The 141,334-nt window shown below is 50.4% G+C and overlaps 5 protein-coding genes and 1 pseudogene across 7 annotated transcripts; 4 read left to right on the top strand and 2 right to left on the bottom strand.

Moving 5' to 3' along the window:
- The first annotated feature begins 13,785 nt into the window (after positions 1-13,785).
- On the top strand, positions 13,786-14,080 carry LOC308428644 (peptidyl-prolyl cis-trans isomerase A-like; annotated as a pseudogene). The gene has a single exon. The product of its transcript is annotated as a peptidyl-prolyl cis-trans isomerase A-like (transcript).
- Positions 14,081-36,731: 22,651 nt separating this feature from the next.
- Positions 36,732-47,497, top strand: PTGES (prostaglandin E synthase; the record flags this gene model as incomplete). Its single annotated transcript, XM_080928017.1, has 3 exons — positions 36,732-36,860; positions 39,057-39,139; positions 47,248-47,497. The coding sequence occupies 3 exons, from the start codon at positions 36,732-36,734 to the stop codon at positions 47,495-47,497; spliced, it is 462 nt and encodes a 153-aa protein (XP_080784143.1).
- A 9,119-nt stretch (positions 47,498-56,616) lies between these two features.
- On the bottom strand, positions 56,617-91,547 carry PRRX2 (paired related homeobox 2). The gene is made up of 4 exons (XM_080927875.1): positions 91,275-91,547; positions 59,897-60,084; positions 58,506-58,684; positions 56,617-57,069 (listed from the first exon to the last, which is right to left on the bottom strand). The coding sequence occupies exons 1-4, from the start codon at positions 91,516-91,518 to the stop codon at positions 56,934-56,936; spliced, it is 747 nt and encodes a 248-aa protein (XP_080784001.1). The 5' UTR covers positions 91,519-91,547; the 3' UTR covers positions 56,617-56,933.
- Positions 91,548-108,434: 16,887 nt separating this feature from the next.
- On the top strand, positions 108,435-113,082 carry ASB6 (ankyrin repeat and SOCS box containing 6). Its single transcript, XM_080927159.1, has 6 exons — positions 108,435-108,636; positions 109,622-109,797; positions 110,630-110,736; positions 110,831-110,939; positions 111,459-111,545; positions 111,667-113,082. Exons 1-6 carry the CDS (start codon positions 108,524-108,526, stop codon positions 112,329-112,331), a joined length of 1,257 nt encoding a protein of 418 aa, XP_080783285.1. The 5' UTR covers positions 108,435-108,523; the 3' UTR covers positions 112,332-113,082.
- NTMT1 (N-terminal Xaa-Pro-Lys N-methyltransferase 1) lies at positions 113,076-125,315 on the bottom strand. 2 transcript variants are annotated; one of them, XM_080927160.1, is made up of 4 exons: positions 125,176-125,315; positions 115,865-116,068; positions 115,005-115,257; positions 113,076-113,716 (listed from the first exon to the last, which is right to left on the bottom strand). In XM_080927160.1, the coding sequence occupies exons 2-4, from the start codon at positions 116,024-116,026 to the stop codon at positions 113,460-113,462; spliced, it is 672 nt and encodes a 223-aa protein (XP_080783286.1). In that variant the 5' UTR covers positions 116,027-116,068; positions 125,176-125,315; the 3' UTR covers positions 113,076-113,459. The 2 variants fall into 2 exon arrangements, with proteins under 2 accessions (XP_080783286.1, XP_080783287.1); XM_080927161.1 differs by having other exon boundaries at positions 115,005-115,165; positions 115,929-116,068.
- Positions 125,316-131,631: 6,316 nt separating this feature from the next.
- Positions 131,632-137,518, top strand: LOC308428538 (uncharacterized protein C9orf50; the record flags this gene model as incomplete). Its single annotated transcript, XM_080927042.1, has 7 exons — positions 131,632-132,043; positions 132,172-132,259; positions 132,352-132,441; positions 135,228-135,340; positions 136,710-136,875; positions 136,991-137,129; positions 137,411-137,518. The coding sequence occupies 7 exons, from the start codon at positions 131,632-131,634 to the stop codon at positions 137,516-137,518; spliced, it is 1,116 nt and encodes a 371-aa protein (XP_080783168.1).
- Positions 137,519-141,334: the final 3,816 nt, after the last annotated feature.

Raw genomic sequence — 141,334 nt, 5'->3', positions numbered from 1 at the left:
TCCAGAGGAAGAGAGTCCAGAATGAACACAGTGACCACACTAGCTAGTGAGAGTTAACTCAACACAAGCTGGAGTCGTCTGCCGGAGCTAACCTCAGTAGAGGGAAGACCTCCATCGGCTTGGCCTGTGGGCTTTTCTGTTTGGCTTTTACTAGCTTATCAGAGGGAGGTCCTGTCACATCCAGATTTCTACTATTTCTTATATTTCTACTATTTCTATTTTTACCTACTGAGCCAGCCCCCATCTCTTACACACACACACACACACTGTTTGTTTGTTTGAGAATAGTGTCTTACTATGTAACTCAGGCTGACCTCAAACACTCAGAAATTTTTCTGCCTTATCCCAGCATGCAAGAATTACAGGTATGCGGCTGGAGAGATAACTCAGTAGTTAAGAGCACTGACTGCTCTTCCAGAGGTCCTGAGTTCAAATCCCAGCAACCACATGGTGACTCACAACCATCTGTACTGGAATCTGATGCTCTCTTTTAGTGTGGCTGAAGACAGTGACATGTACTCATGTATATTAAATACATAAATAGAATTACAGAGGTATTTATCACCACACCTTGCTCAAATTTCCAATTGTTTGTTTGTTTGTTTGTTTGTTTGTTTGTTTGGTGTATGCATGCTTGAGGCCAAGTCTAGTGTAGCTCAGACAAGCTCTCAACTCCCTGTGTAGCCAAGGGTACTTTAGCCACTGAGCCATCTCTCCAGCCAAACTGTAGCCATCTTGACTAGTAACTTCGATGGTCCATGATGATTGTGAGTACTGTCCACCTCCCAGAAGGTTTCAGCAGTGGGTACTAACAGGCAAAGGGCTGTGGACAGTGGGTACTAACAGGCAAAGGGCTGTGGACAGTGGGTACTAACAGGCAAAGGGCTGTGGACAGTGGGTACTAACAGGCAAAGGGTTGTGGACAGTGGGTATTAACAGGCAAAGGGCTGTGGACTCCTTACTCTGGCCTGGCTCGGCGGATGCAGCTGACTTTGACCCAAAAGCCATACGACACACCACGTCCTGATGCAGCAAGAGCTTTGGGGCAACATTGTCCTGAGAAGGGTGGGGAGAGACGGGCCTTTCTCTTGTTGTCTGGACTGACATTTGAATGCACAGCTCTTGCTCTGTTTTCTGCTAACGGAATGTTGCTGATGTGCAGAGGAGCCAGAGACAGGAGCTTGGCCAAGCCATTCCTGAATCCTTCCTTCTCAGGTTTTTCAGTCTCAGTCTCCAGGGAAGTTTCTTCCTGCTTTTTTTTCTGCATTTTTTATTCACTTGAAAGCTAAGGTCTGTGGGGTGCAAGCCCCAAACAGCATTCTCCAGCTTTGAACCAGATCAGCAGCCTGGTCCAGAGAGCAAATCCTCCAGATTCCATCCCAGTACTGCAAAAGGGAGGGGAAGTGTGTATATGTTCGTGTTTGTGCTTGTGTGTGCACTGATGTCTGGTGTGTTCAGTGTATATGTTCATGTTTGTGCCCGTGTGTGCACTGATGTCTGGTGTGTTCAGTTCTTGCTGCTGCAGCTTCGGATTACAGCCTTTTTGTGGATTGATTGGATTTGGGGTTTGCTTGCTTTGACCCTGTCAGACTCCACAGAACTCTCACAAAAATCTAACCCCAAAAGAGCTGATGTCTGGCGAATGTAGCCTCTAATCTAAAGAGTGTCTCTATTAATATTTTTGTTCAGGGAATGGTCTCAAAGCATCCCCTTCCATACTCGGTCAAGAAGCCGTGATGCCCTTCCCCAAAGTAACCACTAGATGGCAGAGCAGGCACAACTAAGAGTAGGACTCGGGTTGGTGCCTTGGCTCAGAGGTTAAGAGCACTGGATGCTCTTCCAATTCAATCCCAGTAACCACACGGTGGCTCACAACCATGTGATCTAGTGCTCTCTTCTGGCCTGCAAGCATACACACAGGCAGAAGATAGTATCTTTAAAATAAATAAATAAATAAATAAATAAATAAATAAATAAATAAATAAATAAAAATAGGGCTCTGCAGGGTTTATTGTAAATTTCTACCCAAAACCCGGAGGAGCTGAGAACTGGCAAACATTAGTGGCAGGTCCCACCTGATGGAAGACAGCAGCCAAGAACTCCCAACTGAAGCAGAACCATTTGCAGATGTTAACTCCCCCCCCCCAGTCTTTAGAAACCACCCCAAAATACAATTTTTATGCAGTGAAAGGGATGTTAACAAAGGGTTCAGGGAATTCCCAGTTCCTGTCCTGATGTCTGATAGCATTCCAGTCCTGCTCCCTGGACGACTCGGAGGTGCCCTAACTTGCTAGGACTGTGACTGCTGGTTGCTCTTCTGAGCTATTTGTTAGTGTGCCTGGGTTTGTGTACAAAGGTATTTAGCTATCTGTCCCTAAAAGCTATGCAATTGTTTAAACCTCTCCAAACCTCCATTTTCTCATCTATAGACTGGCGGTAATAGGACCAGCTAGAAACCCCATAGTGACAGGATGTGGAATGCTGTGTATATTTCTTCTTGGCTTTTGAGAGCCAGGGCCCTGCACATCCAAGGCAGAGCACACACTTAACGACCTCTCAGCCCCATCAAACAATGGTTTGTGGTATTTTTTTAAAAAGTCTACAGAGCCTGGGGAGATGGCTCTTTCAGTAAAGTCCTCGCCATGCAAGCATGAGGACCCGAGTTCAGATCCCACGCACACACACGTAAGCAGCAAGATACAGAGTGTGCACCTCTGTGGCTTCCTGCAGATCCGCAGGTGAGGACAGGTGTAAGAGAAGACTAACGCCTGTGATTGGGCAATGAGAAAAGAAGGTGGGGCTGAGTCTCTGAGACAGAGGACAGAGAAGATGGAGGAAGAGGACGAACTCGATCCACGTGGCTTTAAGTAGCCACAGGTAGCTATGGATATTATAGAAGGGATAGAATGATGCAGGGCAACGGGTCGAATCTAGGTGGGTAGCTTGAATCAATATATATTGGCTCTGAGTTCATGTGAGTTGAGAATTTATTGATATAAATCTGACTGATAAGTTTCAAGCCTCCAGAGTTATGATTTACTGGGTTACAGGGATTTGTGACAGCTAGCCACAGGTGGCAGGTGACTGGGAATGTGAGTGGGTTCCGCTGCAAGTGAACCAGAACTATGAGTTGGGCAGATGCCACGTGGGGTTGGCCATGGGGGCCTGGGGACCGCTGAGGCCGGAGGATAGCCGTGGAGAGTGTGGATTGTCTTTTAATATTTCACACAACGCACTTCTATTCCCAGCATTGGGTGAGGTGGAGAAAAGAGGGTCCTTGGGGCTTTTGGACCAGACAGACTAGTTGACTCAGCAATCTGAGCTCCGGGTTCAGTGAGTGACCTTGTCTTAAAACATATGCAATGAGCCCAGCCAGATGTAGTAACGCACACCTCTGACCCCAGCACTTGGGAGGCAGAGGCAGACAGATCTATGTGTTCTAGGCCAGGCTGGTCTACAGAGAGATTCCAGGAGAGTCATGGCTGAACAGGGAAACCCTGTCTCAAAAAACTAAAATACTAATACTATTAATAATACTGTGGAAAATAACTGGGGAAGACAACCAATTTCACACAGACACACACACACACACACACATACACACACACACACACACACACAATCAGTCAATAGACCAGGCATGGTAATGTCTGTTTGTGATCTGTTTAATCTACCTAGCGAGACTCTTATCTCCAAAACCTTTTTAAAAAAGCAAAAAGTAACAAGAAAAAAAAAAAAAAAACCCAAAATCAACATTTTATCTGCTCTGCTGCATCGTTTCCAGTGTAGTATCTCAGCTCAGAACCAGCCTTCAGGCCTTCAAGCCTGTAGCAGGTCTGCCCATGCCCTCAGGTGGCATCTAGACTCAGTTTTCCACGAGGACCTGAGCTTCTGTTGGAGGTGTTGTCGTCCTTTGGAGAAGCCATTTTGGAGAAGCCATTTCAGTAACAAAACGTGTGGTTCTGTAAACGGTGACGTCACATTTTCCAGTGTAGAGCATTCTGGTCTGGTATAGAGTGAAGCGTGGTGGTGGCCTCAGAACTTGGTGAACCAGAGATTCCCAATCAGTCTAAGACCGTCCCAGCCAGCTCCCAGTCATTGTTCACAGTCCGCTTAAACATGTGAGTTTCCTACGTAGGCCATGTGTCACTTCTGGCTGTGGGGCCTCAAGAGCCATGGAATGACAGACAGAGAACCATCACTGTGACTCATGTCTGGTCTATGGGACGTCCATCCTCCGGAGCAGGGGCTCTGGCTGCTCCAGGCATTGTTCCACATGTGTCCCTGTGGTGGCTAAGAGTTGCTGTGGTTGTAGTGTCTCTTCACAGCAGCAAAACTCCAAGAAAGAAATGACCCAGAGTGTTGTTGAACCTATGTCCCTGACTGCCTTTTTTCCCCCTTAATTAAAATCTGAGGGTTCAGGGTTTGGGGCTCAGGTGTTAGAGCCACAGACTGGGTTCTATCCCAGCACCAAGTAATATGATATGGCGGTGCACACCTACAACCTCCAGCACTTGGGAAGTGAAAACAGGCGAGGAGTTCAAGGTCATATAGGGCTGGAGAGATGGTTCAGTGGTTAGGAGCACTGACTGCTCTTCCAGAGGTCCTGGGTTCAAATCCCAGCAACCACATGGTGGCTCACAACCATCTGTAATAAGATCTGATGCCCTCTTCTGGTGTGTCTGAAGACAGCTACAGTGTACTCACATACATAAAACAAACAAATAAATACAACTTTCTCAAATAATAAATAAAAGTTTTAAACAGAAATGGAAGGACAAAAAGGCTCAGGAGATGAATCCGCAAGTGAAATCGTGGGCCACAGAAGCCTGACAACGAGTTTCATCCCTGGAACCCACAGAAACAGCAGAACCCACGTAGCGGCCTGCAGACTGTAGTCCCAGCACCTCTATGGGAGATGGAAGGTGGAGACAGGATTGCTCTGCTGGACACCAGAGAAGAAACACCAAGAGAGCCTCTGTCTCCAAAGAAGGTGAAGGAAAGATTGCCCCCGATGTCTACACTCCTCGCAATCACCCACCCCCACATTAGTAAATAATTGTTTTAAAGTAGAAAGGGACTGGAGGGCTGGCTGTCTGCAGGGAACTCAGGTTCAACGCTCAGTGCTCACAGCCAGCAGCGGATCATAACTCCTGGCCCTCCACTTACAGGGCACAGGGGTTCGTTTGCATTTCTTTACCTGTCTGTAGGCACGTGGGGGTTAGAGTACAACTTGTAAGAGTTGTTGCTTTCCTTCCAGTATGTGAGTCCCAGGTATGGGACTCGGGCCAGCAGTCTTGGTGGGGTAAGTCCTCTACTAGCAGGCTGCCTTCCTGTTTGCTCTTACAAACGGACACATAGCTATTGTTTGAAGACGTGAAACAGTGTGATGTGGCCTTCTGTCCTCACTACTACACACAGAGAAAGCCTGAGCTACAGGCCAGCCGTCAGCCAAAGTCCCTGGCAGACCTCGCCATAGGCTGTGACCTCTTATCACTTCACATGCCAGGCCTAAGGCTTGGGGAAGGGACATAACCACAGATTAATAATTAAGGCAGAGAGAAAGTATTTCTAAGATGTATGTTGTATATGTTATGTGTATAGTGCATATATCTACATAGTTTATGATGTGTGGTGCTGGGGATAAAACCAGGGCCTTGTACCAGGTTATTAAATGATGTCAGCCTTTAGAAGGCTGTGGTGTGTGTGTGCGTGTGTGTGTGTGTGTGTGTGTGTGTGCATATGGAGACTGGAGATTTTTAATGGGAGCTTCCCTAACCTCTTCTCCACCTAATTTTTTAAGGCAGAGTTTCTCGCTGAGCCTGAAGCTCATTTTTTCCACTAGACTGATGGCCAGCGAGCCCCAGGAACCTTCCTGTCTTCATTTTCCCAGCATGGAAATTATAGGAGCATGTCCTCGTGGACAGCTTTTCACAGGGGTGCTGGGGATTAGAACTTGGATCTTCATGCTTGTATGCAAGCGCCTTACTAACTGAGCCACCTCCCCAGCTCCACAGTGCTTTTACTAAATATCAATCAGCATTTAAAGTTGTGGATTTGAGCTCTGACTAAAGAAGCCAGGGAGCCTCTGTCCAGGGAGTATCTGGGAAAGAGAACTGAAAGCTGTTCGAGACCATTGCCAGGCAGACACTGATCCTGTTGCTGCCTCATGCTGAGGTTCCCAAATGCCCCCTGGAGCACTGAGGAAGGTACCTCCCCGTGGAGTCTGTCCCTACTCCCAGCTGCCCTGTGGCTGCAGCCTCATGCTGCATGGTGTGTCAGTGGGATGTCACTGGTTCACAGTGGCAAAGGTTTGACTTAGTAGAGCTGGGACCCACAAGTGTTCTACTTCTGAAGTTACGGTTAGGTCATTGTCACGATTAGGTCACTGTCAGAGTCTCACTATATCATCTGCCTCTTCAAAACTCCGTTGGCTTGCTTATTGCTTTGTTTGTTTGTTTGTTTTGAGACAGGCTGTCACTGCGTAGCTCAGGCTATGCTGGAACTGTTTTTATGAACCAGGCTGGCCTTCTACTCACAAAGATCCTCTGTCTCCCAAGTGCTGGGATTAAAGACGTGCGCCATCATGCCCAGCTCTCAAACTCTTATGCATGTATTTTTCACGTGTAGGTGTGTGCTTACATGCATTCATATGCACTACACATGGGCAGCAGCCCAAGGAGGCCAGAAGAGGGCATCAGATTCCCCAGGAACTGCAGTTATGGACTGGTGTGAGCTGCCATGTGGTGTTCTAGGAGTCAAACCCTGGTCTAAAGCAAGAACAGTGGGTGTTCTTAACTACTGAAGCATCTCTCCAGTCCCAGCCTCAACTGTTTTTGTAATTAAAAAAGGATTTATTTATTTTTAAAGATTTATTTATTTATACGTATGAGGAGTGCTCTATTTGCATGTCTGCCTGCATGACAGAAGAGGGCATCAGATCCCATTACAGATGGTTGTGAGCCACCATGTGGTTGCCGGGAACTGAACTCAGGACCTCTGGAAGAGCAGCCAGTGCTCTTAACCTCTGAGCTATCTCTCCAGCAAAGATTTGTTCATTTTTATGAATGTGGGTGTTCTGCTGTGCACAGGTGAATACAGTGCTCTCAGTGGCCAGGAGGGGGCATAGCTCAGAGCTGGAGTATCTGAGTTACTATGTGGTGCTGGGTTTAAACTCTGATCCTTTGGAAGAACAGTTAGTGCTCTTAATCACGGGCCATTCCCCAGGCTCTTAGGCTCAAACTCTTCATCCTCCTGCTTTCACCTCTGGAGTGCTAGGGTTATGGGTTTGTGCTGCCCTGCCTGTCTGAATACATGCTTTTAAACTGCTCTGCCACCTCTGGATGGATGGATGGGTGGGTGGGTGGGTGGGTGAATGGATGGATGGGTGGATGGGTGGATGGATGGATGGGTGGGTGGGTGGATGATGGATGGATGGATGGATGGATGGATGGGTGGATGGATGATGGATGGGTGGGTGGGTGGGTGGGTGAATGGATGGATGGGTGGATGGGTGGGTGGATGGATGGATGGGTGGATGGGTGGATGGATGGATGGGTGGGTGGGTGGATGATGGATGGATGGATGGATGGATGGATGGGTGGATGGATGATGGATGGGTGGGTGGATGGATAGATGGATGGATGGCTGGTTGGGTGGGTGGGTGTGTGGTGGGTAGGTCCATGACTGGATGGGTTTATGCATGAGTGATGGTGTGTTTCAGGCTTTCTTTTTCTGAAACATGGCCATCCCCTGGAAAATTCATATGTTCCATCACTGCTTGTGTGAATTTGGTTTTAAGGTGAGTTTTGTGCTTAGAAAAGAGAAACTAGGAGGATGAGACCGGGATGCGCATGTGGGAAGATGAGGGGGTGGAGAAACAGGAGAGCAGGACAGGCAGACAGAGGAGCCCCTGAGGGAACATAGGTGTGCAAATCTCAGGGCATCTGAGGAGCGTACCCTCCTGAGCCAGCCAGAGGAATGTCTCTGGGCCCAGGTCTGAAATCTGACCCTCAGGTGGCTGAGATGCTGGGGAGGCCCCCCCACAGGGCTGAGGTTCAAATGAGGACAGCGATTGCACAAGAGTGGACAGCCTTGCCCCAGCCTGTGTCTCCTGACCTGAGTCATACTGAAAGGAGACAACAAGAAGCCTGATGTCCCTTGGATATCACGCTGCCAAGGCCTCCAGTGTGACGCGAGGTGAGTGACGTCATCCCGGATGAGGTCAGCAGAGACACCTGGGGGTAAGGGCTGAGGGTGAACTCGGTCTTGGAGAAGCCCCGTGCTCCCCCTGCTGGAAACTCAGCCTTTCAGCAACTGCTCCTCTGGGGTTCCCCTCAAGGACCTGCCCGGTTTTCCTGTTGGCGCCTGCTGCCTTTGCTTCTCAAGTTGCTTGCTCAGTGTGGGTGGAACTGGAAAGTTCTAAAGGCCCGCTGCAACTACCACCTCCAGCCAGGAGGAAGAGAATAAAACAAGGTTCGGAAACGCAAGGCCAGGCAGTTAGTTCCCAGGACCCGGCTTCCCCAAGTCCCTGAGGATGAGGATGAGGATGAGGCAAGCCTTGGTGCTGTCCAGCATTAGTGTCAGGGTCCCTGGCTGTTCGTTGTACTTTGGGTGGCAGTGTGGATGACGAAGGATGTTCTTGGGCGCCTGCTCCTTTAAGGTAGTTCTGAAGGCCCAGCTTGGAAACCAGACATTCTGGGTAAGTGGATGGAAACTTCCATCTGGTCCTGGAAGGAGGTAAACCAGGTAAGTCTCACACAGACCATGCTGGCCAACAGCTTGATCTTCCTGACTTCTTGGGGGATTTCATAACCATCTAGAGCATGTCAAGCTGGACTGGAGCACAGTCATCAGCTGAGTCATGCCCTTCCTCCAAACTCCAGCTTTCTCCTCTGAGAAGTGTGGGTAGGACTAGGGCATGGCTCGGTGGATAGAGCGGTGACCCAGCGTACGTGTGGCCCTGAGAGTTCTACCCCAGCACCTCATAAAGTGCCACATGCTTGTAATCCTGGTACTTGGGAGGGAGAGACAAGAGGCTGGGGTTCAAGGTCATTCTTGGCTACATTACAAGTTCAAGGGCTGGCTGGGGAGTTCTACCTGAAAAACTAAAACCAAAACCAAATTAATAAAACCTCAAAATGAAGCCAGCCAGGAGGGGCACACCTTTAATCCAAGCATCAGGGAGGTAAAGACAGGCAGACAGGCAGATGTCTGTGAGTTCAAGGCCAGTCTCATCTTCGTAGCAAGTTCCAGGCCAGGGCTACCTGTCTCAAATAAATAAATAAATTAAATAAAAACAAAAAACAAAACAAAACAAAACAAAAAAACAAAAGCCATACAAACAATAATCTTAAAACTCTAAGGTACCCAGAGGAAGGGTGGTTGCCAAGCTTGGGCTGGAAAGAGTCTGTGAGCCCCTCTGGTTTGTGACAGTTGACAACTGCTCTGTTGTGGCTGGGGCAGAGATGAAGATGTTAGGTGAAGAAGGTCTCTAGTGAGCATTCACAGCCTTGGTAGGTAGGGGAGGAGCCAGTTAACATTGAAAGCAGATTTCCAGAGCCTTTTGTCAACCCCAGGTAAGTTCATGTCTCTCTATTTAAAATTTGTGTGTTCATCTGTATAAAGTGCCCACAGAGACCAGAAGAGGGTGTCAGATTCCCCTGGGACTGGAGTTAACAGAAGTTTGATTGACCCTTCTCGTGGGCTCTGGGAACTGAGCCTGGGTCCTTTGCAAGTGAGCCTCGTCTCTAGGCCTGAGGGAAAGTTTCTGTGCCTGCTGCTCACAGCTCTAGTTCCTCTTGTTCTGTTTGGGCCCCTCCTGCCTGCCTTCCTACTGGTTCTTCAGAGGACCACTGGCTACCTGTGATCAGGTGCTTTCTGCCGTCCAATCAGCTGTACAGCAGTAGCAGGACCGTGAGTCCTTACGGGGTAATTGTTCATGGCTGCTGGTTATCTGTGTATGAAAGAAACGATGTTTCACAGGAATGTGGCAGAGGCCTGCATTCTGGGCCTTGTCCAGGGCTCTTGTTCTGGGAGAGCCCTGAGCCTTCTTTGCTTTCCTAGTGCTGCATTGTCATGTGTGATCATGAGAATCACACATGTCTTCCCAGCTCCTTGGCCCCTGTCAGTGTTGGCCGTGTGTGTTTGCCAGATGACCCGGTGAGAAGGGTGCCAGCCTCACCCAGCTAGGGGAGCGAGGTGTTGTGTAACTCACCCAGAAATTTCCCTCCTCTGGCTTGCTGCTGAAGATGTGAAATGTAGGGACATTCGCAAATGGGCCAACTTCCTGAGTGTCTAAGTGGCTGCTGAGTGTTTGTTGATGCTAAGTAAATGTTGGGGACTCATTTCCGGCCCCTTGTAGCTGACTAGATTGGATACAAGCTCATCCTCTGTGTAAGAGCCTAGCTTCAGGAAGGAACCTGGCCTAGATGAATCTTAGTTCTTAAAATAGCAACAGCAGAGTCTGGAGTAAAGGGTTTACCACACACAGGCTGGAGGACCCAAATTAGATCCTGGGTGTCAAGTGTGAAAAACCAGTATGGTGGCACATGACTGGAACCCCAGCACCGAGGGGAAGACAGACAGATGCCTGGGGACTTCTGGAGCTTGAGGAAGCCAGCCACCTCAAACCAGAGAGGTCCAGGTTCAGTGAGAGTCCCTGTCCCAAAAAATAATGTGGAAGGCTGGAGTGATGGCTGATGGGTAAGAGCATTTGCTGCTGTTACACAGGACCTAGGTTTGACCAGAGGGCTCACAACCACCTGTAACTCCAGCTCCAGGGGACCACATGCTCCCCAGCAAGCATCCACACACAGATACAGGCATGTAAAGTTTAAGAGGAAAAACAAAGTCAAGACCAATAGAGGAAGACACCCAACTTCATTCAGCCTCTGGTCTCTGCTTGTATATGCATACCATGCCTGAGCACATACATGTACACACACACACACACACACACACACACACACACACACAGCAACAATAACTAACCTTTAGGACACTTACAACTCCTGCAGTCTGGAACATCCCAAGAGAGCAAGAGGCGAGCTCTTTAAATGCATGTTTAATAGACAGGAGCTGAGGCTCAGAGAGGCACACGTGACACAGGAACCAGACCTTGGCTCTCACATGGGCTCCTTCTTGCTTCTCAGCCAGTTCAAACTCAACAGCTTGTGTCTGACCCCAGGACCCACATGGTGGAAGGAGAGAACTGACTCCTGTAACTTGTCCTCTGTCCCCCACTCTCCAGCTGTGGCACTCACCCCGCCCCCCACAAAATAAATAAACACGTACACTTAATGCATGGTGTGGTCAGAGAAAAGTAACATCTCACGCTGAAATACCTTCTAGATGGCACAGCTATTGCTGATGGGCATTTTGGAGCCTCAGTTTATCATTACAGAGCCCTGCACTGCCCGTGATGGCCATCCCAAGTCAGATGTGGTACCCGAGTACCCCAAACACCGTGAGTCCCGGAAGCCAGTAGAGACTTGTGAACATGAAACTCACACTGGGTTTCCAGACTTTATGTTAAAAAAAAAAAAAGCCAAGAATGTCAGCACTCAGGAGGCTGAGGCAGGAGGATTGCTACAAGCTCCAAGCCACTTTACAGAAAGAGAAGTGCAGCCAGAAGGCCCGACGCCCTGAAACAGGGAGACCACCTTGGAGACTTAGTGGCAGCTTCCTCCAGCAGGGCGGAGACAAGGCTCACTAGATGAGATGCATCCAGGGCAGGAGCTGGGGTTCACCACAGTGATGGTCCATCTGTGTCAATTGGATCTGGGTCTGGCCAACAGTCACACCGCTGTGAGGGTCTGTGAGAGCATGTTCTAGAAGGATTGTTCCGGTTCAGCGCTGACATAAAGAGGTCTGGGAAGAAAGCTGCCCTCCTTCCACAGGGCACTTGCCGCTGAGGGAATGTGTTCTGTCATTACTTTCCCTGGCTAACATCAGATCCTGCTTTATTCGGCCTTTCCACATGGACTGCTCCCCAGGAATACCCCCAAGTCCTCAGCCCCAGCCTCACAGATGGGAGCTTCTTCCGTTCCAGTTGGACAACCCAGTGCACATCATGTAAGCCAATCTAATCAACCCCCTTTGTCATGTGTCTTATTCTGCAGGTCTGTCCCTCTAGAGAGCCTGACACATACAACTAGTGTGGGGCGAAGGGATGGACCTGGGTGAAGTGCCGCTTTCTGTGACCCAGTGACCTACTTACTGGCAAAATTCGCTTGCCTTGCTTGTTCTTTCTGAACTCCTTGGAAGTCTTAGCTCTGGGGGGGGGGGTGTTCATGGTTCATGGCAGTGACTTTGTGGAACTAGACGCTAACACACTTCTGAGTCAGCAGGTGACAAGGGAGTCGTGGTGCCGGCTGGGGTGACTACCCAGAGCAGCAGAGCACTCCAGCCTCTCCAGGATGGAAAAAGTGGACTCTGTTTCTCCATGCAGGCATCTGGTACAGGAGTCCCAGTTAGAGGAGTGCTTGGTATTTCTACAGCCTGTGACTAAGGACCATGGTGAGATGGCTCAGCAGGGAACAGCCTGGAGTCAATTCTTAGAACTCACAGAAAGGAGGAAGGAGAGAACACAAGCCACAAAGTGGTCCTCTGGCCTCCCCACATGTGCTGTGGCCTTACCTCACATGTACACAGTAATGATACAACAGGTGTGAACTAAGTCAATAGAATATGACCACTCTGTCATTAGCCAGGGCACTCAGTCATCAATAGTTGGGTCACCCCACATGGTCAAGGGCCAACATCATTTGAGGTGCCATACTGAGGGCACAGGGAAGATAGTTACAAACATCAGCTAGACAGGCCTGCAAGGGGCCTGGGGGACACCAAGGTGATGACCATATTCTGTTGCAATATCCTTTTCAACCCAATCGCCAATTTGTTACATTTTCCTCTTCAACCCAAACAAACCCATTCAATGAAAACACAACTCAGTAATTAGGAAAACAAACTGCGGGTTTGGGCAGATTTACCACTACACCCTCTGTTCCCCTCTTAAGACATCCCTCTCACTTGCGGTGTCCTCTTGTTCCCCTTCTGTCCTCCCTCTCCTCTGACCCCTCCTCTTCCGTTTTCTTCCCTGACTCCTCCCCTTCCGTTTCCTCTCCTTTGACCCACCTCCTCTCTCTGTCTAATCATGTATTGCTCTACAATATTCAATCTCTGGAACCCACAATGTGGAAGGAGAGAACATATTCCACAAGTTATCTTCTGACTTCCATACATACATTATAGTGTACACACACACACACACACACACACACACACACATACACACACACACAAACTTGTTTTCCAGACAGGGTTTCAAGACAAGGTTTCTCTATGTAGCCCCCGACTGTCCTGGAACTCGCTCTGCAGGCCAGGCTGGCCTTGAACTCACTTAGCTCTACCTGCTTCTGTGTCCCAAGCACTGGGATTAAAGGCACTGGCAGGCAATGTCCAGCTAAAATGGTTGTTTTTTAAAGCCAGCTATTAATCTAGGCTCCACACACCTTGAATCGTGACACTCTAGAGGCAGAGGCAGGTGGATGATCTCTGTAAGTTTAAGGACAGCATGACCCACATAGTAAATTCTAGGTCAGCCAGCCTACATTGTGAAACTCTCTTTCAAAAATCAACCAACCAGACTTGGCAGACACCACTGTCCCTTGTCACTGCTTGCTGCAGCCGTGATCAACTCCGCTGTGTACTTGGACATTGAGCACTGGAGAGAAAGGGTTCACACATGAAAGTTCCTTCTTTCACAGAATTATTCCAGCAGTCATGTGCCAGGGTGGTGACTTCATACGCCATAATGGCACTGGATGCAGGTTTATCTATGGGGAGAAAGTTGAGGATGAGAACTTCATCCTGAAGCACACAGGTCCTGGCATCTTGTCCATGGCAAATACTGGACCAGACACAGATGGCTCCCAGTCTTTTACCTGCGCTGCCAAGACTGGGTGGTTTGGTTGCACACATGTGGTCTTTGGAACAGGAAAGAAGACGTGAACTTTGTAGAAGCCGCAGTCCAGGAATTTTTGGGTCCAGGAATGGGAAGAGCAGCAAGAAGATCTAATTCTTTTGACTTGGGGGCATCTGGCCCACCAGACCATTCCTTCTGTAGCTCTGGAGAGCGCCCCACTCCATCTGCTCCCAATACCCTGTAATCTCTGCCCTCACTGAAGTTCTTTGGGTTCCGTATTTTCCCACACCCTTTCAAGTCTAGCTGGATGGCAGAGTTAAGTTTATAGTTATGAATAAATACTAAGTAAGGAAGAAAAAAAGGAAGGAAGGAAGGAAGGAAAAGAAAGGAAGGAAGGAAAGAAAAGAAAGGAAGAAAGGAAGGAAGCAAAAAGGAAGAAAGGAAGGAAAGAGAAAGAAAGAAAGAAGAAAGGAAGGAAGGAAGGAAGGAAGAAAGAAAGAAAGAAAGAAAGAAAGAAAGAAAGAAAGAAAGAAAGAAGACTCAGTCATGAGCAGGGTATGCTGCTCACATGATGCTGTGTGAGGTTGAGACACTAAAGGACCCTAATTTCACCCCACAGTGTGGGAAATTCAGGAGATGAGAAGCTCGGGACTTTGTTCTTCCGAAAAGAGATCAGGGTGTTTGGGGCCGAGCTGAACAGACGGATCGTGCCTGATGGGTTCCAATTTTTCCTGCCATTGTGGGGAGATTAAGGGTGGTTTAGAAGGTATGTCAGGATTCAAAACCTACTAAGAGTGGATTTGTGGTGGTTTAACTTTCTGAGCCAACCTCACCAGCCACCACATGCCCAGATTAATACATTTTTTGTGGGTGCGTTTTCGGGTGTTTCCAAATGAAGTTAAATGTTGAACTCATGAACACACAGAGGGCCCTTACCACCCAACCCAACCAACTTACTCAGTCTGGAACAGGATAAAAGGCAGGAGAGGGTCTTTTCCTGGATCCTTGAAGCTAGCTAGACATGAAGTGTGACATCTCTGTCTTCTGTCTTCAGATGAGGGTTTATACCACCAGCCTTTTCTTTTCTTTTCTTTAATTTTTAAAAAAGATTTATTTTATGTACACTATCCCTGTCTTCAGACACCAGAAGAGGGCACTGGAATCCATTACAGATGGTTGTGAGCCACCATGTGGTTGCTGGGAATTGAACTCAGGACCTCTTAACCAGTTCTCTTAACCGTTCAGCCATCTCTCCAGCCCTTTGAGGTTTATTTTTGATGATATGTGTATGTCTCAGTGAGGGCAAAAGAAGGTGTCAGAGCTCCTGGAACTAGAGTTAGAGGCAGTTTTCTGCAGCCTGACATGGGAGCTGGGAACTGAACTTGGGTTCTCTGCAAGAGCAGCAAGTGCTCTGAACCGCTAAACCATCTCTCCAGCTGCCACCAGATGGAAAAGCTGCCTTTGACCTTGGACTGAACTGTTGTCCTCCCTTGGTCTACAGCTTATAGAGAGTAGATAGGAAGAACAGTTGACTGACTGACTGACTGATTGATTGATTGATACAGTGTCTCACTATATAGACAGGACTGGTATGACAGAGATCTGCCTGCCTCTGTTTCCTAGTGCTGGGATTAGATGTGTGAGCCTCCCTTCAGTTTGCATGACTTTTCCATTGAGTTGTACATTATCATTATACCGGGCCAATCATACACATTATAATCTCTCCAGCTGGGGAAGTGCTCACCAAGCAAGTGTGAGGACCCAGCGTATCCCAAGCATCCACATAAAGACAGGCACAGAAGCATGGCTCTGTAACCCCAACGTCCCTATACAAAGATGGGAGTGGAGACAGAATTTCCAGACACTTGAGGGCCTGTTAGCCTGGAGGTTTCGGTGCCTCAAACCAGACAGAAGGCAAGAACTGACAACTGAGACTGTGTCTTGATTTCCACAGACACTCTGGCATGTGCACACCTGCTCCTATAGACAGGTACACGCACACACGCGCACACACACACATACACACACACACACACACACGCACGCACGCACGCGCACACACACACACACGCACACACTCGCACACACACACACACACACGCACACATACACACACACACACACACACGCACGCACGCACGCACACACACACACACACACACGTCCTATGAGCTGTCTCTCTGGAGGCTGGTGTTCCATATGACTTCACACCCACAGGTGCTGGAGCTGGGATGTGGATTTTTTCCCCTCACTGCAAGGCAGGGGTGCTGGTGGTGGGTTTGGTGGTAGGTTTGGTCCTCTCCATTTGCTGTAGCCTCGGGCTCTGGTGAGAACTGGGCTGTAAAGAGCTCAGAGTGTGTGCTCAGGGTTTGGTGGTTCTGGCTTTGACTCCTTCATCTGAGATCACTGCGTTGTGGCTGCGTGTACCCCAAACCTCAGAAAGCCTCTCTGAAAATGCCTCGGTATCAATGTAGCTTACTTCAGAAGGTTCTGAGAGGTCACATGAGCAGAAGTAACATGTGAGTGATTGCTTTGTGCTCCACTTCTCTCTCTCATATGTACACATACATACATGCATACATACATACATACATACACACATACATACATACACACACAGACATATTATATGAGGGCCTGGAGAGGTGACTCATGCTCAAAATCTCTGACAGCTCTTTTAGAGGATGCTGGTTCAGTTCCCAAAACACAGATAATGGCTCACAGCTTTCTGTAACTCTGGTCTCAAGGGATCTGGTGTGTGTGTGTGTGTGTGTGTGTGTGTGTGTGTGTGTGTGTGTGTGTGTGGTGTGTATGAGAGAGAGAGAGAGATGTGGGCACAGCACACTTTAAAAACGTGTTTGTGTGTGCCTGGTGGGCTGGTGGGGTGTGCATGTAAGTGCAGTGTCTTCAGAGGCTGAGGACGGCATGGATCTCCTTGAGCTGGAGTTACAGCTGGTTGTGAACTAACCAGAATAGATGCTGGGCGCTGAATCCAGGTCCTCTGCAAGCGCAGTGCACACTCTCAACCACTGGATCATCTTCCCTAGCCATGTACTCTGGCGGGCTTTGAACTCGCTGTGTAGCTGTGGGCTGCAGGCATCCACCGACCAGCACACTTCGTTTATTAGAACCGGTCACGGAACCCAGGGCTTTGTGCATGCCAGCTCCTCACTGCACCAGCCGAGCCCCATCTCCAATTCCTGCACTCCAGCTTTCTAATCCGTAAAACAGAAATAATAAAGTCTGTCTCTCCGAGCACACATCTTTAATCTCCACACTTTGACTCACTCAGTGAGTCCAAAGACAGCTTGGTCTACATAGCCAGTTCCAAGTCAGCCAGGGCTACGTAGTAAGACCCTGTCTCAAAAGCAGTCGTGGTGCTAGAGAATTGGTTCAACAGTTAAAAGCACTAGCTAGCTCGTCACTGAACCCAGCTTCGATTCCCAGCATCCACATGGAAGCTTGCAACCATCTGTAGCTCCAGTTCCAGGATTCCACGTCCTCTTCTGATTTCAGAGGTCACTCTGCTCACAGGATACATATACAAACATACACGCAGGGAAATCATTCATGGACATTCAATAATAATAATAAATGGGGGCTGGAGAGATGGCTTGGTGGTTAAGAGCACTGACTGCTCTTCCAGAGGTCCTGAGTTCAATTCCCAGCAACCACATGGTGGCTCACAGCCATCTGTAATGGGATCCGATGCCCTCTTCTGGAGTGTCTGATGATGGCTACAGTGTACTCACAAGCATTAAATGAATAAATCTTTTTTTAAAAAAATAAATAAATAAATGTATGGAGGCCTACCTCATCTGGTTAATACAAAGATTAAATAAGTAGTGCCTGACATGTGGTAAGCTTATAAATGCCATAATAAAATTGCAGGAAGCTTGGCTCATGACTCTATTATGGCTCATGATCTCTTTCAAGATCAACCACTGCCGGAGAATCCCCACTGTGAAGATTAGATAGAAGTGGGGGAGGTGGTGATGTCAACCTAGGGTTGGCTTTGGTTACAACAACCTTGCCTATCGAGCCTGGGTTGACTGGGCTTAGGACCAGCTTCATGTGGGCACGCCCAGCCAGTATTGCTTACAAAGGGCTTTGTGTTTTTAATGATTATTGATTGTTTATTTGGCTATTTTATTTTGTGTGTGATGGGGTCTCACAGAGTCCAGGCTTCCTCCTTTCGCCATCCCTTGAACTGTGAGATTACGAGGGTGTACCACCATGCAGGGTTTAGACTCTCCTGGGCACAGACATGTTGCAGTAAATATTAAAATATGAAATTGGTTTATCTCTTTATTGGCCCCGAGGTCTTACTCCGCTGGCCCAATTCTAGTACAGAGCCCCGAGCACCTCTGTCACCCGGTCCGAGCCACCATTTGCACAACTCCCTTCCCTGGTGGTTTTTTATCGCCTGTTTTCCGCCTCTGTCTTGGGGTGTTTGTTTACCCCAAAACCCACATAAACACAACTCTATAGCCCGATAGCTTTTCATTTAGGTTTATATGTTCAACTCTCAATCCACAAACCCTCTACACAACAAGATTACATCAAATAGACAAAGATACAAACTGCCCTTCTATATGAGATACTAGTCCGATAAAATCCTTAATGTTCATAGCTGTTTAATGCCAATTAGTCCCACCTGGGTCTAGCTTGACTGTCTGGATTTCCATGCTGGGACCTCTCCTCCTCCCTTGTCCTCCGACCTCTCTCTCCACCCCCTTCTCCTGCCCAGTCACTGGCTTTCCTTTATTTTACTAATTAAAATGGGAAGGTCCAGATGAAGTCACCTCTTGAGTAGGAGACTAGGCAGCCCTTCTTGGGGAAGTGGAATTAACATTAAAATATGAACAACTTCAGGACAATTTACACAGACAGACCTAGGGTTTCTTGTATTGGAAGCGAGCATTCCACCACCCAGCCTTTGTCTCCTGATGGGCTTCACGTTTTTATTGTCCCTGTCATTTTTAAAGAACGGAACTTGTTAAAGTATTATTTTGGTATCTGTGTTTGTGTGTTATATCACATGTGCATAGTTTCCTCAGTAGTCAGAAGAGGGTGTTGAATACCCCGGAGCTGGAGTTACAGGTATTGGCGAGGTGCCCTATATGGGGGCTGTTAACTCAACTCTGCTCCTCTGGAGATGGCATGTGCTCCTACCACTGAGGACCTTGACAGCCCCTCCTGGTCCTTCTTTTCCACTTAGTTTTTTTAGTTTTTATTGTTGTTGTTTGCTTTAAAACAAAGTCTCTAGCCAGATGGGTGTTGGTGTGACTGCCTTTGATCCAGTACCCCTGTAGCACAGGCAGAGGGATCTCTGAGTTCCAAGCCAGCCAGAGTGAGTTCTAGAACCACTATATAGTTTGAGGCTATATAGTAAGACCTGCCTCAAAAAAAAAAAAAAAAAAAGCATAAATAAATAAATAATACAAACAGGGTTTTACTATGTAGCCCAGAGTGGCTTAAAGCTTACTCTGTAGATCAGGCTGCCCTTGAACTCACAGAAATCCACCTGCCTCTGCCTCCAGAGCTGGGACTACCAGCCTTGGCCACTATATACCTTGTCTGCTTTGTATTTGAGACAGGGTTTCAAGTAGCTTACAGTGGCTTCGGCTCTTTCCGTGCCAAAGGATAAACTACTGATTCCCCTGGCTCTGTCCCAATGCTGAGTTGATAGACACGTGTCACCATGTCACCATGCCTGGCTTTACTGCCCCTGCCTTGAAACACACACGCACACACACACACACATGCACACACACACACACACACAGAGCACTGGGGCCAGAACACAGGGCCTCAGACATTCCCTGAGCATGCTCTGCCTGAACTACACCCAACCTGTTTAACATTCTTAACCTTTGAATAAAGGACTTGGCATTTCCAGTTTGCTCCTGTCGGCAGAAAGGACAGGGCCAGACCTGCTTGGAGCCTCAGTTCTTCCTGTGCTCTTGGCAGTGATAGGTCTCCTGAAAAGAGTTTTCCTGAGCTGGGTTGCTGCAATGTGGGGCATGGCACACACTGGATAGATCTGGTATGCAGGCTAGAGAACCTATGAGGGCCAATGTTTGGTCTGGAGACCTGCTCCAGCTCTGAAGAGCGGTGAGGGAGGGGAGGGGGTGTTTCCTGAAGAGTCCTAAGGGAAGGATCACATTAGGGCCATCTGATCAGGCTTGGCTCTCAGAAGGAACAGGAATTTCGGAAAGCTTGCAAGGAGAGACACCCTGGCTGTTTCCAGCAGCACCCCTCCCTTGATCTGAGCCTCTTGACCTCTGGCTGGAGGTGGCGCTGCTTCCGTCCTACCCAGAGGCTTGTATCCTGATTTGCACCTTGAGCCTACTAAAAGGATGCTGAAGATGAAACGGACATTTTTCTGCAGAGCATCGGGAGGGCTCCAGGCTCTCTGGAGGGGGGCTGGTGAATGATGCCTTGCTGTTTGTAAATACCGTTTAAAGCTGAGCTTGAGACAGGCCTTCAGAGAGCATGGAGCGCAGGTGAATGTGACATCAAGAAAGAAGGAGGAAGTAGGCACGTGACTGCCGGGAAGACAAGGAAGCACTATTTCCTGCAGAGAACAGAGACTGGTTATGGTTCTTGGAGTCCACTGTATGAATCAGAAGGCTGGGAGGTCTCTTATCAGTGCAGCCTTTGAAAGCACAGCCATCACTGGCCAAACCCCTGAAGAAGAAGTGTCCCCACAAGGTCCTTGAATACTCGAATGGCAGATTGGCACTGTGATCTCTGGGGCGTGAGCTGCCCCAGTGGATTCCTGACTCTGACGACTCTACCTGTAGCTACACTGAGAAGTCAGCAGGTTGCCCGGAAATATCTTGGCAGTGGTTTCTTCAAGTGGTTTCTGGGTCAGTTAGGTCTAGGAAATCTTTCCTCCTGCCCTAAAGCCCGTGCACCAGGGATGGGGTCCAAGACCTGGGAGGAGGAGCAGCCAGCCTGAGTCAGCAAGTTATTGTCACACTCTTGCTCTTCAACTACTCAAGGAAGCCACCACAAACACAGGAGCTGAGTGCTGCCTCCCTCTCCCTCCCCCTCCCTCCCCCTCCCCACCTCCCTCCCTCCCTCCCTGCTTCCTTTCCTCCACTCTCCTCCCCCTTTCTCCCTGCCTCCCTCCTGCCTTCCTTCCTCTACTCTCCTCCCCCGCTCTCCCTGCCTTGCCCACCATGTTCATGGCAGTGTGGGCATGTGGGGGGGGGAGCAGAGGTCACCGGCAGGTGTCTTCTTGGATCACTATCTACCTTAGCATTTGAGGCAGGATTAGGTTTTGGGGTGACTCAGGGGTAAAGACACTTTCCATGCAAACCTCATGACCTGGTGGAAAGAGAGCTTCAACTCCACAGAGCTCTACTCTGACCTCTATGCATGGGTTGTAGAGTGTGTGCACGCACACTCAATCCCTCACATATCTTGCACACCCACAATAAGAAATAGTGCGCAAAGCCCAGAGTGGTGGCACACTCTTAGGATCTCTACTAGGTTTTGGAAACAAGCATTCTTTGTGACACACACACACACACACACACACACACACACACATACAATGAGAGAAAGTAACTTGGTAAGACAATTCCTTTTTGTAAAAGGAACACCAGAAGGCAAACCAGGCTAGCAAGCACACCGAGGGGAGAGGTTCACTTAGGCCTTATTCTAATAAACCTGATGACATTGGCTTCTGGGCCATCCAGTTCCAAGAATGCTTAGAGGCCTTTGTGTAAACACACATGTTGTGGGATAGGGGGTGTTTTAAAACATTTTCATACAAGTTTGACAAGACGGGGGAGATTTATGCAGTCTCGGGGCCTTTGGAGAGCTAGCCACCTTTGATAGAAAAAAAAAAAGAAAATCTCACAAAAAGGCTGCTGGAGAGTTGAAGCCCAGCCTGGAGATCCTGCTTGGAAAATGTCAAAACTGCAGTTGGGGATGTGACTCAGTGGTAGAGGAATACCATAGGGACAGGCAGGGGTTCCTTAGTAACAGGCATTCGACTGAATTCGACCCCAAACATGGTGATAACTCAAACAACAACAAAAACCCCACACTAATTAATTAGTTAATTAGTTAATTAATTAACCAAGAAAAGAAAGAGTAATTGGGTGAGCCTGTCAGCAGTAGGCTACCTGGTTACCTGGTTACTGTTTTTTTTCTCTTAAAGGTTTTATTTTTCTTTATTTTATGAGTATTTATCGGCATGTGTGTCTATGCACCAGGAATATGCAAAGCCAATGGAGGTCGGAAGAGGATGCTGGCTCTCCTGGAACCGGACTTACAGAAGGCTGTGAGCCGCCACGTGGGTGCTGGAAAGCGAACTCAGACCTTTGTAAGAACAAGCCAGTGCTCTTAACTGCTGAGCCAACTCTGTATCCCTGAGTGCCTGGCTCTAGCCCCGGTATACAAACTAAATCAAGAAAGCAGGAAAGCACACAGTTGAAGCCAGCTCAGGGTCAGCACTGTGCACTCAGTCTCACTCCTACAGAGTCACCATCAACCCAAAGGAGCTCTGGCGATCTGCAGTCTCCTTGGAGAAGCCTCCAGGATATTTTCTTTCTTTTCCTTCCCTATACTGGAGGTGGAGCAAGGCCCTCACGTGCTGGGTAAGACTGAGGATTTGTTTCTTTTTTTCTTCGTTACATCTGTTTGCAGGGGAGCGGCAGGCAAGCTTTGTCACAGAACTCTTGGGGGTTGGTCTTCTTTTCTACAACACAGATTCTTTGGCTGGAGCTTGGACTGTTAGGTTTACATGGCAAGTGACATTAAAGCCTTGAGCTGTCTCAGCAAGTGACCTTTTGTGGCTGGCTTCTTCCCTTAACAGAGTCTTTTGGGGGCTTGTGGACATTGTAGCAAAATCAGAACAGCCTTCCTCTGGATGCTTGGGTAACATTCTATCAAGCTAAGAGCCAGACTTTTCTTTCAGCTGAGCAGCTCTGGGCATCATGAGGTTAGAGGAGAGAAAGGAGGCGAGCTATGGCTCCGGGTACAGGGTTTGCCTGGCATTTGCACTAGGCAAGAACAAAACAACCCACACATATCATTCTACCTAAGACTGGCTGTACTGAGCTTGCAACCTTAGCTCTGGCCAAAGCTGTAGGCAGGGGAATTTTAGTTCAATAGCCCTTGAGTTCAATGGCTGTTTTGGCTACCCAGTAAGTCCAAGGCCAGTCTGGGAAACTCAGTGAGACCCTGTCTGAAAATAAGAATAATAAAAACTGGGTAAACTGAGCTGGAAATGTCAGGTTGAAGAGATGGGAGGGAGTGGATAGGTGGGCAGACTCTCACAGAGGCGGGGAAGGGGATGGGATGGGGGATTCCAGAGGGGAAACTGGGAAAGGGGATAACATTTGAAATGTAAGTAAAGAAAATATCCAGTTTAAAAGCTGGGGTGGGGGGAGGACTGGGAAGCAGGCTAGGTGGTAGAAGACTGGTATAGTATGCATAAGCCCCATGCTCAGTCCCATGGTGGGAGAGAAAAAGAGGGAGCAGGGAGGGAGGAAAGCCGGTAGGGCCTTGAGTATGCTGGGTAAACTGAGCTGCATTCCCAGCTTTAAAAACAATATTACATATTTGTTTTGTGTGCAGTGGGGTTTGCACTAGTGTGGAGACCCAGGGTCACTTGGGAGAATCAGTTCTCTTTCCACAGTGAGGGGCCTGGACATCAAATGTTAGCAGCAGATTCCTTTTCTGCCTGGGTTATGATATCTGGCCTCTTTTTTTTTTTTTTTTTTTTAAACTTTAAGACAGGTTCTTAGGCTAGAGGATGGCTTGGTGGTTAAGAGCACCGACTGTTCTTCCAGAGGTCCTGAGTTCAAATCCCAGCAACCACATGGTGACTCAAAACCATCTGTAATGAGATCTGATGCCCTCTTTTGGTGTGTCTGAAGTATATATATATATAATAAATAAATAATCTTAAAAAAAAAAAGACAGGGGCTCAATAAGTTGTCCCAGGCTGGCCTTGAATTCTCTGTAACCCAGATAGGCCTTCCATTTGTCTGTGACGGTGTCCCAACTAAGACTCTTTCATGCTATGTACCTGATGTCCTGGGCTTGGGTCCACAGCCCCACAACTTCAAAGGGGGCCTTCTGAGATAGAAACAATCACCTCCACCAGAGGCCCGCCAGTCTTGAGCTCCCCAGCTCCACTGTGTGTCTACCACGTGAACCTCTTTGATACCTCCTGGGTGTCAATGATGGTGGAAGCCAGTGTCCAGGGACACTGCTGTCACCTGTCCATAAACAGAAAGGTATGATCCCTGATGGTTACCTGACTGTCAGGGGCCTGTCTGGGAGAAGCCTTGGGAATGCTAGAAGCCTTGCATAAAAGCCCAGGTCAGCAGTTCATCAACAACAGCTGTGGTGCAAACCATTTGTGCGGGTCAGTAAATGTCAGCCTCTGGTCTTCCGCACTGCCGATGAGGTTTGTTCCCTCAACACACAGACTGAATTTAACATGTTCAGTCTTTGCCATCCCTAACAGAGCTCATCTGTCACCTCAGTGCATAGGGAGTTAAGGCACGCAGATGACAGCTACCCAGTGAGTTTCGGATTAACCTTGGCTACGATGTGAGACCCGCTCTTTACACACAAAAGTGGGGGGAAACTATCCATCTTTCTCGTTCCTAACTCAGTGGTCACCAGAACTGGTGCCCTGAGGCAGTTCCTGTTGTCTGGTTCTGTCCCGGCCTGCCTGGCAGCCTGTCCACCCAGACGTCAGGAGCCAGCAGCCCGGTACCCTGAGGTGTTCCGGGAGATTGACAGAACCAGATCCCGGAAGAGGAGTGCCTCCAGTCTCAGTCTGGAGTCCATCTTATGAGAACAAAACCAACTTAGTTTAATTCAATTCCCGTTCAGCAAACTGCAGTGACCGCCTCTGCAGGGTATGGTAACGCTGCAAGCCAGCAAGTGACCCAGGGAGGGCAAGATGGCCTAGTGGGCAAAGGTTCTTGCTGCCAACTTTTGACAACCTGACTTTGACCCAGGGAGGGCAAGATGGCCTAGTGGGCAAAGGTTCTTGCTGCCAACTTTTGACAACCTGACTTTAATCTCCAGGTCCCACAGGGGTGTTGTTCTTTGACCTCCACATGTGTACTGTGGTACACATGCCCACACATATTCATACACAATAAATACATGTAAAGAAAAAAAGTCAAGCCAGTGACCCAAGACTCTCTTTCTCTCACCTGCTTCTCTCTCTCTCTCTCTCTCTCTCTCTCTCTCTCTCTCTCTCTCTCTCTGTAGTTGGGTCATGTGACCATGTGGCAGGCTGTCCTAGAGAGATACTCACTGTGTAAACAGAGAATTCAAGTAGGGCAGACAGTGGCTGATAAACTCAGCATGGGCCTCCCTGAGAAACATCAGATTCTAGATGCCAGCATAACCTTGGAAAGAGGTAAGGTGTCAGCCACTGTGTCCTCAAGGAGAATTTCAGCCAGAGAGAAGGCACAGGGCCATGGGAGAGAGGGTGTGACTGGGAAGGTCCACAGGTACAGTTCAGCTTTTCCCTGAGCTGGAAGCCATTGCAAGGTCCCCAGCAAGAGAAGGGTGTTTTCATTTGAGCAAAGATGGAAAATTCTAGATTTCTAAGCACAGATGAGTCAGTGGCTGGTTTCTTTTTTTCCTCTGGGTGCAGGCAGCTTGGAGGAGGGGACAAGGCTGCTTGCTCTGCCACCTCAGAACACGTTTCATCAACTCATCTCAGAGCCCAGAAAGATTTTCCTCGCAGTCAGCAGAGAAGCTCCCCGGAAGGCTTCCGATTGGCCCTGCTCAGACCCATCACTCTGATTAGATGTCAGAAACTTTATCGTCAGCTCTGGGTCTCAAGACAAGCACATGTTCTGGAATTACAGGCATGCTGGCTGGTTCATGCAGTTCCGGGGATTGTTTGGGGAGGGTTGGTAGATAGCTCAGTGGATAAAGTACCAGCCGCCCAAGCCTAGGGACCCAAGTGTTATCCCAGAGACCCACAACTCCTGTTCTTGTTTGTAATTAACTAACTCCTACAATGAGATTCGAACACAGGTCAGGAGAACCGTCCTGGTGCTCAGGAGTCAGTTTGCCTGCGCACTAGCAGAAACAGTAGAAAACAAGAACCTCTATCCCAACCAGGTGAAGAGCAGGCTTCTGAGAGCTGACCTCTGCTCTCCCTCCACAGGGTCAGGAAGAGTCAGGACCACAGTACAAGCCTGACTTCAAAGGCCACTCAGTTTTATCTTATTTTATCTTTCCACCCCTGAGGGTTTATTTCCCCATCATTGGCTGTGTACTCCGGAGGTCAGGAGCCAGCAGTCGGGGTGGAGTCACTTCCGGGCTCTTCCACAGTCCCACACGGATCCTCAGAGTTGGCCAGCTTCAGGAGCTGCATCAGTGATCCCCAGGAAATGCCAAGGAAAGAGCTGTGGTAAACTCCAGGCTGCTCTAGGACAGCCCCTCCTCATAGAGTCCCGATTATTAGGTCAAGAGAGAAAACACAAGCCAAGGGCTTCTCTCTACTCCTGTTTCTGCACATGACTCCCGACCAGTGGTCAGGGAGGGATAACAAGCTCATCCCTCAGGGTCAAAGAAACCCTGGACCTCTCCCATAAGAAGCCCATACCCGGGGCTGGAGAGTTGGCTGAGTTTTTAAGAGCGATGGCTGCTCTTGGAGAGGACCTGGATTTTATTCCAGGCACCCGAATGACAGCTCACAAGGGTTCATAACTCCAGTTCCAGGGGATCCAGCACCCTCTTCTGGCTTCCATGTACACTGTGTACATGTAACATAGACATATATGTAGCCAAAATATCCATACACACACATACAAGCAGATCTGAAAAAGAAGAAGAGGAAGAGAATTATTATTATTATTATTATTATTATTATTATTATTATTATTATTATTATTATTATTGGCCATGCTCAGCCAGAAAACTCACATCTTCAATTCCAGCACTCAGCAGTCAGAAGATGGTTAAGTATTGTAAGATGAGTAATATACCTCAGAAAATTGGACATAGTACTACCTGAAGATCCAGCTATTCCACTTCTGGGCATATACCCCAGAGACACTCCAATATACAACAAGGACACATGCACCACAATGTTCATAGCAGCTCTATTTATAATAGCCAGAAGCTGGAAAGAACCCAGATGTCCTTCAGTAGATGAATGGATACAAAAATTGTGGTACATTTACACAATGGAATACTACTCAGCTATCAGAAACAATGACTTAACCAAATCTTAAGAAAATGGCTGCATCTAGAGAATATCATCCTGAGTGAGATAAGCCAGTCACAAAAGAACAGACATAATATGCAGTCACTGATAGTGGGATGCTAACCCCAGAGGCTTGGACTGCCCCAGAAACAACTCACAGACTGTGTGAAGTTCAAGAAAAAAAGAAAAGAAAAGAAAAGAAACAAACAAAAAAGACATTATGCTCAATCCTTAAACACCAAGAAAATGTTGACTAATTCCGGGTTACATCCTGTTTTACATGTACTTTTTGCTCATTGTAACTAGTAAGACCTTAATGCAGAGTATCAAACCTTGAAAAAAAAAAAGCCAAGCACTGACAAAAATGTATTTGTATACATTTATGCAAAAATGTTTAAATTTTTTTTCCTTTTATCTTTGTTTTGTAAAATAAAGTTTAAAAAATAAATAAATAAAAATAAAAAATTGATAAATTGATTAAAAAAGATGAGTAATATAATTCTACATATGCATGCATGCATACATGTATGTACACATCTATGCATGTACATATGTATGTATGTGTGCACTTATGTGTGTACATGTATATGCATGTCTGTGTGTATATATGTGTGCATGTATGTATGTATGTATGAAACAGTGTCTTACTACATAGCCCTCCCTGGATGTCCTGGAACTCACTCTGTAGACCAGGTTGGTCTCAAACTCACACAGATTCATCTTCAAATGTCAATGTGCCTGGCACAACTATATTTATTTTTAAATACCATTTACAACATACTTTAATTTTAATATTAGTATTGTTGCTACAAAATTTAGAAAATAATTTTAATGAGATAATTTTAAGTCAAAATTCACTAGGATGCTGTATCTAAAACACACACAAAAATATGATACCTTAGCTATTTAAGTTATAAACTTAGGTAAACTACCTTAATAGTTCTTGCTTTATTAACAAGATTTACATTATTTACTAAAGATTTAAGTTATCATAACAGATACCTTGAAATGGTTTGTTAGAAAAAACATCTACTTTTTATTATGTTAGAGGCATCAAATATAGAATAATGTTAGGACCAGGTGTGTTAGCTCACACCTTTAATCCCAGCACTCAGATTCAGATCTCTGAGTTTTAGGCCAGCCTGGTCTACAAAGTGTGTTCTAGGATAGTCTGGTCTACTTGGTGAGATCCTGTTCCCAAAACAAATAACAGAACAAAAAAACCCTGTGATTAAATATACTTTTCTTATTGGACAAAGCCCTTGTTTTTCAAGTTGCCATTGCTTTAAGTTTATAAAATCCGTTAAGAAAATGATGTGCTTGTAGAATATTCCGGCTAAATTGCATAGTGATTACAGACCCTGTTCTAGTAGATGAATATTTAAATAGATCTGCTTATTAGATTGATAACACACAACCTTGAAAGAGACTTCTCATTTCGATAATTAAATTAAGATCAGCTCCAGAGTCTTCTTCCAGAGATAAAACCAGATGATTTCATCAACTGAAAGATCAGGGTGGTACCCAGGCCCTTCTAACTCACTCCAGGAGGAGCTGAAATGTCTCACATCATCTGAGACCAGCCTGATCTACAGAGTGAGTTCCAGGATAGCCAGGGCTACACAGAGAAACCCTTCTCTAAAAGGGACTTTGCTGTAAGCCTGTGACCTTCCTGATAACCTTGGGCTGGTGCAGAGAGCAGAGATGGCTTCTGCCCGCACTTCGCCCACTCTTCGCTGCTGCAGTGGGCAGGAGCTGGCAGGCCTTGGGCAACTAATGGATCTTTCTGGAACCCTGAATACTACCTGTGTTCTCTCCCTGGACTGCTGGGGGTGATGCTGCCGTTTTTCTCCGTGTTTCTCAGGTGCCAGGCCAGGCTGGAATCCAGATGCTTAGCATGTAAGAGCCATAGTTACTTAGCAACTTCCTGTTTTCCCCTGTCGGGGGCTCTGAGAGGACACTGAGAGGGACCGAGGCCATTCAGTTCAGTCAGATGCAGCACCAAGTTGTTAAGAGTTCTGGTTCTGATTCCGGCTCTGTACAGACAGCTTGGTTGTGTCCCCAGCTGGCTTGGAAGGAGAGAAATACCGAGAGGGAACCTGAGTCTCTAGGAGTCGAAGTGGGACGCTGTCCCCGCCACTATCCCAGTATAAGGACAGGTTTCTCCAAACTGCACAAAAGTGGGTTGTCACGAACTCCCTGCCTCACAGTCAGTGTGAGTGGCTGGGCTGTCAGGGGTAACTAACAGGTCACGGGAAATCAATCTCTTTGTGATGCTGTTGGTGTTTGTTCCTAGAGCGACTGAGATCCTGCCTTGAACCTTGTTTTCATCCCTGCCATTTTGGAGGCAGATTCTTTCCTGCATCTGTCTGTCTTTCTAAACAGCCTGTGGGAACTCGAGCTGTAGACCAGGCTGGCCTAGAATTCAGAGATCCACCCGCCTTTGCCTCCTGCGTGTTGTTGGGTTTTATGTTTGGTTTGGTTTGAGTTTTTTGAGGTAGAATCTCAGGTAAGGCAGGCTTGCCTTGAACTCCTGATCCTCCGGCCTCAACCTCCAAGCCTCCTGAGTCCTGGGATTACAGATGTAGAACAGGACATCCACCCAGTTCATAAAGTTCCTGGAATTGTTGGTGTGTGGGGGGCAGTACTGAGACCTGAGCCCAGGGTGTGTGCTAGGCAGGTGCCTACCTCTGTGTTTCCCTCCGTTGTTATGGTTCACTAGTTGTGGTTTTTAGACACTGTCGTGTTCTCTAACCCTCTGCCACCTGCCTCAACCTCCCCACTGCTGGAATCACAGTCATGTGCCACCAGGACCTGTTCCTCCTGCTGAGGTCCCGGGTCCCTGCCTTCAGGCTGTCAGCCTCAGCTCTTCTTGGTCATCCTGCCTGTCACTGCCTCCATCTGGACTTTGCTATGGGAGCAATGAGGTGGGGGTGTGGGGAGGGTCTTGTGCACAAACTTGAGGACATTAAGGGGTGTGGTGGGAGTCTGCAGGTAGATTCTGGAAGGTGGAGGAGGTTGCCTAGAGTGGCAGCCTCATAAGAAAAATGGGACAGGGTGTGTGTGTGTGTATGTGTGTGTGTGTGTGTTGTGTGTGTGTGTGTTTTCCAGGCTGCTTTCTTGATGGTCACAATTTTTGACAAGTCAGGTCTGGCCACCCTTCCACAAGTTAATAAAAAGACCAAATTAAAAGTAGAAAGCAGAAAGGCAGATTTATTTAGTGTGGTCTCTCTCCTTGGGAGGTGGGGAGACAGAGAGACAGCAGACCCCTAAGTCTACTTTTAGGATCCTGAAGTAAGAAAAAGTTTAATAGAGAGCAAGAATGTGCACAGCCAAGCAGTCTGCCACTGACTCCTACTTGCCTGTGTTTAGTCTCACGTTTAGGCGAGAAAGGCAGTTTCCACTGTGGCTCCTACATGAGATCCCAGGGAAGCCCCACTGTCCTTGGGGCCCATCCTTCAACAGTGTCATAACCAGACTGAGAGACACAAGTGACTCTACAATCTTTGTATCTGTCAGGCTGGCTAAGGGCAGATCAGGATTAGTGAGGCGGGTCCCCAGAGAAGCTACGTGTTCTATGACCCAGGAGCAGAGTTGGACAGGTCTAGGAAAAAGTCTGTCTTTGATGTTGGTGGCAAGAGAACACAGGACCTATGTTTAACGGAACCAACCAGGCAAATAAAAGAGGGAAACTCCCTGAGACTCTTGGAGATGAGTTATCTGTCAGGGCTTGAGGCATTCCCAGAAACTGTCGGGACATTTCCCCCGCTGAAGAACTTCCTTTTATTACACATTGCCAATGTCATCAGCTTGTTGTAGTTAACGACAACATTTTAATTAAAGCAGACTGCCTCACATGTTTGTTTGTTTGTTTGCTTAAAAAAATTAGCAGTCTCCTGAGAAGCTCTGTCAGAGCCTGAGAAATATAGAGTCGGATGTTCTCAACCAACCATTGGACTGAGAACAGGGATCCCAATGGAAGAGTTAGAAAAAGGACTGAAGGAGCTGAAGGGGTTTTGCAACCCCAGAGGAAGAACAACAATATCAACCAACCAGACCCCCCAGAGCGCCCAGAAACTAAACCACCAACCAAAGAGTACACATGGAGGGGCCCATGGTTCCAGCCGCTTATGTACAGAGGACGGCCTTATCAGGCATTAACGAGAGGCCTTTGGCTCTGTGAAGGCTCAATACCCCAGTGTAGGGGAATGCCAGGGAGGGGAGATGGGAGACAGTCGGTGGGTGGGGGAGCACTCTCATAGAGGCAGGGGGAGGGGGAATGAGATGGGGGATTCCAGAGGGAGAACTGGGGAAGGGGATAACATTTGAAATGTAAGTAAAGAAAATATCTAATTAAAAAAAAAAAGAGGTTAAAAAGCAAATTGATTGCCTACAACTTTGTTAATCGGGTAAGGTAAACCCATTTGGGGAAGTTATCTTTAGAGCTTTTCGTCTTTCACCCCACTCCCAAGTTAGGGCTCATCATGCCGGAGGCAGCGTGAGGGCCTGATCAAGAGCACCACAAGCATCTCTTCCTTCTGTGAAACCTTGCTCTGCATGTATGCTTTTCTTTACTCCTGAAAAGCTGCCTACCAGTGCTAGCTATGGAATGCATTTTGGGTTAGGTTTTTTTCATTTAAGATTTATTTATTTAATGTATGTGAGTACGCTGTAGCTGTCTTCAGAACACACTAGAAGAGAGCATCAGATCCCATTACAGATGGTTGTGAGCCACCATGTGGTTGCTGGGATTTGAAATCAGGACCTCTGGAAGAGCAGCCAGTGCTCTTAACCACTGAGCCGTCTCTCCAACCCATTTTTACATGCTGTTTTGGGGGATGACTTTCTCAGCCTAAGACACCATCTCCCATTGGGTCTCAGAGTGTCCTGCATGGTCCAGACACTGGGTGACCCATATTAAGATATGTCTTCCAGTGTGAGCCAGTACAGACCCTTCTGACCCAGGAATGGGGTTTGTTGGTCTAGCTGCCTCAAGACCTGCAGGTCCCAGGATATTCCTCCTGACACCTCCGCATATTTCCGGGGAGGGAACAAGGTGCCTCTTGTCCTGCTGTCTCTGTTACCAGACATTTCTAAACTAAAGGCTTGGCAAGGTCACAGGAGAAGCCGCAGAAAGAGAATCGTGTATCTGAGGAGGAATGATAATTAAAATATTTCAAAGACAACAGAAACCAAGACAAATAAAACAAAAACTGAAAATGCCTTCCTCCGAGGTTCTGAAAGCAAAGAAAATAGTAAAAATAAGCTAACCATCCAGAATCTAAAATGTCTTTAGAGCTCCGAAGGCCAGCTAGCAGGCCAAACAACCCAGACAATAATGCTTTTAAAGCAGTTAGGCACTTATACCAAAACCTATGCACTGAAAGCAGACCAGAAAGGTATCTATCAAAGGGGGGTCTTCTGTATTCAGCTTGGAATATCTGGAAACATTTTGAGTGACCATGACCCAGGAACATAGACTCAGGTTACCCCATGTTCCAATGTGGAATTAGTTTCATTGGTTTCACAGTTGCACAGTAAGGTGACTTTTAAGTGCATTGGTGGGTACATCAGAGGGTTACAGGAGATGACGGGACCCATAGGCCTAAGATGCAGTTCCAATGGCACCATGACTTTTGGCTTAGGATGTAGTTCAGAACATCCTAAGAGAATTTTTGTTTTGGTTTTGTTTTAATTTATTTATTATATGTAAGTACACTGTTGCTGTCTTCAGACACACCAGAAGAGGGCATCAGATTCCATTACAGATGGTTCTGACCCACCATGTGGTTGCTGGGATTTGAACTCAGGACCTCTGGAAGAACAGTCGATGTCTAAACCACTGAGCCATCTCTCCAGACCTCCTAAAAGGATTTTAATCTCTTATCAGGAGATGTCAGTTCTGAAATGGAGATAAGGAAATTGCCTCTGGACCTGCAACATTCCAACCTCTCTCTCCACAGTCTTGAATACCTGATCAGCCATCCGTCCCCGTGGACAGCATCTGTCCGGTTTTCCCGCATAGGCAGATGCAACTTCTCAGGGGTTTCTGTTCATTCCCGGGATGCTACTTTATCTGCTTCAGTGTTGGAACCTGGAGCTTGTCTCAGAGAGGGGTCAAGCAAGCATGGCTGTCCTCCTGCACTTCCTAGCCCCTGGAGGGCTACACACTAGAGGCCCCCGTGGCTGGATCTGGTTATAATCTGGGATAATATAGAGCCTACAGATGACAACCTCACAACTGAGATTTGTATGCAGTGAGAGTTTTACGGTGCTTGGGAATGGACCAGAGCTTCAGAAACCCTGGGCAACTAACTGCTCTGATTCTGAGCCACAGCCCTTTTACTGAGGGCCTTATTGTCTTTGTTTGTTGGTGAGTGTGTGTGTGAGAGTGTGTATAATGTAAGTGTGTAGTGTGTGCATGGGTAGAGGCCAGAGGAGGACTTCAGGTGTCCTGCTTGACCGTGCCTGATTTCTGCTTCACTCTCTTGAGATGGTCTCTTTGACCAGACCTGGAGCTGGACTGGAGGCCTGCAAGACCCATGGTCCTTCTGCCTCTGTGATCCTCATACTGGGGTTACATGGGAGCTGAGGATTTGAACTTGGGTTCTCAGGATACTTAGCAAATATCCTTACCATTGAGCCTTGTGAAGTCCAGGGTGGCCCAAAGCTGAGTGTGTAGCCAGAGTTGACCTCGAACAACTGACCCTCCTGCCTCTACCTCTGGAGTGCCATCTGGATGTTTGAGTGTGTGTGTGTGTGTGTGTGTGTGTGTGTGTGTGTGCTTGTGCATTCAAGGACCATGGTGTAAGTGTGGAGGTCAGAGGGGCCTCATCACCCAGCTTTTTGACAAGAGAGCTACCTGAATGGATCCCAGACAAGGGAAGGAGAAAGCTGGCCTCTTGCCCAGCTCTCCATCCTGTAGCCACAAATAAAACCTGCTTTAGAACAACCAGATCTTTCCACGGTCAGTTCCCTGGGAGATATTTATCTCTTATCTAGTACTGCTAAGCCTTGTGTGGCCACCCTGTGCTTTGGAAACACAAACATCTTGTCAAGCATATCTTTAGGTTGTAAGTCAGCAAGAAGTCACCCACTGCTCCCTGCAGCAAGGACTTCCTCCTGTCAATCCAGCTAGGTAAGAACCATTAGCCCTCTTCTGAGGAGGGGGAAACTGAGGCTCCAGGGCCCTTAGCAAGGGGGAGCTACTGCACAGCGGGTACTCCATAACCCAGTTTGTAGACATGAATATTTTACCGACTTATCCTTTTTAAAGTTATTTTATTATTTGTGAGTATGGGAGGATACCCTCCTTGCCATTCTATCCTTCCACCATGTAGATCTGTCTTCAATCATGTCTTCAAGCTGGTGGAGCATACCTTTTCCTACGGAGCAGTACCATCAACCCTTATCTTTGAGACAGGGCTTAATCTATCCCAGGCTGACCTCAGATTCACTGTGTAGCTAAGGATGGCCTTGAACTCCTGATCTGGAGTCTCCACACCTTGAGTGCTGGGATGGATCGCTGAAATATAGGACATACATCTCCAGCCAAGACCTTTTCAGTTCCAGGAACTGCAATTGGAATGTGTGTGTGGGGGGGGTGCCAACAAGATAGCTTCATTTTACAGCTAGGGAAACTGTCAGAAGGTAAATCTCTTCAGCCACATTGGTGTTCTAAGGACTGGCTAAGTTTACCAGCTGAGTGGGGTTCAGGCTGGTTACCCCTAGATCTCTGCTGCTTTGAGGCTGATGCTGATGTCCCTTTGGCAAGATTACTGTCATTTACCATCTTGTCCTTTACAATCTAGTTGCCTGGGGAACGGAGCGAGCAGAGGGGATTGCCTTTCTCCAGACGGTGCTCCCAAGAGCCAGGGAAATGAGTGAAGGGTGAGACGGAGCCGACAAGGAGATCTTTGTAAACCAAGCTCTTTGCTACAAAGGGTCTCCCAGAAAAGCAGGGGGACTCCAAAGAAGACAGCGTAACAGATACACCCACTTCCCACCGCTGCCCAAGTGACTTCACACAGTTAGTGACAGGAAACAAAACCCTGGAGCTTAGAAGATGGGGCTGGAGAGCAGAGGCTGGTGGCAGCGCAAGCCTGTCACCTCAGCACTGCAGAGGCTGGTGGCAGAAGGATGGGGAAGGTTTAAGGTCACCCTTGACTAAGTATTGAGTTTGAGCCCAGTTTTTTGGATACTGTCAGGAAAGAAAAATGAAGAAGGGTGGGGGAGGAGGGAGAGAAAGAGGAAAAGGGCGCCGGGCACCATTGATAATGCATAAGGACCTGAATTCTGATCCCCAGAACCCACTTAAAAAATCTAGACACAGAGATGTGTATTTGCCATTCGTTGGCAACAGAGGCAGGTGGACCCTCGAAGCTCACTGGTCTATCAGACTAGCTGACCGATGAACCCCAGGATCAGTGAAGACTTCAAAAGTTATAGGACCAGACCGTGATGGCGCACGCCATTAATCACAGCACCTGAGGGGCAGAGGCAGGAGGATCTCTGGGTTCAGCTTGGTTAACAGAGCAAGTTCCAGGACAGCCAGAGTTGCACAGAGAAGCCCTGCCTCATAAAGGAACTCATAAAGGCTAGGTGTGGTAGTGCATGCCTGTAATACCAGCACTCAGGCGGCAGAAGGAGGGAGCTCTCTGTGAGTTCCAGGCCACCATCCATGGGGGCTAGATAGTGATTCTCTGATTTCACACGCGGGCTCTCTCTCAAAAAAAAAAAAAAAAAAAAAAAAGAAAGAAAGAAAAGAAAAGAAAAGAAGTAAGGCGCTTGGGCCAGTGAGACCTGAATTCTATCGCTGTGACTCATGTGGCAGAACAAAACCAACTCTAGCAAGTTCTCCTCTGACTTTCATACAGGTACTGTGGCATACAATACATAAACAAATAAGTAAACGTAATTTTAAAGGAAACCAAAACGATAAGACGGGCAATTGAGAAAGTCATGTGACAGCAGCTACTGGCTTCCACACAAAGGTGCATACGTGTGAATATCCCCAGCCATATGCAAATGTACACACCCAAATGAATTACACACACACACACACACACACACACACACACACACAAATTGGTAACTGGGGGTCTATGCCCGGCTGGAGGATGGCAGAAAGACTGTCTCCTCACCTTCCAACCAGCAGAGACAACCCGTCTCCGTGGCTGCGTATCTGTACCCAGCATCATCGAAGCAACGCATTAGCATAAACGGCCTGGTTCCCACGCCCTCTACCTGCCCTGCTCTCGGAAGGTGGACATGGGTCAGTGATATGCAGACTGGGGTCGGTGACCTGATGTCAAGTGAGAAAACAGGCTAGTCTGAGGCTTTGCAAAAGAATAGTGGTCCTGAGCCAAGGGTGGCGTGGGACATCGCTCAGCACTTGGAGCAGACGTCTCCGGTTTCCTTCTTGACTTGAGCAGGGGGCCTGCTGCGGGTGATCAGGGTGGGCGGGGAGTGGGCGGGGGCGACCGCCTACTCAGGGCTTGGCCCGCCTCCTCCTCTAAGCCTCCTTGTGGGACAGTCTTACTCTCAGTCCCGGTGTCCCGGAGTTGGAGCCCAGGCCGGCTAGCCGAGATGCCTTCCCTGGGCCTGATGATGGAGAACGGCAAGGTGCTTCCAGCCTTTCTGCTCTGCAGCACACTGCTGGTCATCAAGATGTACGCGGTGGCTGTCATCACAGGCCACACCAGGCTGCGGAAGAAGGTACGTGCGCTGGTAGTGGGCAGGGGGTAGAGGGCGGGAGAAGGGGATCCGCACTCTGCTGGCTTTTCCCTGCAAGAAAGTCTGGGAACTGAAAACCGTGGCAGAGACGTGTATGCCCGCGTACACAAGGCTGCCGGCACCGCAGCCCTCCTGGAAGCTGGCTTGGCCTTCAGCTCCTGAACCCTCTTGGTGTGCGAGCACTCGGGGGTTCCCTCGCGAGTGGAGCACAGGGACTCTGTCTCCGGACCTCGCACTTTCCCGGCAGGCAGGGAGATTTCATATCTGGGTGGAGTGGGAACCGGCAAAGCAGGAGCCTAAGAAGTCTTTCCGTGGAAATTCCCACTCCTCATAGACGCCGCTTACACTCGTGGCACCCTCTAGCCTTGAGGGACTGTAGACGACATTCTCTGGTCCCAGTCCCGGCAAAGAACCTACACGGAGCTGGCGAGAGTGGCCAGAACTCCCGGACCCCTTCCAGGGGTCCATTGGAAGCTGCTTGAAAGCAGAAGCACATAAAGTATCAATTCTTTACTGGCACATTTCCCTAAACCAACATTTGTCCAACTCAAAGGCGAGAGGCTGGAGGACGGGCGGAATGGGGTGGGCCTCCTGCCCTCCAGCCAGGTTCAGCCCCTGGGGCAGGTACCGACAGGAATAAAGGCAGGGCCACCACTACTGTCTCTGGTTCTCCTGCTTTGCTTTGCCAGGGAGAGATAGCTACGGTCTGTTCTTGTCCCCTCTGTAGGGCCCCCAACGTCGAGCACTAAATTACCACCAGGAAAGGCCGTGGGAGTTAGTTCGTCTTGGTTTTCCAGCTTGGGCTGAGGAGATGCCTGCCTACTGTGAGCTCCTTCCATCCCCTTTGAAGTTAACTCTCCAGAGCTCGACTTCCTCCTGGGCTCCTCTCTGAATGATGGGAGATGCAGGGGTGGAGGGAAACCCTGTTTTGGGCCCTGGAGCCACTCTGTTTCTGCCAAAAGGGACCAGGGAATTACCCTCTCCATCGAGAGGGTGGGGGGCGGCTCAGGATCCTCTCCCCAGCAGTTTGGAGGTGAGAGAAAGTTGAGAGAAAACGCAGGGTCCCTCTCAGAGAATGGGAGACTTGAAGGGTAAACACACCGTGACCCATGCTGGTCCTTAAGACTGGTTCCTACTGGACTCTGCTGTGGACAGGAGCTGCCGCAGGAACTGCATGCAGAGCGGTCCATGACCAACTAGAGGTGGCTCCCTGATACCTGATTACAGGAACTCCATTGGTGGCAAAGCTGGGCCCTCAGAGCTGGGGGCTTGGGAACCAGGAGGGAGGGATTCTGGGCTTTCTGTGACATTTTACATTTTTCTCAGGCAGGGCAGGAGCTGGCCCATCTACCAGCTGGGGCTCCAGGGACAGGTAGAAGTGAAACTCTGTGGGCCTTGTTCACCTCGCAGTTTAGACAGGTTGACTCAGATGTCACCAGGGTTGATGGGGGAACTTAGCCGGACAGACCCTCAAAGTCAGAGAGGTATGACCTTGGGCCTCTACTCTCTTTTTATTGAGACTAGGCCCTCCTTAGGCTGCCCCAGCTTTCCTGCTGAGGCCCAGGTGCTCCATTTTATCCTGAGTTTCTAGACCAGACCGCTGGAGAGCAGAGAATTTCAGAGCCTGGTGGTCAGTGAGGGGCCTAGCTTCTGACCAGGCTCCCGAGTGCCCCTAATGGTTTCTGCCTAGCTGTTTGTTTTCATCTTTTGAGACAAGGTTTTACCATATAGACCAGGCTGCCCTTGAACTCACAGAGATCCACCAGGATCTGCCTCTAGAGGGCTGGGATTAAAGGCGGGAGCCACTGTGCTTCTGTCATTTATCTTAATTTAATTTACCTTTTGAGGTTCTGGGAATCGAACCTAGAGAGTAACCCACTCAGGCAAACACAGGACCTTTAGTTTCCTCCTGAGTATATTCTAGACTAGCTGGTCACACTGAGCTCCGGGCAAATGGTCTCTCTTAACTTCTGAGCCCAAGAGATGGGCAGGGGAGTACTTTCACCTTGAGTTCCCTTCCCTTGAGCTTTGGTTCTGTTGCACAGAGAAGAGGCGTAGGGGAGCAGGGTGAAAGGTCAGTAGGTCCTGCAGGAGACTGTACCGTTTCCTAGTCCCCCCTGAGCCCTGTCCTCAGATGGGACCTCCTCAGGGTGGTGATCCTCGGCTACTGTGTTTCAGGCTTTTGCCAACCCTGAGGATGCGCTGAAACGTGGAGGCCTGCAGTATTTCAGGAGTGACCCGGATGTGGAGCGCTGCCTCAGGTGAGTACCTGTCAGTGTCTAGGACCTGGCCACAGACCCGGCTGGCAGCTGTTCTTGCTAAACTGGGGACATGAGAGTCCCCTGTGTGTCTAAGGGTGTCTTTGGGGCTGATTCCTCCTTTCCTTTTAGACTATTGTAGTTTATTCATTACATTTGTCTAAAAAAGCAAATTCTTAACAATCTGGAATTAACAAAGTTCAAGGTTGATGGTGCGCATCTAAAATCCCAACACCTAGGAAGTAGAAACAGGACTCTTGACTAGAGTTCTAGGTCAACTATAGAGACCATTTAAAAAAAAAAAAATATATTTATTTACTTTATGTATATGAGAACACTGTAGCTGTCTTCAGACACACCGGAAGAGGGCATCTGATCCCATTACAAATGGTTGTGAGCCACCATGTGGTTGCTGGGAATTGAACTCAGGACCTCTGGAAGAGCAGTCAGTGCTCTAACCACTGAGCCATCTCTCCAGCCCCCGGCAGGGTAAGACCAAGCAAACAAACAGAAAAAGAAACACAAGTGAGGTAAGGTGGTTTACACCTGTGATTCCAGCATCTGGGAGGCCTGGGCAGGACAGTCAGGAATTGGGACTAGCCTCTGCTGTAAGTACAGAACCAAATCCTGCAGGTGGGTCTCCAACTTGTGTGTGCATGCATGTACACACACACACACACACACACACACATATCCTCTTTCTGTTTCCCTATTTCTAAATGTAATGATAGTAATAGCTGTTGTTGTTGTTATTTTGGTTTTTTGAGATAGGTTTCTATGTGGAACAGGCTTGGCTCTCCTGGAACTCACTTTAGACCAGGCTGGCCTCGAAGTCTAAGACATCTCCCTGCCTCTGCCTTCCAAGTGCTAGGTTTAAATGCACTGCCATTCCCAAGATTTTTGTTTCTTTGTTTGATTTTGTCAAGACAGGGTTTCTCTGCAAAGCCCTGGCTGTCCTTGAATTTATGTAGACCAGCCTGGCCTTGAACTCAGAGACCCACCTGCTTCTCCCTTTTGAATGCTGAGAGTATCACCACCGTCCAGATGTAAAAATCATTTTTAATGTGAGTAATTCCATTAAGAAGTAATTTTAAGGCTTAGGTATTATGGCACACAACCCATGATGACAATGTTTTGGAGGCTGAGGCAGGAGAATTGCCTCGAGTTCCAGGCTGGTATCATAAAGCAAAGCAAAACAAAAAACAAAACAAAACAAAACAAAAAAGTCTTGGCTATGTAAACTTCCCCTAGAGACCAAAAGCCGATTTTTAGCAGCCGGCTCAGGACTGGAGTGTGGGAACATTTCTCTGCTGCCATCGGTAATCCAGAGCAAGGAGCGGATACGGGGGTGATGTGGCAAGGAAGATGGGCAGCTGGAGCCGGGGAGACGTGAAACAGACCAGCACACAGAGCTCCCAGCACATCCCTTGCCTCACAGGCAGACATGGGTGGAAGGCTGTTGCTTGCCTAACAGAATTCCTCTCTGAAAAAAAAAAAAAAGTCTGGGAGGCTTTTCTTTTGTTTTTCTTAGCCATTGACAGGAATGTACACACTTGTGGTTTTAAAAAAATGACAGCAACGTGTCACAGGAAGTGAGACTCCAGGCTACCCATCCTTCCCAACAGAAACACTGGCTAATCTGTATGTGTTCCATCTGCCGATGTCTGCTCATTGTTTAATGAGCATCTACTATATGGCAGGCACTGGTACCAGGCACTGACTGGCTGGTTTCATGAATAAACAGCCTTGCCCAACCATGTATATTGGTGACTCTTGGTTGTCTGGGCAATTCTGAGCTACGGAGAGAGGGAAAGTGAGTGATCCAGGCAGTGATCCCAGCCGTGTGTGTGTGTGTGTGTGTGTGTGTGCATCTGTGGTGTGTTGTTGTCTCCCAGGGGTAGAACCTTATTCAGGTAAAACAAAAGACCTATAAGGAACTCCAACATTTTCCTTTACCCAGTAGACTTTTTTTTTTTTTTTTTTTTGGTTGCTTTATATTTATTTTACTTCAGGGGTATAAATGTTTTCCCTGCATGTAGATATGTGCACCACATATGTGCGTGTCGGATCCCTTGGAACTGGGGTTACAGATGGTTGTAAGCCTCCATATGGGCTCTGGGAACTGATCCCAGTGGTCCTCTGCAAGAGAAATAAGTGCTCCTAATCCCTGAGCCATCTCTCCAGCCAGGATTTTATTTCCTATTCTCTCTAGAACTGCAGCTTAAATGGTTGGCAGTAGTCTAGCATTTCCTGAATGTTCCCACCTGAGGATGCTGTAGAGATCCACTCGGTGAAGCTTCTTTTAGAACTTACTAGGCACTTGGGCTGGGGGACTTCACTGGGCACCTGGGTAGCTCGGGAACCCTGCTGACTCCAGAAAGTTGCAGATTAGAGTTGAAGTTCTGGTTAGTAGAGTGTGTGTATAAAATAGAGTTGGAGGGGGCTGGAGAGATGGCTCCATGGTTAATAGCACTAACAGCTTTTCCATATATATTTATATTATAAATATAATATATATTTATATTATATATATTATATATATTTATATTAGATAAATCTTTAACAAAAATAGAGTTGGAGGCTAGCCTGGGCTACATGAGACCCTATCTTCTGAAAGGAAGGAAGGAAGGGAGAAAGGAAGGAAGACACTTGTAGCAATCTTTTTAATCCTACTACTTGGGAAGCAGAGGCAGGAGGATCTCTGTGAATCTGGGTCCATCTTGATCTATACAATGAGTTAGTTCCAAGCCAACCAGAGTTGTGCAGTGTCTCTAAGAAGAAAGTGTGTTAGTGAAAGGTACAGACCATGCCTGCTGCCCACCTCTAGGCACTGGCTGGAGAGGAGGTGGGTGGGGACATGTACATATTAAAACCAGGGTGGAGGAGGGGCTTGGCCCACCCTGCTGTGAATGTCGGAGGCATGAAGGCTGGATCCTGGATTATAAATCTGCTTTGCAGATTAGCACATGCTGGAGACAAACCAGCCTGGCTCTGGGGGCAATGGTGGGGGGGTCATGTTTAAATAATGGAACCCGAGTGGCAGGGCAGGGTACAGTGGCTAAGAGAACTTGTTGCTCTTGCAGAGGATTCGGGTTCCATTCCCAGCCCCCACATGGTGCCCTTTTTTGACCTCCCCCGGCACTAGGTACACATGTGGTACACATACATGCAGGCAGAAAATACATACATACACGCAGGCGGAATACTCACACAGACTATAAAGGAGAACAATTCAATTTTGTTGTTTTTGCTTTTTTGAGACAGGGCTTTTCTGGGCAGCCCTGGCTGTCTTCTAGTTCACAGCGATCTGCCTGCCTTTGCCTCCCAAGTGCTAGAATTAAAGGTACAAGCTGGCCTAAAACAATTTTCTTAAGATTAAAAAGAAGAATGAAACGGAGGCCACCTGTAGTGGTCCTCAGGCTCAGCCCCTGGGATTCTGACCGGAGGGAATATGCACAGTCTAACAGCAGAGGCCTGCGCTGACCAATGGGGAGGCAGGCATTGGGAGCGACGGAGGCCTTGTGTGAATGTGTAAGGGGCAGGGAAGTCCTGAGTGTGTATCGTTGACACAGGAATGGCCAAGCCAAAGGCTAAAGCCTCAGATCCGTGGGGGTGGCAAAGCCTTCCGGGGTCCCAGTGCAAACGGTGGCAGGTTGTGTAAGAAGCTGCAACCTGACCTGCTTACACTTGGAGACCTGCTCTTCTACAGAGACCTCCCTCCCCCTCCCCCGCTCTGTACACAGCAAATTCCGGGAGACCCACCAGCCCCAGCTTTTCAGTAAGCAGATCTGTTCACTCATTCCTTCTGGGGCCCCAGTCAGGTCAAGCCCCAGCCTTCCCGGACAGTACCTGACACCTTTCCTTCCCAGGACTAGTCTGCATTTACAGATGGGAATGTTTTTGCCTGCAGCTCTGTGGGAATTCTAACACAGGGCTGTTTCCCCAGACACAGGCCCAAGCCTCCTCCTGCTTCCTCACTGTGGGGGCTTTTAGTCTGAGAAAAGCAGTTTGCCGGGAAATTAAGCGTCCTCTGCCCCTCCAAGGACAGTATGCTTGCCCATTTACCAGCAGTGGATACAGGCTCAGAGAGGGACACCTACCTGTGGCCTCAGAGATCCTTGTTGATAGTCAGAGCTGGTGGCCCCTGGTGGGATCCCCATTCCCCATTAGGGTGGGCGAGGGCCTGTGGCAGGTTATCAGCTTGTGGAGAAGAAGGAGCAACCCACTGGTCTAGCAATGTCTAGGTCAGGGCCGCTAGTGATTTGGCAGTGGCCATGTTGGAAGGGGTGATGACAGGGCCTTTCATTCTGGTTTCCCTATTCTCTGGGTACCAACACTCACAGAGTCCCAACATTATGAAGAGTGATGTTATCTGTGTAAGTGAAAGTGGTTTGCCAAAGTCTGACCCCGAGGCTGTACCCCCACCCTCCTCAACCCCCCTCCCCACCCCCATCTTGGAGGAGGGCTAAGCCTCAGCACCAACCCCCCCATTGCCTCAGTCCCACGTTTTGCCAAATCCCTTCCTGCAGCTCCCCTTTGGCATTATGCCCCATCCTCCTTGAACCCTGAGCTCACATTCATGTGTGTGTGTGTGTGTGTGTGTGTGTGTGTGTGTGTGTGTGCGCGTGCTTGCATGCATGTGGCGTCAGGGGCAAGCAGGCAGAAACCTGTTGCAGGGCAGTGCAGTCAGCTGCTGCCATCACCCTGCCTGGTGTCACCAGAGGTCTCTCCCCACCACTGCCACTTGCTGCAGTAAAACTGCCCTGTTCAACTCCTGCTGAGGGTGAGGGGCGGTCGGGCCTGAGGGGAGGTTGTGCAAGTCTCATCTGGTGGGAACTGGCTTTGGGCAACTTTTGCCTCCCTCCAAGTGTGGTTATTATTACGGTGACACACTTCCCCGTACGTGACTCGCTCCATGCCTCCGTTTGGATCCGGTGGCAGGGGAGGACAGGTGAACTTTTTTGTTTTGTCAACCTCCTGGTTTTCTCATTCCTTCCTGCTCCCTGCACCACTGTGGCTTTGTGGGGCTCCCGTTGTGGTTTCAGACAGAGAAGGAGGGAGGTGCTAGGTCAGAGTTCTGTCAGCTCTCAGCCCTTTGCTGCCTGGAGAGGAGTCAGGGAAATGTGTTTTCTCTGCAAGGCCCTCGTCCCCACCAGGTGGCCTGCTGTAGAGACCCCCTCCTCCTACACACCCCAAACTTCCCCACCTTGTCTACAGAGCTGTTCATATTTGTTCTCAATCTGGTCTGGTTTTGTTTTTGATATAGAGTCTCAGGTAACCCAGGCTGGCCTCTAACTCTATGTAGCTAGAGATAACCTTGAACTTCTGATCCTTGTGCCTTTACCTTGCCAATGCTAGAATTACAGGTATGTGCCACCATCCCAAGTTTGTGTGTGGCTAGAGACTGAACCCCGTATCTTTCCATTGCTTGGCAGGTATTGTACCAGTTAGGCCATAGTCTTAGCCTTTAAAAACTTACCTTTATGTGTACGAGTATTTCGCCTGCATGCGTGTAAACCTGTGCACCATATACATGCAGTTCTCTCCGGCCAGACTAGGGCATCAGACCCCTTGGAGCTAGCAGCTGTGGGCCACCATGTGGGTGCTTGGAAGGAACTGGGGTCCTCCAACTCACCCTTTTTTGGGGGGGGACAGGGCCTCATGTAGCCCAGGTTAACCAAAAAGCTGCTGTGTAGTCAAGGCAGACTTTGAACTCCTGGTTCACAGTGATCCTCCTGCCTCAGCCTTCCAAGGGCTTAGAATAGAGGTGTGAGCCAGCACACCTGGCTCCAGCCTCTCACTTTTAACTCCTCTTGGTGGAGGCATGCTTGCACATGCCTGTGAGCCCAGGGGTCAGCCTGGGCTGCCATCTCTCAGGTGCTGTCCCACTGTTTTCCGAGACAGGACTTCATAACTTGAAGCTAGGCTGGGCCAGCCAGCCTGAGTCTAAGGGAGCTTCCTGTCTCATTTCCTGTTAGCTGGGAGTACAGGTGAACCCAGAACACATGGGTTTTTCATTTGGCTTCTGGGCATTAAACTCAGTTCTTCATAGGAAACTTTACATAGGAAAGCATCTCCCCAGTCCTCAGCTCCCTTGCTGTAAGGAGATTGTCTGACAGCTGAGCCCCTCCCTCTCACCATATTTTCCCCAAGACCTTCACGTGATCATCTAACTCGTAGCTCCCTGTTGCAGACAGAGTTCTTCTAAGACAGGTTAATCTTCTGGGATGGGTTTTCAAGGGTGTTCCCAGTCTGGCTTGAGTGGGGAGTCACAAGGGCCCCAGCTCTTAGGTCTCCCGCTCTTCCCTGTGGTCAGACCCTACAGTCCATCTAGGCCAGCCACCCTGTGTCATGGCCACCGTAATACACCCCGCAGCAGGCTGAGAGCTACCCTAACCAGGCACACAGATTTGCCCTGTGTCTGGGTCACAAGGTCATGATCAGGAGGAAAGGAGAAGGAAGAGTCACATGAATGGGTCTCAGAAAGATGCAATACAGGGGAACGTTCCAGACTCTGCTGGAAGTATAGGAGTGGTGTGTGTGTGTGTGTGTGTGTGTGTGTGTGTGGTGTTTGTGTGTGTGGTGTTTGTGTGTATGCCTGGTTCCTTCAGAGGCCAGAGAAGGGCATCAGATCTCTTGGAACTGGAGTTGCAGATGGTTGTGACTCCCCATGTGGGTGCCAGGATCCGAACCTGGGCCCTCCATAAGAGCATCAGGTGCTCCTCACTACTGAGTGTCTCTCCAGGCCCTGACCTTGAACTCTTGACGAGAGTCACTTTTCCAGCACACCTGTTTTAAGGAGTTTGGGATGAGCACTTCACCGGCTAAACTGCATCCCCACCTTAGGAATTTTTATGCTGTTGGATGAATTTCATTTCCCTCCTATTACCTGGTACCCCACCCCCACCCATCTGCCTCACTTCCCCTTGTGTACTTTACTCGGGCAAACAGGTCAACTTGGAATTCTATGCTGTTCTTACCGCAGGACCTTTGTGCACGCTGGGTACTTCCCAAGACGACCATTCCCCTTCCTGGCTAGTTCCACCGCATCTTTTAGTCTGTACCACATCTCCACCCCTACTACTGCCCTAGTACCTCTCCAGCACTGGGGTGCTGGGTGCTCCAGGCTTCTACTTGGCCCTGACTACTTTCTTTCACTCAGTAAAAAGCTGGTGGCCCCTTCCTCAGACTCATTTTTCCAACAGGAATCAAGAGGAGGCCGCCAAAGTGGGTCACCACAAGAGTGCTGGGACCAGGCTGGGTTGGCCCATGGGCCAGCGCTGCTGGTTGGATGTACTGCAGCTGGAAGTCCTAGAGTCCCCATACTGAACTGGGCCTGACCTGGGAAAGGTCATGACTCTGTCACTGGGTTCATGTTTATCTAAGCATTCATCGATGGCTCCGGGCATTTGCTTCTCCAGATGAGGGTGGTTTGACTGCTTGTTTCATCCTAGAGAGAGGTGACGGTCCAAAGGGGATCCTGGAAACTGAGCAGCAGCTGATGGGGTTTCCTCCCTTGGCTGTTGTTTACAGTGGGGTTGTACATAGGCCTCCTGCTGCGCATGTTCACACAAGAGCCAGATAGAGTTTGTGATGCAAGGGAAGGCTTCACCAGGATCCTGTGTGTGGCTGGGCTGATAAATGGAAGAATCCTACGGTTATCTCTGCAAAGATCTTGCTTGGTCAGCTTTAGGGATGGAAAGAGACAGAAACCAGCAAGAGACATGGCCCAAAACCTGCCCTCAGAGGGCAGGTGGGTCTCAAGCCTACCTCAGGCCCTGCCTCAGAGTGCCTGTCACTCGTCTCTGACACCGGTCCTCCTTTCTATGCCTGGTGTCTAAGGGACAGAAGGGACTGAGGGGTGGTTGTGGGAAAAGCTGGACCCATACAAACCCTAATCCAGTGTCAGCCTCCCACGTCAACCCTATAACAGGGCTTTGAGCCCCAACCACCAGCTACTTCTGGGAGAAGCTCTGACTCAATGTCCCCATGGTACTGCAGCATCTGGCTTACTGGTCAGGAAGAGATTAGGGTGTCTGGCAGTCTCAGAAGGTTCCTGGTATGTTGAGCCCCAACACTAAGCCTGCTAACTGTAACCCTCTGCTCCCTAGAGCCCACCGCAACGACATGGAGACAATCTACCCCTTCCTCTTCCTCGGTTTCGTCTACTCCTTCCTGGGACCCAACCCTCTGATCGCCTGGATACATTTCCTTGTTGTCCTCACTGGCCGTGTGGTACACACCGTGGCCTACCTGGGCCAACTGAACCCACGCATTCGCTCCGGGGCCTATGTCCTGGCCCAGTTGGCTTGTTTCTCCATGGCCCTGCAGATCCTCTGGGAAGTGACCCACCATCTGTGACCAGCAGCTGAAGCCTGCTCAGCTACCACAATGGGGACAGAGCCATGAAGACTGAACCTGAAGATTTGGTGTCCCTTCTAGAATAGGGATGGGTTTAGGTCCTGGGTTTCTGGCTAACCTAAGTGTGTGGACCTTTGGGCCCAATGTACACATATGTGTTTCTTAGCCTTTCGGGATCCTGGGTGAAGTGCCCAATTAGAACCACTTACAGATGAGCTGTCAAAATTGACAGAAAATTTACCTCACAAAATGCCTTAAACATCACACCACATTCCCTCTTACCCATAAAACAAAGGACAGAGGGTTGTCCAACAGAGCCATCATGCTGTATAGGGCTAAAAATGAGGGTTTCTCAGACCTACCTTCAACTCTAGCCCAGCCTGAGGACAGACACCTGGCTGGTGTGTGTCTCAGGGCATCCTCACAAGAGACCCAGCAGTGGTCAGCTCCCTGTGGAGGTAAGGTGCTTGCTATTTTTTCAGAGGTGGGCAGGTCAGAGCTTGTCCCCTGTTGATACCTCTCTGTCCTTTGAGTGCCTTAAGTAGCACAGGCTCAGGGTGGTGGGAATGCTCACAGCTCCGCCTGTTTGTGCAAGGTCTTGGTCCCTCCACAGTCTGAAAGCTAAGGATGGGCTTTGACCAGCCTCTGAAAGGGAACTTTGGGTTTTTCCAGCACCTGTGAGGTTTGAAGATGCCAAATGTCTACTCCTGTGAAAAATCTCACTTGTGTGTGTGCGGTGTCCCTCCAGAGTCCTCCTGAGACCTGTTCAGGTTTAGTCATTAAACAGCAGAGTGTAACCTGTGAATGTTCCATGTCTAAGTCCCATGCTGTCCCCGCTGACCTGGTGCCTACTGGGAATTTTCAGGTTCCGGTGTGCATATGTCTTACACACAGGGTCTCACTTAGCCCAAGGTGGCCTCAAACTTGCTATGCATCCAGGACAACCTTGAGGTAACAGCTTAACCTGTAGTACCTCCTGAGTGCAGGGATTACAGGCCTGCACCACAGTGCCAAGCCAGCACAGGCGACTTCTTTGTAGAAATCACACTCCACCAGACTGCACCAGGGAAGTCCTGCAGCAAGGAGCTCCCTGACAAGATGACGTTTGGCTTGGGATCCAGGATGTCCATATCCTGCCTGCCAAGGGGTGGCTTTTCCTGCAGCTCTGACACCTAGTGGGAGGCTGGTTTTCTGTTCTACAGACAGGGACAGAAGTGACCACCTGAAGGCGAAGGGTCTACTCTGGAACCTGGGACATTCAGATTCCCAAGCTTCTTACCCAAGGCTGCTGCCTAGCCACACTACCTTTCCTCCCAGCGGGCCAAGTCCTGTGCCCCGGAGCTGCTCTATGGGGTGGGGGTGGGGGGGAGTTGTTACTGGAAAGCCCTGCCAGCCTATTTCAAACAGCCAGTGTTCTGGGAATGAATGGCACACTGCCCTCTAGTGGTGAGATGAAACCTTTGCTCTTGGAGTTCTCAGCTTAGAAAACAGAAATTGTAGATGGGACCCCCTTTTGAGTTCCAACTGTCGCTGAACATTAGGCTGGATGTGACCTTCATCTGTCATTGTCCCCTCCCCACTGCCACAATTAATACTTAAAATAATTTTAAGGAGACATTTCTGCATTTTAAATAAGATCAGGTGAATCCAGGCAAAAGACTTCTGCATTTTAATTTTATTTAGATGGCTTCTTTGTATGAATGTATGTATCATACATTCAAATGTATCATACATTCATTTGTATCATATGTGTACCTGGTGCCCACGGAGGCCAGAAGAGGGTATTGGATCTGCAATTACAGTTGTGAGCCATCATGTGGGTTCTGGGAATTAATACCGGGTTCTTTGAAAAGCAGCCAGTGCTCCTAACCACTGAGCCATCTCTCCAGATCCATTTAGCATTTTAGATGAGGAATTCGAGGGTCCAAAAAAACTTGCCCTGAATTTCTGAACTAGGACAGTAGAGACCTCTGCAAAGTGGGATCCAAGAGAGGTAGAGGATGGAGGTCCATGCATGGAAGATAAGTATTTATTTCAGTGTTTTTCTCTTAGGAAAGTGGGATTGTGAGGGCCAGGTGTTCTAGAAAGAACCTGCCAGCTGCCTGGTGCAGAACACACATCACCCGCAATGGCTCTCGACACAGCAATAGAAACACTAAGACAACATGCATTTCCCCAAACTCCACCGAGACAGGGCCAGTCCCCTGTTGACCCAGTGTAGCTGGGCTCATGGGGTGCCAGGGTGGAGTGGACTGAGCGGCAGGCTGGGGCCTTAGTGCTCCAGGCATGAGCGCTGAATGGGCCTCTAAGAACCTGGGAAGCCACAGCGGTCCCTAGTTGGTGCCCAATGTCCTAACCTCTGAGTGAGCAGAGGGAGTCCAGTGCCAAGTTGGGGTTCATATAAATCCAAGGGCCAGTAGCCAGGTTGTCTGACTGCATGTAGGTATTGTGTGCATGTGTATATGTGGGTACATGCAGATCATGGTAGATGTGTGGAGGTCAGAGAACACTGAAGAATCAGTTCTGTCCTTCCGTCTCATGAGCCGAGGGACAGAGCCATGATTCCTAGGCATGGCAGTGAGTGCCCTTACTTGCTGCATTATCTTGCTGGCCAGTGTACTCTGTGGACCACACTCTGGCAAAGCAATTGCAGCCATCCCAAGAGCTGAAATGGGGGACCAGTGCTAATGGCATTAAGTTTAGCATCGCCTAGCCATTCCCGGACACTGCTACTTATTCAGACAGCCCTGGTTATTGGGTAATTAACTTCCCAGGGTGCATGCCGTGTGCTTCCCAGGACATAGTCACACATCAGTCCCCACAGGAATGACAGGTGCCACCACAGCAGCTCACATGTATTTCATCTTGTAGCCAAGGGTAGCCTGGAACTCACCATGTTGCCTAGGCAGGCCTGGAACTCAATATAGGCCAGGCTGCCTCAAATTCAAAGCAGTTCTCCTGCTTCACTCTTTGGTACTGGATCTCACTGGGCTCACATCCATTTTTAAAAATCTCACACCTGTAATCCCAGGGCTCAGAAGGTTAGAGACCGGAGAATTCCAGTTTTCAATGTTCTCTTCAGCTATATGGATTTTGAGGGGTCCATGAGCTACTTAAGACTGTCTCAAAAATCAAACAGTCAGACATGGTGGCACACACCTTTAAGCCCAGCACTCAGGAGGCAGAAGTATAAGAGACATGCTGTGTAACACAGTGGCATAGGCTTGGGACCCAACGTACTCTCTCCTTCAAGGGCATGCTACCTGTGGCGGGCTTTCCTTTCTCCCGGGAGACGGCTGCATGCATAGATTTGGCCTACTTCACTTTCCAAGTTTGAATGAGGAAATTAGGGAGTCTGTGCGGGTTAGTTATTTTTGTCAACTAGACTAAATGTGAGGGTCTTCTGGGACGAGGGAACCTCAGGAGGTAAAAATTGCCTACAGACTGGCGATGGTTTTTTTAGGCAATTTTCATGACTTCTGATGGGCATTGGGAGGTGGGGCCTAGCCCGCTGTGAGTAGGTGGTCCTGGGCTATGTGAAAGCAGGCTGAGCAAGCCACGGGGAGCCAGGCAATAAATAAACATCGCCCCTCTATGGTCTCTGCATCACCTCCTGCATCTAGGTTCCTGCCTTCAGTTCCTGCCCTGACTTCTCTTCCTGAAACCCCTTTCTCCCCAAGCCACCTGTGGTCACATGTTTATCACAGAGGGAAAAGGCAAAACAAGGCACTTTCTCTTTCTGTTCACCAGACAGAAACTTACGACACAGAATCATTCTGTCATTTATTTTTGTTCTGTGTGTTGACAGTCTAGAACCTGGCTGTTTGTTTGTTTAGGCACACTAGTTTATTAAATTTTTAAAAAATTTAAATGCATTTGGATCATATTCAATCTCCTGCTACGCCCCCTAACTCTTCCCAGATGTACCTCCTCCTCCCTATTCTTCTTTCCTCTTCCTCCTCCCCACCTCCCCCTCTTCCTCTTTATAAAAAACCCACTACCACCTCCAAACCAGATGTGATGAGCAACACGCTCTGGACAAGGAGAGCTCAGACCCTTGCCCAGTCACAGTTTCTATCCATCCTCCTTTTGAGACAGGGAGTCTCTCTATGCAATCTGGTTGACTTGAAATGCATCGTGTAGACCAGAGATCTGCCTGCCTCTGACTTCCAAGTGCTGGAATTAAAGGTATGGGTTACCATGCCTGGTGGGAGGGAGTACTTTCTTTCAAGGCTTATTTTATGCATGCTTGCCTACACGTGCCTGTGCACCGTGTGTGTGCACCACCCACAGAGGCCAGAAGAGAGAAACAGAATGAGCTTTCCTTGTGACCCTGAACAAGGGTCACAGAGAGTTAGGTGTGAGCTGCCATGTGGGTGCTGGGAACTGAATCCAGGTCCTCTGAAAGAGCAGCCAGTGTTAAATGTACACCTAACCAGGAGTGTTGACACATCCCTTTTCAACCTGGGAGGCAGAGGCAGGTGGATCTCTGAGTTGGAGGTCAGCCTCAAAGTACAGAGCAAGTTCCAGGACATCCAGGACTACAGAGAAACTCTGTCTCAAAAATCTCCCCCTCCTCTCTGTCTCTCTCTCTCTCTGTGCACGCACACTCTCGTATGTATGCATGCACGCACACATTTGAGAGCAATGGCCTCCATGGAGCCGGAGTTGGGTGCTGGAACTGAACAGGGCTCTCTGTAAGGCCACAAACACTCTGCTGCGCTGTCTCCCACAGAGGGAGTACTTTAACTTCCTCGGCGTCTGCCCCTCACTCTGTGCTCCCCCACAGTAACAACTGTAGAGAGCTTGTCTAGCTAGCATGCAAAAGCCCTTCCACCCCAGCACCACCTGAGTCAGATGTGGTGGAGCATAAACTGCCTTGCTCAAGGCCCTGAGCCACTCACTGTGGTCTTTTGCTGGTTTCTTTCTTTCTAAGATTTATTTATTTATTTATGTAAGTACGCTGTAGCTGTCCTCAGACACACCAGAAGAGGGCATCAGATCCCAGTACAGATGGTTGTGAGCCACCATGTGGTTTCTGGGATTTGAACTCAGAACCTCTGGAAGATTAGTCAGTGCTCTTAACCACTGAGCCATCTCTCCAGCCCTTTTACTGGTTTCTTTCTCTCTTTTTTAAATTCTTCTTTAAGAATTTCTCTCTCACTCTGTTTCTGTCTCTCTGTCTGCCCCTCCTTCCTTCCCTCTCTCCTTTGTCTGTTATAAGAAATAAAAGCAGACACAATGTCCTGTATCCTTGGTAAAATAGGCAAAGCCAGGAGAGAATGGAGTCCAAGTCCTCCTGGGCTAGGCTGGGGCCTCAGGTGCCTTGGCTTCTCAGGAAAGTGACAGCCTGGGACAGTGCCCAGGAAGCTGCCCACACAGATCCGCAGCCAGGCACAGCGGGGACAGCAGTGTTTAAATAGCTTCGCTTTGCAGAGAGGGCGGCCTGCCCCTCCCTCAGCTTCCCAGAGCAGCATGTGCAAACTATTAAGTCGGTTTATTTTTCTAGAGAGCCAAAGTGGAAGTGACATTGGCGTCCTCCTGGTCATCCGTGGGAACAGGGCCTCCAGCATTTTCCACTGCTGGCCTGTCTTGGGCCCACCTTGCAGGCCCCCACTCAGTGGGACGCCATGTCTACAGCAGACAAGCCAACCTTCAGGGTTTTATGTGGTATTTTGTCTCTGGGGACTATAAAGTAGAGAGTTGGCAGGTCTGGGGATAGGGTGGAGTGGAGAGATGGCTCAGCAGTTAAGGACATTTGCTGCTCTTGCAGAGAACTCGGGTTCCCAGCCCCCACCCCCATCGGGTAGCTTACAAACGGCCTGTAATTCTAGTTCCAGGGGAACCGACGCCCTCCTCTGGCCTTCACAGGCACCTACAGCTCCACCGTGCACACACAGACAAGCAGGCAACATACAATACATATAAATAAAGATGGGTGTGCACTACTGTGTCTACTTTTATTAGGTGGTGGTAGGCTGATGTGCCAACAGAGTGACACTCCAACCTTCCAGTACCTTCTAAAGAAACACTGATGCCCAGGTGATAAGGAGATAGCTCAGGGGTTGAGTGCTTGATGCTCTTTCAGAGGATGTGAGTTTAGTTGCCCGCACCCATATCAGGCAGTTTACTGCATGTAACTCCAATGCCTGGTACTCTGATGCCCTCTTCTGGCCTCTTTGAGTACTATACTCACATGTGGTGTGCATGTGAATGTGTGTGTGTGTGTGTGCACGCGCGCGCATGCAATATTCCCATCTGAGTGTGGTGATACTGGTCCACCACTCAGGAAGTGGAGTCAGAAGATTCCGGAGTTCAAGGTCACCTTGAACCCCAGTATATCCTTTGCACAAGAATAGCCTGTTTTAGGCTGTCTAAGGTGCTGTGCTTCAGGGACTGTGAGCTAGAGGTGCAGGTGTGGGGAACCCAGGCCACCGCAGCAAGCACATCTAGCTAGGCTATGCCACCGTCCTGAGGGGGTAGCCTAACCTGCCACCCCTGGGCAAGTCATCATGATGGAGATCAACTGTCTTGCTCTCAGGTGTTGTCCTGAGATTTCTTTTAACTGAAAGGCTGTACTCTCCCTGGGGTTGTATGGGACTGGGAAGCTTTCATCTACTTTCCTTGTCTGCAGACGCTCCTAAGTGATGACACTGGCTGGTGGTACATGTCCTCTGTCACTTGACTTCTGTCCAGGAATGGGGACAATGGAGTAAGCTGTTTAATAGCCTCCTCAGCTCTGAGCTCTGTGCTGGGAGTCTGCCTAGGACCTCAGGGCTGTGGTGAGATTTTGTTGTTGTTGTTTTTGTTTTTCTTTTTTTTAAGGTTCAAAATAAAAAAAATTTTTTTTTATGTATAAGAATGTGTAACTCCACATGCTGGCAAGGATGTGGAGAAAGAGGAACACTCCTCCGTTGCTGGTGGGATGGCAAACTGGTGCAACCACTCTGGAAATCGATCTGGTGGTTCCTCAGAAAATTGGAAATAGTTCTACCTGAAGACCCAGCTATACCACTCTTGAGCATATACCCAAAAGATGCCACATCAAACCACAAGGACATGTGTTCCGTGTTCATAGCAGCCTTATTTGTGATAGCCAGAAGCTGGAAACAACCCAGGTGTCCTTCAACTGAAGAATGGATACAGAAAATGTGGTTCATTTACACAACGGGATACTATTCAGCTATTAAAAACGAGGACATCATGAATTTTGTAGGCAAATGGATGGAACTAGAAAATATCATCCTGAGCGAGGTAACTCAGACCCAAAAGGACATGTCTGGTACTCACTGATGAGTGGATATTAGCCAAAAAGTACAGAATACATAGGATACGACCCACAGACCGTAAGAAGTGTGACAAACAGAAAGGACAAGTGAGGATGGGGAACCATCAAGAAAGTACCAGAGACCAGGGAGGCCAGAGACCCTCAGGACTCAGGGGTCGGGGGTGCGGAGGGGACCTTAGCTAAATGTCTAATACTGGGGAGAGGCAACTCAAAGAATCCACCTCCAGTAGACAGACAGGGTCTCTAGTGGAGGAACAGGGTTACCAACCCACAGTCAAAATTTCTGACCCAGAATTGTTCCTTTCTAAAAGAACTGCAGGGACAAAAATGGAGAAGAGACTAAAGGAAAGGTGGTCCAATGACCGGCCCAGCTTGTGCTCTAGCTCATGGGGGAGGGGCACCAAGGCCTGACACTATTACTGATGCTATGGTGTGCTTACAGACAGGAGCCTGGCATGGCTGTCTTCTGAGAGTTCCTACCACCAGCTGACTGAGACAGACACAGATACTTACACCCAACCATTGGATTGTTGTAGTTGGGGACTCCTATGATTGAATTAAGGGCAAGATTGAAGAAGCTGAAGGGGAGGGTAACTCCATAGGAAGACCAGCAGTCTCAGCTATCCTGGACCCCAGGGAGCCCCCAGAGACTAAACATCCAGCAGGAGTCTCATACATGGGCTGGTCCAAAGCCCTAGCACATCGTAATAGCTGAGGCCTGCTAGGTCTAGCCTTGGTGGGAGGCGTGCTTAATCCTCCAGAGACTTGAGCCCCTGGTAAGGGGGAGGCCTGGTTGGGGAGCACCCTCTTGGAGGCAAGTGGGGGTAGAATGAGGAATTGTTGGGGGGTACCAGGAGGGCACCAACGACCGGAGTGTAAATAAATCAAATAATTTAAAAAGAAAAGACTGTGTATCTCTTTGCATGTGCCAAATGAGTACAGGTACCCACAGAAGTCTGAAGAGGGCATTAGGTTTCCTGTAGCTGGAATTAAAAAAGTTTGTAAGCGGCTCACCACGTGTTCTGAACATTGAACTCAGCTCCTCTGGAAGAACAGCGAGAGCTCCTTACTACAGAGCCGTCTCTCCAGTCATGTGATGCTTAGTTTAAATTATCAACTTGGTATAATATGGAATCATCTAGGAAGAAAGGTCTAATAGGGGTTGTCTGGATCAAGCTGGCTATGGCAGACTGTGGCAAACTACATTGATCACAGTAAGTGATGAGAGAAGACCCACCCGTTGTGGGCAGCACCATTCCCTTTGCTTGGGGGAGGGGATCTTGACTGTGTGGTTTTACTTTCTCTGCTCTTAACTATGGATGTGACCAGTTGCTTCAAGATCCTGGCTTCTTGAACTTGACTTCTCCACAGTGCTGGCTGTCTCCTGGAGTTATGAGCTGATATAAATCCTTTCTCCCCTCAGTTGTTTTTACCAGAATATTTTGTCCCACAACTAGAAAAGACTAGAGTACCCTCCATGGATTTCACAGTTTCACATGCTCAGCAGAAAGAATCTAATCCCTGCACCCCTCTCCACACTCTAGGAATGGTCACCCCTCCTCCACATCCACATGGAGTGAAAGAGATGTGCCCTGGCCACCAGCCAGCAAGACTGCTCTAGGTGTCCCACTGGGTCCCAAAATGGGAAATGAAGTCTCCTTCCCCTTCTCTCGCCTGAGTACAGGGGTGCAGGCAGTGAGCCTCACGGAGGCTGCCGCATGAGACATTAGACTTCTGCCTACTAGGAAGGTTATATAATTCAGGCCACCCAGGTCCTGGCACCCTCTGGGAGTACCCATCTTACCCTTCTGAAGTCTCATGGAGCTTAAGAAAAAATGATTTTATTCCTTAAAGACAAAAGCTTTTTGGCTTTAATACATAAGTAAGTGAGTTCCTTGGCGGACTCGAGCTCCGCCTTCTGCCTGGGCCACACCAGGGGCCTTAGGCCACAATCTCACGCACCACAACAGTAACCTGTTTAGCTGCGGCTTCCAGTACCCAACAGGCCTCTGGAACTCAGGAAGCTGTGATGGAGAAAAGGCACAGAACAGGCTGCCCGGTTTGTCTGAGGACAGGGACAGACACGGCTACTTCCTTTGCTGTGGTCTGCCATTGGGCCAGGGAGGAGGCTGGGCCCAGTGATCACTGTCAGTTCACTGTGGGCACCTGGCTGTGGTGTAGGCTGAACTCTTTGGCCTTGAGGCGAAGGCTGGCGATACTGTTGGCCATGTTGACTCCAGGAGTTGCAGGACTTGAACCTCCGGGGCTGTAGGGAGGCACCGAGCTGGGGAGACAGAAAACACAGGACCTCATTGGTGCATCTGGCTAGTTCTAATTTCCCTGATGAGCTCAGGGTAGCCCTGGCCAAGGTTTCAGGGCTGGGGGAGGAGACAAGTATCCAGAGGTAGCCTCCCCAGCCCACACCACTATAATCCCAACACCTGGGGTGCTGAGGCAGGAGGATGACCTAGGCCACAGTGTGGTATGTTCTCCTTTTATTTATTGGCATTCCTCTCTGGATTGTGACCCTTATGAGAGCGAGAAATGTGCCCTTGGGTACTGCTCTGCGCCCAAGCGCTTCTGGATGAGGATAGATCAGGGAAGGAGGTTGGAGACCCAGGGGCCCCACAGTACCCCTCCCAGAGCTTATGGCTCCTGCAGAGTCTGTTACGCTGAGGAGATGAAACTCCTGGAACTGTAAGACATGGTGGCCCAACGAGCACCCCCTCCTTCCCTCCTGGCCTTCTTGGAGGAAGCCATTATTTTTAAAGATTTATCTTACGTTGTATTTATGTGTATGAGTGTTTGTCTACGTGTGTGTCAGTATAACACACAAGTGCCTGGTCCTTATAGAGTCCAGAAGAGATCCTCTGGACCTGGAGTTACAGACAATTCTGAATAGCCGTGTGGGTGCTGAGAATGGAGCACAGGTTCTCCGCAAGAGCAGTCCACACGCTTAACTGCTGAGCCATCTTTTCAGCCCAAGAAAGGACCTTTTTATTTTATTCTATCCGTCCATCCACCCATCCATCCATCCATCCATCCATCCATCCAACCAACCATCCATCCATCCATCCATCCATCCATCCATCCATCCATCCACCCATCCATCCAACCAACCATCCATCCATCCATCCATCCATCCATCCATCCATCCATCCATCCATCCATCCACCCACCCATCCATCCATCCACCCATCCATCCATCCATCCATCCATCCATCCATCCATCCATCCATCCATCCACCCGTCCGTCCATCCATCCATCCATCCATCCACCCTCTGCATGGCTCTGGAACTTGCCAAGGTCACAGGACAGAAAGATTTGTCCTCAGTACTCCCAGACTCTGTATCCCATCTGGAGGACAAAGAGCATTGGGTCTAGCTCGAAACCCTTCCTGCAGTCTTCTAGCTATCTCAGCGTGGAGCCCACTTTGCTCTTCTCCAGGAAGACCTGGCTTCCCCCATCTCCACATGTGTGTGCATACAGACGTGTATCAATGCTTGTGTAGACACACACACACTTAGGGTCCCGTGCATACGTGAGCAGTCATGCAGGCTCCTAAATACCCACACACACTGTCATGTACACGCACACTCATCCACACACTAGCTGAACTCTCTTCACTTCCCCAGAGAGGTGGCCTTAACAATCCCATGGTGTGTGTGTGGGGGGGGTCTGGCTGCACCCGTTGATACAAAGGAGTACCCCATTCTCACCTGTAGGGAGATGATGCTGGCCAGGATAGATAATCTGGGCTCAGTGTCGTAGGTCGGGGGGCCACAGGCTGTTCAATGGCCGCCTCCTGGCCATAAGACTTGAGCAGCGAGGCAGAGCGGGTAGCCAGCATGGCACGTTCATTCCGGCGAAACTTGGCACGGCGGTTCTGGAACCAGACCTGAAAGGGAGAGCGTGGCATGCAGGGTTTGGCAGACTTTGAGGGGACCTACATCCTTGTGGATCTGGGTACATACTTGTGCTGCCCCAGACCTGAGCTGGTGGCTTCATTCTCTGACACTCTCTTGACTTCCTTTAGAATGGGGATGATCAACAATGTCTGTGTTCCGTGCTGGGAAGTACGACACGTGAGAAAAAAACAAATAAACAAAAAAACCACCGCAATGGCAGGTGAGCCCTCCGGTCCTGTGGTTACGAGGGGAGGTGGGCACCCAGGACAGAGCCTTCCCAAATGCTTCCCATGTGTGGCACTGCTCTAAGGTCCTAGCTGTGTGCACGTGTGTGTGTGTGTGTGTGTGTGTGTGTGTGTGTGTGTGTGTGGTGTTGTGTGTGTGTGTGTTGTGTGTGTGTGTGTGTTGTGTGTGTGTGTCTGTGTGTGTGTGTCTGTGTGTGTGTGTGTCTGTGTGTGTGTGTCTGTGTGTCTGTGTGTGTGTGTGTTGTGTGTGTGTGTGTTGTGTGTGTGTCTGTGTGTGTGTGTGTCTGTGTGTGTGTGTGTCTGTGTGTGTGTGTTGTGTGTGTGTGTGTGTCTGTGTGTCTGTGTGTGTGTGTGTGTGTGTGTGTGTGTCTGTGTGTGTGTGTGTGTGCATGAGCATGTACCCACATACATGGGTGTGTGGCGGTTAGTGGTCAGTGACTAGTACTGCATCTTTATTTGGCTCCACGTTGTCTTTTTCTGTCTGTTTTGTTTTGTTTGTTTGTTTATTGAGAAAGAGTCTCACTGAGACTGGAGCCTGCCTGTTCTAGACTTGCTGCCAAGGGTCTCCCAGGATCCTCTTGTCTCCACCTCCCCTGCACTATGGGTGCACACTGCCTCCCTCACCTTTCTACATGGGTGCTGGGGGTCTGAACTCAGGTCCTCACGCCATGGCAAGCGCTATTCACTGGGCTGTCCTCCCACCTCCTGCTCTACATGTTTACATAAAGCATCAGCTCCCTGAACCACAGCATAGCCCGCACTGTAGACTCATTTACAGGGGAAACTAACCGATGGGGGTTAGACACAAGCTTCACAAGGTTTCCATCCAAACTTCCTTCTCCTGGCTCCAGTGCCCTGAGCTAACTGTCTCCACTGGCAAGTGCCTGTCCCTTAGTCAATGGTGGTCACCAGTCTGGATGTGGGCTCCCTGGGAGCCTCTGGATGGATTCCACTTACTTGGACACGTGCCTCACTGAGGTTGACACGGCGAGCTAGCTCTTCACGCACAAAGGCATCAGGGTAGTGTGTGCGCTCAAATACACGCTCCAGTGCCTGCAGCTGGCTGCTGTTGAACGTGGTTCGATTCCGACGCTGCTTCTTCTTTCGTTTGGTGGCACTGCCACGGCCGGGGCTAGGACAGTCACCTGAGGAAAGATATGAGGGTCAGTAGGGTGGCTGCACTGTGCACACAATGTGCTCTGCCACATGGGGTCTCTGTGGCCCTGTCTAGGGACATTCATCGGCTCAGCCATCTGCTCCTCTTGCACTGGCTCTCCTGAGTCTCCTTCTGCAGGTAGCCTTGGACCTGAGCACTGGAATATGTCCTCTTACCTCACCTGCTATCTTTGGCCTATGTCTATTCATTTTCTCACCCACCTGCCCATCTGTCCACCCATCCAAGTATCCATCCGCCATATATCCATCTATCCAACCATCTGCCAATTTATGTTCCCACCTACTTATCCATATATCCATCCACCCATCCATCCATCCATCCATCTACCATATCCATCTACCCACACATCCATTCATCCACCCACCCACCATCCATCCACCCATCCATCCACCCATCCATCCACCTACCCATCCATCCACCTACCCATCCATCCATCCACCCACCCATCCATCCACCCATCCATCCATTCATCCATCCATCCGTTCATCCATCCATCCACCCATCCACCCTTTAATCCATTATTCACTTGAGACACTGTCTTTCTCTGAACCAGCGCTAGACAGACTTTGTGGCCCCTAAACCCCCAGGATCTTCCTGTCTCCTCTGAGACCCCTGTGCTGCAGTTACAGGTACCTGGCTTTTTACATGGGTGCTAGGGATTTGAACTCAGATCCTCAAGCTTGCACAGCAGGGACTTTACCCACTGAGTCATCTCCCAGCTTCTAAAATGTGTGCCTCAATAGCCAAGACTCATCACTTGCCACCATGCCATGTGCAGTTGACACAGGACAGTATGAAGCAGAGGAAAGGCCCCAGGTTCCCCTGCCCTGTGCTCCATGACTTATAAGACTGCATAATGTAAAATTTAAGAGCCAATGAGCACAAGGCCATGTCTTGTGGGCTGCAGCTTTGAGTAGTCCAGTCTATTTTACTTACTAAGAATCTGGAGCCTTCCATCTCCGGTTTGCATGTTTGACTCTTGCTTTCTCTCCTCCCCCTCCCTCCATCGGCAAAAACCAGTTTTTAAATTAATGTTTGCTCTAACCCTCCAGTATTGTTTTTTCAAGTATAATACAACGTGTGCAGTATTTTCTCTCTCGTCTAAGGATGCCGTTGGCGCCATCCATGTTTCTCCCCATGTAACAAGCCTTCCGGGGCGCATTTATTCAGTCAGTGAAGGGACCTAGCACTTTCTCCCTGCGCAGCCGCAGACTGCTAAAGAGCCCTCATGGTGGACACTTGGTGTGTTTCTAGTCTTTGGGAGCTAAAAGAATATTTGATAAATTGCCCTGTTGTCAACAGGAGTGTCCCGGTTTGTTTGTTTGTTTTTTGTTGTGCATGTTGGCTGCAGATTCCTAGAGGTGGGAGTTCTGGCCAATGAGTACATGGTGTGGCCCACTACTGCTGCTTGGGAGGCCCGAGTGTCTGCTCCTCAGCTGTCTGAGTGTGTCAGGCCATCCTCAGGATTCTAAGCTATACCTTGTGTTGCTTCAAAAACCCTGTGACTTAGGGGCGGAGCACATACCTGGCATGGGGTTGGCCCTGGGTTCCATCCGTAGAACCACATGGTAGAAGGTGAAAGATATCATCTGACCTCTACCACACACACTCACTGTACACCCCCCCCCGTGTGTGTGTGTGTGTGTGTGTGTGTGTGTGTGTGTGTGTGTGTGTAGCTTTCCTGGAACTTACTCTGTATACAGGGCTGACCCTTGAACTCCTGAGTACTGGGATTAAAGACACATGCTGAAGTATCCCCCCTACCCTTGGCCCCTGACCCTACTTTCAGTTTATTTACTCATTTTTTTATTTCTAATCCGGGGGATGGAATTAGGGCCTCATGCTGGGCAAGCACCCCACCACTGAGCTACAGCCCAGCCCTGCAGACTTTTTCTTTCTTACTGGTGTGACTTGGACTAACAGTAAGAGTTAGGGACACAGCAGTGTGCTCCAGCACGCCCAACAGCATGCTCCTCCACCCACTCCACCCGCCCTGTCCCGTGTCCAGACATCTCTGTTCCAAAATGGCAGTAGCAGCTAGGCTGAGGGACCCTGGCATATAGGATGAGCAGGAGTTACGCTCAGAGTTTTCCTTTGTTAGGAAACACTTGCAAACATGAGCCAAAAATGCAGGGGGAGAGGCAGCGTCTGGGACCGCAGTATGGCTGGTGCAAGCTGGCCTTGTCACCTGTCCCCTCCCCCTGTTCCCTTGTCACTCCACACCCCTGTCTGGTCTTAGGAGAAAAGGCTAAGATGGATGGTCGTGCCTGGTGCCTGGGAATGTTCCCACTCCCACCCCCATCCCATTTTGCCCCCACTTCACCCCTCCCCTCCCCCATTCCATTCCACCCCTTGACGGGAAAGAAATCCTAAACCAAAATAACTGAGGCTGGGTGTTGAAAGTCAGGTGGTGAGCAAGCGCCCAAAAGTAGAGATGGAAGCCTCTGGAACATGAGCCATCCCTAGAGCTGACTCCCACCCTCCTTCAGGCAACGCCACTTGGGCACACACCCAATGCAAGAGGCATTTCAGCCAAAAAAGGAGAGTTTTTCGGGAAGTTTCTGAGCCATTGGAAACTGGGGGTGTTTAAATGAAAACCATTTTTGCAGGTTTCGCCTCACTGAGCAGCTGTGGGAAGAAACAGGCTCTCAGGGGCCAGATAAGCTGAGGGTGACTTGCAGCACACTCTCAAGGCCCAGGCTCTTCCCTGATGCCAGCAGGGGTCCTCCAAGGGGCTTTAGCCCTTGTCCCCCAGGGTCACAACAGCAAGATAGTTGGATGCAGAACACTCCAGCAAAACCAGTCTAGGCTAGAAATGATCCTAGAACCTCTCACGGAAGCCCGGCATGGCTGTGAAGTGTGAGCCACTTCATACATGGGGAAACTGAGGCTCTAGGCTCTCTCAAGACTGTGTGTTTGGAGTTGGAACCCTGGTCTGCTGAAAGACTTGGTAGCTCTTTCTGGGATCCCCTCTCCTAGCGATCTCACTTCCAGGCTTGGTGACACTGTCTGGTCCAGCTCTCAGAGCCTCCAGGACAGACAGACTTGAGCAGTGCCTTGCTAAAGGAAGTCTCCATAACAGGAACTTGGGGACAGCGGCTTGCTCTTGGACACAAGTTGATGTGAGTCCTCTGTGCAAGAGCACAGACAGCCATTGCTCAACAAATGAGCCCTCCTGCTCTGTGTGACACTCTGATCCTCTGGTCCTCTCTAGTACAGTGGACCCGGGACTCAGCCACTGCCAAGTCCAGACAGCAGCCCCAGAGGGCACAGCTCTGAGCCCACAGCTCTGGCTCAGCGAGGGCTGCTGTCTCTCCTGCTTCTTACAGGTTCATGCTCTGCCTCCTGAGAACAGGGAGTCCCTCTGGGCTCCAAGCTTGGCTTCGAGTATTTGGAAAATAAATAAATGCTCTGCGATCCCCAGAACATTGGCGTGCAGGTCCTGACACATCCTGGTGCCCTCCCCATGGCTGGTGCTCACTGGGTGGGCTGCATCCCAGGAGAACTCTGTTCAAACTCCTTGGGTTCCGGGTCACTCTCTGCCCCAACTCCCAATAAATATAAAGGTAATGGCTGGGCCTGTTGTCACATGTAATTAACACATTTAAAGATCATCACGAAAGACCACAAATTCAAAGCCAACCTCAGCTACAGACTGAGTTCAAGATCAGCCCAGGGAAGTCAGTGAGAATCCAGCTCTAAAGGGTTGGGGATGAGGCTCAGTGTTAGAATGCATGCTCAAACCGAGTCCTGTTTCCACTCCTGAAGAACAGACAATAAAATAAAAGCAAAGGAATATGTAAACAGAAACTCTACAAGTCCCAAACAGCTCCCATTAGTGCCAACTGCTCTTCGAGGACTGGGTTGAAACCTTTTGGATGGGAGGCTGGCTGGGGCCTTTAGTCTCTTATAACCGAAGTGACACTGTTCCCAATGACATCACAATGACACAGTGATGGGCAGACATGGCATTTATTTGGTCGACAGAGACCCAAAGGCATTTAAAAGCCCTGCTCGCTGCCAAACATTCGAGTGCTCCTCTCCCCTTTGCGCGGCCATGGCTTTTCTTACTCCATGTAATTTAAGGGTCTAAAAAGCCTGAAGGGAATTAGCTGAGAATTCTTCAGAAGACAAATAAACTCAGCCTGTCCATCCATCCTTTCTCAAGAGCCGTGGACACTGCAAACAGTCATTTGTGTCTGACCTCTGGGCTGTGGAGAGCTCCAACTCAAATAAATAACTTTTATTAATTAGCATTCATTCTGACCAAAAAGGCTCCATCCCCGTAATCTCTGCCAACATGATTGGAAAAATAAACCACGGGTCCCTGGGACCTTGACTCGGATTTAACAAATTAACACGAGGCCTTTCTCAGAGGAGGGGGTCCAGGGCTACAAAAATACTTGTGGGACTTGGTTGAGGTTTCAGGAGTCCTTGGTAGAGACCAGGGTTCCTTTGAGTGGCCCCTAGAAAAGAAAGCCACATCTTTTGCCCTGGGTGCTACAAATTGAGCTGGAAGGGAAAATGCTCCATTGGTAGGAAGAGGGCTAGTGAGCTGGTTGTAGCTCAAAGCAGTGTTACTTAGCACAGGTGAAGCCCTGGAGTCCGCCTCTACTACCCCTTAATCTGGGTGTGGTTGTGTACAAGGGCCATCCCAGCATCAGGAAAGGAGAGGTTGGAGGGTCAGAAGTTCAAAGCCATCTTGGGCTATAAAGTAAATTTGGGGCCACGCCTGGACTGGTGACTCTTTGTCTCAAGAAACTGAGAATTAATAATGATAATGAGGAAAGAAGGAACTGTTGGCGGAAGGGGAAGGAAGGGGACTCCTAGGCTAGGTCTCTGCCCCATCACTAGAGTATGGTTCGACCAGGCACGCCTTTCAACCACTCCCTGCCCCGGAAGTCACAGCTACAAAGTGGGAACAACAGGTAAACTCCTTTAGTCCATCAGTTCTTCACTGGTGGCTTGTGGTGCAATCTCACATGTGGGGAAACTGAGGCATGGTAAGTTAAGCAATAGGTCAAAAGCGAGGCCAAAGCTTCTAAGAGACAAGGTTTCGGGGTCTGAGGGGACAGGGATGCAGCCCTTGGCAGAGAACATTTGCATGCTTTTCTCAAGCACAAAAAAAGAGAAGATGCACAAAAATGGTCTCACAGGCTCCGGGCTTCCTGTGAGACATTGGTGCCCCCAGGCCTACGGTTTCTCAGGCCTCAGCACACCAGAGCCTGTTCTTACAGATGGGCGACTTGGTCTCTGTTTCAGTGACCCCCCCCCCCCCGATCTTAAGCTGTGGAAGGCGAGGCACCTGGCAGCAGCGGGGTACATTGGGAACTGAGGAGGCTATGGGGCTGGGGAGGGCTGCCTTAGCTCCAAATCCAGTCTGAGAAGGGGCTCACAGCTTCTGTCTGGTTTTAATCTAAGGCTGATGGCCAACTGCCAATTTAGCAAAGGACCTACATTTTAACAAGGGCTGGCATTGCCTGCTAACTGCCTCCAGACCAGGACACAGAGGCCCAAGGGGGCCCTGGGGGCTTTTCTCTCTCCCCTGTGAGGCCTGGGGCCTCTCCAGAGCACAGACAGCAGGAGGGTGAGCTGACAGTTGGACCAGACAACAGGGCTATCTAATTTTATGTTGGGTTTTGTTGTTTTTCTCTGCTTGCTTGTTTGGGGTAGGGTAGGTAGTCTGGGATGGCCTCAAACTCAGTTTGCAAGTAGGGCTGGAATTACAAACCTGTGAGCCACCACATCCAGCTATTTTGGTTTGTTATTTGAGAGAGGATCTCACTGTGTGACCCTGGCCATCCTGGAACTCACTTTGTAGACCAGGCTGGCCTTGAACTCAGAGATCCACCTGCTTCTGCCTTGCAAGTGCTGAAATTAAAGGTGTGTGCCTCCTATGCCCAGTTTACATTATTTTATTAATATTCATTTACCTTAAAGGTGTGTGTGTGTGTGTGTGTGTGTGTGTGTGTGTGTGTGTGATGTGTGTGGATGCCCGAAGGGACCCGAAGAGGGTGTCTGAATCTTTGGAGCTGGAGTTCCAGGATGTTGTAAGCCTACAGATACAGATGCTGGGACCGAACTCAGTATCTCTGAGAGAACATTGAATGCTCAAACTGCTAAGCCGGTTCTCCAGCCCAGTGTTTTGATTTGTTTGTCTCTTAAGAAGGATCTCTTTCTATAGCTCAGACTGGCTTCAAACTCATGGCAATCCTCCTGCCTCACTCAGGGATTACAGACACAAGTCATATGCCTGGCAGCTCATCTTCTAAAGAACTCAGAGACCAAAGAGGTCTTTAGAGATCATCAGCAAAGCCCTTATTTGCAGATGGGGAAACTGAGGCATGGCTTGACCAAGGACTTTCCCTAAGAGAGTGGGGCCCCAAGAACACAAAACCATACTATCCCCAATCTCTGTGCCGGGGATTCCTGGGTAGGTTACAGAAAGCTGTTCTTGCCCGGCAGCCACCAAGACAATAAATGTTGCCCTCTTCCAGAGCATCCAAGGAGAAAAGTTGGCCATTAAGTGCCCTGGGCTGAGAGAATCCCCTTTGAAAGTCCTATATTCTTCTTGTCCTCTAGGACAAGCAGTGTTCCCACCTTCTCCTCAGGCACCCAAGGCTTTCCTGGAAGCTTTCTGAGTGTGGGGATACATCCATCCAAGATCCCCTCCCCCACTTCCTTTTCCCCAGGAAGACCCATTTGCCTCCCATCAAGAACAGGATCAAGAATCCCATCCAGATCCTCCCCAGGACCCACTTCCCAAACCTAGGTTCTGGCCCCAGGACCCCCATCCTTCTCGTCCTGCCCCAGCTTTGGCATGCCTACCCAGCTCTGTCCTCCCATGCCAGGCTGGTGGGACCTGCTGTGACCCTGACCGTTGGACAGCCCAGCCCTCCCGGAGGCCAAGCTCCAAAGCAAGGCTGGAGGTTTCCATGACCCAGTTGTGAGTCCCCGCAAGGCGAAAAATTTGCTTTGCAAGCTTGGCTCAGCCCTGCTAGGCGAGGCTCCAAGGGCTGTCGCCAGCAAGACTTTGTGCCCCTGCCTCCACACAGCAGGGGGCCTGTGGTCAGGATTGGACTTTTCCCCAGCCCTGCTTTTTTGGCTCTCACCTCCTTCAGTCTCATTGCACTCTTGACGCTGCATTATGAGCCTTTCTTAAAACGTGGAAGACCTCACTATTCAACCCAATTTGCAGTATGGGATGATGAGGATCAGAGAGGTCATGTAACGAACCCAGGCCACACAGCCCTGGGATCTTACTCAGTTTTTCTGTCCATTGAGTGGCTAGTAATCAAAGGACTTATATCCTTCAAGAAGGTCACTCTTCCTAGATTGAGGGAGAGAATCCCACTATGTTGGCCTCTCCCTCCTTCATGGAGCAAGCAAGTAGCACACAGTAGGACCTCAGCATACCTGGGCGTGTAGGTGCAGTGTGATTTCTGTTGCTCACTGGCAATCATGTAGCTTAATCACTCCAAGCAGTCTGACCATGAGCCAACCCAGATGGCCTAGCAACGCCCACTGGGTGCCTGCAGGGTGGGGTACCTGTTCATTTCAGCGTCTATCCAGGACCCAGGCAGCTGCAGGGAGGATGCATAGAATCTGCACCTAAGAAGCTATTTCCCAACGTCTCCAACTTGTTCCCAGTCGCAGCCTCACAAGACAGCTACCCCTCACTCAAGGAAATGCTCCCCTGATCCACTGCCTCATGGGACCTCCTGGGAATACTGGGTTTATGATTCAAGGCACAGGAGCAGGACACTCTGCTTCCCAAGAACATCTGTTCACCCTTTGAGACTAGACTTCATTACGTAGCTCTGGCTGTCCTGGAACTCACTCTGTAGACCAGGCTGGCCTTGAACTCACAGAGATCTGCCTGCCTCCACCTCTCGAGTGCTGGGATTAAAGGAGTGTGCACCACACTGGATTTCCTTTAGAGGCAGGGTCTCATGTGGCCCGGGATGACCACCGTGCAGCATCTCATGCAGCTGATGGCCTGGGGCTTCTGGTCTCCTGTCTCCGCCTCCCCTGCGCTGGATTGCAGCATGCACTGATTTATGTGGAGCTGCAGGTGGGTCAGGGCTTTCTGAGTGTCTGGCTAGCACTCTCCCAACTGAGCCACATCTCAGGTCTGACTCTGTCTCCTCTTAAAGCGGCTTTCCCTGCTATGGGTCCACAACATTAAATCTTCCAGGTTTTTTAATGGGGCACCTACAGCACTGAGTTCTACCAGTGCTATTTTCCTTGTCAAAAATAAAAATAAAGGGGGCTGGAGAGATGGCTCAGCGGTTAAGAGCACTGGCTGCTCTTCCAGAGGTTCTGAGTTCAATCCCCAGCAACCACATGGTGGCTCACAACCATCTGTAATGGGAATCTGATGCCCTCTTCTGGTGTGTCCGAAGACAGCTACAGTGTACTTATAAAATAAATAAATAAATCTTAAAAAAAAAAAAAAGTGTTATAGTGATGGTTCTTGTTTAAAAAATAAATAAATAAAAATAAAAATAAAAAACAAAAACCCTTTGAGTAGAGTGTGGTGGTGCATGCCTTTAGTCCCATACTCAGGAGGCAGAGGCAGGCAGATCTCTGTGAGCTTAAGGCCAGCCTGGTTTATAGAGTGAGTTCCAGGACAGCCAGGGCTACACAGACAGACAATGCCTCAAAGTCCAAAAACAATACAAAAAGAGGGAGGAGGAAGAGGAGGAATAAGAAGATGAAGAGGAAGAAGAAAAATGAGAGAAGAAGAGGAGGAGGAGAAGGAGGAGGAGGAAGAGAAGGAGGAGGAGAAAGAGAAAGAGGAAGGGGAAAAACAGGAAGAAGAAGAAGAAGAAGAAGAAGAAGAAGAAGAAGAAGAAGAAGAAGAAGAAGAAGAAGAAGAAGAAGAAGAAGAAGAAGAAGAAGAAGAAGAAGAAGAAGAAAGAAAGAAAAAGAAAAAAGAAAGAAAGACAGCTCCATGGGGAAAATGCTTGCTGTGCCAAGCCTGAGAACTTGAGTGCAGATCACAGCACCCAGGTAGAAAGCTGCAAGTGGACTCACATGGCTCTCACCCCAGGGCTGTACAGGGCAGAGAAAGGACGATCTTGGGGCTTGCTGCTTCAACCACTGGAGGATGAATCCTTATTGATTCAAGAGAAGTATGAAAGCCAGGTGTGTCTACACATGCTTGTGATCTCAGAACTCAGGAGGTGGAGGCAGGAGAATTAGGAGTTTGAGGTCATTCTCAGTGACATAGGGGTTTGGGGGCCAACCTGGGCTATTTGAAGTCCTATCTCAAGACAAAACAAACTATGGCTTGTCTATTATGAGTATTCACTGCTGTTCCAGAGAACCAGAATTTGGTCCCTAGCATCCACTGGCAGCTCACAGGTCCAGGGATCCCATGCACTCTTCTGGTCTCTGGGTTTACTGGGGTGCGAGGGATGGATGGCTCAGCAGTTAAGAGCACTTGTTACTCCTGCTTACAGACAACCTGGGTTCAATTCCCAGCACTTACACGGTGGCTCACAACCATTCAGCAATAGAGAGAGGGGCTCTAGAGACAGACACTATAGATATTAGCAGTGCCTCTCTATCCATTCCTCATTATAGTGAATATTTGTTATTTGCTTCATGTGCTTCCTGTCCTCTGTCCCCTGCCACACAGCTGTCATGAATCCTCTTACCGAGCACCCCCTTCTCCTCCTTTTTCTGTTATCAGGTCAGGACTCAGAGCAGACATATCAGGGAGGACTGAGGTATCAATACCCTGTAACCATGCAGTGGGTGCTACATGTGAAGTTCAATGGCTGCATTCAAGTCCTGGCTTTGTCTGCCAGCTCTGTGAGTGCTGAGCTTTGCCTTTCGTGGAATAAGGGATGAGGACCACAGTCTCTAAGGACATGCCTGGCACCGAGTGCTGGGGTAGCATAGGTCCCATTCTGTCAGTTCTTAGCACACCATGGAGTTGATTCAAGGTGACAAGGGGGACATCAGGTGCCTGACACTCGATCCCCACCCACACCTGCCAGGTACCCTAAGCCTCTTTACAACCCTGAGCAATCCATTTCCCAGTGGCGATGCCATATTTGCTCAGCCAGTCCATCCCCTCTCCATGGACACTTAAGTTGCTTCCAGATTCTTCTCTTGTGCACAGTGAAAACCATTGCATCCCTTCCTCCCTCAGCTGGTTTGTCGGGACCAGCTGATCGGAGGCCTTCCATCCAATCTCTGCCTCCAGCATTTTCCTACGGCCAGCTGTTCAGAATGACCTAGCCCACTGAAGTCTGAGGAGGATTCACCAAGTTCATTGGAGAAAAATGCTGGATACTTGGGCTAAGCTGTGGGGTTCAAATCCCGACTCACTGCTGGGAGACCAGGAGTGAGTGTTCTGAACTTCAGCCTAGCAAAGAGGACAACAGGAATCCCTCCATCCACCCCCACTCCCCAATATAAGGAGATGAATTAATATTATGAATATTCTTGCTGTTCTTAAAACAGTGCCTCAGACATAGAACTCTCTGGTTAGCATATTTATTCATCTGAAGGTGTTGTGAACCCTTTCAAATGCTGCTGTTCCTCCAAGTTAAACAGTCACCATCTTACAAGGGAGGAAGCTGGGCTTGTTGGCTGTTGACAGTGCCTCATAGGAGGAATAAGGGCACTGGCCCCTCACCTGAGTGGTCCAGCCTTTTGTCCCAGCCATTTGTATGCAATTTTGCAGTAATGCATGCACATGGTCCTGGGGCAGGGACTCCAAAAGGTCAGAGAGCACATAGGTTGAGGAGGTTAAGTGTGTCTGTCCATAAAGCTATCATTCTTGCTGGGTAAAGACTTTCCAGTGTGGCTGCTTTGGGGTCCCCTGCATTACCATAAGCAACCTTTCACACATGCTCTGTAAGTAAGCCCACTGGCTCCCCACAGTAAACTTTGGTTTGATAATCTTATGTGGAAGGGGTGGGTGTTCCTTACATCTACCTCCCCAGGGAAGACATTCCAGACACACCCACATTCGCCATGCCTGTCCAAACTTTAGGCAAGTTACTTTAACTCTAAATGGCTGTTTCTAACTTGGAATTTCAGAGAAAAAGGTGCCAGGAACACAGAGGTTTCCCTCCTATATGACTCTTAGCATCTCAGAGATCAGCTCTCTCCTTCCTATGATACTTCATGACCAAAGGAGTGGAAATTCGGGAACACTCTCTCTCTCTCTCTCTCTCTCTCTCTCTCTCTCTCAATCTCTCTCTCTCTCTCAATCTCTCACTTACACGTGCATGCTCACATACATATATGCATATACACACATGCACACCAGACATGCATATGCATACATGCATATATGTGATGCTTACATACATATACACATACACACATACATATGCATGCACACAGACACACAATGCATACATGTGCATGCTCACATACATACAAGCACGTACACACATGCACATAAACAGAGCGAGTCTACCAGCTTCACTGATTTTCTGGTGTTTGACGCTAAGCACCCAGTCCCCAGAAAACAAATTGGATTCTATCTCTAAACCATTCTTCTCTGCCACCACCCCTGCTCTTTGGACCTCAGTTTCTCTGGGAAGTGGGCCCATGAGTCTCTCAGGTTTTCGAGAGGTGTAGGGGTTGCTGTTATTCTTGGAGTTTGGACTGTCCTTGTCCCTGGATGCTTGGCAAATGCCTGGGGTGTCCCTGCCCAACAGCATCAAGAAGCAATTGGCTTGTTGGGTAGAGGTGGGCAGCCCTCCACCTCCTACATCTGAACCAGGGAGCCCGGAGTCTTCTCAGGACCGGACTGCCCTTTCCCAACTACTCACTGGAAAAGGATGCAAACCACCAACTTCCTCTCCTAAGGACAAAGCAAGCCACCTCTTCTGTAGCCAAACTGGGTTCGCCTGGACCTCCCCGGAGATGAGTTTTACCCACATTAAGTTTCCTTCTCTTCTTTATCAACCTAGGACATAACCCAGCAGGTCACACTTGGGAGCCCTGGGAGTCCAGAGAACACCATCCCAAAAGTTGGTATCAGAATCCTGTTGAGGCCACAGGTGTGTCATTGGGCCAGGCCTCAAAGACCCCTTGTTCTGGTCTGGTGGATGACAGACAAGCTCATGGCAGAATCGGGGTTTCAAAGCCGCACCCCCTTTTCTCCTCCCCCTTCCCAACTGGCGGGGCCCCTAAGATGACTCAGCTTTGAAACAGCTTATGCAGGACTTAAGCAAACAAACTCTGGGGGCGGGAGGGTCCCTAGCCCGCAAGGAGCAGGAACGGTTAGGGGTTAGCTTTGGGTCAGCCGGTCCAAGGTCCAGTTCTCGCCACTCAGGCCTGGGGTCGCAGGACCCCGGGGACCGCGCCCGCAGCCGCCTGCCATGTGCGCGCCAGGCCGAGCGTGCGAGCCGCCGGGGCGGCCAGGGCGGCGCCGCCACATCTGGTTCCAGGCGCGGCCCTGGCGCCGGCCTCGCCGCAGCCCCGCGGCCCAGACACCGTTAACAGCCTGGCGCGCCCCGCCCTGTCGCATCCTGGGCACTACCGTCACCATCCCCACGCCCCCACCACGGCCCAGGAAGGGAAACTGAGGCTGGGAGAGAGGCCATATGGAGAAAAGGCACAGCAGAGAAAGCGCTGGGCTGGACCCCATCCTCAGTTGTAAGACACCCAGTCACCCTGAAGTAGCAGCCATGCAGCCCCCCCATTCTCCGGGACCCTTAATACTGAGCCTAGAGGATGTGAGGTTTCGTGGGATGCTCCAGGATCGTGGGTGACCAAACGCCATCCTTTCCCCAGCAGGGCCCCAGAGCACAGCCAGGTTCGTTGGTTCACTGGAGAGCTGCCCTGGCCATTGAAGGAAGAGCCTCGTTGGTCTGTCGAGGAGACTGATCTTCAGGGGCAGTCCCTCACACTCCATCCAGTATCTGGTGATAGATTGCAGCTAGCTACAGTGGGCTACTGAGCGGCTGTCCCGGTGCCTCTGGCTCCACGCAGCTGTACATATGTGCTTGCAAACTGCGAGTGTTTCTTGGCTCTGGGTCTCACCATCTTTCTGCAGAGGGGCTTTATAAAGAGGTGGGACCACAACAATGCCAGCAATCACCTTTCTCTGAGCTACATACTGGCAGCACAGAAGAGCCAGGTCCCACTCATTCACCCCAAATTCACTAGGGGTGTTTGCTCACCCAGGAATGAGAAAGTCTGGATTGTAGAAGAAAACCCATTTGCAGACAGATTGAACAGGTAAGATGCTAACCAATGGCAGTTTAGTCCCCTGTCCTGCACAGAGACATTTCTTACTTTCAGTTGAATTCACCTGCAGGTTGTGAGCTGGTAGGAGTCATGTTCCCCTTAACTGCTACTCTAGGATGTGGGGCAGGGAGGGGGCACGGAGTGCGTGTGCGTGTGCGTGTATGTGTGCCAGGCTGTTGACCATCAGTGACTTTACAGCCAGGACAACACACCAACTTATCTGTCACCTCCTCACCCTGGCTCTCCAGAAAAGCCTGTCTGTGTAGTTTTTGGGGACAGGAACTCAAGTGGTCAAACTTGTGCGGCAAACACTTTAACCTTTAACCTTCTGTACTGTGGAGAGCCCATGGCAGATTCTGACCACTGAACTGAACCCTGTCACTTTGCCTGACTTCCATGCCATGCCTCTTAGATGGGACGCTCTCAAGGGTGCAGATGGCTGGCATATTTCCTAAACTGAAGGGCTGAGAATGCCCCTGAAGACTTACAGCATCACCTTGGGTCCTCACGAGTTCTGGCTTGAGCTGGACCTGACCATCTGCCTGTAGAGTGTTGAGCATCTCCCTGGGATGCAGGGTTACCCCAAAAGCTTCACTTTGAGTGGTGTGGTCTTGCCTTAGACCTCTCTGAGCAACCCTAGATATGTTCCCATCACCCCTCCACACACACACACCCCACATACACGGTGAGGTTCTGGTCCAGCCATGAGGCCTTTGGTGGAACACCCTCAATTCAATTCCCAGAACCTATGGTAGAAAGCCAGAACCAACTCAGGAAAGTCAGTACGACCCGCCCCCATGCACACTCGCACGCACATGCGCGCATACACACACGCACATGCACACTATTATTATATAGTTTTTAAATAAAATGTAAGAAAACTCTTTTTTTTTTAACAAAATTAAATGTTAATGGGGGGCTGGGGAGATAGTTCCACAGGTAAGGTTGTTTGCTGCACAAGTGTGGCCACATCAGTTTAAGCCTTAGAATTCACATAAAAACAAAACAACAAAACAAAATCCCACAAGCACTAGTGAGTGTCTGTAACACAGATGGAGGACAGAGTCATGGGGATCCTCATGGACCAGCCAGCCAGGGCGCTGTGCGGACAAGACAAACCCTCCCCAGTGGACAGAGGAACTGGATTCCTAATAGCTGTCCTCTGACCTCTGCGTGTGTGTCCACATTCACATACATAGTAAACACTTTTGTTTTGTTTTCCAAGACATGGTCTCACCATATAGCCCTGGCTGCCCTGAAATTTACACTGTGTAAACCAGGCTAGCTCAAACGTAGAGGTTCACCTGCCTCTGCACCCCTCCCACACCCCCCACCAGTTCTGGGATTATGTCATAAAGCCAACATAAACAATTTTTAGACAACTTAAATAGGAAACAAGGGGGATGGGAAAGGCCTATAGACACCTCATAAAAAAGATGTAAGATGCAAATGGGTAGAGGGGTTGACTCCTGGATTCTTAAAGGCACCAAAACCACAAGGCTGGGATACACCATCCCCAAAGGGCCAAATGCAGAACTCGACATCACCAAGTGCAGGCAAGCAGGGAGCAATGGCAGCTGAGTCCCTCGCTGTCCCTGGGAGGTGAAATAGTGTCCCTGCTTTAGAAAGGAGCCTGTCCGAATGCACCTTTGTTTTTTCCTTCCTTCCTTCTCCTTCCACACCTCCTCACTTCTTTTTTTGGAGAAGGGAGTCTTAAGTAGTCCAGGCTAGCTCAAACTCCTCCATGTAGTTTAAGATGACCTTGAACTTCTTTCTAATCCCCCTGCCTTTGCCTCCTGAGTGCTGAGTTTACAGGTAAGCCCTACTTGGCCCAGCCCATGGTTGCTGAGGATGAACCAGGATTCCTGATACCAACAGAGCTACATTCAAGCCTCCATCTCCTCTCCTTCCCCTTTCCTCCTCCCCTCCCCTTCTTCCCCTCCTCTCCCCATCCCTCCTCTCCCTTCCCCCTCCTCCTTTTTTCTTTTATGAGACAGGCCCCGGTAGCCCTGTTACTATGCAGACAGGCTAGCTCCCAACTCCCAAGAATCCTCCTGCCTCAGACTTCCAAGTGCTGAAATTACAGCCTGCATTTCCATGTTTGCCTATCCCCCCCCCCCACCTTCTTTTCTTTCAGACTACAGAAGATAAATTTATCAGGCAGACTGTAAGGGAGCTACAGGAGTGTGGAGGGGACAGGGCAACAGAACTCCCAGCATGCAAGCTTCTCTCTGAACTCTGTACTTCCATGTTTAGCCACCACCCTGGGCGAGATCAACTCCAAGCTGAAGTGTCTGTGTACACCAACACCTGCACAAGGACACCCATAATATTCTTATCCCAATGTCATTAGCTTGGGGACATTGAGATGTCCCTCAATCTTTGGACAACCCATGCACCCACAATTCCTGCACTAAGGTTAAGAAGGGAGGATCAGAGGCCATAATCATCCTGGGCTAGACAGTGCATCCTAGGCTAGCTTGGGCTAGCCCCAAAACATGAACATAAAAAAGTCAGTTGTGGGCTGAAGTGATGGCTTAGTCGGTTAGAAGCCCTGAAGACTTGAATTTGATCTTCAGAACCCACAGAAAGATGGCAGAGGGCAAGAACCAACTCTACAGCACACACACACACACACACACACACACACACACACACACACATCTTCATGGTGATGAATCGTTGACATCAAAGCATGCAGGAGCTGGAGGCAGGGGTGTCACCACAAGTTTGGGGTCAGCCAGGGTTACACAGCAAGACCTGTCTCAAAAAAGAAGAGGACACAGGGCTGGAGAGATGGCTCAGCCACTAAGAGCCCTCACTGCTCTTGCGAGGACCTGAGCTCAGTTCCCGTTGGCTATTCAGGCAACAGACTCCCGAGGCTTGTAATTCCCGATTCAGCAGGTCCAACAGCCCTTGCCCCCAAGAGCTCGTGCACACATGCAAAGCAAACAAACACACATGCACATAAATAAAATAAATCTTTTGAAGGGGAGGAGGGCAGTGGCATGGAGGAGGAGCCATCTCTGCCCCATACAAGCTTCCCAGTGAAATAATGCACACCTGTGCATCATTACAGGTCGGAGGTTCCCAGAAAAGAGAAGGGAGAGGGAGGGGCCTAAGCACAGAGGGTTTTAGAGCAGTGACATCACAATGGTAAACACCTATTACCCATCTGTCCAACCCACCAAACCCCCACACCAGGGTGACCCTGCCTGATCGTGGTGTTCCCTGTGAAGGCCAGCTGATCACCTGACAGGGTCCACTGAGGTAGGGGGAATGTGGGAGGAAGCAGGAGGGGTGTGGGAAATCTACTTCAGAAAAACAAAGTCTGTTTAGCAGACATGGAAGTACAGGCCAGTAACCCCAGACTCTGTCTTCAAATGAAAAAGGGGGAGATCTATTTAGAAGGGGACTCTGCCTGGCAGTGAAGCTCAGTAGTAGAGCACTTACCCAGAATGCATGAGGCCCCAGCACCAGCACAGCAGGAGGAAAAGGGAATTTCTTTTTCAAATGAGAAAATTCCACCCACAAAACTTTCAGTCCAAATTTTTATTCTGTCTACAAGAAATGCAGGCACAGGGAATGGAGCAGAGACTGAAGGAATGGCCAACCAAAAAAATCAACCTAACTTGAGACCCAGCCCATGGGCAAGCACCAGTCCCTAACACTATTGGTGATACTCTGTTATGCTTGCAGATAGGAGCATGTTGTCCTCTCAGAGGCTCCACCCACAGTTGACTCAAACAGATACACCCACAGCCAATCAGTGGACTCCTATGCTAGAATAGGAGGAAGGATTCCAGGCCCTGAAGGGGACAGGAATGTTACAGGAAGACCAACAGTCAACTAATCTGAACCCCTGGGGCTCTCGGAGTCTGAACAACCAACCAAAGAGCATACACAGGCTGAACCCAGGCCTCCCCACTCATATGTAGCAGATGTGAAGCTAATCTTCATGTGGGTCCTGAACAACTGGAGCAGGGGCTATGCCAAAAACTGTTGCCTGTCTGTGGGATGTGTTCTAGCTGGGCTGCCTTGCCTGGCCTCAGTGGGAGAGGAAGCGCCTAGCCTCACAGAGATTTGAAGTGTCAGAGTTGGGGGGATACCCACGGCCCCCCACCTACCCGGAGAAGAAGAAGAGGGGGAAAGGGGGGAAGGAAGGATTGTGGGAGGTGGTGACCGGGAGGGGGGCAGTGAGATGTCAAGTGAATAAGTAAAAAAATAAAATTTAAATTTAAAAAAATAGGAAAAGAAAATTCCAATCTCCTTGCTCCCAGAAGCAGGGACACTAAGGATTGAGGAATGTCTGGAGCCTCAATTTTCCGACCACAGCAGATTCCCTTTGATGTCATAAAGGTGCCTAGGGAAGCCTCCACTCTGTCAAAGTCCTGCCACCTAAAGCCCCGTGTAGGGCTGTCAGTGCCCTTCACCCACCCAGCAGAGTGGAGTGTAGTGGTTAGACTATGCAAACTTGGTAAATCTCAGCCCTGTCCAGCAAACCCTCAGCTGGTGTGTGTGTGTGTGTGTGTGTGTGTGTGTGTGTGTGTGTACACATGTCAGGTGGCTGTCCCCAGTCAAACCCAAGACCAGTAGAGTTTATTTGCATAATTTTCCCTCTAAGGGCCTGGCCCCTAAGCTGAACTCTCTAACTTCATTAGCATTTCTCCAGCTCTTTCTATAAGAAAACCTGGACTCCCTTCTTCAACAATCAATGTTGGAATCTTCCCCGAGAGGAGGGGACAAGAACTGAGTAGAGTAGGGGACTAGAGGATGAGCAGGGACTCTGCCCAGTAGACCTTGGAATGATGTGGTTCTAAAAGAGAGCCCGGTTGCCACAGTCCCCTAAGGTTGACCTAAAACAACCTCAAGGTTGAGCCATGAGCCTCCTAGTATTGGCAGTTGGGTATCTTCTTTCTCCTCCTCCTCTTCTTCCCCTTGATAGCAGCCTGTACATCAAGTTTGCAGCCAGAGAAAGAAAGAAAGTCTAGGGATCTGAGCAGACTAGCTTAGGCTAAACCAGAGCAAGTATCTAGCAAATGCGGTGGGGTGTTAGGCACAGCTGGATCCACACTTCTGTCACGGGCCTTTCTGTCCCTGGCTCTGCCTTTTCCTACAGAGATGGGACACACACACCAGTGTGTGATCCTGAACTTCTGACTCTCCTGCCTTCACCCCCCCCTCCCAAGTGCTGGTTTTATAGTTGTGCACCTTTGAATTTGGCAATGCAGTGCGGGGTGGGGCCCAGGGACCTCTGCAGGCTGGAAAAGCATCAGGCACCGGATACACAAACTCAGCCCTTGAGACAGATTTCTATCAGCTGTGTATATGACACTGCCTGAGGTCCAACATACCTAGGCCCTTTTCCCTACATTGACAGAGTGAGGACAGTATTCCTCCACTTCTGGGACACCCTCTGTGCCTCAAGTCTATGGAGAGCCATGCTGGATGGGTCCACTTTTGGAATGCTTTCTCCGGGGCTCTCAGGCCTGTCCTTGCTACATGCCACGGTTGGTGGGTCCCTCTGGTACACGCAGGGAATATGGATCTTCACAGCCTGTCCTGAGATCCAGTTAGCCTCGTCCTGTGTCACCAGCAATACAGCTGGGGGGAGAGGGATGCTAGCTGAGTCTCCACTCTGCCTGGGGATGGCTATACAGCCTTGAAGAAGCTGACCAGTGGATGCTTGTCTGCAATCAGGAGAGGCTGGAGAAGCAAGACAGAAACAGAGCCTCCCCAAAAGAGAAAGGGAGGCCTGCACAGTGCGTTAGTAGGTGGCAGGGGCTCCTAAGACTGAGACTATTAATACTGTCACAAAGCAGGGTGCCAGTGAGACTCCCTGCTCACTCAGATCTGGCCCAGAGAAGACTGTGGTGGCTCTACAGGCAGTCACAGGGGCTGTGTTAGGGGGAAGGGAAAGCTAGTGGCCTGAGGTCTGCAGCAGGAGCCCAAGGGTGGAGCCCCGCCCCCAGGCTGTCCCTGCCCCAGTCCAAAGGCCTAGGGCAGGGCTGGAGATTCTATAGCTGTCCCCTGGAACCGGCAAAAGCTCTTTCCCAGAAGAGTGGAGAACAGCTGGACTTCCCATTCCATCTTGGCACAACCTGCCGGCAAAAGACCAGTTAACGGACCTTACTCTTCCTGTCCTGCTCCAGGGCGGGCTGGGGACAGAGGGACAGGTTTTGTTTAGTTTTTTTTCTGCCTTAATATGGAGTTGGTTTGGGTTGGGACACTCCCTCATCCCTAAGTTGAGGAGACATCTGCATGCTCAAATAGTTCTCTTTCCAATGTAGGAGCTACATTGTAATGGAAAAATAAATAATGGCAGGTATGGTAGCTTCCTGTCTCACAGCCCTCATCTCTGGGATAGCTGTTGCCTGCCTAGGGAAGCCACTGAGCTCCAGAGAGGGAAGCATCTTGTCCCAAGGAACCTAAGCGACACCAGCCTGGTTCTCTGGCCTCCCCAGACCTATTTTTCTGGGGCCTTAGACAAGTAGAGAAATCACCATGACAACAAGCCCTCAGGATGATACAGTTTCCTGACTCCACATCACTTCCATCTTTAGAAATTGGGACAGTGGAGGGAGAAACACTTCAGGTCCCCAGGGTGGTCCCCAAACCTGAGAGCTATCACTCACAGCCCAGAAGCCTTGTGGGGAAACTCTGAAATGGCCCCCAATGTGCCATAACCCTTTCTATATCCACTCTCTTGGGGACAGGGCTGGCCTGGCATGCCTCCTTCCCTGGCAGAGTTCCCACCTCGCCCATCCATCCTGTTTCAGGGCCTGATGTACACTTTAGTTGGGCTCTGATTTGGGGGTTTCAGGCAAGAAGGCAGACCAGGGAGCCAAGAGCACCTGGCAGAAGAGATTCGCCCAGCCCTTACCCTTCCTTCTTCGGATGCTCCCATCCTATGTATTCCCTTTCTTCTGTCATCTGCTCCCCAAACTCTGGAGCTACTCCGTCACTGAAAAGGGGAGCCCACCCTGGTCATCACTTAGGCCTTTGGGCAGAGAAGGCAGTAAGAACTTCGATCAACCCCAAAATGAATGCAGATACCACATCCACCCAAATTTGCCAGCAGCCAAGGCATGGTCAAGTAGGGGTATGCATGTTCTAAGCATGATGAGAGGCCTTGTGCAGCTCCAGGGATACACATCCATTTAAAGCCATCTTATCCACAGATCTGGAAATAACAATTAATCTCTAATTTGAATTTTAACCTCAAACACCACATTATAAAAATAGTTGTGCAGCATTTTAGGGATGGGATTTGTCATGAAATTAGCTACGGTTACATGGATGCCACAGAGAAGAAAGCAACAAGCCTCTGTATGCCTGGGAGCAACCAAGGCATACACAGACAAGCAAGGGGTTTCAGCACAATGGTGCTGTCCCTTCTGAGGGGACCTGAACCACAGGGTGAGCTGGGCAGGGATCCAAGGATTGTCCAATGGGTTGGGAAGCAATGGACTGGGAAATTAGGTACTAGCAAAGCCACCAGGCAGTTTGTGGGACCTGGCAACTTTTCCTTGCTCAACCCCACCCCCACCAGACTACACTGTGTCTGCCCCTCCTCAGAGTGTCAGAAAGAAGGAAACAAACTGTAAGCCGGTGTGTTTACCTGTGCACCTGCTGGTCTCCTGAGCTCCTCTGAATGTTCCTAATGTAGGGACGGACATGCTCCAATCTTAGAGCAGAAGCCAGGGCTAGGCAGGGTTGGTGAGCAGCTCCTCTGGAGACTGAGTAGCCCAGAAGGCTCAGGGAAACTGAGACACAGCAGCTGTTATCACATTAGACTTTTGGTAATTGTGAAAACCCCACAATGGATGGGGAGCTCTTGGTTTCACACTCCAGACACCCACAAATGTGGGGAATTATCCCTTGTGCACATACATGAAAATGGGAAATCTCTCTCTTCTGTCTCAGCAGAACTCGGGGCCTCAGCCTCCATCATGGTAGGAAGGGCTCTACCACTGAGCTATGTCTCCAACCCTTTTCTCTACATTTCTCTTTTGACACAGGCTCTCATAAAAATGGCCCACACAGACCTTGAACTCAAAATCTTCTCGCCTCAGCCTCCTGAATAGCTTTCACTACAGGTCTGTGTCACCAGGCACAGCTCTAATCATGGCTAATCTGATCTTCGTTGGTGTAGGCCTGGCTGTCCTAAAACTAGCTCAGTAGACCAGCTGGCCTCAAATTCAGAGACTTGCCTGCCTCTGCCTCTTGAGTGCTGGGATTACTGGTATGTGCCACCAGTACCCAGCAATAATGGCCAATCTTGAAGAAAACACTCTTGCGCCATCTGCCTCTCATTCCTGCTTCGGGGACAGACAGGCTTCCTCTCCTACCTGAAGCCCCTGTGTCTCTCTCTCTGCTTCCCCAAGCACCCTCAGGACCCCAACTCCTAGTAACCTCGCTCCAGCTTTAGGTCTCTTCTGAGATTCTGCTTCCTCCAGAACACCTTCCTCAGGTGTCCCTCTGATAGAAGCCACGCAGCCCCTTCACCCCAGAGCCCAGCCTGGGCTTGGCATGTGTGATACCCTCAGCAGACAGGCAAGGAAAAAGGGAAGAGTTAACGGGGACTCCACCCTCACTTCCAATGCCTTGAAACAGAAACTAGAGCCCTCAAGATCCACTGCAACCCCTGCAAGATCCAAATCTGCAGCCCCAGCAACAGTTTTATTTCAATAACGAACCTGCTTTCAGCTGCTCTTAGATCTGGAGCTTTTCTTTCTCTTTCCCGACAAAACCAGAATAGCAGTTTTTACTTCTTGTCTCTAGTCATTTCTCCACTTTGAGTCCTGACACTCCCCTCCCTGGGTTGTAGAACCCAGAGAACCAGCTCAGCAGGAGAGGCCGGCCTACCAGGATGTCTTTAAGAAACCAAGAAACCTTGGTTTCCCTCTTCAGCAGAGCATAACCCCAGCCTGGGACAGGCCCAGCCAGGGGCCTACTGAACAGCAGATTCTTGGTGGTAAGGGGACAGGCAGAAAGGAATCCAACCTTGGCAGCATACAGAAAGAGGACTCAGCCACTCACAGTGACATGGATGCAGCAGTCCCTGCACATTCCCTGGGCAACCATAGAGAAGTCACTCTGGCTTGCTGAGCTGGGACTTGGGGGGGAGGGGCTGCCCCACCTCACCATGGGCTGCCAGAACAAACCAGCCATGGGTAGAGTGCAGAGGGCTAAGGAGAAGGAGCAAGAAAGTTATGCTGGGCCCCAAGCCCTCCAGGACAAAGTCTGGCCATGTCACTGGTATATCCCAGCAAGGTGCCTGTGTGCAGAATGAATAATGACCAAATAAAGGAGAGCCACCTAACTTCCTTACTGAGTAGCCAGAACCGATGCTGGCGAGGAAGAAGTCACAGTCGCCCATCATTGGCTCTCAGGGATAGCAGGGCATCCTTTGTGTGGCTCGGTCTCAAAGGGAAGAAAAGCAAGATGCCTGTATGAAGTCAGTGCTGGGATTTAAGCCTTGGTAGCTTCTGGAAACCAGGATTTGTAATGGAGGAGACTTTTACAGGGCACCTAGCTTCTGTAAGGGCAGGAGAGCCACCCTCCTCCCAGCTGTGAAGACTAAACTTATTGGTGTGTGTGTGTGTGTGTGTGTGTGTGTGTGTGTGTAGGGGACAGCAAGAGACCTTCTGGAGAACACAGCATTATCACACCGCTGACCCAGGCCTGGCCAGGACTCACAACTGGGTTTCTAATTGCTAGTGCTTTGATCCTATATCACTCCTAAATGTTGGGGTTATGGTGCCCGCCATCCAGTAGCCAGCCCTCCAAGCATATAGACCCTCGGCTTACAAATCCTTTCCTTTCCAGTGAAAAGGAAGAGTGAATGGCCAAGCCTGAAAGACACAGGAAAAAAGCAGTTCTTGGCCTCAGCATGCCAGCCTGGGGAAAAGCAGCCCTAATGTGCACCCTGCACACTGGGCACACACTGGGTGCCCACTGGCTAGACCAGCTACCCGGAGCCCATCTTGAGAGCATTAGAACTGCTGGGAACAGATGTTTTCTGTTACTCGTTATTTGTTAGTCTAATGAAAGGAGGTGCGCTGGCTTTCAAGACCTCGATGGTCTGTGGGGGTTTTATGTGGGAAGCCTTTGAGAGCTCTGGCGGCGGGGAGGCTGCGAGGCCCCTGCCAGGCGCGCCCGCCCCGCGGCTCTGCTTTGATTCCGAGGTTTGCAGCCATCCTCGTGGTAATTCCAGCCCTGGTTAAATGTCATTTTTAATAACGCCATCCCTGGCATGTAAATGGCTTCACCCAAGGCAAGAAGGGAGGCTGTCACGGAGTGGGGAGAATGGTAGTGGGGAGGACAAGGAGACAGGAAGAAGGTGGGACTGATGAAGGAAATCTAGAAAGAAATGACAACCCCATTGGGGACTGGATACTCATGCCCAGGGGATCACCCTTGAAGGGAGCCACAGGAGGTGGGATGGAAAAGATAGGGTGGTAGAGAAGAGGGACTTGGGGTTATAGAGAACCCAGCTCCATGATGAGGCTTCTAACCCCAGACGAACCCTGGCCACCGCCGCACCTGGGGGCAGGAGCAGGGTCAGGAGGACACTGAGGATCCAGCAAGGACTGCTCCATCACAAGCTCTATGCCAACCTCCCAGGATGCCTTGGGCTGGTCCGGAGCAGGCGCTTGGGCAATGCCAAACACAGTGGGTAGAGGAAAACAGCCACCCGTGGAGACCTTGCTGGAGTAGTCACCCTTCCAGGTCCTTCAGCTCTCTGTTGCCATGGCACCTTATACAGCTGCTCTGTCACTGCGAGAGTGTTTCTCACTTAGTGAAAGGGACAACAATGGGTGCTGTTGGCTCTGGAAGATCATCAGCAGGGTATAAACCCCTCAGGGGCTGAGGCTGTCGCTCAGTTGGTGAATGCCTTGTCTAGCATATGGCACCGCACATCTGTAATCCCAGCACTTGGGCTGTGGACACAGGAGGAAGTGTATGAGGTCAAAGTCATTCCCGGTTACATAATGAGTTCTAGCTCAGCCTCGCTACACAAGACCCTGGCTCTGAACGCTAAATCTAAATAAACACAAAAAAACTTGCAGATAAGAGACCTTTATATCCAGGTACGCAGGCCTGGGATTGGGAACTCTGATTCCCCAGAGTCTGGGAATGCATTTCTATCAGCTTCACAGATGAGCCCTGGAATATCATTAACCATGTCCAAGAAAGGTGGTCCAGCCATTTGATTCCACACACAGGGCACAGAGGCTGGGCTCAGAGGCTGGGCAGGCTTTAGGTGGAAGGCTGGGTTAGACCAAGTGGGAACTCAATGATCTGACCCCCGTATAGAAACATCTTCTGCAGCATCTCCTTGGGTAACGATGTCACAGAGATGGGGCGCTCACCCCTGCTACATCTGGAGCTGCTGAGGAGTTTATTCTGCTCTAGGGCTGGAGGGAACTGTTCCTCCGTAGAAGCTTCTAGGCCACCCAGGCCCTGTGCCTAATGCTCCTCTGCTAGCTTACACCTCCTAGACCAGCTCAGGCCCCCCGCCATTGCTCAGTCTTCGGCCCTCTTTTCCTAGACACGCCCCCACACAGCCCTACCAGCGAAGACCAACAATGTCCTGGCTGCCCACCCCACACACAGGCAAGCAGAATCCATCTTAAAGCCCCGAGCTAATCTCTTCCAGAGCGTGCTTTATTTTTAGGGGCACAATAAAAAACATCATTACCCATAAAGTGCTCCATGCAGACGGTGTCCTGTCATCACCAGCCCTCCGCCCCCGAGAGCCAGTCAGGGGACAGATGTGGAAGGGACCTAAACCTGGGGCCAGCAGGACATTAGTGTTCTGATCCCCAGGTCGTAGAGAAGCCATGTTTTTGGCCTCCGGGTTTCTCTGCTGTGCTTGGTAGACCCGTAAGCCATGAAGGCTATGGTGCCTTACTTGACAGCAGACCGCTCAGCTCCTCTCAGCCTGACAAGCCCTGCCCCCTCCCTGATGGCTCAGTGTGTGCCGATGATACCCAGTCTGTGGCTCTGACCATCACAAGAGCCTACGGAAACATGCCCTCCCCCAAGCTCTCTCTGAACAGGAAGCCTCTCTCCTACTTAACGCCTCCTAAGAGCACTTAACCCAGAGCTCATGTAGCCAGGTATGTCTGCTCTGCCACTGTCTGGGGCCTTGAGCAAGCCTCACCCGAAGCCTGGTAGGACTATGTAGACCAGCTGGAGCCTCACAGTGGCTGTGTAAGCATGCACACCAAGTGGGGCATATGCACATGAGTCTCTGTGTCACTCTGTGACTGTGAATCCAGGACCCATCATGTGGTCCCCAAATGCTAGCAGGTGACAACATTCTCACCCCCAAACTACAAAAGAGAGAAAAATGGAGAGGCAGTGAGGTTTTCGTTAGCTGGGGAACCTTCTCTACTGTGAGCAAAAGGCCCATTCCCGGATGGAAAGAGGGCACTTTGGGGGGACAGCTGCAGGCAGGCAGCCAGTCTTTTCTTGGCAAACTACATTTTATCTGTTCCGTGCCAGCTCCTGCCCAGGGGTTAGCAGGGCAGGTCAGCAGGGCCTGGGACGGAAGGACTAGAGATGTGGTCAGACAGATGACTGGATGGATAGAAAGTGGGAGCTGGGGGAGGGGCCTCCTGTCACATTGCCATCTGTGGCTGGAGATGGGTATTGGGAAGGGCAGAGACAGGGGACCTTCATGCTCTCCTCTCTAAGCTCCCCAAGGCCGGGCACCCCAACTCTCCTCCATGCCTGTGGTACAAGGCTGGATTCCTTCTGCTTTCTCTTCCTCCCCTGACCACCTCCCAGCCCCCAAGTGCAACCACACCTGTCAGGGTGTGAGGCAGCCCTAGTCAGGTCACTTCCATATTCCCAAGGCCCCACTGATGACTTGGAACAGAGCAATTGGACTTTGGGACAACATATAACTATGTTGGAATCCCACGCAGGAATAGGGTGAGCTACCTTGTCACATAGATAGTGTTCTCTGACCCTCAGTTTTCCTCTACAAAGTGGGGAATAGTCAAAGGACCCGTGTCATGGGGCTGGAGACAAGACAGGGCACTTGGCTGAGGTGCCTCTGGGTTCCCAGCCACTCTGCACATGCCTCACACTGTCTTCAGCTCCACATCCACGTAGTCCTGCCTGCCCTACTCCTAACGGGGCAGCACCCACAATCTGCCTCTTTTTGGATCCAGGGTCTCATGTAGCCCAGGCTGACCTTGAACTCAAGATGTAGCTGAGAACGACCTTAACTTAAACTATTCATTCTCGTGCGTCTACTTCCTCTGTGCTAGGGTGACAGCTGTGCACCTCACTCCGGACCATGTGCTGTGGATTTAACGCTGGGTTTTGTGCATGCTAAGCAAGAACTCTACCCACTGTTACATCCCCAGTCCCCTAGTATCTCTTCCTTAGGAACAGTCCTCTCTAACATCACGCCCTAACATCTCCCCAGCATCCAGGAGCCCCTACTCTTAACTTCTCTCACCCACACACAAAGCTGAGCTGGAGAGAGAGGCCTGGACTTGGAGCTCCAAAGCCAAACTGACATTCCCAGCTTCGAGATCTTGGGTAGGTTGCTCCACCTCTCTAGGCCTTTAAATTATGAGAACCATAAGCCCTCTAAGTATGCCACAGAGCTGTCCTGAAACTGTATTGAGCACCACTATGTGTCACATAACTATTTTAGGGCTTGTCCCATCCCCATAAGGAACAATCCTTGGTCCCATTCCACAGGTGACAGGCCAGCAAGATGGCTCAGTGTATAAAAGTGCTCGCTTATAAAGCTGACAACCTTAGTTCGATGTTTAGATCAGTTTGATGTCACTAGAACCCAAAGTGAAAGGAGAAATTTGGACTGGGCTCACCAGGATATGAGGAAGACAGGTCCCTCCTCCCCTATCTTTGGAGCCCTCCGGACTGTGAAACCACCAACCCATGGAGGTGGGAAGGGGCAGCTAACCAAAGGGACCAATGGGAAGCTGCCTCGGTCTCCTTCTGTAGACTCCAACCCAGACAGAAGCTTGGCATGGTGCCACTGAACCACCCTAATCCAGGGACAAATCTGGATGTAGTTTCCAAGGCAAGGGGCAGTGGGTGAGTGATTTCTCGAACCTGCCCTTGAATCTCCCGCCTGACTCTACATGACCTAATTCCATGCAGGGAAACAAACCTCAAAGCCTCCAAAGCCTTTGAACCTGTACCCACGACCATGGCAGCACTACCCATAACTCATGTCCGCTTATGAAAGAAATGACAAACAAAATACGGTCCATTTCTCCAGTGGAGCATAATTCAACCGTTTACAGAAAAGGAGTTTGGACACAAGATACATGGATGAGCTTAGATGCTTTCTGAACAAAATACGCCAGACGCAGAAGGACCACACAGTAGATAGGTTGACGGATACTCATCTCTGAAACCCACTGACTCCCCAGCATTTCCAGGTGGCTCCAAGGTTCTGTTTAGCAAGGGGAAGGGACACCTAACCTAGGCTCACCACAATCACCAACTGTCACTCAGCTCATAAGGGCTTTAGCTCCCCCTGGACCCTGGATTCCAGGCGATCCAGCACCCAAAATCTACACCGGGGCCACTTAGTCTCCATGGCAACCCAGCATCCTGTGCTTCTCCAAACAGGTACCAGCTCTGAGCAGGGCCCAGCCTGTCCGGACTCAGGCCTCTTCGCCTAGCTCCTGGGGCCATGTTTATTTTCTCAGCATGTCCATGGCCTGGTTTCCGCCCTGCCCACAGGAGGGAACGGTTTAAAGAAACTGGAGGTTATTAATGTGGTTTCTTTTGTTGTATGCCATCGCAACGGCAGCGAACAAGGGTTTATTTTCCTAACGTGCTTGGCATAGTTCAGCATTTGTTTCAGAAAGAACCCGAGACCCTGGTTTGTTCTGAGTCACTAGCAAAGCCACAGCTTAAAAGGCCAGCTCTGGATGGGGGGCGGGGGGGAGTGGAGCAAAGCCTTGGAAAGTCATTGGCAGACATGGGCTGGATCTAGGGTGGTTTTCAAAACCCAAAGAAACTTTGTTTGTTGCTGGTGGTAGTGATGGCTGCTCGATTGCTTTTTTCTTTCTTTCTTTCTTTCTTTCTTTCTTTCTTTCTTTCTTTTTAATTAGAAGGATGAGAAAAGAGGTTGTTATTCATTTGCCCCGCCCCCAATAGCCTGTAGTTACCTATTAGGGGGAATAAACTATCTATTAGGGGAGAAACTCTACAGAAGCCACAGGAAGATTGGTTTTTAAGGGTGGCTGTGCCCTGGAGTGCTGAGGGCTCAGGATTAGTTAACAGAGTAGCCCATGGCTCATGTGTGCTGCCCTGGGGGTGAGTCCTGGCACTCAAGTCTGCCTTCCTTCCTCCTTCCTATGTTGGGGACAGAACCAGGGCCTTGTACACACGAGGCCTCTAAGCTCATCCCCCCCCCCCGCCCCCAGCTGGTACCTCTTTCCAGCAGTTTGCTCTGGGCTCACCAGGATATGAAAAAGACAGGTCCCTCCTCCCCTATCTTTGGAGCCCTCCGGACTGTGAAACCACCAACCCATGGAGGTGGGAAGGGGCAGCTAACCAAAGGGACCAATGGGAAGCTGCCTCGGTCTCCTTCTGTAGACTCCAACCCAGACAGAAGCTTGGCATGGTGCCACTGAACCACCCTAGTCCAGGGGCAAATCTGGATGTAGTTTCCAAGGCAAGGGGCAGTGGGTGAGTGATTTCTCGAACCTGCCCTTGAATCTCCCACCTGACTCTACATACCCTCTGTCCTCAAACAACTTCGTGTGCACAAAGCAAAGGCCTGGCAGTTCTGGTGGGCTTTCGGGACTGTGGTCAGATGCTGCGGGCTCCAAGGGACACCAGTACCCACCCAGCTTCCTAGTGGCTGTCAATGGCACCATCTGCACACTTGCTCCCTTGCTGACACTTGCAGTCTGGGATTCCGGGGGAGGGCTTCCATGTGGGGACCAGCTACACGACAAAGAACTCAGACTTTACACCGTCTGCTCCCTTCCAGGACCAGGGCCTCTGCACGCCTCACCGTCAATTCAGCGATTTTTCCTTCGTCTCCCTTGGTCCACCCCTTCCTTCTCTTCCTTCACTTTAGTTTTATTCTTCCCTCTGTCCTGCCTGCATCCCTCAGTCATCAAGGTGAAACCAGAGAACTCGGAGCCCTATGGCACTTCACTCTACCTCTGGCTGGAACTGCTCTCCCTCCCCTCCCCCTTTTCCATCAAGGATCTAAAAGCCGACTTCCAGGGCTGTCAGCTCAGTCACCATCCGTCACCCAACACCCCAGGGAAGAGTGGCCAGGCCCCTGTGAATGGTGGGAAGTGGTCACCAGCACAGAAGGCAGGGGCCTCCCTGGAGCTGAGTACCACGCCTGCCTGCCTGGAAGCATGGGGGGGATATCAGAAAGTGCTCTGTGGATGTCCCAAGACACATGTGCTCACAGCCTGGTTTTGAGACAGTGCTGCTGTCCTCTCTGGCTCCTCAGGACCCCCTTTTGTCTGAGAGCAGAGGCTCCCAGCTTGCTTGAGAACCCCTCTAACCCTGGCCCTCCACAGAAAGTGGAGTCCATAGGGTGGGTGGGAAGATGAGGGGTACCAACCCCTGTTCTGTCAGCTCTCCACACACTGGTTGAGAATAGACAGTCAGGTGTCTCAGCACAACCAGCAGGACAGTATGGTCTCAGAGCTAGGGGACAGAAGTGTTTGCCCCAGACACTCCTCCAAAGCACCTTTGTGATCTTTGGTGACTCTGGCCCTCCTGCTCCTCACCAAAACTATCCAAACATTCTCGGCCTTCAGTCTGTCTCACTTCCCCCAAATTCACCTCTATATCCCTATTTCCCATCAACTCCCTCTTTGAAAAGCTGAGCTGAGGCCTCTATAATCCTCAATCCTCTGTGAGTGTGTGTGAGTGTGTGTGTGTGTGAGAGTGTGAGTGTGTGGGTGTGTGTGAGTGTGTGTGTGAGTGTGTGTGTGTGAGTGTGTGTATCTGTGTGTGTGTCTGTGTGTGTGAGTATGTGTGTGTGAGTGTGTGTATCTGTGTGTGTGTGTCTGTGTGTGTGAGTATGTGTGTGTGAGTGTGTGTGTGTCTCTGTGTGTGTGAGTGTGTGTGTGTGTGTAGGGGTGGTCCTTGGGTGGATTAGTTGTTTTTAAAGCCCCTTCCAGATGACCTTTAACCTTTGCAGGGGAAACAGGCCTAGCTAGCTAACTGACCTCTGAGAGCTCCTCCACCCCAACTGAAGGGTGGGGTTGTGCAGATATCTCCACCCCACTAACTCTCGGAAGACCTGTTTTAGCTCGAAGGTTCTAAACTAACTTTGGCTTAGTGGCTCAGCCCCTCCAGTCTCAAGTTCCCCCAACAGCCAGGGCACCAACTTCTGAGGGTAGGTGGATACGGAGTGCAAGGAAAGCCAGCTGCCCTAAGTCACAGGTCCTCACGACTGTGAGTGGATCTGGTTCAAAGAGGGTCTCCTCCAAAGGAAGGGCTTTTGAAACAACAGCAGCTCACCCCTGGGCTGTGGTTTTTAGGATTGTGGCTCCTATTGTGAACAAGCCAGTCCTCCAGTGCCCTCAGCTGGGATCCTGCACCTAGGGTTCCAGTAGCTGGGGTCCACAGCCACAGTCACAAGCTCTGTGTCCCACAGTCCGGGGAACCCACAGCCGGGGTTGGGCAGTCCACGAGTTCTGTAGTCCATAGATCTCTGTAGCTCCGTGTGTGTGTGTGTGTGTGTGTGTGTGTGTGTGTGTGTTGGGGGGGGAGCAGTATCTGCCAGTCCCACAGCCACAGTCTCACAAGCCTAAGACTCCACCAACTAAGAGTCCCAGAGCCAGTGGCTCCCGCAGCCAGTGAACTCCACAGTTCGAGTTCCTTAAGGAAGGGACCCTGGAGTCCCGCCGCCCCTGCCCGGTTCCCACGCCGCGCACTCACCGTCCTGCGGCGCCGCCTCGCTGCCGCTGCTGCCCCCGGACGGTTCGCGCGCCGCTCCCTCCCGCGCCTCGGGCCCCGGCACCGGCCCCGCTGCCCTGCGCCCGGCAGCCGCCACCTCCTCCAGGTCCAGGAGGTGGCTCACCGAGAAGTTCTTGCGCGCCTGGGCGCAGTCACCGGGTACGGGCGGGGGCCCGGGGCCTGGCGCTGGCGGGTCCAGGGCGAAGGCGGCGGCCGCGCTGTCCATGCCCCGGCCGCGCCTCTGCCGGCCGCCGCCGCCTCCCGCTGCTCGCCGCGCGGGCTCTCAAGTCAGTCGGTCGGGGACCCGAACTTTCTGCCCTCCCCTACGGGCGGGCCGCCTGCTAGCCAGCGGCCCGGGCCACACGCCCCTTGTCGGGGCGGACCTCGCCCCCGGCTCCCCTCCCCGCGTCCTGCGCCGTCCGGCGGGAGGCGGGGCCAGGACGGGGTCCTGGGACTTCCAGAAGCAGTTTAGGGGTGCCCAAATCCCGCGGGGGCTGTCTTTAACCCCCCCCAACCAGAGTCCCTGGAGGTGATTGATGGGTGGGGAATCCTCCTCTGTACGTTGCATATTGGGGGTGGGGCATTCTAAGAAAGTTGACAGATCCTGTCCCCTCCTGTGCACTCCTTAAACAGGGTCTCGTATATTGTATATTAGCCTCGAATTTGCTAAGGAGCCAAGAACGGCCTTGAACGCTTCCCAGCTTCTCCCTCATTGTTCCCACCCTGATGGAAAGAATCAGACGTTTTCTGAGGACCACCCTGTTCCCTCCATCTGGGATGGAGGCTGGGCCTTTCCTCTCCTGTCGGAGTGGGTGACACTCCCTGTCCCCAGAAGCGGTTCTCCTGAGGAAAACCAAGTTGGGAGGGGCGGACTTCTCTCCGGAGACTCAGCAAGGGTGACAGATGAGTGACAGAGGAGGGAAAGACAAACAAGGCCTATCTTTTACTTAACTTTTTCAAGGAAGCCCAGAGTAACAGCAGCGGGTGAGAGGAATGGAGACTCTTCGGCGCTCCAAGTACCCATACTCCAAGTCTTATTCTGTCCCCTCGCTACTGCCAGAGAGAGGCACGAGTCATAGCACCAAAAAACTCCACCAGGAGGTCTTCAGGGTGCCAGGGGCAGACAGCAGGAAACCCTCGTGAGACCCACGCTGAAGGCCTCCATGGAGACTCTGACCCACGCCCGTGGCACCCTGGGTCTCTTCCCAAGGACACAGGGACATTGCAAAGGGTCTGGGAGATGATCTAGCTTCCGTTCCATTTCAGGACAGTCCAGGAGAACTACTGACGTTGGTCTGTAAACTTGATGTTTACTGCACAAAGTGAGGTCCAGAGCCTGTATGTGTCACATTAGGATCTGGGGGTCGCTGTTGTCACGGTGGTATTGTTCATCTACAAGTAGTCACCACTCAGAGCGGTAGAGCAGAGCCATCCTACACCGTCGTTCCGGCTCCAGCCTCCCGTGTTTGTATCCAGACCACACCTGGACCTTAAGCAAGTATCTTAGGCCCTTGTTTCCCTGATCGCCAAATAATTGTTGAGAGGGGCAAAGAAGTGGAGGTGAGGGCTCAGTTGGCAGAGACGCTTGCTGTGTAACTCGATGATCCAAAACCCAACCTGTAACCCCTGGGCTCCTACAGCAAGATAGAAGGCAGAGAAGGAAAGAAAGATGGTTAGAGTGCTTACTGCTCTTACAGAACACCAGTGATTTCCAGCATCCGTGCTGGGCACCTTACAGCTTGTAATTCCAATTTTAGGCAGATTTAATTTTACAGACCCCAGTATTTAACATGCACAAGAAGGGGAGGGATATTAAAACATGGCGTAACTCTTATTTTTTAAATTATATATATGTACACACACACACACACATATATATATGATGATGATGAGTATGCTGTAGCTGTTTTCAGACACACCAGAAGAGGGCATCAGATCCCATTACAGATGGTTGTGAGCCACCATGTGGTTTCTGGGAATTGAATTTAGGACCTCTGGAAGGGCAGCCAGTGCTCTTAACCACTGAGCCATCTCTCCTGCCCCAACTTTTACTTTTAAAAAGATTTTAAAAATGAAAAGATGGAAAGTAGAGAAGGAGAATGTCAGAAGCTCTTGGGCCAGCTAGCCTGGTGCACACTACTGAAGAGAGACCCTGACTCCAAATAAGGTCGAAGGCAAAGAGCCACCACAATTTTCCTCCGAGCTACACATGCTAGTGCACACACACACAATATTAGTTTTTAAAATAAATAAATAATCAAACAAATAATGAGTTAGTAAAAGCGTGACACCTGGCAGTAAGGGTTAACAGTATTTACATTAAGAGTTCAAGACAGAGCTTCTCTGAGTAGCCCGGCTGTCCTGGAACAAGCTCTGTAGACCAGGCTAGGCTTCCGTTCTCAGAGACCCACCTACCTCTACTTCCTGGATGCAAGCCTTCAAGGCATAAGCCACCACAGCCAGGTTGTTTTGTTCTTTTGCTATGTTTAATGCAGTTCTGGGATGGAATTCCAGGGCTTGCAAGTGCTGGCTGGGCAGGTGGTACCCCCTAAGCTGATTCACTAGCCAGGCAATTGCTATTTTTGGAACATCTCCTCAGAGCAGTCAGACAAGCTGGTGGTGTTATCTTGTTATCTTGAACCCTGGAGCTTGGAGGCATGGGTTTGGCTGAGCACTGCTGTTGCCTAGCTCTGCTGCCTTAAGTCATTCCTTTATCCTCCCTGCAGTCTCCACTCCAGCATCAGCAAAATAGATGAAGGAGCAGATAGATCCAAATAGTCGCACTCTTGCCAATCTTGGGATGAGGGCTGGGAAGTAAGTACATAGTAGCTCAGAGGGACAAGAGTTGTCAGCTGCTGAGCCAGAGCTCTGGAGGAAATCAGACTTGATTCTGCCTGGAAATACAACCCAGGGGACACCCACAACCTAAGAAATGCAAAACTCAGGGACTTGCCTCCAGAGGGATGGGCTAAAAGAGTTTCCATGGTGATTTGAGCAAATCCTATAGGCTAACCCAGAGTCAGTGGTGAAGAGATAACAGGCTCTCCCTTCAACAAGCCCAGTGGCCCAGGGGCTTCCTGGGAATGGGGAGGACAGAGGACTGGCCAGGGAGTCCTGAGCTGCAGGGGTTGGAGAGTGGGGATGTTCTGGGGATAGCTGTAGCTCTGTTGGAACCTGGATGTGAATCTCACCTTGAGCCACAGCACTGATCAGCTCCCGTCTGAAAGCTTACATGTCAAGGGAGAGATGCTGTCTTTGCTTTATTCAGAAGAGATCCCAAATTGCTGAGATTTGACTTTATCATTTTAATGAAAATAAATCGTCTTATTTGTTTCATTGTTTTTATATTATTTATTCTGGCAGCATGCACATACAAAGTCAGGACTTTGAGGGAATTGGTTCTCCCCTTCCAGCATGTGGGTCCCAGGATGGAGCTTATATACTCAGACTTGGCAGCAAGTGCCTCTACCTGCTGGGCCATCTCACTAGCCCCATTACTGAGGGTTTTAAAGTTGAAGTAAAATTGAGAAAATTAAAAATTACTATTATCTCATTCCCAGAGAAGCCCAACCAAGAGGAGCCAACACTTGGATTTATGTACAAATGTGCCTGGTGCAGCCTGAGGCTGACAGAGAGCCTGGAATCCCTGGAACTGACTTTGTGGGTAGTCTGGGCTACCATATGGGTGCTGGGAATTGAACCCAGGGCTGAGCCATCTATCCAGGCAATACTTTACATATTTTAAAAGTTGACTTAGTCAGACATGGGTGGTATGTGTCTGTCATCCCAGTACTTGGAGCAATGAGGCAGGAGGATTGTGAATGTGAGGCTATCTTGTGCTACATAGCAAGTTCCAGGTCAACATACACTGAGACCATGTCTCACAACAGAAAGTTAGTTTAATAAAGGGGGATGGAAGAGAGTTATCCTATTAATTTAATATTGAGTTGAAGGCCTAGATAAAGCAATAAGACAAGAAAAATCCCAGTTACTCTTTTATTGTTGTGGGGAGACACCATGACAAAGGCAACTATTATGAAAGAAAGCATTTAACTGGGGCCGGCTTACAGTTTAGGAGGGTCAGTACAGTGTTGTCACAGTAGAAAGCATGGTGACACAGAGACAGACGCTGGAGAAGTAGCTAAAAGTATATATATCCTGATCTGCAGGCCCCAGATAGAGACTCTGGGCTTCGCATGGGCTTTTGAACCCTCAAAGTGACACATTTCTTCCAACAAGGAATCATTTTAATCCTTTCAAACAGTGCCAACCCCTGGTTACAATTCAAATATAGGAGTCTGTGGGGGTCACTTTTATGCAAACCACCACAAAAACAAGTGACCCAAAATAATTTAAGGACCATCCTTGTAGCTGATACCTAGATTTCTAGGGATGTAGAGGGTCATTGGCATAGATGTCACAAACGCTGGTCTGTGTTGGACTGACTGTTTTATATACTGCTTTCTGTGTCTGGAAAGAGTCTTGCCTACTACTTTTTTTTTTTTTTTTGGACAGGTTCTCAGCGTAGCCTGGGATGGTTGCAAACTCTACAACTTTCTGAGCGCCGGTGCACACCACCATGCCTGACGTCTGTCACATTTTTAAAATTTCGATTTATTTTCCTTTATGTGTATTAGTGCTTTGCTCGAATGTTTGTGTGTGCACCGCGTATGTGCCTGGTGTCCTTGGAGGCCAGAAGAGGACATCAGATCTCCTGGAACAGGAGTTACAAACGGTTGTGAGTCACCCGGTATGGGTGTTGGGAGCCAAATTCTCTTAATTGTTCAGGCGTTTCTCTGCACGTCACATATACGTTTATATCACACATGTCTGTGTGTACAACTGAAGGCTAAAGGAGGGTGCCTTATTCTCACCAAACAACAGCTAGGCTGCTGGCCCACAAACCACTTAAATTCTCCTGATCCTGCTCCTCACAGCATGGAGGTTCCGTGCCAATCGGGCCACACCTTAATTTTATGTGGGTGCAGGGGATTTGAGCTCAAGTCATGCTTGAACAGAGAGCACATTTACCAACTAAGCCATCCCCAGCCCGAGGCCCTGAGCCTCCCTAACCACAACTTAAAAATATTATATAATTTTCTGTGTATGTGTGTTTTGCCTGCGTATGTATATGCACGGTGTGGGTGGCTGTGGACAGAGGAGATTGGATCCCCTGGGACCGGAGTTACACGCCATTGCAAGCCACTGTGTGGGTGCTGGGACTTGAACCCAGGACCTCTGCAAAAGCAGCCAGTGCTCTTTACCGCTGAGCCACCTCTTCAGGCCCCCCCCCAACCATAATTTTAAATGAAAGCCTAGCTATGTCTTGCCTTCCCCTATCGCTCTGGATGAGGATGTTTAAAAAAAAATGTTTAGAGACAGTCTGATAGACAGTTAAGAGATTCCCAAAATGTCAACAGCACAACTCACGAAACCTGTGGCTGTGCTGTTGAGGAAAACAGGCAGAGGCTGATTGTGGTGTTGACCAGGAGAGCTTGAACTGGGAAACTGGAGCTGGATTATCCATCTGGCTTAGTCACAAAGGGCCCTCCAAATGGGAAAGACAGGACAACCAATGTGGCTGCCTCTGGCTTTGCACAAGGACTGTGGCTGACCACCAGCAAGGGTTGTGGGGGCCTACAGAAGGTGGAGGTCACAAGGAGGACATTCACTTTTCTCCCCCAAAATTCTGACTGTCGAAACTATGAGATATCAGGAAAATATGTTTGAAAATACAGCTGCTGCTGCTGCTGCTGGTTCATGTGTTTAGTCCTAGGACTCGGGAGGCAGAGGCAGGCAGGTCTCAGAGTTCAAGGCCAGCCTGGTCTACAGAGTGAGTTCCAGGATATCCAGGACTACACAGAGAAACCCTGTCTCACGTGCAGCCTGAGCTTGACTCTGTTCTGTCACCAGCTGTGCAAAAGGAATGGAAAAAGTCTGTGACAGGCTGCTCCAGTAACAAACAGGAAAGCACCGGAAATTCGGAAGTCACACAGTGGGTCAAAGGTCTCCCAGGAAAACGTTTTCAATTCTTTTTTATTTCAATTTATGTGTGTAAAGGGTGCTTTGCCTGCATGTATGTCTGTGCTCCGTGTCTATGCACTGGGACCGAGGAGGTCAGAAGAGGACATCAGATCCCCTGGAACTGGAGTTAGAGACAGTTGTGAGCCAGTGTGTGGGTGCCGGGATTGGAGCCGGGTCCTTTGGAAAAGCAGCCGGTGCTCTTAACAGCAGAACCACAGCTCACCTCAGTTTTTAAAAGACAGACACACTTTAATTTACTTTTATTTAATATGCACGCATGAGTTTACATGCATCATATGCCTGCAAGTGTCCAAGGAAGCCAGAAGAACGTGTCAGGTCCCTGGTGCTGGAGGTAGAGGTGGTTCTGAGACATGGGTGCTGGGGACCCAACAAGGATCTTCTGGAAGACTGCACAATCCCTGAGCTCTCCAGCTCCTTGGGTCTTTTGTTTCTGGGACTGTTTACTAAGTTGGAACTTCAGTTCTGTGCCTCTGTGAATTACATTGGTCTTATTTATTTTTTTTAAATCCATGGCTACAGCTCCTCAAGATACTTGGCTGTCAATCACTCAAAGATTAAACTCCATTCACAGATGGAAATGGAAGGAGTCCTAGGTGGGTCCCTGCGGCTCTCTGCCACCTGGTAACCCTCAATAGCCTGGCAGGTGCTGGGAGAGCTCCCAGCAGCCTCCAGGAGTTCTGCTCCCTGCTGCTCGTCTGGGGAATCCTAAACACTATGAAGAGGTGACTCAGAGGTGCCCAGGCGTGACCATGACAGATCACAGCCCTCTGTAAATATTGTGTCAGGCTGGGACCACAGTGGGACACTGAGCAACCAAAACTCTGATCTTCACTCTGAGACAAGGAGTGAAGTAAGATGGTTGTCTTTCCTTCAATCACCCCACTTTCTGAGCCTCAGTTTCTTTCATGGGGATTTCTAGGGGGTCCCTGGCTTCCGTGAGAACCTCTAAGTTTGTATCCAGGGCTCAGTTCTCTCCATCCAAAGAACACTTCCTCCTGGAGTCAGTCAGCTGGGAATCAAAAGATACATACACAGGGGAGGGGGCTTACATACAGCAGATTGACTTGCAGCTTGCTTTGTCGACAAAAATGGCCTTGACTGCCTTCTTCCTGCGTTCACCTCCCAAGTTCTAGAATTACAACTGGGATTACCAGGCCTTGTAAGGTAGTGCCAGGGGTGGAACTCAAGGCTTTGTTATTTCAAAGCAAGAACTCTAGCACCTGAACTATATCTCCAGGGATAGATAAATAGATGGATGGGTGGATGGGTGGATGGATGGAGGTAGGAAGAGAGAGAGAAAAGAAGATAGATAGACAGATAGACAGATAGAAAATAGATGATAGAGAGATAGACAGAAAGATAGGCAGATGTTGCATCTATAGCGAGGCATGCTGGCACACATCTGTGGTCCCAGAATTTAGAAGGCAGAGGCATCTTGAGTTTAAGACCAGCCAAAGCTACATATAGCAAGACCCTGTTGCAAAACCATTGCATTTAAATTTAAAACATTAAAACATTTGTGTCAAACAAATATAGATTTTTTTCCTTGTCATTATTCCTAAGCAGTCCTCGGGCACTATTTCCCAGTGTTTTGTGGCACTGGGGAATCCTTACCATCTAGAGATGGTTTGAGCATATGGCAGGGTAGGTGTGCACACTAACAAGCAGGTGTGACTCTGTTGGCACAGGGACTTGGCCATCGGTTAATGGGGCATCTGTGGGCCATCCCCATGACACTGGAGGACAATTCAAACAGATTCAAGGATTAAGATATAGTCACATGGGCAGGAGAGATGGCTCAGTGGTTAAGAACACTGGCTGCCCTTCCAGAGGTCCTGAGTTCAAGTCCCAGCAACCACATGGTGGCTCACAACCATCTGTAATGAGATCTGATGCCCTCTTCTGGTGTGTCTGAAGACAGTTATAGTGTACTCATATGCATAAAATAAATAAATATTAAAAAATATATACAGTCACAGTAGCAGGGGTTCAACCATAACAGGCCTTACTCTAAGTCAGACAACCTCCTGAACCTCATCTGCCCTCAGCCTCCTTAGAGGAGGAAGGGAGACAAAAGGTTCCAAGAGCTTCGGCTGTGTCTCCTTTTGCTTGGCCAAGCTCCTAACTACCATGCCAGGAGTGCCATGGGAATTTAGAAGTGGAAACGTATGTTTTCTTCTTGAAGAATTATCCTTAAAACCAAATGAATACATAAAAATCAAACAACCTAATAATGAGAACCATTGTATTTCCCTTTTGGTCTTGACCACTGGGAACCCTGAGAGTCAGAGATTGAACAGTAAGTCTCTCTGGAAGGAATGGAGAGAGGGAAGGAGGGGGGAAGGGAGAGAGGAAGGGAGGGAGGAAGGGAGAGGGAGGGAGGGAGGAAGGGAGGGAGGAAGGGGGAGGGAGGGAGGAAGGGAGGGAGAGAGGGAAGGAGGGGGGAGGGGGACAGAGGAAGGGAGGGAGAGAGGGAGGGAAGGGGGGGAGAGAGGAAGGAAGGGAGGGAGGGAGGAAGGGAGGGGGAAAACAACCAAGTGACTGATTCCACAGTGATTTATTGAGTACCTACTGTATACTGATAAAGCTTAGGTGGCCACTAGGACACAAACCCTGGAGCCCAAGGACTAGAACTAAGCCTGGGACCAACCTCAGCTCTTAGCTCTCCTAGCAAACTTTGCCTCTTCTCCTGGCTTCAGAAAACCAGGGAAAGGGAGTTCCTAAACAGTGCGGAAACAGACAGGGCTGGGGGTTCTTAGGAGCTTCTTGAAGCCTTGGGGTTCTTCTGCCCTGATCTCCCCTGGGCCCAGCAACATCTTGCTATGATTACTCTTGCGGTGGGGGTGGGGGGAGGCGGTGCCTGAAGGGAGGCCCTGCAGTGCACCGGGAGCTGAACCGGGGTGCAGAGAGACCTGGGCGGAGGCCCAAGGCAGCGGACAAGGCTCCCAGCCTGCCGGCTAATAGGGGCTATAATTGTTCCTCTTATTTGTAACTTACCCTGGAGCCCTCGCCAGGAGGGCTCATTCCCCGCCTACCCCATCCAGGGCAGGCGCTAAATAATTAAACCAGGGGTCTAATCTGGGGAGAACTTCCGGAGGGTTTCCATTCCTTCGTTCACTGATTGCCGATATTTGGAGGGAGTGAAATATGACGATTTTTACGATCAAAGAGAACAGGCTTCTAAAGTGGGGGGAAATGGGAAAAAAAGACGAGAGGAGACCCCCTTCCAGCTTTCCTTTTCTCCCATTTAGTGGGATTTAGTGGTCTGCTTAAATTTCTTGAGGCATGCAGATTAACACACCCTTCTGCCTGGAGCTTGAATTACCCCCAATCCCTCCCACGTTCGCTGGACCGTAAACCACTGAGTAAAGACCCAGCCTCCAATTCCTCCCACAGTCTCCACAAAAGGAAGGTGCCTGCAGACTTTTAAATAAAACAATCTGTATTAATTAAATTTCCTTTCCCTCCTCCTCCTCCTCTTCCTCCTCTCCTTCCTCCTCTCCTTCCTCCTCTTCCTCTCCTTCTTCCTTTTTCCCTCCTCTTCCTGGGGGTAGCATTTTTCTGCCAGCGAACGATGTGTGGCTAATGAGGATGGTTTATTTAAAAATGTACACCAGCGCCTTGTCGGGGCTGGGACAGGAGCCGGGATCAGGTCTCCAACTTCTTTGTTTCAAGTGTCCATGAGGTTGGCCTGCAGCAGGGGTCACTGGTCCATGCCTCTGGATCCTCCAGGGGGACCTTAAGCAGGCTTTGGGAACTGAACCCTGTGCACCCAAACATACCCACCGCTCTTAACCATCTGATCACCCACATTCCTCAGTACTGGTTCATCACTTTTCCATTCCCACCCTATATGTCTACGTACTCAACCCTGACCCCCAGATTCCAGAGGGGGTTTCCCCCTCAGGAGGAAGTATAGCTCAGTGCAGATTTGAATTGAGTCTGGCCTGGAACTTCCTGCTCCCTGGCTCCCTTGACATGCTCTTAATGCTCTACCTCTGAATCCAGTGCTTAGTAACCATCAACAGGGTTTTGTGGTCTGTGTTTATTTGTTTTGAGACAGGGCCTCACTAAGAAGACCGAGCAAGCCTCAAACTCACAGAGACTGGCCTGCCTCTGCCTCCCAGCACTCACACCAAAGGTGTGTGCCACCAAGCCCAGCACCTACCAACAAGTCTACGGAGGGCCTTCCTCCTGAAGTTGGGGACAGGGCATGTCTACAGGGGGGCTGCTGAGCCTGCAGTAAAGGAAACCAAGGAGACAAAAAGTGTGTGTGGGAGGCATGGTGTTATGCTGTAAACAAGCAGCACCCAGGAAAGAGGACCAGCAGAGAGGCAGCCAGACAGGATGCTTAGCTCAGGACAGATCCACAGAACACCAGTTGGCCCTCCTCACCCCAGGGGGAAGGTGCAGTCAGCTTTTTTGTTGTGGTCTTGTCTTGCCATGCCTTGGAGCTCAGGTGATGCTTAAAAACGTCTCTCATGCTATTACACTAAGGTCCTGGATCCACATCATGGACAATGTATAAACTTAGTCTCTGCCCGCTGTGGGCTGGGCAGGGTAACACTGTCGGGAGGGACCAGGCAGAGTAGCAGTGCTGGGTTTGAGCCATTGTGGCTAGCAGGAGAGAGGGCTGCAGTTGGTGTGGGTGTTCCCCCAGGACAGTGTCTCTGCAGGGCACAAAGCTGTTTTGAAGGAGGTCACACAGAAGAACTGGGCTTTAGGAGCTGCGCTGGGTTTGAGGGGAGCAGAGATTACCCCAGAGGCGGCCTCACAGCCAGGAGGCCTGGCAGGATGCTCTCTCCCTTCACAGCCCTGCCTGGGGTCTGGGATGGGGAAGGCACCTGGAAGGCAGTAGGAAGCCAGGATTACTGTGGATTGCTGCAAGAGGCTCTGGTCTTTGTGGAGGATTCTCGGGAGTCAAGGCTGGCAAGCATATGGTCCTTCCTGTCCTGAGGATGGACCTGCTCTGGGAGTTCTTGGCTCTGCAGAACTCACTGTTGCTTGTGCTTACTCGGCCTTGGGTCTGGGGCCCACATCCAAGACATCCTCAGCCTCTGTGGTCTAGCTCCTACCTACCCGGTGCCTGCAGGATACATTGTAGCCTCCCCAGAGGAGAACTCCATGTCCCACACCAGTCAGCATAACTGCTACATGATGTCATTCTAGTTGAAGTGGTCCACATAACATGGCTAGATAGTGTCCAGATAGGCCAAGATCATGTCGGTATGGTCAGTCTAGGTTCAGTCAAGGCCGCAGTCTGTTACCCTCTTGTCTGCAACACATGACAGATCTACCCCAGAGGGTGCCCAGAGGCATCACTTCCTGTCAGTCAGGGCAGGAGCCTGGCAACCACTGGCTGCACAGGACTGCCATCAGGGTCTGGTGATTTCTCACCTGTAAAATAGATGTGAGTTTTTAATTGATTTTTTTTTTTCAATCATAGGGTCTCAAGAGGCCCAGGCTGGCCTTGAGCTTGTCACCATCTCTCGAGTGACTTTATGCGGTGCTGAGGATCAAACCTGAGTCCTCACGGTTACTAGATTAGTGGTCTCCCCACTAAGCCGCACAGTCAGCCCCAGACATACACCTCTTGACTACAGTCAAACCCCGAAGCTTGCCTAGACTCATGGCTCTCTCCTTCCCACCTCAGTCATCTTCCTGGTTTTCTGACCCTTCCCTCTGTCTGTGTCATCCCTCTGGGCTTGGGTTCCAGTCCCCGCCTGCCTTGTCCTTCCTTCTCCACGTGTCTCAGGAAGCAGCTCCCTTCTGCTCTGCTGAATTCTCTGCTCCAGCAGTGACATGGGCTGAGGGAAAGAGGGAAACAGCAGGCCACATATTGGTTCCAGATGTGGCCCTCTCCCAACCCTCTCCAGCAATTTAATTAAGTTCCCCAGACAGCCAGGAGAGGTTCTTAATGATCAGATTTCCCGGCTCCCTCCTCTGGCAGTCATGGGCCCACTCTCTCCCTGACGGATGGCGACGGGTCCTTCCTGACCTGAGTCAGCTTCCCCAGTGGAGTAGAATACAGAGAATCGGTCTTTCCAGGAGCAAGCGCCCCGACCCCAATTTCTGCCATCCCTCCTTTCCCTACCTCCAGGGGTCCAAGCCCTCTTGGCAGGCTTGGTCAGGCTCTGCTGAGCAGCCAGAGGGTGCCAGCAGGCCTCTCTCCTGGGCTCTGCAACTATACCCCACCCATACCCTGTGCCTGCCAGAGCTTGAGGCCAAGGAGGCACCAGTGAGCCTCAGCGATGGGGGAACCTCTGGGCCAGGACGCTGAACCCACTCATCTACCTCCAGTGGAGTCAGCCTCAGCCTCCTGGGTATACCCTTGAGTCCTCTGTGCAGTGTGGCCACAGCACAGATGGCTAGGGTCACACAGGGGTGGAGGTGACTTGGTATTTAGGCAGATCTTTTGGGGACAGGTCTGGGCCATGTTTGCCAGTTTTGTTGTTGTTGTTGTTGTTGTTTCCCACACAGGAAACTGGAAGTCACAGTCAGCATGTAAGTCTGGCCGACCCTGAAGGACCCTGAAAGGAAACTAACCAATCTCCTGGTCCATCCTTATCTTGGGCAAAGGCCAGGCAACTGGCCAGGGACTCTGGGACTCTATACATTTCACCCCTGTTCTCCTGGGTTTCTGGGCCCCTGGGGTTACAGTTGCCAGGGGAACTAAAGGCCTATGATTTATCTGGAGATGAGGAAGATGCCATAGGGCCACCCCTCAGTGTATACATCATGGTCCTAGACTGCCCACCAGGGAATTAGCCTGGGCCCAGATCAGCCATAGTAACTCCTGGAGCTCCATGCTGTGACCCTGAACCTCAGACCATTTGTGGGTGCTAGAAGCTAGACTGATGTCTCACCTTAGAGAGGGGTTCTGGGAAGATGTCCTTCTCACTCAGCTCCCAGCGCCTCAGTTTCCCCGAGGAGAGTACAGAGGGCACTTATAAATCAGGGCCTCTATCTCCACCATTAGAACTGGACCAAATAATCTGAAGCTGCTGGTCAGTCCCAAGGCCATTGTAAGGGCAGGAAGTAGGAACAGAAAGGAGTGGGCCAGAGGGTGGTGACCCATTACAGCACTTCAGAAACAGGCTGAGCTCGTCTGCTTAGTGCCTCGGTCCCCACACATGTCCAAAGACTCAGCTCAGACCTGTCCTCCGTGATGGAGCATCCTAGAGTGGCAGCCATGACTTCCAAATATCTCACTTAATGGACAGTAAGCCTCCAGTTACATCCGAACCCCAGAGGAAGGGTGTGGAGGAAAATCAGGTGGGAAAAAGGAGAACTATTCCCAGTTCCCCACCCAGGGCCTTCTGAGGGACAGCTGGCTAAAGACCAGTCTCCTGTGAGAGGCACAAAGGACTTGAGATGGGGCCAAGGCACCTCCTTGTCCCGGCAGCTGCCCTCCCCAGGCACAGGTGACAGAGAGAGCCAGTGAAAGAAAATGAATTCTATGTTGTGTCTAAGAAAGTGGACCGAGGTGTGAGTGAGTGAGTGAGTGTGTGTGTGTGTGTGTGTGTGTGTGTGTGTGTGTGTCTGTAACTGGTCTACTCTCAGGCCAAGGTTACTGTGGTTATTAGAGGTCTTTCTCCCTCCACAGGGCTCATAGAAGGACCGTCTGTTGCTGGTGAGTCAGCTGAGGGTTTATCACTTCTGGCTTGGAGAACCAGAATGAGTTCAGGAGCCCCGAGGAAGTGCCCTTAGTGAAGATGTTGATTGACAGGGTCTGGAGGCAGGTACAAGGTCTACACAGCTGGGCCAACCTTCAGCCTCAGCTGTAGAAGGTTCACACAGGCTGTTTCTTACCCGCCCCTCCTCCTCCTTCTCCTCCTGCCCCTTGCTCTTGTTCAGCTTCAAGTCTATTAGTAGGAAGTATTCACTGCAGAAAAGGAGAAAATCTATACAAGTCCAAAGAAGGGTAGGCCAGCGAGATGGCTCAGTGGATAAAGGAACTTGCTGCTTAAAGCTGAAGATATGAGTTCAGTCCCCAGGACCCACATGGTTAGAGGAACCAATTTCCTAAAGTTGTCCTCTGACATCTGTATAAGCTTGATTGATTGATTGTTTGATTGACTGATTAGCCAGAGTCTCATTTGATTGTTCTGGCTGGCCTGGAACTCAATATATAGTCCAGGATGGGCTTGAACACATAAAGATTGTTCACTTGTCTCTGCCTCCTGAGTGGTAGGATTAAAGGTGTGGTGTCACTGTTGTCATTGGTGACGGGCAGTAAGAGAGGCTGACACCTCTTCTCATGCTTGTTGACTTTTTCACCTGTGATTCACCTATGCATGTCCTGAGCCTATATCCTGTAGGACATTTTTACTTTTTTATTGATTTTTGAAAGTTCTTTATATATTAAGGTTACCTCTGTGCATTATTCGGTGTAACCCCTAAACTCCTCTGGGTGAATCAGAGGGAGGTGCAGACCTATTCAGGGTCTGAGGACTGTGTGTTTGACCCTTGTCGTAGGGCTGAGAAGCTTTGGAGTTGGGTGACAGGATGGGGCTTGTCTGGTCAGGCAGAGAGGGAGCAGCAGAGGTGAGGAAAAGGGAAGGGGCAGAGCTGAAGGAAGGAGCTCTGAATGACAACTTTAATGGAAGACAGATGGAGGAAACAGGACCCTTTGCTGACAAGAGGGGTCAAGGGGCATAGGGCTTTCTAAAGACAGGAGCCTGGGTGACTGGCTACAGTGGAGGCTGGCTCCACTAGGAGATGCCTAAGGGCTGTGAAAAGGCAAAGGTCAGTTCCTCCCTCCTGCAAGTCTAGACCCTCTAAAGACCAGAGAAGCTGAAGGGACTCCCTGATTCCCTAGAGGATTGTGTAGAGAGGCCAAATAGACTAGCTGACAGTCTAGCCAGCTGTATTTCCTTGGGCAAGCTCTGAAACCTCCTTGAGCCAGATTTCTGCTCGTGAAAAGAAATAGTGTTATTTATCTAATAGGACTCACCAGAATCAGTGTGACGGGTGTTTAGCCCAGTGCTAGGACCCAAGGAGGGCTCCAATAAACACAGGTTAACTCTCATGTTACATGTATTTACATTAAGTATGCATGCACACACAAGTGCCGTGTGTGTGTGTGTGTGTGTGTGTGTGTGTGTGTGTGTGTGTGTGTAAGTCAGAGGACAACCTGTAGGAATCTGTTCTCACCCTCTGCCGTAGGGTCCTAAAGATTGAACTCAGGTCATGTGGCTTGGTGTCAAGCACCCACCTTCTGAGCCATCTCGGTGCCCAGCTATTATTACTCTGTCCCCTCTCTCAACCATTGGTGACATCCATCAACATGCCTTTCATTGGCTCCAGGCCTGTGGAAGCTGGGCACATGATCAAGTTATAGCTGAAGGCTGGCTGGAGAGGTGGCTCAGCCATTAAAGGCTAGACTCACAACCAAAAATGTGCGTGACGACAGTGGGGCCAAGGCCAGAAAGGTCACATCTTGGTTCACCTGTTGCATAGGGCTTGTAATCTACCCTCTGAATTCCACTAATGCTTTAGTCTGGGGATTTTCAAAATACTATTATATGGAAGAAGGGTCTTGTAGATATTAGGAGATTAAACTATGGCCATTCTGGATCAGGGCAGCTTCCACATCCAAGGGCTTGGAGCCACGGAGAAGAGGAGGCTGGAGGAAGCCATGATGTTCAGTCTACAAGGCTCTGTGCATGTTACCCAAGCATTCTGGCAGCTGAGCCATGTCCCAGGTTCCCAAGTGCAACTTTGGTTGGTTTTTTTCTGTTTGTTTGTTTTTTGGGGTCTCCCCGCCCCTCCCCCCACCCTGCCCCCCATAGATATGGATGCATGAACATCTGTGCACCACTTTTGTGCTTAATGCCCACAGAGTCCAGAAGAGGGCGCCAGAGTTAACTCCCCTTAGACTCGAGTTAAATGGCATGAGCCATGATGGGTTGAGCCATCTCTCCAGTAACCCGCCACCCTCCACCCCACTCTTCCCCCCTTTTGGAGACAGGGCCTCACTATGTAGTTCTGGCGGACTCAGAACAGAACCTAGGTCCTTTGCAAGAGCAGCCAGTGTTCTTAATTGCTGGGACATCTCTCCAGCCCCTGCTACAGATTTCCCCCCATTATTCCCTGAACAATTACCAATCTAGTATTTACTCTGTTGGGTGCAGAGTCATCTAGAGCTGATACATTACAGGAGAGGAGCTGTGTAACCATTCTGTGTAAGAGGAATGCCCACTGAGTTTGGTGTCCTGGGCATCCCAGAACCAAGCCTGTGATCCCAACACTTGAGATGTGGAGGCAGGAAGGCTCAGGGGTACAATGCCATCCTCAGCTATTCTGAGAGTTCAAGGCCAGCTGAGGCTACTTGAGATCCTGTCTTAAAAAAATCTGTTCCGAGCCAGTAGCTCTGTGGCAGATGGCAGGTGCCAAGCTGAGAGACCACAAGCCCCCATAAGGGATTGGAGCCACGGCTATGATTGTGCAGCCCCCCCAGGACCACTGACGCATCCCCATAACTGGCCTTCCTAGAGTCATCAGGGCCTTGCTGCAGGACTCAAAGTTGCAGCCACTCAAATTTGCATTGGGGAAGCTAAGTCTCTGCTGCCTCCCTGCCCAGGGTCTAGGGAAGTCATATTATGCCAACTGTACAGACCAGGACAGGAAGGTTCACCGAGTCTTTCTAGGGAAAAGCGGGGAAAATGGACAGCCTGTTTGGCCAGGGGTCAAGGGACAGAGAATAAGGAACTGTCCCCAGTGTCTGTGGGAAAGAGTTGGGGTGCAATGTCCTCATCACGCCACAGAGTAGAGAGACTGAGGTGGTTGCAGCCCTTCCTTAGAGAGTGGCCAAAGTCAAATAGGCTGCGGAAAGCAGAGTCCGGGCTCCCATCAGGGACTGTGTCACACTTCTGGCGGGAGCCGGTCGGTTGCAGGGCCACACGCCCTCCCAGAGCTCGGACTCCTTCCAGCGGCCTCGCGGGGAATTTCAGGGAGGGGTGGAGCCGGGCCGTAATGATCGCCGCGAGGTCCTCCCCGTCGGCAGGGGGCACTGTAAATGCACACGCACCCTCAAAGGCCCGCACGGACCGGTAGTAGGGGCGGTAGGATAACTTCCGGTGCGGAACTGCGGCCTGGGAGGAGGCCCTGCTCACCGGCGCGGGGTCTGAACCGGTAGATCGGGAGGTGGTGGCGAGTGGGTGTCGGGACACGCGGCCTACGCCATGCCATTCCTGCACGGCTTCCGCAGGATCATCTTCGAGTACCAGCCCCTGGTGGATGCCATCCTGGGCGCCCTGGGCATCCAGGATCTGGAGCGGCAGGAGCCCTTGGACGAGTGAGTCCCTGCGGTCCCCTGTGGTTGTCGCGGCGGGAGCTGCGTGGCTGCGAGCTCGAGCTCCAGCCTGAGGCGGGTTCGCAGCGTCTTGCAGGGCAGAGGGCCTGGGCCCCGGCGCCCCTCCCTGTGCATGGATGCGGGAAGAGACGTCCTGGCTGGGGCCGACAGCGCTTTCTGCAAACAGCAGGCCACTCCGAGAGCCTGTGGGGAAGCAAGCCGGTGTGGTCCGTGTGCCCTGTGCAGAGTTCCTTGGGTACTCGGAGCGCTACGCCTTCGGAGTGTTTGTGCCACAGAGTCTGGCGAGCACTCACACCGGCATCGTGGTGTGGGATGCAGGGGTTAGGGTGGGGAAGAGGGATAGCATTGTGAGAACCGGGATTGCAGACGTTCAGTGTTACCAAGGATGTCTTTTCTAAACCACATCAGCTCTTCTGCGGCCTACTCCGTAAATGCAGTGCCAGGCATTTTCCAGAACTTGGAGGCGGGGCCGTAGGGCTGCACAACAAGGCGCTACTGCCCTCCCTTGGCAGAACCTAGCATATTCAAGAGGGCTGCCCCAGATAAGCGTGTGGTCAGATCTTGGGTCCCACCTGTTACAAGAGGTCTGGTGGGTGAGATTAGGAAGAAGGGCAAGTGAGGACAGTCGTGACAAGAAGGTGACTCTGAAGGTGGTGTTTGAGCTGTTGTCAGAGCTGGGGTAATGTATGGAGCAGACAGTGTCTAGGCCCAAGAAGCACACAGTAGGTAGTTTTGTCTAAGAAGGGTGAGAACTTTAGGGCCACCCCGAAGCTGGTGTGAGAGGTGACTGAACAGAGCCAGCCCTTTGACCACAAGTTGAAGGATGGCTTTGAAATCACTTCACGCTTTTGACCAAGAAAGAGTTGTGCCCCACGGAGCATGACGTTTGTGTGGGTGGTTTTGGAAGGGCATGCAGGCTATGGTCCCCAAGAGTCCCACTTTCTCTCTTCTGCCTCCTGGTGCATAGTTACGCTTCCTGCGAGGAGAGCCGGATCCTGGTCCTTACCGAGCTGCTGGAACAGAAGGCTCACTCCCCATTCTACCAGGAAGGTGTGAGCAATGCTTTGCTGAAGATGGCTGAGCTGGGCCTGACCCGGGCAGCTGCTGTCCTCCTGCAGAGCGGGGCCAACCTAAACTTTGAAGGTCAGCAGCATCCTGAGGATAGGGGTGGGGTGAGCAGGGCTAGGCAGCCAGGCCTGACCTCTGCTTCCCTTCGTCTCCAGGGCAACCTCCCTTGTTCTTTTCCTTTGGGTGGCTTTCTGGGGCCCCTTAGCACCTCTGTTCCACATCCTCTGCCGCGGAGAAAATACACTAGCAGTGCCCAGAGCTAAGGGAAGGTGATTTTCTCTACTCTGAGCTGTCCTGCAGGTTTTGCTCTGGCCCTAGAGGTGGGAGGATAAGCCACACTAGGTGTCAGTTACAGCAGGCTGCACAGGTTCCATAGGCATCAGGGATGATGATGTACCAGACACCTGCCTTGCCATTAGCTGTCACCCCTGGATGTAGGAGACAGGTAGGGCTGCCTATGAGCCAGTGGGGGCCAGCGCTGACCCCCACACATGCCTTCATGTCTCTCATTGGGAAGCAGGCTCAAAGGCTGCAGGGAACTTGGGAATCCTGCAAGCTACAGATAAGGAAGCAGGGGTGTTCCAAAGCCCTTCCACATGGTCAAGTGGCCTGGCTCTGGGACACATTCAGAAGGCTGAGCAGAAAGGATCTCTAGTGACCTTGGGCTACCTGGCTAGTGTGACCCTGGCTCAGGAAAACAAAGACTGGTTGGGCTGCTAAGCTCGCTGTGCATTCTCAGGAACAGCCCTGGGGTAAGGGAACTGGAGCCAGTGGAGGTGAGTTGCATTCCTATTGGAACACACAAGGACCTCATCTTCACACTTGAGGTGGGGCGTGCTGGGCAGAGGCTCTGAGGCTAGGTCCCGAACCTTCGAAAACAGACTAACCAGAACTTCCTTGCCTTCAGACCCTGTTACCTACTACACAGCCCTCCACATCGCTGTCCTGAGAAACCAGCCTGACATGGTGGAGTTGCTGGTGCGCCACGGGGCCGACATCAACCGGAGGGACCGGGTAAGAGACAGCTCCAGTCTTGGGTATGTTTAGTAGGTTTACCAACGGGCCTTCCAGGCCCCAGGCAACATGGCTGCTATCCCCTTTGGCTCAGATCCATGAGAGCAGCCCCTTGGATCTGGCCAGTGAGGAACCCGAACGCCTGCCCTGCCTACAGCGTCTCTTGGATCTTGGAGCAGATGTCAATGCAGCTGACAAGAATGGTAAGAGGCAGCTTAGCGGTTAAGAGCATGGGCTTCTTCCAGAGGACCCAGTTCAGTTCCCGGCACCTATATGACAGTGCACAGCTGTCTGTAACGGTAGTTCCAGGAAATCTGATGACCTTGTATGGTACACAAACATACATCATGCAGGCAAAGCAATCATATGTAAGATAATAAAAATTAGGTGCCACGGTGGGAGACTGGCCATCCTTGGAGCTGGATGCTGTTAAGGGTTTGGGAAAGACAGGCAGGTGTCTGGGTGCTGGCCCAGGTGCCAGTCTACCTGAGTCTAGAACCCAGAGGTTCTGGAAAGAGTGTGGTCACTGTCTGCACACTGCCCTAGGAGACATCTTTCAGAGGTGAGTATATGCAGCATCTGTGTGTGGATGCAGACGGGTCTTGCTTGGCCCTTTTGTTGCTGTTTTTGTGTGGATAAAATTAAGCCAGCAGGCTCTTCCCTCAGCCCTAAGAATCCTGCTTCCACCCACCTCTGGGTGTCATCCTCCCTCTGCTTCGTAGGGAAGACGGCACTACTGCATGCCCTGGCCAGCAGCGACGGAGTGCAGATTCACAACACAGACAACATCCGGCTCCTCCTGGAGGGAGGTGAGGTTCCCCATCTGCCCACAGCTGAGCATACACACACACACACACACACACACACACACACACACACGGTTGGTAAGGGCTGCTGGTCACCCCTCATTTCTGTTCCCATGACTTTCAGGGGCAGACGTCAAGGCTACCACCAAAGATGGGGACACTGTATTCACGTGCATCATCTTCCTGCTCGGTGAGACTGTCTGTGGGGACAAGGAGGAGGCCCCAATGATCAACCGCTTCTGCTTCCAAGTCACACAGCTTCTGCTGGCCCATGGTGCTGACCCCAGCGAGTGCCCGGCCCATGAGTCCCTCACGCACATCTGCCTCAAGAGCTTCAAGCTGCACTTCCCGCTCCTCTGCTTTCTGCTGGAATCAGGGGCAGCCTACAACTGCTCCCTGCACGGTCCATCCTGTTGGTCCGGCTTCAACCTCATTTTTGAGAGGCTCTGCTCGCACCCGGGCTGTGCCGAGGATGACAGCCACGCTGAGCTTCTGCATAAGGCTGAGACCGTGCTGGACCTCATGGTGACTAGCTCCCAGAGGCTGCAGCTGCCTGAGAACTTCAACATCCACCCTGTGGGTAGCTTAGCAGGGAAGATCCAGGCCCTTCATGACTCCCTGAGGCAGCTTGAGAGCTTCCCGCCCCCTCTCAAACACCTGTGCCGGGTGTCCATCCGGCTGTGCCTGCGACCGTGGCCTGTGGACACGAAGGTCAAAGCGCTGCCCTTGCCTGACAGGCTCAAGTGGTACCTGCTCAGTGCACACAGTGGTACAGAAGACACCTGCTGACAATCCCAGGATGGATCTGGGGTAGCCGAAGTCAGCCCGAGGGGAGACCTGGCACCTCTAACAGCCTTCGGCGCGTCCTTTTACCTGGGCAAGGCTTGCCCTTAACTGCTCTGAAACCACTAGGGTGGTGCCCTGGAGGCCAAAGGCATGGCTGCCTCCAGGGAGATTCCCACCCCCTCCCTCTAGGTATTTCACAACTGGAGGGGCCAGTGCAGACTGCCCTCTGTATTAGGAGCTGACCAGGCCCCTCAGATCTCTGGCAACTGTGTTTGGTCCCATGGGGGAGGCATGCCTTGGTTTTTTCAGGGACAGTGCCAAAATTCCTGGCCCATCCAGGAAGGCCCTACCATTTCTGCTGCCTCAGGTCTCACAGTGCCTTTGAGGAACTGGAGACACGGCTGAGGCCACCACAGGCTGCTCCTGCGGTCCTCAGGCACTGTGCTTGGTTGTAGCTCTGCGCATGCCACCAGGTCTCGGGGATGGTGCCTTCTTTTTAAAGGCATCATGGGCACAGCAGGACTTGTGAGGGGTTCCTCAGAATACACTGCTGAGACCAGAAGCTGGCTCTACCCTAGTGCCGAGCCCTTACAAGATCTTCCCAGTCAGCTTGGCTTTCGGGTTGTACAAATGCCTTTGGGAATGAGCAGAGATGATTAAATATATTTATAAGATTAGACTCCTAGTGTGTCATGTTCAAATGATCTGACATACATCGCACACAGACTGCCTGGGCATTTGGGAACAAGGGCTCACCCTTTTATTGGCTGCACATCCCTATCAGGGAGGAGCTCCCAAGGAGCTGCAGGCTGCTATCACCAAGAGGATTTGGGGATGTGACTATTCCTGTAAGTGGCACCTCCTTACCGTGTGTGGCTTGCCTGGCTGTCCCGGAACACAGCAGTCCACACACTTCCGGTCCTAGGCAACCAAGAACAAGTCTTTCCCCTTAGGCAGCTAGACCAGTGGGTGACAACTCAGCTTCCCATAGGCCCTGTAGGGAGTTGCCAGGGTGCTTTGGAGTGACAGGGCTGCACTGCCCCAGTCCAGGGCACACCTCCCCTGGGGCTTGTCCTTTCCCACTGGAGTCAATGGATGGCGGGTGTGTCTCTTGTCCTGCCAGCGCTGGCTTCATCTCAGGGCGAAGCTGTAGACGTGATAGATCTCATCTGGCAGGTTCTCCTGGCGCTCCTCGGCCAGGAGGCTGAGGCCTGCACTGCGGATGATCCGGTGAACCACCTCGAGGTCACGGCACACACTGCTGTCCACATCGTCCAGGATCACACCCTCCTGGGCCATGTTGTCTTTGATGACGATGATGCCATTGGGGCGCAGGCCCCGCTTGCAGCGGCGCAGAAACTCAGCCAGGTGCTGGTCCGTCAGGTGGCCTGGGGAGAACAGAGATGTGAGCACAAGCCCAGCAAGCTGTTGTCTCTCCTGATCTTAAGACCTATCTCATGTCAAAAGAGACCAGAGTTTGGGCATCATCCACACAAAAGCACAGCTGACACCTGTCCATCATATCTAGATCGGAGGGTGGAGCCGAAACCCCCCAAACAAAAGAGTCAAGCTCCCAGTGTTCCCAGCAGTATTATGCAGCCCCCTATGGCATGTGCTACAAGGTCAGCTGTGTGCATAGCAATCCAGATGAGCTGTCAGGTCACACAGGCATCCCCCGTACACTGGCTGGTTTTGCCAACTTGACATAAGCTGGAGTTATCCCAGAACAAGGAGGCTCCCTGGAGGAAATGCCTCCATGAGATCCAGCTGTAAGGCATTTTGTCAATTAGTGATCAAGGGGGGAGGGCCATCTCTGGCAGTACTGTGTTCTATAAGAAAGCAAGCTGAGCAAGCCAGGGGAAGCAATCCAGTAGCATGGCCTCTGGACCAACTCCTGCCTCCAAGTTCCTGCCCTGTGTGAGTTCCAGTTCTGACTTCCTTTGGTGATAAACAGCATGTGAAAGTGTAAGCTGAATAAACCCCTTCCTCCCCAATTTACTTCTTGTTCATGTTTTTTGTGCAGGAATAGAAACCCTGACTAAGACACCCCCAACCCCCTCTGCAAACAGCAGGAGTGCAGTTACATCCCTGGCCTGGCTGTGCACCATGGCACTCCACCACTTGGCAGGAGACCAACCTAAGTAAGGAGAGACATAGATACATAGATAGGTAGGTAGATAGATGATAGGTAGGTAGGTAGATATAGACAGGTAGGTAGATAGATTGATAGATAGATAGATAGATAGATAGATAGATAGATAGATAGATAGGAAGGTAGGTAGATAGATAGATAGGTAAATAGGTAGGTAAGTAGATTAGACAGACAGAAATGGTCAGTCACCATCTGGGTACTATGAAGGGAAGCAAGGTCCTTTGCAAGAACCACCAGTGCTCCTAACTGCTGAGCCATTTCTCTAGTTCCTGAGATAAACATTTAAAAATAAATCCTTACAAAGCTCATTTTCACATCTCCAAATTAGAGTCACCGAACATTTAAGATGGCCCCATCTAGAAAGCTGCTATTCAGCTGGCTTCAGGTATCTCCTCATAGTCCTAGGAAGCGGGAGGGGGCCGCTATCCAGCTGGCCAGCTCACTGTAGGAGCGGAACCAGGCCGGTGGAGCACCTGAGTGGCAGGGAGCACGGTGCATCTGAGGAAGAGCAGCAGGACCCTTACCTATCACCCACTGGATCCAGATCACGTCATAGGAGCTGGGCTCAGGGCTGAAGTCCTGCAGTCCACAGCAGAAGTAGTTCCTCACTCTCTTGCCCTCTTCCCCCAGGTAGGTCTTGGCTTTGGCCAGAAAGTCTTCCGTCACGTCAACCATGTCGACCACCCTGAAGAGCGGCAGGAGCAGGCGCTTGGTGATCCTTCCAATGCCGGCGCCACAGTCCAGGGCACAGGATGTCCCTGTCTTGTTCGGGCCTTCCTAAAACATAGGGGCAAGGTATGACCCACAGGGCCCTTCCCAGTGAGTCCCAGAAAGCTGAGTCAGGCTCCTGCACTGGTCTGTCACTGAAGGGCAAGCGGAACCCTTTCTAAGGTCACTTCAAGGTGACAGCTGGAAAAAAAAGGTGCACAATCACCTTTCACTCCAGAGCCCCCAGGAGCTCATAGGGTGATGATTCTAGGGGTGGCCAGAGGCCGTGTGAAGAAAGGGTAAGGGCCTCCCGCAGGGCTTGCCCCTGTGCTGCACAGGGCTGACACAGACAGACAGGGAGGACACAGACGGACAGCTGCATGAGGAGGAGTCACAGGACAGTCACTACCCATATCCCTCAGCACTCTTAGGCCCAGCAGTGACTATTCCCAGACTGCTAAGTTCCCAGTACATGGCCAGCTTCTGACTTGTGGTCCTGAGACAAAACTCACAGTCCACAAGTCGCACCCAGTGACCACCTAGCTCTTCGGGGCCTTGGCAATGACCAACAAGATGACCAGAAAACCTGCAGGGTGGTGTGTGGAAGAGGCTCCCCACACTGCCCCACCAGAGCCACAGCCTCTCCTCTCCTGGAGAGGACATCGGACCTGCCTACCCTTAAAAACCTCTGCAGAAACTTCCGGGAGCTGTTGAGGTCGATGTTGGAGATGTGGCCATACCCCCCGAGCATGCCGTCCACCGTGGGCGGAATCTGCTTCCAGTAGGTCTTGGCCTTCGAATAAAACTGTTTCTCATCTTCAATCACCTCGCTTGTCATGACGTCACCAGCCGCACAGTCGCCAGCCACTGCTCTGCTCCCCTGAACATGGAAGAGGCAGGGTGAGGGGGCACTGGATGACAGGAAACCTCCAGGGTACAGGCTGTACGGTGTGAGGCACAAACCTGCCCCAAGAAAGCAATATCCACCCACCCAGGCAGCCATCCCAACATCCCAGACATCCATGTGACTCTCTCGATAACCTACCACCTCAGGATCGGCAAAGGCCAGAGCAGTTCCTCTGCCAAGCACTAAGCTGTGTGGCCACAGGCACGAGCTAGGCACAAACAGGACCCCAACGGTAAGGATTAGGCTGCAGCACCCACACCAGCTTGTTCATATGTTGTGGAAGATACAGGATCACAACTGCGGGATGTGCTGGCTCCCCTTTGTCCCAGCTACCTCGAGGATCTGGGTTTCCAGTAGGAAACAAGGAAGCAGAAAGCTGCTAAACACAGCAGAAACCAAGAAACCCACTGTGCAGAAGAGGGATCTGGGGGGACACGGAAACTACGAACCCTGCCCAGGTCAAAGGGTCCAGGCACTGCTCTCCCTTCACTAGAACCCTGCGGTTCACACTTCACACCACGAGGGCCTTCAGTGTCATGTCTGATAGGCTAACGACAGGGGAAGGCCCGTAGGAGGCGACGGTGTGCCAGCTTGGAGTCGGCAAGAAAGCGAGGATGCCACAGGAACTTGGCCAGCCTTGGAGCTTCAGGTCTCGCCCCACCCACTCGGACACCACTATGACAGGTGGTGTCGCCTAAGTCACGCTCAACACTTAACAGTCAGCATAGGAATCTGGGAGCAGAAGTGCAAGGCCAGAGAAGAAAACAATAAAAAGGCTCACACCAGAATGGGGTGGGGGAGGGGCGCGGGCTGCTGGGAGGCCTCTGCCAAGTACTTTTGTGACTGGAAGGGAAAGGGACACAAGAAAAGCAGAGTAGCTTCATCTGTCACCAGCCCCCACTGTGCCACCACAACCACACTCTTCTGAAAGGGTTCGGGGCTACTTTCCATTTTTCATTTTTAAAATAAGAGTTGGGGCTGGAGAGATGGCTCAGTGGTTAATTACACTGACTGCTCTTCCAGAGGTCCTGAGTTCAATTCCCAGCAACCATGTGGTGGCTCACAACAATCTGTAATGGGATCTGATGCCCTCTTCTGGTGTGTCTGAAGACAGTGACAGTATACTCACATGTATAAAATAAATAAATCATTTAAAATTCCAGCAATTGGGAGGCAGAGGCAGGTTGATCTCTGTGACTTTGAGGCCAGCCTAGTCTACATAAAGAATTTCAGGCTAACCAGGGCTACGACGAGAATCCGTCTCAGAAGAAAAAAAGAGAAAAATCAAAACAAGTGTTCCCCTACTACATGAAACTGCACATGGATAGGGTCCAGGCAGTGTGGCAACCAGAGGCTAACTAAACAGAACCTGTGTTATGTGACAGGCCCCCACGCTGGCATCATGGCAGGCAGAGGCTGTTCTGAATCTGTGTGGACAGCAGTTGGCCCTGTGCAAAGACAGAGCACTCCAAGAAGGGAAGGGGAGGGATGGAGACACAGAGAAGAGGGAGGCTGACCAAAGCCACAAAGAGTTTTAACATATGCTAGAAAGTATGTGGGGTGCTGGGTGTGGTGGCCCACTTTCAATCCCAGCATTCCAAAGACTGAGACAGATGAATCCCGAGTTCAAGGCCTGCACAGAGAAACACTACCTTGAAAAACAAAAACAGATCAGGTGTGATGGTGGAGGCCCTCAGGAGACAGAGGCAGAAGGACCTCTGTTCCAGGCCAGTCTGGCTTACACAGCGAGCCGCACACCAGCCAGGGCTACAGAGTAAGACCCCCTTCTAGAAAGAACAGATGACTGATAGAACGAAGTCTCCAGCGCTGTGCAGCCACCACCCACGCACAATCAGCAAGAGCGTTTGTATCTCAAGAAAGCAGCATGCCTGCACGCAGTGTTGGCCACATACAAAAGGAGCGACCCCAGCGGTCAGGGGTGTTGTATGGTCAGTTCCTGGAAAGAACGACTTTCCTCCTGCAGTCAGGTCTGGTCCTAACATGGAGTTTACGTTGTCCCTTGGGTTTCTAAGAGGGATCTGAAACGGAGGCTGAAGTTGTGGTTTTTAGGACAGGTGTTGGCACTGCCGGCTGCTGGTCCTATAGCTATAGGTTCCAGATGAGACTTTTTTATTCTGGAAGAGGAGTCCTCTATTGTGCCCATGACACACCATTAAGCCCAAACCTTCCCAGCCTGTTTTTGTCCCTTTTCCGTTAGGGATGGAGATGGGGTTCCTCCCCCACGTTGAGCCCACCAATTCCCCGGGTGTCGGGCAAAAACAGCTTCCTGCACCACTTGAACCTGAAAAAGGTGGCATTCCCAGAACCGGACAATGTCAAAGTCTGTACCTCTCTCCCTACGTCTCATGGGACCTTTTGGGGCCTCTTAGAATCCATTTGGTGGTAAACAGCTTGATGAGGGCTTGTATCTGCTGAAGTCTGATGGCCCAGCCGAGCAAGTGTGAGGAATAGGCAGATAAAACGCTTTGGGACACACCACTGTTTAGGGTGCATGTGAGGCGAGTTTTTGAGTTCTTAGCCTTAGTGGGTCTTGTGGGTGGGCGGCAGCTCGCCAGTCTAGTGCTGGCCTCAGATGTGCAGTGGTCAGCAGGTTTTACGTGGGAGCGGTGTATCCAAACCAGGACCGCATCGACCTTGACTGTTCTTAGTGTGGTCAGGATTAAAATGTATGGTCCCTTCCAGCCAGCTCCAATGTCTCCTCTTGGTGACTTTTAATGAATGCTATACCCATAATAAGGCACGTAGGGAGGAAAGAAACCTTTGATCATCCAATTCAGCTAGGACTTCTGCTTTTATATTGTGTGGCAGAGGTGGGGTCCTAGCACACACAACTTCAAAGGGACTTAATCCTAGAGTATAGGTGGATTCCGAACCCTAAAGTGAGTGAAGGGAAGGAGAAACCTCCAGACACCCAGCTGAGGGTTAATTTACTTAAGGCCTCCTTTAAGGTCTGATTCCTTCTCTCTACTTGACCTGAGCTTTGGGGGATGGTACACACAATGGAGTTTCCAATGTGTCCCCACAGCCTTGACTAACTCTTGGGCTACCCGAGAGACAAAGCAGCCAGGTCCCTTGTCTGACCACATTAGTACAGGAAGGCCATACCTCAGGATGATGTCTTCTAACAACTTCTCGGTCACCACCTCAGTGGTCTCACGTTTGGTGGGATTGTCCTCTGTCCATCTGGAAAATGTATCCATCAACACTAGCAAGTACCTGAATGTGTGTAAGTCAGGCTTGACTTCTGTAAAGTCAGTCTCCCAGTTTTCTCCAGGCTCAGTTCCTCTCCCTGGACCCCAATCTGGAGGTCTCTTCATGCTCGGCGTTGACTACATGGCAGGTGGAGCACCAGGTGATAGCTTCCTCTGGTTTTGGTCAAAGACTTTAAGGTGCACTCTTTGGAGTACTACTCTTTACCCTACGTGGGTGCTCTGGTGTACGCCACATTCTCTGGCTAGCAGAGTCTGAGGGGAAGCTAACCCTTCCATCATGGGGGTCCTATACCACCCCCTTTCCTTGCATGCACTGTGCAGGCAACATGGATGTCACCACCCAGGGCAGCCAGGCCACTAGGGTAGTGGTGACCTGGACTGCTGCCTCCTGGGCCATCATATTGGCCTAGTTGTTTCCTCTAAGGATGGTTGTCTCCCTTTTGGTGTCCTGGGCAGTGTGTGACTGTTACTTTCTCAGATAGCCACACTGTTGGCAGAAGGTTCAGGATCTCCAGCTATTTTTGAGAGTTTTTCCTTCCGAGGTGAGAAGCCCTCTTTCTTTGTAGATGGCCCCATGAGCACACACGGATGCAAAAACATACAGGTTGTCTGTAAATAAGAGTTCTTTTTTTCTTGGCCTAGCTGTAGGGCCTTGAGGTTCAGTCTTGTCCCTTGTAGGTGGCTCAGAATCTGAGCAGCCATGTAAGGGACCATCCAGGTCCAGGCCAGGGATCAGGGTTGCCGGGTTAAGGGTGCTGCTGCTACTGAACTTGATTCGGGGAGGGTTCAGGAACATAGCCTGGTAATGGGCCAGCCTGGCATTGGTCAGCCACCCGTCAGGGGGATGCTTGTGAACTCCTTCAATGGCTAGTCACCTCAAGGGTCTGGAACACAGTTAGCTTGTCTCTGACCAGCAAGGCTGTAGCCACTAATCTGGACAGAGGCCATTCAGTCACCACTGGGTCCAGTCTTTTTGACAGATATGGCACTGGTCTTCTCCAGGGCCCGAGAGATCGGTTCAGAACCCTTTTTGCGAATCCTTTCTCTTCGTCCACACTTAAGTGGCTTGGCAACTTCTGGCAAGGTCCGTGCAGAAGCATCTTGTAGGTGGCTTTCACATTGCTAAATGTCTCCTCCATTTGCTTAGTCCATTCCAATGAAGCTTTTTCTCCACTGGTTGCCTCATACAGAGGACGGGCCAATTCAGCAAACCCAAGGACCCCAGCTTTCCCCAGGAACTGCCTTATTTCTCGGAGATTGGTAAGCCAGAGATCCTTAGAATAGATCTTCTATTAATAGATGATCTATCGACAACCATCCTCCCCACATCTTGAGTACATATGCTAGGTAGGTTTCTCGAGTTGTCAAAGCTAAACTTTCTTGGCAGACACATGGTACCCCTGTCTTCCCAATGTTTCGGGGAGTTCCTTAGAGGTGGCTTTACAGGCCCCCCATAGTGTCAGCAGCAATTAGCAAGTCGTCCAAATACTGCAACAGACTGGCATTTGGGTGGGTTTGCTGTGCTTGCCCAAATCCTCATGGAGAACCTCATCAAAGATGCTAGGGGAGTTTTTGAACCCTTGGACTGTGTCCAATTCAGCTGTCCACTGTATCCTTCATCTGGGCCTAGCCACTCAAAGACAAAGAAGGGCCAAGCTGAAACTCACCCTTAAGATCCAGGATGGTACAGCATACTTAGTATGCATGCCATTTTCCCTACTGGCTCTTCTTGCCAAAACTTCCCCACCCCCCAGCCCCATTTCCTCTCCTGCGGCACCCTCCCTCAGATTTCCTGATGGTTGGTAACAGGGGAATGGAGAGAGAACTTCCTCTTCAACATCTCCTGAGGGGAGCAGGATGGCATAGAGGGGCACTGATGGCCTGGGGACCTCTCTCCTTTTCTCCACTGTCATGGTCCTAGAGGGAGGAAGGTGGGGTTTTAACCAAGCAGGAGGCTCTTTCACTAGGGTCTGATAGGTGGTTATAGAGACAGCCTAGTGCAGGTGGCCTGGCTATCCATAGACAATGTCCTTAAACTTTAGTCTATCCCACATGGGCCAGTAGTTTCTGCAAAAGACAGGCAGCTTTTTTCTTTCCTATATGAGGTCTTCGGCTGGCTGCTAATTTACAAACTTCCTTGAAATGATCTAACATAAGACTCAAGGGAGTGGAACTAGTTTGGCCCATTTCTAGAATCAAGGCAGTTGCAAATAGACGGACACAAAAGGATGGTACATACAGAAATACACTGGTACAGCATGTGAAAAAGATCCAAAGTTCAGAATGAAGGCCTGTCCCTCGAGTAGGTCCAACCTGCACCGTTCTATCAGAACTACCGGTGGGATCAAGTCCCTTTCAGGTGGGACCTACCTTCAAGTGTCCTTCAAGTGTGTCAGAGTGGTGTGGCTTCCACCGGTGCGTCTGCCTGGACCACCTGGGGCCTCCAGTAATTGGCTTAAGCCACCCACAGACTCAGACCGTCTGGACATACAGGGACACAGAGTACTTACTCACTTACCAGCCAGTGGTCAAACACTCAATGTGACGAAGGTCTTGGGGGTGCTTCCTGGCCCATGCATCAAAATGTTAAGTCTGAAAGCGCCAAATGCAGACCACCACTCACATATGCAATTGGCAAGAGTCTTTTTATTTCAAGAAAGCAAGAAGTCTGCATGCAGACAGAGGTGGCCACACCAGAAAGAGATGTGCAGGGCATCTTATAGGGAACTAGGGGACTTTCGGCTGGAATTAGGTAATCTAAAACTTTCCTGGTGAGTGCTAGAGATGTCACTTGGGTCACTTTCTGATTGGCTTTCTGATTGTGTCTAGGTGGTCAGTGGACTGCATTTTTGTGTCGTGAATACCTAACCACAGGATAAGATACCCAAATCATACAAGACTGTCCAACACAGATGACCCATCCTAAGATACGATTGTTCCCTATACTTGTGGTTATCTCCTGGTTCTTTGGATGAGGCATTTTATGGCCTCGTTCTTGGGATTTATGGTCTGTTCCTGGATCTGGTGAGTTATGGCCTCGCTCCTTAGACTGATGACTTGGGGAGGGTTTTATGGTCAGTTCCTGGAACAGATGTCTTCCCTCCTGAAGTCAGGCCTGGTCCTTCAGTGGGTTTATGTCCTCCTCTCAACAGTAGGGCGGACTGGCTTGGAATCCGGCTCTGCCTACCAGCTGTACAAGCTCAGATAGAAAGGACCCTTGGCAAATATGGTGTGTTACACGGGTATACTCCTAGTATTCCGGAGTCTGAGGCAGAAGGATCAGCGGATCAAGACTAGTTTAACTACACAGTAAGACCCTGATTCAAGAAACCAAAAACATTTCAGTTGGCAGTGTTTGCCTAATATGCACAAAAACCCGGGCTCAAGCCTCAGGACCCCCCCCCAAACTGGACATGCTGTGGATGCCTGATTATAATCCCAGCACTTCAAAGGCTGAAGCAGGCAGGTCAGGAGTTCAAAATCAGACTTGGCTACAAAGTTACTTTTAGACTACTTGAAACACTGTCAAAAAATGAATTAAAAAAAAAAAAGGAAGAAGAAGCAACTTGGGCTGCAGTTGGGCAGCCCCTCACCTCCACCTCTCAAAATAAATGAATAAAAAACAAGAAAGATACTCTGCTATAAATTATTCTTAGCATAAACATAAACAGTGAATTTAAACGGGCTGTATGCATTTCTTTACCTTCACCTAGTCCCTAATAACACAAAGAAAGCCAAGATTTATTTAAATCTGCATCTCAGTAGCTGAGCAGTTAAAAGCTCTACCTTAGCCTTCTATGGTAAACAGGCTGCCACCAGCCTCATCCCACGTGATCTCTCTCCTGAACCTCTCCTCAGGTGCTCCAAATTCTCCATCCTCCTGGATGATCTGAATCTCTCCCTCTCCTTCCTCTGGTTGGCAGATGTTCCGCCCTATTCTCTATTCTGCCCAGCCATTGGGTGATCAGAATTGATTGACAAGGCAGAGAATAAATGGTAAAAACTGTTACCCAGACTTAAGACTGGAGATTCTTGGTATAAGCATTACAGTGCTGTGTCCACATAGCAAGGCGTACAGAGGACGGAGAAATCAGCATTTGAACAACACAGGAGGAAACCTATTATGCCTACGCTGGACCTCAGTGTTTTTCCTCCTCCTCTTCACTATGAGACCATGGCTGGTCTGGAACTCACTCTGAACTTCATAGAAAAGCAGTAGTTATTAAGCGAGCCTCAGAATTGCAGGTTCCACTGGGTAAGGCATATACTTTCTTGAGCTTGATAGATTCCCACTATCAGGTTCAGCTGTTAGAGCACTGGCTGCTCTTCTCAACATCCCACAATTGACCAGCTTGAAACCACCAGTCACTCCAGTTCCTGGTGATCTGATACCATCTTTTGGCCTTCAAGGACTCTGCATGCATATGTGTGTGTGTGTGTGTGTGTGTGTGTGTGTGTATTTCCCCCACAGACATATAATCAAATATAAATCAAATATAAAAATAAGAGATTCTTTTTAAAAAGCCTCAAACACGGGGGTTGGAGAGATGGCTCAGCAGTTAAGATCACCAACTACTCCAGAGGTCCTGAGTTCAATTCCCAGCAACCACATGGTGGCTCACAACTGTCTGCAATGGAATCCAGTGTGCTCTTCCGGTGTGTCTGAAGAGAGCGACAGTGTACTCATATACATAAAATACATAAATCTTAAAGCACAATTTTTTCTTTTCCTTCCTTTCTTTCTGGTTTTTGGGAGAGGGTTTCTCTGAGTGCCCTTGACTGTCCTAGAACTCACTCTGTAACCCAGGATCCACCTGCCTCTGCCACCACCTCCGCCATGCTCAAACATAATTAAAAAGATCAAGTAAGGAAAGTGTTAACATCTCCAAAATACACAGACCCTGGTAAAGTTGGGACCCACCTATGATGTCACGTGGCCGGTGCACTAATGGTCAGTCCAGAACGTGCAAACAAGCTCCCTGTACACCCAGAACTACCACACAGCAGCAGACACTGACCTTTCGATTATGTGGCTTCTGGCCTTCAGCAGAACATTCCACAAGTACCCCACATAGCACACACACACACACACACACACACACACACACACACACACACACACGCACGCACACACAGAGAAACCAGTTCAAGGAAACGATGTGTCTTAAAACACCACTTGGGAAAGAAGGACCAAAAGGATGGACTGGATTCAGGTTTCTTAGTCCTGGACCCTCTTAGGCGTTAGTCCCCAAGCACTGAATGACCAGCCCATGCATTACTGCCATCAGCGACATCATCTCAACCAAGGCCTGTGACATCACCTGTTCTAGGCCATTATCAAAAGGATCAAAGACCAAAATGATCACACAGTTCGTGGAGCAGCAAAGCCTGGACTTCTCGAGATCGCAGTCTCCCCGAAAAGAGGCTGACCTTGGCCCCAAGGGCTCATGGCAGTAACTATGTTGGCCAGAGCTGTAAGCAGTTAAACGTGACAGCAACCTGTGCATCCAAACATTTAACTGCGAGGACGTGAGCCAAGCCCTGCGCCGATTCCTCACACCAACCTTGCAGTGGTTGCTTCTTTATCTCAGAGGGGAAACTGAGGACTGGAAAGTGATTTACAGGCGCCGTTGAGGAAGGTATGTCTTGCCAGCCTCCAACAACGTGGATTCCTTTAACCCAATCCGTGGTTACCTGCCCAGGTCTGGTCGGTGAGCCTCCGTGGGACATGCACGTGAGCCAGGCCCTGGTCACTTGACGACAGGGCCTCACCGCTTTAGACAGTTGGGGTGAGAACCTCCCTCCTCCCTGGCCGCGCGTCCCCTCTGCCAGCCTCACACTACTCACCTAGTTAGGGGCTCCAGGGACCTGAGAGACAAGGACGGGTTGAGGAAGAGGCTGGCAAAGACCGTAACCCGCGGCAGGGGCCACCACTCTACCGGACCAGACACCTCGCGGCCTCTGCCTTTGTCCGCACACGTCACTTCCCCAAGACTGGAGGGGGTTGGACTCAAGCTCGCTCCGCCTCAAGGCCATTTCACCCCGCCCCGAGACTGGCTCATCCCGCTCCACAGACAGACAGTCCCTCCCCAGTGCCGCATCCCACAGCCAGCTCACTCCGTCCCACATCCAGATCCCCCCTCCCCACAGCCTTCACGGCCCTCTCCAGGGCCTGCTCACACCTCTCCACGCCTAGCTCACCCCTCCCCAAGACCGGATTACCCCGCCCCACGGCCTGTTCACTCGGCAACTCCAGATCTTCCTTCTGCACGACTAACTCGCCCCTCCCCACGTCCCGTTCGCCCAACCACAGGACTAGATAGTTCCGCCCCACAACCAATTCGCCCCTCCCCATCGCTACCTCTGTCGTCCCCTCTCTAGGCCACTTCACCCCGCCCCTCGGCCAGCTCACCGGACTCCAAGGCTTGATTGATCGCCACATCCTTCGGCCAGATCGCTCTTTCCTGCGGGCTCCTAACCCAGTTTTTTTTTTTTTTGTTTTTGTTTTGCCCACGGGCAAGGCCCTCCTGGACTTCATGGTGAAGAATCCACAGCTGGTATCTTCGGTCCGAAGTACGTGCACCAACTCACTTGAGGGTGTAGCTCATTTAAGCGTCTGAGTGCTGGCCACAAACTTCTGGATCCTTCTGCATCAACGACGCGGTTGCTGGGGTTACAGGCACGCGCCACCACCCGTCATAAGGCTAGATTCTTAAAAAAAAGAAAAAGAGGATTAAAGGACATTGTCGCTCAAATCCACTCAACTCATTCCCTCTAGTACCTTAAAATAATGCACCAACCCAGAAAAGAGAACAGGAAAGACAAGGCTTTGACAGAAGCAAGGGTTGCCAAGCCAAATAAAGCAGAAATTCAGAAGTTTCCCCTCCAGAGGACTGCTCTTTCCTGTCCTCATAGACAATCTGCACCGAGTCCTGAAGGAAAGATGATCTTGCTGCAAATAAATCCATTAACTGCCTCGGAATTCTAAGTTGCCTCTTCTAAGCTACAATGCTCTGGGGGTTAAATTTGTGGGATTTGCAGATTTAGGCTTGAGCCTAGTAGCATTTGCAGTGGGCTCACAAGCAATGAAGGTTATCATAATAACTATTTTTGCCTTAAACTCACCTCTGTAAGCCCCCACTCCCACCCCGTGTTAGACGCGCCTATAATTTCCTGGGCTCTCTGCATACAGGAGGCGCTTAAAGTTGTGTTTGCTTTTATTTACTCATTTTTCTTTTTGAATCAGTGCCTTGCTAGGTAACCGGAATTGTCCTGGAACTCAGAGTGGTCCCCCTGCCTTTGGAATGCTGGAATTAACAGATGGCACTACCACCCACTCCTAATGTGTGTTTACTTTAAGACCATGAAAGCAATAGAGGCTTAGGAGCTGAAAAATCCTACCCACAACTGAGTCCCCACCCCAAATCGAGCACTTCTTATCTGATAGCTACTGTGGACTATTCTAGGTCATGCCTGGTTTCAATAGTTTAAAGAGCTGTTCGTCACCATGCAGTGGTGAATGCTGGGAAGCCCAGCACCTGGGGAAGTGGAGGCTGGAAGGCTAGGAGTCAAAGGTTATCTTCTCACACACAGTGAACTAACACTAGCCCATACTACCTGAGACCTTGTCTTAATAACAAAAGCAAAGGCCAAGAGGCTGGAGAGAAGGCTTGTAACTCCACAGTTAAGAGTGCTTGCTGGGGGGGCTGGAGGGATGGCTCAGTGGTTAAGAGCACTGGCTGCTCTTCCAGAGGTCCTGAGTTCAATTCCCAGCAACCACATGGTGGCTCACAACCATCTGTAATGGGATCTGATGCCCTCTTCTGGTGTGTCTGAAGACAGCTATATATAATAAAATAAATCTTAAAAAAAAAAAAAGAGTGCTTGCTGGGGCTTGAGAGATTGCTCTGTGGTTGAGGATACTGGCTGCTCTCCAGGGGTCCTGTATTTAAATCCCAGCTTGCAACTGTCTGTGACTGCAAGATCTGACACCCTCACACAGACATATGTGCAGGCAAAATGCCAAAGCACATGAATATAAAAATAAATAAATAAATAATCTTTTAAAAAAAGAAACGAAAGAGTGCTTCCTGCTTTGGCAGAAAGCTAGAATTCAGTTCCCAATACGGCCCCTTCTGGACTCAAAAGACACCTGCATGTATGTGTGTCTGCACACATATGCACACACAAATAAATGAAAAGGAAAATGTAGGTTTGGTCTGGTGTGATGGCTCACACCTTTCATCCCAGTACCCGGGGGCAGAGGCAGGAGGATCTCTGTGAGTGTAAGCCCTGCCTAATCTATATATAATGAGTTCCCGGACAGCCAGAGCTACACAGTGAGACAGTCTCAACAAAGCCAAAATTAACAACAACCAGGTTTGGGGAGACTGATCAGAAAAGCTGGCTCTGCACTTCCGAACACATACTGCTCTTGAAGATCTGAGTTCAGTCCTCAGCACAAGCCCCTGCAACTCCAGCTCCAGAGGATCCTGTTAAGGCTGGGTAAGTGCAGCCTGTCTACCCAGAGATTTGTGCTGTTTTTCCTGTTACACGTTAACTTTCTCGTACATTGTCACTACTATTACAAGGAAACCTCCACCATGCTTTTACTAGGAATCTTTCTCATTCCCAGGCTGACTGCATATTCTGATATATTCTGAGGTGTGGTGCTATTAAAAACCGGTCAGAATATAAAGTCAGTTAGAACTTCTTTGTAGAGTTATCCACAATCAGCTTGGATCCAAATCAACCATGAAACCACACTTCCTGCACCTGTGTATAAGCTTCTATGGTGTTTGCTTTTTTTAAATGGGTGACGTTATTTATTGTATTGAGTCAGTACATTTGTGTCTAAGGGATCTGATTCCTTTGCTGTCCGTCCAGGTCATCTGGCTTTGGTCCTTTCCCAAAGATCATCCAGTTGTGCTTTTCACCCTTCTTGGTTTTTGCTTTTATAAGCTGCCCCTAGGTTGAACCCTCACATAAGAGAGACACCTGCACCAAAATAAGAAGCCATTTAGAGTAAGACTTCCATTTTGAGTAAGGACGAGTAAAGTTCCCGAAACCTCAGGAACTGTCATCCTACTCGGCAGAAGGAGTCGTGTACATGGGTCACTGAGATCCTGGTTGGCACGTTAAGACGTGAATGTTAGGCAAGTCACCCACCATGGTTGAACACCCCAACCAATAAGGACAGGATAAATGTACAACAAAGACATGTTCCTAAGGAAGTCCCCTGTCCCTAAATCCTGATTTGAGGAATAATTTGGCACAGATGTTCATAGATTTCAGGTCTGGCTCGGAATCGTAGTCAGCTCCTGAGTCTGGTATGAGGCCCTGATCGATCAGTCCTGGGGTGAATGCTCATAAATTATACCTGCCTGCCTGAGATCAGTGTTTGTGTGGTTTGTGGGGTGACTTCTAGGTCCCCAAGAGATCCAGTGTTTATTTCTGGCCTCCGAGTGCATTTGCACTGAACATGCCCACGTTCACACACAGATGCACACACACACATTTTAAATAACGACACAGTAGTGACTTATCTCTGTTGGTAGAATGACTGCCTAGCATATAGGATGCCCTGCATTTCATACCCAGTACCACATCAAACCAGCCATAGTTAGACATTATTGCAATTTCAGCCTTGGGGGTGGGGAGAGGGAAGCACCCTTCAGGTGGTAGAGGATCTGAAGTTCAAGGTTATCTTTAACTAGTAAATTTGAGAGCTAGAGACCCTGTTCTAGGGGGAAAATAAAAATAAAATAAAATAACCAGTCGGGCAGTGGTGTAGTGGTACACACCTTTAATCCCAGCACTTGGGAAGCAGAGGCAGGTGGATCTTTGAGTTGAAAGCCAGCCTGGTCTATGGATCAAGTTCAAGGACAGCCAGGGCTACACAGAAAAATTCTCTTGAAAGGAAGGAGGAGGGAGAGGAGAAAAGAAAGAGAGAGAAAAAAAGAAATTAACAAAGGAGAAAAATGCTTATCTTGTTCACTCTCTATTCTAACTTCCTGAGGAAATAAATTCCTCCGTCCCTGGTGAAGAATGTTAAGAGAAAATGGAATACATCTTCTGTGATGCCTTCTCTGGGCATGTTAGTGATACTCAATTTTTCATTTATAAAATAATATTATACCTGGGTATATTTGTTTCAACTGGACCTTCATCACCCAACCTGAGTTTGGTACTTTCATAGGCTTCCTCCAGCTCTCTCCCAACGCAGACTCTCACATGAACCCATTTGCTCCCTAGTACTCCCAGAAAGAAGGACCCTGTCAGCATCATGGAGCTGAGAAAAACAGAAAATGAGCATACCTTGGTTCCTGGATTTCCAGGTCCCCTGCGCGCTTACTGTCCTCGAGGGTGTGGTTGACAGAAAGCCCCCCTTTGCTCTCCACTCAGGCAAAAACAGCCCACTGGGTCTAGGAGAGAGACCCAGTTCTCTTGGGACTAGGCATGGCTGCTCTGACTGGGAGTGCCAAGACCTCTGTGGGTGTGGCCCTGGCTCCCAGGAGACACCAGCCCCACCCTTGTCTGTAGGACGCAATGCCTATTGCTCCCCCAGTGGCTGTGGGTCAGATGGGATCACAATGACTCCAAGAACACTTGCTGGTGCCTGGACAGAGCTGTCAGGGGGAGCAGGTGGAAAGATGGGCTCTCCCAGCAAATAGCCCACCTCTCAGGGGGCTCTAAACTTACAGGACCTTCCAGCGCCTCACCCAGTAGGTGAGTGTGATAGCGCTTAGGGACCTTTTAAAAGTGATGACAGTCTTGGGAAGGAGCAGACCTGAGACCCCAGTGTTAAAGTCGAAGGGCCTTTTCTTTCTAACTGGGACTATGCTCACAATATATGTGTCTTGGCTGGATGTGGCTTGAGGAGAGAACACTTACTATGTTACAGCTTTACCAAGCTCTGGCTTATCCTCTACTTTGGGGAGGAAGCACCAAAATAACCGGTCATGGCTCCTCCCCAGATCCACTGTCAGCATCTGGGGTAGGAGGTGGGAGAAAATCATGTGCTTGGTCCTGTTCTGAAAATGGCTTCCCCATCAAAGTTTACAAACTGGAATTCTACAATTTCTGTAGAAGGTCCAACCTTCCCATACTTCCTCCAGCTATGGCCATGTCATGTGACCTGCAGGGGGTGGCCCCCAGGACTTGGAAAACAGAGGCAGGAGGATGATGGATTGTGCTGTGTAGGAAGACTTCCTTAAAAAGAATCAATTGAACAGAGTCAGATTTGTCCAGGCTCTGTCCTGGTCAGTAGGGGAAAGTTCTCTGGCTGTCCAGATCTCAGGATTATTAAGGGTCAGAGCAGAAACAAAACACTAAGAGGTATTCTCAACCTCCTAATGCTGCAACCCGACCCCAACCATATAACTACTTCCATTACAACTTCGGCCACTGTAATGTAGCTACTGTTGTGAATTGTAATGTAATGTCTGTGTTTTCTGATGGTCTTAGGTGACCCCTGTAAAAGACTCATTGTGACCCTCACAGGGGTCACAACCCACAGGTTGAGAAACAGTGTCCTAAATCTTTTTTGTTTGTTTGTTTGTTTTGTTTTGTTTTGTTTTTCAATACAGGGTCTCTTTGTAGCCCTGGCTGTCCAGAAACTCACTTTGTAGATCAGACTGGCCTCGAACTCACAGATCCAATAGCTGCGGCCTCATAAGTGCTGGGATTAAAAGCATGTGCCACCAGCTCTTAAAAATTAAAAGCCTTAATTCTTAAAAAAAAACAAAAAAAAAACGTTTTGCTTACATGGCAGAGAATTATGTGCGTGCCTGGTGACCTTGGAGGCTTGAAGAACGTGGTGGATAGCTTTGGCACTGGAGGGTGTGAGCTGTTCAGTATATCCGTTTTGGGGATCGAAGTTCAGTCCTCTCGCTGATCCATTTCTCTAGCCTCTGCTTCTGCCTCCCCAGTGCTGAGATCACAGGCATGGGCCGCCACGCTCAGTTTCTTGCACATTCTAGACAAGCCCCTTCCCAAGTGAGCGAGGTGACAGGAAAGGCGGTCTTTGGCGGGCTGGTGCAGTGAGCCCGGCACTGTGCCAGGCGCTCGGGGCGTGCACTAGCTCACCTCAACGTCACAGCCGCCCCCAAAGGGCTGGCGTCCCCGCCCTCCCCGCCTTTGCGCCGGGACTCAGCAGGCAAGGGTCCTGACGGAGCCGCTTCTGCCGCCCCTTCCCTTCTCGGCGCTATGGCCTGCGGGCTGGCACACGACCTTCCTGCGGCCCCGCTCGCCCCTGCGCATCCCCCGGGTGCGAAGGTGTCGTGAGCTGAGTTCTGACTCAGGATGTTCCGGCGCCAGCCCAAGGAGGGGACCCCGGCCTACAAGCCCAAGGGGCATCCCGACGGGGCCACCCCACGCCGCCCCGTTCAACGGCTGCCAATGCCCACGCTCGACGGCCATGCGGGGCGAGGCGCAGACGGCGCGTGGTGGCGGGACCGCAAGTCCCAGCGCCTGCTTTGCCTGTCCCCGGAGTCCCCGCACGCTCCGCGGGGCCGTGGGACCGTTCGCGCGCTGCTGCTGCCGCCCCTGCTGCCGAGCAGCTCGGCCCAGGAGGCGGGGGCTCGGGAGAACCGGCAACCCGCGGACCCAGACAACCCTGATGCCCTGGGCGCGCTGCTGGGGGACCTGCTGCCCAACAAGTTCCGCCACTTCCTGCAACAGCTGCGCGCCAAGAGCGCAGATCCAGAGGCGGACCGTGAGGCCGCGGGGGTCGTGGGGATGGAGTGCGGAGTCTTGGGGTCCCAAGTGAGGACCATCTCCATCTCACTGCGCTTTCCTTCTCTCCCTTTTCCTTTCCTTCTTCCTCCTCTTGTCTCCTCCCAGCACCCTCAGCGCCACAGTACCCCAGGAGTACATCCGAGCACTGCCTAGCTTCTCGGTGTTCCAGCTGCTCATTCCTCTCAGACCTGTGGTAAGTGGAGGGGACACACTTGATGGAGGAGGGGTTGCCCTGGGTGCTACCCTGGTGGGCCTCTGCTCACATGTGGCCTCTTTGTCTTCCAGGGACCAACCATTGCACTGGGACTACAGTTTTAAAAAGAAGACTACCCTGGGGCTCCCAAGAGGTGAATTCGTCAGAAAAAAGGCCCATCCGTGAGTAGTGGCTGTTGAGAGTACACACGTGCTACACAATTCTGTGGCATTAACTCTCTCCTTCCACCTTCATGTGGGCTTGGGGGATGGAACAGATGTCATCAGGCTTGTCATGACAGTCACTTCTATCTATTGAGCCATTCTGTCATTTCCCCACGCCATGAGTTATGGGAATGGGAACAGGAAGATATTCCTTCCCTCCTGTGTTCTCAGGCAGTCACTAATGGATTTATCATGTATCCATCGATCCACTCACCTATTCATCCTTACACGCACCTAGCCCCTTCCCAACAAGCCAGGTTCTATAAGCTATTGTGAATCTCTCCATCCATTTATCCATCAAAGTATCTAGCTCATAACTGCTTCCCCACAACTGTCGGACTGCCAGATGGCCAGTCTTCCGTCTATTCACAGATCCCCTCTGGTCATAGCTGGTTGATAGCTATCCTTTCGTTCACCTATAAGGCCAGGATGCCAACCAACCCACCCCTAGTGACAAAGCCACCCACAAGCTTACATGTCTGTCTGCATAACTACCCAGCTACCCACCCTGAGGTTCAGCCATTAAGCTGAGACGGGGGATGAATCCACCTGCTGCTGGACCCTTCTCTCATCTCAAAGCACTACCCATGTATGAAGTTTTATACTATGTATCAAATGCTAGAGGAACAGACCAGGAGAGATGGAACCATGAAAGATCCCTGACATTCACCGGCACTAATGTTTACCTGGACTTGGGTGCCAGAGAGCTCTTAATGGAGAGGAGAAGGAAACAACAGGTTTAAACAGGCTGGAGCTCGGCTGCAGGAGGAAGGCCACTGTCAGTGTTTAAAGACTAGAGACTTGGGGGTGGTGGTGCACACTTTTAATCCCAGTACTCAGGAGGCTTACTTAGGTAAGCAACTCTGAGTCCAAGGCCAGTCTGGTCTACATAGTGATTCCAGAACAGCCAGGGCTACAAAGTGAGACCCTGTCTCAATTAATTAATTAGGGACCAGATGGACCAGGGAACATGCATACAGAGCAAGCATTCCATCTCTGTTCCGACTGTGTTCCTGGTAGACATTACTAATGGATCACTGCACATTTCTCTGTGAGTCTCAGAACCCTTCCTGACACAGTTCCGGAAGATCAAAGTAGAGACTTAGGAAGATAAAGAGATGCCTCAGCAGTTAAGAACACTGGCTGCTCTTTTAGAGGACCCAGGTTCAATTCCCAGCACCCACATGGCAGCTCACAGCTGTCTGTAGGTCCAGCTGTAGGAGATTCGACACCCTCACAGTCACACACACAGACAAAACACTAAAATAAATCACTAAAAAAGTGGAGCCTAGAGTTGGACACTTATCTGTACTAACATTCCTCCAGTACGTTAGATTGCTTCGGTGAGGCTTCCCCAGGAAGCATGGTAGCGCACTGTCAGGCAGAAGCTAGGAGATATCTAAGCCTCACCCTTTGGCCAGGACTGAGCTGAGGTTCTGCTTGCACACAACTCTGACCCCTAACTAAGCCCCAACACCTATAGTCCGTTTCTGGCTTCATGGCTCTTTTGGTGGACAATGAGAAACACACCCTATGCACCCACAAAGAGATGTCACAGGATCAGTGGGTGTGGGTTTGCAAATATGTGTGCCCAGAGGTGAAGGTGCAATGGGACATTTCTGAGAGATCAAGTAACCAGGCTGGCGGCCCAGCCCCTGAGGGAGAAATGAACAGGTCTAACATTTTTATTACATACAAATATAACACGCCCTTTATGGAGCACAACCCCATTGACAGGCCCTGTTCTAGGTGCCTTCCCCCCACGGGGTGCTCCACTCTCCCAGTTCCTGTGACGGCGGAATGATCCCGCCTATAACACAGCACATGACCGGAAGGAGAAAAGTGAGAAGTGGAACCTTGGGGGCAGTGTGCCTCAGCTCTAACGGCCTCGGTGGTACAATCGAGACAGACAGCTATCGGAACAGCCCGAAGCTAGAGATGTTTCTTCCGCCCGGCATATCCTCGGCAGGATGTTCTTGCAGTCCGCCCCGTCTCTTCACATCCGTGCTGAGGAAGGGGTGGGGCACCATAATTTCCTTATTTTTATTTCTATCTGCTTATTTGCTAATCCGTAGCCCAGGCTGGCCTCACACTCACTGTGTAGCCAAGGATGACCTTGAGCTCCGGATCCTTTTGCCTCCACCTCCCAAGTGTCCCACGCGCCACCCCGTGCCTGGCTTAATCTCCATCACAGAGGAGGAGGCAGGTTTTCATGTGTCAGGACCTCTCGATGGCTGAGTGAAAAGCCTGCCCGCCAGCCTGGTGTTTGTGAGTGGCAGCTGTGGGCCAGACATCTCTGAGTCTTGGTTTCCTCACTTGTAATTGGGATAGTGACAGGGCCTCATGGGTACTGCTCAGGTTTGGTGGGAGGAATCATGTCACATGATGATGATCAGAGCCATCTGATGTGACTAGTGAGAGCCCTGCCACCAACCAAAATCTTTCAAAGATTTGTTTTATTTTTATGCATATGTTTGGGTGGGATCAGGGTGCTCATGTGAGCCCTGGTGCCTACAGAGGCCAGCAGAGGGTGTCATTACCCCAGGAGTGGAGGTCACAGACAGTTGTAAGCCAACAGTGTGGGTGCTAGAACCAATTCCGATCCTCTACGAGAGCAGGGATGCACTCTTAATGACTGAGCTATCTCTCCAAGGAGCCCTGGTTCCCCCACCCTCTCATTTCCCCTCAGGAGTCTCCACAGCACATACATAGGTCCCCAAAGTGAAGAATATGCTTATTTGCAGCCCCTCTGGAGAAGGCTCAAGACCCCGTAAACGCTATTGTCCATTCCGGGTACGATTTGCAGACGAGACCCTGCAGGACACAGCACTCCGGTACTGGGAACGCAACCGTGCAGGTGAGCACACAGCTGCTTCCGGAGCTGCCGAGGTTCCAGAAAACTAGCCAGGGATGCAGAGGTCACAAGTTGTGGCTCTTGGGTCCTTAGAGAAGGAGCACACAGGATCCCTGAGAGACAGCAGAGGTGGGTCACATTAGGCACATGGTACCAAGGAAACAATGGCTGTCCAGGCCTTGTTATCATTAGAGAGCCCTTCCACAGCCACCCCAGTGTACACAACTTCGAAGTCCCCCGGCAACTTCCCGAATCATCTTTCTCACAGATTCTGGGGGTCATGCTGACCAAATGTCCAGCAAGTCTTAGAAGGGGAAAAATCTCCTCTCTTAAAAAATGCTGAAAGGGTCCAAGAGAGAAACCCAGAGTCCCAGGCAGATATGAGCGCTCAGCTCTAGGGATGGCTTACTTTGACTTTTGTGAATGGGTGGCTGGAGGCACAAGGAGGAAGACAAGACTTCCCGGTACCCAGCCTCTGTCCTCCAGACTCGGTAGCCCCAGGACATCTTTCTTAACACTCACATGAATCAGGGAAGTCCAACTTCTGGTTATATTTTGCACGTGTGTGTGCTTCAGAATATAACTTAAGCCAATAGGCTCAGGAGCTCTTGCACCTACTAGCAACTCGGACTTAATGTCTTTTTTGAGACAGAGTCTCCTGTATCCCAGGCTGATTTACACAACTTACTATGTAGCCAAGAATGACCTTGAAATCCTCCTGTCTCCACTTTCCAGCTGCTAGGATTGCAGGTGTATGCTAAAGCTACACCCCAGCTTCTGGTTATTTTGATTGCCGAAAAATTCCAGAGGATGGTTATGCAAGACCATGGAAGCTTAGAACAGAGGTCAGAGTGCTCTAAGAAATCCAAAGACAGGCTAGGCACTGTGGCCATATCCCATAGCATCAGGACTCGATGTGCTTTCTCAGCTCCTGTCTGAGGTAGCCTCTGGGAATCCAGGAAAAGCGCTTAGCCCCCAGAGACCCCTCCCTCCAACCCTTGCAAAATCTTGGCATCCTCTGGAATTTCCAAGGTGGGGTACCTGGTTCTCCCACTTTAGAACAAAGGACCCATTAGGGGTTGGAGCAGGAGCAGAACCATGACAGGGTTCTCAGCTTTGTGGTATAGCAGAAACAGTCACAAGGAGTTTTAAAACCCAGGACTTCTCTGAAGGCAACCGGCAGGCACTGGGGAGCCTGTGGTTGCCATGGAGACAGGGCTCTGTCTAGCTTTGCCAGCCAGAGGAAGGAGAGAGGGTGGGGGCATGTCAGTATGCCCCTCCCCCAGGGATGGGGACAGGGAACTCACCTCTCTCTCTCTCTCTCTCTCTCTCTCTCTCTCTCTCTCTCTCTCTCTCTTTCTCTCTCTCGTAGTCCGGCAGAATATCTTTCCATGTGAGCAGACAGCTTTGCCTGCTGTGTCTGTGTCAGAGCGGGTGCTTGGGAGCGTTGGGAGATGGTTGGACAGTCTGCCCAGAGCCCTTCAACCCAGGGTCCAAGACACTGTGACCGGCTCCTCATGCTGGAACTGCCCCCGCTTGTAAGTCTCTGGGTACAGGAAGCAGGAGGGCTGTGGTCTAGGTCCTCCAGGAACACACTGTAGAAAGATCTGGAACTCAGGGTCAAAAAGCTATAGGCTCCTCTCACCTCACCAGGTCAGCTCAGGAACCACAGCTCTATCTTTCTGAGGATGCTACCATGAGCAGCCGCCTACCCTTCATCTCCAGGGCCAGCATCCCAAGGCCACGGGGAGGCCTCAGAACCTTCCTGGAGACCCCTAGCAATGTGGAGCAGGTGGGCAAACTGCCCTGTCCCTGGAACCAGAAGCTGGTGAGCAGCCCAGGCCAGCAGGCCAGCAGAAGCGCCCTCAGTGAGGCATCATGGGGTTTGTGGCTTGGATTTGTGTGGCCTGGCTTCCCTCAGTGTGGAGCCGAGGGGAAGGAGGCCCTTGAGCCAGGCTAGTGAGTGGGTGGCTGTGCTTCAGCCTAGGTTAGCTGCAGTTCGAAACCACCTGTCCCCCACCCTGGGGACCTATCTCCTCAGCAGTGCCATGCCGGGCATCCTTCTCTCTCTAGGAATCCTTTCTGCCCAGTTTGGTGCTACAATCTGTCCTGAAGCAAGGCCGCCCTAAAGGCTACCAGCTCCTCCCGCCGTCCACAAACTGGCAGCAGACTCACAGGTGAATACCTACCAGAGCTCCCCCCTGCTCAGCTGTGTCCCCATGCCAGGCAATGAGGAGAGTACTTCTTCACCCCACAAATAAACACACCTCCCAGGTGGCTGGGATGGATCACTAGGTCTCGCAGTAGAACAGCCATTCTGGGTGCCTGACTGGGGACCACTTGGGTTTCGTGAATGGGGGAGACTATAAGGCGGACTCCCCGCTGGGATGAGGCTGGCAGAATATTGGGGGTGGGGAGACCTAGGGGCTCAGCTTGCCCCAGAGAATGCTTTTCCAAGGGCCGGGCCACTCACTACATAACCTCAATCCATGTTTGGAGCAGACCCCAGGCCATAACCTCAGCCTAGGAGAGTGGATAAACAAGTTCTTGTCCTTAGCGCCAGAGGTTTCTCTGTCCATCTTTTAGTAGAGGGTGTCAGTACCCAAGATCGTAGCTCAGGAAAAAGCCCCGTGTACTGGTAATCCTTAGTCCTCTTAGCTTGACGCAGCGTTCGAATCCACATGGGGAAGTGGCCTGAGTCAAGGTGGCAGGCACCTCCTAGAATTTATCTGCTACACTAACCTAGACACTGCCATATATCTGAGTGCCCCATCACTGCATGTCCCCAACCCCGAGGGAAGACTGGGAGCCAGCTCTCTTTGGAGTTTTACCTTGTTCTTGCGCTCTGGCCAGGTCTTTATCGCCACCTGCTGGCCCTTGAAGAAACGGCTTGGACTCCGCGCGGAGTGGAGTCTAACGGGGAGGATCGAACGCTAAAGCTGGGGGTTTGGGCTGGACTGGGCGGGTCATCTTAGGGACCAGATGGGCTGGGGATGATGAAGGGCCAAAGAAAGGTAGATCTGGACCCAGAGTGCGACGCGATGCGTCAGCGTCATCAGCGCTGGGCTGGAGCGGGGCTCGGTCCCTTTCTGGGCTTTCAGGCTGTGACCCAGGACTTGTGACCCTGTTTCCCTGGAGTGCTGCGCGCCGCCGGTGCCGGTTCTGCCTCTGTTTCCCCGGGCGACTGCAGCGCCGCGTCGCACCGCGCGGGGGCAGTATTGGCCTGGCTTTGCACCGCGAAACTTCAGTTCTCGTCGGAGTCGGAAACTTTTCCTTGCCCAATACTCACTGTGATCCCTGAATCCTGGGTTCTGAGCTCCCCACTGTGGAGAACCCGGCCTGCAACCCGAGACCTGACCTTCACGGAGAGGCTGGGAACTCACGGGACAGACCCATGCAAGAAGAAAAACTTGTCCGTTGAAGAGACCCCGCACACAGAGGACAGCACATATATACCACCACCTGGAGACCCCACACACAGGGAGAACACACAGACACACCATACCACACCAAGAGAGATCCCACACACATAGAAAACCACACCACCCATGTTCACAACAGAAACAGCGCAGGTATACAACACAGTAAACCCTATTATATACACCACGTACAGACCCCACACATGAAGAAGCACACACTACACACACACAGAAGACGACACCACATAGTTCACATTTATGGAGACACACCACAGAAACACATGGACATGGAGAAGCACACATGTAACACATCATGCACATAGAAAAACACAGACACAAGTACCCCCACACATACCACATAAACACACATACACACAGCCCATTGATATATGCAACCACATGGCACACAGACATCCTCTCACATGGAGAAGACAGGCATATATACACACACCAGAAAGAACACACTCAGAGCCCATTCCACACACAGCGATAACACACTTGGGAACATGTGTTGCACACTGAAGCATGCACCATGGACCTCCGGAGTTCCAGGGTCCTAGAGGACTCCAAAGGTGTTATCTGCCCACGGCTGCAGCATGGCCGTTCATGTGAAGCCTAAACTTAGGTGGCTGAGAAGGAACTGGGGATGCTGAGGTGGGAAAAGACCCTTTTCAGATGACCTAGGTCTTCTCAGAGCGGCTCCATTCTCCTTTGCAGAGTCCACACTGAACCTTTTTGTCTGGAGGGTTGAGCAGGGCCTCATTGTGGGGTTTTGGCTGGTTTATGACTTGCTTTGTAGACCACGCTGGCCTGGAACTCAGAGATCCGCCTGCCTTTGCCCACATCAGTGTCAGGATTAAAGCGTGTGCTATCACTGCCTCATGAGGCCTTTGACAGGTGGCCCCAGGCCCAGGGGAGCTGAGGGGAGACCTAGCTTTGGGTCCATTTTCCACGGCATAGTGGATGTAGTAGCTGTGCCAGGTGCTCTGGGGCTGCTGTGCTCCTCTCCCCTGTGAGGTGTTCCCATCTCCCTCATCCCTCTGATGACCACAGACTCTATCCCTTGGGCCAAGCCGTGTAGGGCAGAGGAATTAAGCTTGTTGACAGATGGGGGGTGTCCCCTATCCAGACAGGAAGCCCTGTCCCTTTCTCTAAAATGTTCTCTGCCTTGTGAGCCACTGTACCCTGTACACAGGAGGGGACTCATTAGCCCTAGAAGTGAGGGGTTGTTGCTTATGCCGTGTCATACGCAAGGAGCTGGTTCCAGCCCCCACAGCGTGGGACAGGAGAGATGGTTCAGTGGTTAAGAACACTCGCTCTCACAGCGATCCTGGGTTTGGTTCTCAGCACCCACATCTGGCGCATCTGGCAGTTCCCAAATGTCCATAACTTCAGTTTCTCTCCCGGACTCTGCAGTAAGTTCACTCACGTTCACTCACATGCGTGCTTGCTCGTGCGCACATGTGTGTGCCCACAAACACAATTTTTTTTTTTCTGACAGTGTCATATTATGTAGCTCTGGCTGTCCTGGAACTCATTTTATAGACCAGGCTGACCATGAATTTAGAGATCCTCCTGCCTCTGTCCCCCCCCCCCCAAGTGCTGAGACATTAAAGGTGTGCACCACTGCGCTCATTAAAAATGAACCCCTGAGAGAGAGAGAGAGCAAGGAAGCTGAAATTCGTGGTACATGGGTTCAATCTCAGCACTTAAGAGGTACAGGCAGGAGGGTCTCGGTGTGCAAGGCCAGCTTAGAAGTCAACAAAGTTCTAGCTAACCCTGAGCACCCTAAGACCAGAGAGACAAAGGCTGACCCATGCGCTGCCGCCTGTCAGACTTCAATTGTACACCGGGTTTCTTCAGAAGCCATGCTCAGAGCCCTTCCCTGGAAAACTGAGGCCCAGAGAGGTCTGACCCATTCTCAGCTCACAGCGTTGCTCCCAATGGAGGCTGTCCCAGTGGGGTGGCCCTCTGTGTATACTGACCCTCAGTAGAGAAACAATGAAGCTCCGTTAGGGGAGACTTGGCAGATGGGCCTGGGAAGAAGGTTCCGGAGGTCAGGCTGGACCCTCACAGGCAGTTGGGAAGTGCAGGCAGGCCTAGGAAGAGGGTTCTTTTGTAAAGGCAGCCCCACTGGTACTTCAGGGACATCAGATACCCTTCTACTGCTCAGGAGGACTAAGGTCCTGTGTCCTCCAAACTCATGGAGACCTCAGTTAGATATGCTGGCGTGAGTTGGGCCTGTGAGTGCTGATGAGGTTTCAAGACAGTCCCCGCAGAGCGAGTGTCCCATGGGAGAGGCAGTAGGTTTCCATTACTCAGTGTCCATAAAGTTGAGTGACCCTGGTCTGGAGAGATGACTCAGCAGTTAAAAACGCTGGCCGCCCTTACAAAGGACGGAAGATTGGTCCCCAGCGCCCACATGGTGGCTCACAGTTACACCCAGGGCATTACATGTCTTTTTCTGGCTCTCATGGACAGCCAGCATGCACATGATCCACGTACACGCATGCAGGCATAACATGTTATGTATGTTCACCCATACGCATAAAGTAAAACAGTGGGGGAGGGGCAGCCT

This window comes from Micromys minutus (assembly GCF_963924665.1).
Source record: "Micromys minutus genome assembly, chromosome: 13".
NCBI lineage: Eukaryota > Metazoa > Chordata > Mammalia > Rodentia > Muridae > Micromys > Micromys minutus.
Note: the sequence above shows the minus strand (reverse complement) of the source record. Positions and strands in the feature narration are given on the sequence as shown.

Coding starts and splice junctions, on each gene's coding strand:
- PRRX2 (XM_080927875.1), bottom strand. CDS start 91,518: ATGGACAGCGCGGCCGCCGCCTTCGCCCTGGACCCGCCAGCGCCAGGC. Junction 60,085..91,274: donor CGAGGCGGCGCCGCAGGACG/GTGAGTGCGCGG, acceptor ATCTTTCCTCAG/GTGACTGTCCTAGCCCCGGC. Junction 57,070..58,505: donor CCAGCATCATCTCCCTACAG/GTGAGAATGGGG, acceptor CTGTCTCCCCAG/CTCGGTGCCTCCCTACAGCC.
- ASB6 (XM_080927159.1), top strand. CDS start 108,524: ATGCCATTCCTGCACGGCTTCCGCAGGATCATCTTCGAGTACCAGCCC. Junction 109,798..110,629: donor GGCCAACCTAAACTTTGAAG/GTCAGCAGCATC, acceptor CCTTGCCTTCAG/ACCCTGTTACCTACTACACA. Junction 111,546..111,666: donor CCGGCTCCTCCTGGAGGGAG/GTGAGGTTCCCC, acceptor CATGACTTTCAG/GGGCAGACGTCAAGGCTACC.
- NTMT1 (XM_080927160.1), bottom strand. CDS start 116,026: ATGACAAGCGAGGTGATTGAAGATGAGAAACAGTTTTATTCGAAGGCC. Junction 115,258..115,864: donor TTCTGCAGAGGTTTTTAAGG/GTAGGCAGGTCC, acceptor CCTATGTTTTAG/GAAGGCCCGAACAAGACAGG. Junction 113,717..115,004: donor CTGGATCCAGTGGGTGATAG/GTAAGGGTCCTG, acceptor TGTTCTCCCCAG/GCCACCTGACGGACCAGCAC.